This window comes from Scomber japonicus, chromosome 4 (assembly GCF_027409825.1).
Source record: "Scomber japonicus isolate fScoJap1 chromosome 4, fScoJap1.pri, whole genome shotgun sequence".
NCBI classification, from domain to species: domain Eukaryota; kingdom Metazoa; phylum Chordata; class Actinopteri; order Scombriformes; family Scombridae; genus Scomber; species Scomber japonicus.
In genome coordinates, this window is record NC_070581.1 from 8,897,920 (window position 1) to 9,019,815 (window position 121,896).

At 39.0% G+C, this 121,896-nt stretch overlaps 2 protein-coding genes across 2 annotated transcripts; both read left to right on the forward strand.

Moving 5' to 3' along the window:
* The first annotated feature begins 14,623 nt into the window (after positions 1 to 14,623).
* On the forward strand, positions 14,624 to 69,216 carry ctnnbl1 (catenin, beta like 1). Its single transcript, XM_053317393.1, has 16 exons — positions 14,624 to 14,756; positions 16,548 to 16,781; positions 17,872 to 17,978; positions 18,216 to 18,355; positions 18,609 to 18,706; positions 21,152 to 21,245; positions 27,325 to 27,416; positions 27,868 to 27,940; positions 29,804 to 29,862; positions 30,116 to 30,264; positions 34,207 to 34,388; positions 44,944 to 45,041; positions 46,889 to 46,969; positions 60,421 to 60,558; positions 61,020 to 61,092; positions 68,986 to 69,216. The coding sequence occupies exons 1-16, from the start codon at positions 14,727 to 14,729 to the stop codon at positions 69,072 to 69,074; spliced, it is 1,737 nt and encodes a 578-aa protein (XP_053173368.1). The 5' UTR covers positions 14,624 to 14,726; the 3' UTR covers positions 69,075 to 69,216.
* A 6,541-nt stretch (positions 69,217 to 75,757) lies between these two features.
* LOC128357766 (V-set and transmembrane domain-containing protein 2-like protein) lies at positions 75,758 to 121,485 on the forward strand. The gene is made up of 4 exons (XM_053318136.1): positions 75,758 to 75,875; positions 115,023 to 115,192; positions 116,408 to 116,452; positions 121,024 to 121,485. The coding sequence occupies exons 1-4, from the start codon at positions 75,758 to 75,760 to the stop codon at positions 121,483 to 121,485; spliced, it is 795 nt and encodes a 264-aa protein (XP_053174111.1).
* Positions 121,486 to 121,896: the final 411 nt, after the last annotated feature.

Sequence of the window (121,896 nt, forward strand, 5' to 3'; positions counted from 1 at the left end):
CCTTTTATGAAACATACAATAAAGCCTTTCCAAGCATGACATTCTCTCTGTGATACCATCCATGTACCACACCCCATTTATGGTCTTACAGCTATAATGCCTACTCATTGGTCTGTCGCTACTACCATCAGCATCCTTGTTATGTTTGTGAGGCATGGCCTTGCCAAATGTGAGGAACATTGATTTTTATTTCCTTGCTCCCAAGAAGCAGAGACAGGGTTTCTGGCACAACTTCACCTATTTCCACGGAGGTGCACTGAGAAGAGAGAAAAACTCTGTAGAGGACTTATTTCCTTGCTCCCAGCAAAGTTTGTAGCGTAGTACAAAAACTTAGTCTTTCTATCTGGCCTTGCCTAATCATAGGTAGAATATTGTTGAGTGAACACAGTAATTAAGCAGTGAAGGTCTTTCTGATAAACATTTGATCGGCAATTTCTTTGAAATTTCCCACTTCATAGAATAATGCCCAACTATGTTTCTGTTCAGTTGATTCCTGAAGTGCCTTTCTCATTAATGCTTGTTCAATTATAGTTTCCTTCACTTTGAATTGAAAGTGAATTACCATAACGCTGTAGTATATGAACTGCAGTCAACTGTTTGTACAAAGGAGCCATTCAGTGCATGAAAATGGGTTTTACCTCAGGGATGAAATCATAGGGTTGTTACAATAATGAGAGACTAGACAGTTTCATCCTCACATAGACTGAATGTTGAGGGAATAATGTATACGTAGACCCCAAAAAGCTTTAACAGCTAGGGATTTCTACTATCCACTATGAATGACAATGAAAGTAGAAGTAAAACCATTTATCGAACTTATTTATATGGAATAGCTATAACTTTTAAACTTAATTCTGAAACAAAATCCAATCATATATGTGAATCGTACACATTATCCCTTATAAACTTATTACTCCTTAAAGTAAAGTTCCTACATTACTAATTACTCAAAAGCAAAAATAATGACTTACATTTCTCATTACTCCACTTTCATTACTCAGCCCGGCTCCATCAAAGGTGACCTTTAAACAATTTGAAAAGCCTTCACGCCCACATGTTACATATTCTGAGTTTAACACGAGTTGGAAAAGAAAAGGAAAGGTTGGGGTTTAACAAGCAGCCAGGCTACAGTTGCAGGTATTTACTGCCCATCAACAGCAAGCTTAATGTTAGCCCTAGTGATTGCATGAAGAACTGTATTCTCTGTGAAGCTGCATTGTTCTCACACCCTCAAACTCAGAGCTAAAGCAGGTGTTTTCTGAATGTAGCTTTAATAGCAGGTGACAATAGCAAGCCAGCTAAGAAGACACAATATGTGAAAGACTCATTTTATATGTGATCATTTTGTTCATTTGTAGACTGTAGAGTGAAAATGAATGTATGAGTTTTAGCATATTTCTATAAATGTGTCTTCACAGTGAATGTTAGCTCTTGTCATCCCTGTATCGTGTGTATTACCATGTAGTGTGAAACTGAAGGTTGTTAGAATGTCTCTGCTTTAATGGCACAAAGACAAATGGCTGCACTTTCACTGTAGCTATATGTAATACAAAGCAAAGATGTGACTGTGTTTGCAATCACGACTGTGGTTTCCTATACAAACATACGTCTAATGATGCCAGCAGGAGTCTGAAACACAGAGCGGTTAAGATATTATTTACTGCTTCTCTGTTCACTTTGACACACTTTTAAAAAGAGCTATTTTGAATGTATATACCATCTCTAGGCTAATTTCGTAATTCGGCATATGGAGTTTGATATCAGAGAGTATCTTAGCGATCTGAAACAGCATTTTAAACTGACATTCAACAATCAGTTTTAGAAGAGACACACATACCAATCTGACTGTGGTCATCTTGGTCAATCTGCCACTAGCGACACTTCTTTCGTTCTTTTCTTTTCTTATTAAATCTTTTTTGGGGGATTTGTCTCAAGAATCAGTGTACTTTTACTTAAAATCTAGTGCATGTTTAAGATAAATGTTCCATGAGGACAGCAAACCTTCAAAGATAAAGTAAAATGACAAGAATCCTGGTACATCATATACAGTAGTGTATGTCATCAGGTCCCCCTCCTGTTTAGAGATTAGTAAGGAGAATGAGCTGAGCCTTTACTTCCATTTAAAATAAGTTAATTTTCCTTTTTTTTCTCCCCCCCCCCACCACTGTCTTCTTCCATCTCGACCCCTCTGTGATATCCATCAATCCTTAACTGTTGAGGGACACACTCATTTCACAGGTCAATTAATTTTAATCAGAGTGTGTCAATTTAATCTGAGTTCAAACCGCTAGACGGACACTTTGTGAAAATCTCATTAACCTTCCCATTTCCAATCTGCTCACTTCATCAGCAGGGCAGAGCAGTGACTCAGTCGTTTTCAAACCCACGCATTTTCTGTCAGTAAACAAATTCCTGAATTTGGATAACGTCAAGGGAAAAGAGGCTCCTGCCAGGGGAAACACACAACGTCCTCTCACACAGTAAATGACACTGACATTGACTTAGTGTCCTCAGGTAGGTGTTTTAATAGTAATAACACCAGCAAAAAAATCAATGTGATCTTAAGGTAAGGTTAAGTTTAATTGATTGCCATGAGGATGAGGGGAGACAGTAGAAAATAGAAAGCACAACAAGGAGGACATGTAGAGTCATCATTGGTATCGTGGTCTCGGAAGACCGTAGATTACTTGAGCGTTGAGTGTTGGTGGCTCACGTGACAGTAAAGTCTAATCTGTGAGAGGCAGACTTGGCTGCAGATGTTACATGTGAGGATGTTGAGGATAGTGTCCTGTTGCTTCCTCTTTGTTCTCTTTGCTTCTCAGTGTGGAGCCAAGGTTATTTCATACATCAGCAGCCCACAGTGGAGTGCCTGCTGCCATTGAAAACGGTCCTGAGCAGCATCTTCCCAGGTGGCAGGTTTGATGTTGAAGGACTTGAGGTCTTGCTTGCAGACATCCTTAAAGCATAGCCGTGGGCGGCCTGTTCGCCTCTTGCCAGATGACAGTTCCACGTACAGAATGTCCTTCGGGGATTTGTCCTTCGTAGACAGACTTATAGAGTAAATTGCTCCAAAAAAACCCTAAAAAACTAATCAAGAGTAAGCTCCACAATGTGTCCATGCTGGGATGTCTTTTCCCAAACCTACACGACACAGATCTGATATCGTTTTACTGCATTAAATCACCATCATCAAAATTCTGTCCATGAGGTGTGAAAGTCAGTCAGCCAGCACACAGACAGCAAGCTCACAACTTTAATCAGTATCTAGAGAGATGGCTCCTTTCAAACTAAATTACAAGAGATACTTCTGAGTGTTTGAAAAAATAACAAAAGAGAGGACCCAGTAGAGCCACAGTGGATCCTTTCATCCTTTTTTCTTCCTCTGTGTTGACCAGAAATATACAAAAAACAGAAACCTTAAAGTCACACTAATCAGTACTGTCATATTTACAGTGACTTGTCAAATGGTTATGTGTAATGTAATAGGAGTGAAATACCCACAGAGACCTGTTTCCCAACTTACAGCTCATTGTATAGTTTGCTTGTCCTAAAACTTTTTTGGTTCACTCATACTGTTCTCAGCACCATAAAGCTCTATAAATCTGTATGCTACCAGCAGACTGAAAAAAAGCAACTAGCTGTTGATCATAGTGCAGCTTTCAGGAGGTAAAGAGTGCTGCTTTAAAGCTCAGTTCAAGAAGAAGACAGAAACTTATTTTAATAGGTAATGCTTTCCATTGTTTGTTTCTGTGGGCCATTGATGGAGGTCCATTCAAACAGATACTGGATATTGCTTTCTGTCCAGTTGAGATGTCCTAAGGTTGTGTGACCTTGGAGCTAAAAATAAACCCTAACCCTGCTGTCCCATGGAGTATGTGGTCACCACCTCTTGATTTGATTCAAATCTGGTTTGAGCACACACATAAATAAGGTTCAGCATTTTTGCTTTTATAGATTTTTCGCAACAAAAATAAATAAATAAGAAATATGTGAACAAAATCTGGATTAAATGTAATCTGATGATTGCCTCTATATTACTCAGTACACCAGAGTCCTATGAGTAATTTCAACTTCTTTTTTTATATGATTTTCCCCATTTTTTTAAAATATTATACAATATACAACAAAAAATTCCTATTTCATTTTAACGAAATCATGAGCCCTAGGTATGAATGTAGCAATTACACCAGAGCAGATGTGCATGTTTGCATAATTAGGTCGTCATCATTATCACATTTACAGATGGAGCAGCATAGACATATAGACATTTGGCCCAATACTCTGCTCTTATTTCCACTATAATGTTGCAGATTTCACTTGGTGCATCATTACATTTATACCAGACAAGAAAATGGAGCTCAGTGACACAACTGAAAAATACTGATGATTTATACTGAAATTTTATGCACAGAGATTACATCTCTTCATTTGAGGTTATACACACTTCATTAAACCTGACTCTCATTGCAACGGAGGCTTAGTGCTTTTTATTCTTGAGGTTTCAATGTGCTTGACAGACCAAATCAAGCGCACCCGACCACTTCGGCTAAGTATTCATTATTTGGACTTGGGTGTCGTGGAGGGCTGATAAGATGCAAGCTCATTTGTATGAGAGGCCAAGACACCCTTCAGAAAGCACAGGGCCATGCATGCTAGCCGCTGTATTCAACACTGGCCTTTCATCTCTATCTCTATCTGCTTTGTTCTCCTATTCTCTTTCTTCACACGAGCACACACACACGAGCACACACACACACACACACACACACACACACACACACACACACACAAATACACACAAATACACACTGCTGGACACAAAAGAATAATAGGCACGCACTGCCAAAAATGACAAGGTTAGCAAGAGACTATATTCACCATCAAAGCTTATCAACTTCATTTCATGATCATTCCAGTCAACTCACCTTACCACACACTCCCTATCATGATGTGCATTGTTTCAGCACATTTGCTTCCAATATGCTGAAAGACATTTGAAGCTGAGTTTTTTTTTGTTTTAGGATTTCATGATCATTTCCTGGAAGAGGTCATCTGAAGTGAAACTACTGGAAATTCATTTTGAAGTGAAACTAGTGGAATTGAAGAAAAAATGTGCAACACTATAATTCCACACAAAAAAACACCCTGAGGTAAGGGTGATAATAAATGATACAAAAAGTATAAGGCCCTTGCCAAGCTTATAATTTTTACAGTGCAGGAATATGAGGACACGCACTCTCACAAATACACACGGGCATGCACACACACACTTGCACACTCTCTTTATCTCTCTCTCTCTCTCTCTCTCTCTCTCTCTCTCTCTCTCTCTCTCTCTCTCTCTCTCTCTCTCTCTCTCTCTCTCCCTCTCTTTATCTCTCTCTTTCTCATAAAGGCGCTCTCTGGCCTCTTTAGTATTCTGATGTGGTTTGTGATTCTCTGTCAACATTTGACTTCACAGGCGGTGGGGATCAGATTCATACAGAGAGAGGCCAACCGCCTGTGGCTCACCGCTGCAGAGGACTGTAGGTGGAGATTACATGGACAGAGAGACAGAATGACAGGCACACGGACATACACCGACATTCCCTTACACCTCCAGTTAAGGGTCATTAAGTAATCTTTGACCTTAAATGATCCCTGTGGCCAGCAACAGCCGTACGAGTTGCACAAACTAATAAATTGAAGTTTTTGACCCGATCACCTGTCCCCTAGAGCTACGGTGGCCTGTAACTGCAGACAAAACAATGAAGTAAGACTGTCACAATAAAGACAAATAAGCTCGCTAATCACAGCTGAAGCCGTTATCAACGCCCTGCAGATATATTACGGTCATTTTGTGCCATGAGGCAGTTACAGATTTACTTAGAGTCCTTTTAACATTCATCTCACATCCTGGTTTGCTTCTGGATATGATTCAGCTGGAGTACATTTACGCTTGACATTAAAATGCGATGTGGTATACACAGTGAAATTGGATTTCTCTTACCCTTTCTGAAATGCAGATTGTGTCCTTTACTGACAGTAAACATCTCATCCTGCTTGTTGTTCACACACAAGTATCCTGTCTCGAATACAAGTGGCTTTACATTTACTATTAAGACAATGTCAGTGCAGCGTGTGACCAAATGCTGAATATATGTATACATGCAACATGCTTATGAAACCTTTAGCAGGGTCTGAGCTTGGGGGCTCAATGGGGAGCGCTCTTCTTCAACCAAATCTTCTACTTAAGTGGCACTTTTGCATGCCTGGTGCAAGTCATCTCTGTTGTTATTATGGCTCTGAGGCAGATTAGAAATACCCAAACATTGCGTTTTTCTCGCTCTAGTGGGAGCCCATTTCTTTCCGTCGCCCTTACAGCTGTTAACTCGGTGCTCATGCTGACCTCTCACATCTGTTTCCATTACCCCAAACTACACTTCTATTAACACATAATACACAAAGAGAAAAGGATTTTTTTTAATTTTTTTTTTACACATGAAATGTAGCTGTCTGGTGGCAAATAATACAACATTACTGCTGCCTCAGATTGGCCCAACATGTGAATGATGGTTTGAGTGCTTAATCTGTTCACAAAGGGTCAGTTATTTTCCACAAGATGTATTTTCTTCTTTGGTTAAGTGGACATTTAGATTAAAAATAGATGGTTGGTGAGGATTTTTTTCAGGTATCAGTAAGACAATGAAATAAGACCCAGGAAATCCAGTTTGAGTAACAGATCCATGAGTGTGAATGGAAACACTGTACATCACCTTTTAATATCATAAGGCAGGTTACAAATCACACATCTGGCATGCTATAACAGCTTTTACAATTGCAAGGTTAAGAGTAGTATCATGCTATTCATGTTGACTATTCATGTTCTCGGGTACTATATCTGTTATGTGCACTTGAATACCTTTGAGTGGCCAGGACACACTTGCTAGGTGCTGCTTTTTTTTCATAATTGCAAAGGTTGAGCCAGATTCAACTCTACTTCAAGATGACCCTGCATTTTTATCCAGATTCCTTCAGATCTCCTTCACTACAATAATGAATGAGTTGATTGAAATGAATGAAGAGGCTTTTTTTCTAAATCACATTACCTCATGCACATTTAGAAAAGGCCTTGTGTAAATGGTGTGTTATGGTTTCTCATCACGTGGGCCCCTCCCAAAAGAAAATCTGCTGTCTTCTTTCTCTGTTTGGGAGAAGTTAATCTTTAAACCTCGAATCCGAAGCTCAGATTTGATGTTCCAGGGCACTGACATGTATTGCAAAGTTTTACTGAACAGCTAATCCTGCTATCAGATCTCTGTATTGTGGCAATGTGATTATGTGCGCAGAAACACGTGTGAGGGCAAGATAAAGAAAATCTGAATAGGAGTGGGGTGGTGTGTGCAACAAATGTGTATTTGTGTGAATTTTCATGCGTCTGTGTTTGAGTGTGTGTGTGTGTGCATGTGTGTGTGTGTGTGTGTGTGTGTGTGTGTGTGTGTGTGTGTGCGTGTGCGTGTGTGCAAATGTCATTCAAGACAAGCAAAGCCTCCAGGATTTGATCCTGTGTGTGTGAGAGCTAAAAAGGAGTGATGCAGGGATTAATAAAAGGGATTTCTTCAATGTCGTGAATAATTCATTAGAAAAAATGTGAGATTATGAGACATTTGATTTTCAAGCATCACTTGTGACTCGAGCTTACCTCTTAACTAGACTGGAGTTATAAGTGAATGCAGGGATTTGGGGAGGGGTGGGGGGATGTTTGTGTGTAAGATAGACAAAGTAAAAAATATGGGAGTTACATCTGACAGGCTGTCTTGTCTTAGAGGGAACCGAGACAGACGCAGAGCACAGAGTGACCCCAGCTGGCCTTTTTGCTGTGAGATGACATTGCTAACCACTGCACCAATGCACCACCTGTGAATGTTTCTTGTACTATTTATACAACAGCATTTTAGCATTTTGGCTCTATGGCAATGCAAATCTGTTGGACAGTCAGTCCACCACCCCCCACTTCTAGACTGAAATCTTTAAAAAAAAAAACTACAGGATCCATTGGCACAAAGATTCATATCCTGATGTTTGATGTGCCAAAACTTTTGGCACATCAAACCATTTTTGTTTTCCCTGCATGCTGTTTTCAGCATTTCCGTCTGAGTTGCATGCTCTCTAAAAAATTCTAACATACAATTGAAATAGAAACTCTCTGCATTTGGTGGCTCTATGAATTTAAATTGGGTTTCCACTCACTATTCTGTACATGGGGGTGAGCAGATTAACTCATGAAATTAATTTTCACGCCTTTAAGGACCTGCTAATCCACCTAAAACACTTTCGTCAGTATCAGTTTCATTGGAGAGTTTTTGTATCAAATCGTGTTCTAAGTTCTTTTTTTTCAGAGGCTTTTCCACCCCAGGAAAGTGTGTGTATGTGTGTGTGTGTGTGTGTGTGTGCTTCTCCGCTATCGCTGGAAGGCGTGGGCCACTATCGCAGAACATCCTAGCCGTCATATTCATAATCGAGATAAAATTAATTTCCTTTCCTCTCCTCTACCTCTGCCGTTCACTCTCCACTTCCTCTATCTCTTATTCTCCCTCCCTCTTTCTCTCCCCTATACCACCTACACTGTTCCTACATACATTTATCTTAAAAGTCGAGTGTATGTCCTTCCCTTCTCTCTCTCTCTCTCTCTCCTCTGTTTGTCTGCCAGTGTCAGGTTTGTGCAGCAGACAATGGAGAGGAAAATCTATTAGACACTTGCTGGCTTCCTTAAAAAGCATTTGATAGAAAAGAGGCTTGAGCTTGTCCTTGTTCTGTCTTATCAGGAAAGCACAATCCTACCATACATCCATCTATGCAAATACAACGCTAATGAGCTGTTGTTAATGTTTAAGTTGCAGGAAATACTGAGATAAGGAAATATTGTATATTATGAGTTTCCAGGCATAACATAGATTGCCAAATAATCCTTGAGGTCCTTAAATAAGCTTGACTAAACCCCAACTTCTCCAGCTTTTCCACTGCAGGAAGGAACGGGGACCTTTCTAAGCTGTAACAGCCAACGTGAACATTAGTTGGAAATATAATACTGCTTTTGACATCACAGGAATTGCCCTTAGAATGACTTGACCAATAACTAACAACTTCGTATTGCTTTTTGTGTGTGCTCTAATCTGTTGTTACACACTTTACAAACTGAGTGAGCACACCACACAAATAACAACCATCAAGTGCAAAAGTGTCATTTTAAAAAAATAGATTTAAACAGGATATATCCTTCGACAGCCTACCCAGTCTTCAGTCTTTTCCCTCCGGACTCCCGACTCACAGTCACGATTGCCTCATTACTCCTCTTACTCCACCTTGTCTCTGTGCCTTGCCCCCTCACCATAGCTAACTTTCATATGCTACAGCAGACTGCAGAGTGTAACTGACAGTCCACAGACTACACGTGGTCAAGAGCCTGTGTTACTGCAGCAAAAAAGTAGAGCAAACTACAAATGGCTGTGCTACCTAAAAAATGATGGCAGGAAGGCTGATGAATTGAAGTTGAGTTAACATCAGTTCACTCATAGCTTAAAGACAGAAAGAAAAAAAATAGATTTTTGGCATTTTGGCTGTAAAAAAGGTGATTTTAATTCACTTAATAGTTGTTTTTCAGATGTATTAATTATTTATATATTTATTGAACTTGTCTACAGTATATGACCACATTTGGCACACTCCAAACATCACACATGTACTCTGGCAAACTTCATGAACATTGTACCCTAAACTTAGCAGTGCATCTGGTGTCCAAATAAAACTGAATGCAAGTCACTAGGGTTTTGACATTTTACTTTTTGTATGAAATGCTTCCTTGAGTGACAAGTGGTGTTTCAGCCCCCTCCTCTTTTCAGAGTGGATTCATTCTCTTTCACACCTCTTTCAAACCATCTATCCAACCTGATGAGATATGTACATTTTGTTTGTTAAAACAGTGTTTTTGGCAAGTGTTCACACTGGTGAGTTATTTCCTCTGCTGTGCATTTGTGAAGAAGCTGCTTGTTTTTCCCCCCAATGTACCTATCTGTGCACTCCTCACTGCATTGGATGGCATAAAATTTATTGTCTATTGTTTTAAAATACAATTCCCTGAGTGTGCAAAGCAAGGTTTGAAAAATGCTAAGATTATGCGTTTGGTCCAAATCCTTAAATTCACATTTTTACTATGACTACTGTATTGTTTGCCCAGTTTTTTTGGCTGACTGTTTTTAGGTTTAACAAAGACTTACTTAGGATTTCTATAGAATTAAAGTGCCTCCGTTCCTCCTTGAATCTACTGTTTGAGGTGTGACTTCTGCAAGTTCAAACTACTGCTAACTTGCTGTGATGTCTTAGTGGACATTCCAGTTTCCCTGTGAGTTACACCCAGTGCTAATCTTCAGTGTGATTGCATGTAGTGAAAGTTTGAAGGTATTGGTTTGTGTTTCCTGCGCACCTCAGAGCAGAGTTTTCCTCTCTCAGTGAGGGACACTACACAGTCAGGAAAACCCAATTCACTGTAACCTATCTCCTCCAAACTGATTTTGGCATCCTATGAGTTTGTGTGTTTGTGTTGTGTGTGCTCCAATTACAGTTGGGCTTGATCTTTACCCATGTGTTTACCACATACCTTGGCTAGAGGCTTGTGGAATCCCCCTGGTAAACATGACTACTTCCTCTTTTGCTGCAACAGGCAATTGGGGTGAACCTTTACGGACATGTGCGAGGTCATTCAAGTGGTTCCATTCAAAACTGATTCCCAAATTGTGGAGTGTAGATTTCAAGATGGCAGGTATGGGAAGTATTATGTTTACATTCATCTCATCAAGATGGTGCAAGGCTGGAGCATTTCTGCACTGGGTTATACTATTATTATCACAAACAACATAGATCTGCCATTATGAGAAGAATATTTATCAGCTGGAAATTACAACATCAGATGGCTGTAAAGTAACAAAAAACAGGATTTGTTCCAAAAGGGAAACATCTATTCCATTAAAGTCAATAGCAACCATGGAGCCTTATACTAATCTTTGTAGGACTCCATCCACTCTCACTGGTTTAACAAGGAAGAGACCTTTCTCTGTCAGAAGAAATCAATCAATCAATCGATCAATGCGTGTCCAGTGACAGCAAAACGTATTCCCTGCTAAATTCTCATCAATAAATATCACTGTAAAAATGACCCCAAAATGTGTTAACTCTTCACTGTTGTGGAAATCTAAGATTAAAAAAAACCTTATCTTATATTTGATTTGTGTGCCGATTAGGCGTTGATAGGAGGTGGGACTTTAAATAACTCTGCTGATGTGATACATTACTAAAAATCATATCTAAGAGGAGAGAAAATCATTTCATTGCACCACTTGACTCAGTGAGGGAAAAATGATAGGCCTAAGGGCAATCGCTTCTCATCATCTCACACTCTCTCTCTTTTAATAATAGCGTTGCCACTCTGAATTTTTGAGAACACTTATGTTGGACTCCACTGCATGATACAATCACACTGACCTCATGTGATTTAATGCAATCAGGCCTCACAGCTTGTGTGAAATTGTATTGTTCGGTTTCAAAGGGAAATGAGGTATGATTCAATGGAAATGATCCTACAGCGTCGCCCCAGAATAATTCTGCAGGGAAATGATGAGACGATGTCATTAAGCAGACAGTTGTGTATGAAAAGCTTTCGGCTCCTTCAGGGATTGTGGAATGTGTTAATCATTGTGTAAAACACAAAGGATTTGTAATAATGGAAGCTTCAAGGCAGCTGCAGCGAAGGAGGGAATTCAGAGTTAGTTGATTTCTAGGTTTCTGGTGTATTTGACGTATATTATGATATTTTAATTTTTTTTTAAAAAGACCCCAATAAACTCTGTTGTAAATAGAATGAGGATAAAATAACATTTCATTACAGTAAACTGAGTTTTCAAATGTATTATCTGACAATGTCTTGATTATTCATTTTGTCTGTATGTATTCACATGATCATTTATTGTATGATTTCTTTTTGATTATCATATAATATACTATAAATATATGTATAAAGATTATAAGATCAGTTCTCCATATCAGAGTTACTGTCTGTAGGGTTAAAATAAAACATGGTGATAATTTTAGTTTATATGCACCAAATATCTGTAGCAAATTTCTGAAAGATCAAAATCCTTTCTGTTCCCAGCACCATTTAAATGGGGTATTTATATCTGCGCTGTATCTGCACTTCATTTTATCCCTTCTAAAAATATGTCCCATATTTTATTAATTCTATTCTAAAGCTTTGAATTGCCTCTGTCTAGAAGCCTCATAAAAGTAAAGCAGCAGCATCAGAGGAAAATTCAGAGGATCACAAAATTCAACAGGCTTCATCTTCTGGAGACCATGAAGCATTCAGTGTCAATCCATCCAAACATTGTGTTTTAGTCTGAAGTGGCCGACTGATATTGGGATCCCTGGAGCCATGCTGTTATAGTGTGGCTAAAAATACTCCATAAACATGACTTGATGTAACTTGATGTGACCTTTGACTTGCTTGAGTTTCTTCAGCTGTTCATCACTGTCATTCCTGATCATACATACATATTAACCAGTTCTGTGTATGTAACTGTGAATGAAACTGCATGCTCCTACTTTATCAGATCAAATAAAAAGTACAATTTACTGTTGGCCAGTTTTCCACATGTTTAATCCACTGATGACTCAGAGAAACTGTTGTATAGAGCATTTCATGCATGGATTATCGCTTGCTGTTTTATTACAGTCCAGATTTGACCACATCAGATGAACATGCGGTCAGCTATACTAAACAATTACAAGCCTGGTTTTCTGGTACACAAAACTTGTGATACATACTAATTATCGTACGATGTCTCACCATCATGACTAATTGTTAAGCATCAAAACAGAATTTGGGAAATACTGGATTGCAGCAGACCTAATGAATATATGTGAGATTCAAATATTTGCTTTTCGGTTTTAAACTCCACTCAGCTGTCAACCTCATAAAAAAGAGCCCTCTCTACTTTTCCCAATCAAGGCTTTGTATTTAATCTGAAACTGTCTCGCTGTCTCTAGCTGTGGGATTTCCATATAAATTTGTCTTTAGCCCTCTTGCTCCCTTTTATTCTCTTTCACCATGTTTCTCTCTCTTTCCTTTGATCAAGTGCTTTTTCCCTCGTGTTTGCCAGGATGTCAAGCTTGACTGCTTGGCACTGGCCTTCCTTTTAAATGTTGTTTCTATTGCTTTACTGTCACAGATCACTGGCTAGAGACTGGAGTGGCAATGGAGGCATCTATACCAAACACCACTCATACATTTCCCAATGATGCTCATTGAAAAGGTGATTTTCGGCCTGTCTGGAACAATAAGCCAGCTTGGCATGTAAAGCTCTCCTGGTAGGAATACAGCAAAACTGAGCACTTAAGCCTAGGATTTCATGTGCAAGGTCCGATGAGGAAACATTCCTGTCTAGTTTTACGTGTATCATTAAAGGGGCTTATTTCAGGATTGGTGAGTGAGACCAAAGGATTCTGCTGGGGGGGGGAACATATTTCAGTTATGTTGTGGCTATTAGGCCTATTTATGCATAATATGCTATGTGGCAAACGACATTCGAAACTGCAGTCACATAAAAAAAAGAATGAAAGTAGACATAAATGTGCCTGCATATAGGCTCATCATAAAGAGCCAGTGTGACTGCATTGTTCCTGTGTTGGCCATTACATTACAAGGAGTGAACATAGTAACATTACACACCTGCACTATCAGTATTGGCTATCTATCTATCTATCTATCTATCTATCTATCTATCTATCTATCTATCTATCTATCTATCTATCTATCTATCTATCTATCTATCTATCTATCTATCTATCTATCTATCTATCTATCTATCTATCTATCTATCTATCTATCTGTGTTGATGATTACAAAGGGCATTACATCTGAAGTCAGACCTTTAAGATTTTGCTCAGGAGGGCTTTTAACCCCATTTTTTAAATAATTATCATATAACTGAATACATATATTGCTTTTTTTATTCTTTGAAAACAATTTTTATTTTTCATATTTTGTAAATAAATTATGACGTGGGCTTATTTGAAGCACACATGTGCTTAAATGGTGTCACAGTCACCAATTAAGCCCATGCCAGACTTTTATTATAAAATACCTTTATTTTATATTCCAAAATCTACATCTCTAAACTAATGAATACATTTTCAAATGAGAGATACATCTTGCTTTATAAGACATGATCTCCCTTATAAATCATGTCAGTATCCATGAAAAACACTTGAACTTAGATTTTGGTGCTGAAAACATTTGTTAGAAAAGTAATCAGAAAGTGATCAAATGTAATAAGATACATTATTTTAAAGTTATTGAAATAGTGACATTGCTTATTACATTTTAAATAGGGTAACCAGTAATCTGTAACTTATTATATTTCCACAGTAACCTTCCCAACCCTGTTTTAAGGCCTATCAATTGTATACATGCAGAGGATAAAAAGTTAGGTGATTTATTATTTCCAGCTTTATGAAAATTAGAAGTAAATTGCGTTGCTATGGGTAACAGCAGTCAAGCTTTACGACAGTATCACGTAACATTTTACGGCATGCGTGTGTTGTGGGCAGCAGCTTGTTATTAGCCGGTTAGCTAACTATTGAAGTGTACGCTCTTCTTTATTTCCCAAACTTAACATTTTTACTTTTTCTAACCCGGAGAGATGGATGTTGGAGAGCTCCTGAGCTATCAGGTAACGTTGTATTCTGCTCACCAGTGTTTAAGAAACTCTAACTCTAATTTAAAGTTAGCAGTTAGCGTGCTAGCTAACTCCACTATGTGACAGCAGTGAATGGAGGGCTAACGTTACGATGTTAGTGTTTGTTATTAAGAGGTTTTACACACATGCTTTTAGACAAATACATATGCATTGGTAGGCTTGCTCATTTTTCTAAAGGTTGCATGGTTTTGTGTCCGGTATAGTTACGCAGTCACCTATACTGCGTTTCCTGTCTTGTGTGCCAGTTTCCATTCAAAAATGTACCAATTGATGCAGTATTGTTATTTTGGTAAACACACACACTGTATACTGCTCGAAGAAATACATTTTATCAGTTGTTGGTGGCCATTAACAAATTCGGCACACGAATAACCTGTAAAATAACTGTATTTAAGTAAAATATGACTTTTTAAATGAGTTAACATGTCGCTCGTTGTATAAACTTCTCGCAGAGTGGCCGCTAATTTACTTCATGTGTTTCCCTGCTGAGCTTCTGTTGTAGTGTTTGCATTATTATATATAGTCAGGTATACAGCTGCAATGATTAGTCGATTAACAGGTTAGCTTAGATCATAAGAAAATCAACCGCAAACTAATGTTATAATGGATTCATTGTTTTGAGTTGGGTTTTTTTTAAAGAAAAAAAGCTCATATTCTCTGGTTCCAGTCTCTTAAATGTCAACATTTGCTGTAATCTTTAGTGCTCTGTGACAGTCAACTGAATATCTGAGTTGTGGATTGTTGGTCGAGACAAAAAATAGAGATTTTAGCTTTGGGAACAATAATGAACATTTTCAAGGCTGTACCTTTTTTGCACATAGCACTTGTACTATAGAGTGTGATAGACTAGAAAAGAATGCCTTTATTGTCATTGCATGTTAACATTCAGTGAAATTTGCTGTCTCTTAAAAAGGAAAACTATACCCTATTCACTCCACTCATCTGTCCATTCACTCACATGCACACACATTAAAACAATAGCTGTGGGTTGAATGAGTAGTGTGATAGTTGTGTAGTGAAGGCAACAAAATTGAGTATAAAACATCTGTTACCAGCTCTATAAACAACCACAAGTAGTTCATGAAGAGGTATACAACTAGAAAAGGAGTTAATGTTGCAAGAAAATATATTATTTCAGATAAACATTTCCTTTATTTGTCCGTATATATAAAAAGCAGGGACATAAGAAAAAAATCAATATTATGCTCCAATGAGCAGCACAAATTTATATTATATAAGAGCAATAAAGAAACATGGGAAGCGGTGTAACAACTAAAAACTGGGATCCAAAAGATTTGTTTGTTATTAAAGGTGCAGTTTGTAGAATTTAGTGGCATCTAGCAGAACAGACTGGGCAGAAATGGAATATAATACATACATTTATAAGTATGTTTAATTAGTGTATAATCACAAACCAAACACTGGCTGATTTTGTGCTGAAAAGCCCTGCTCACACCACTGTCCCCAAAGAGACATTTAATTGACCAATCAACTAATTAGTTAATCAACAAATAATGAGAATGATGAATTGATAATGAAAATATTTTGTTAGTTGCTGCCATAATCAATTACAAAGAGATACTTAAGGGTGTAATGGGAAAAAAGCCCTTTATTACTTATCTCAAATCACTTATGTATGAAATATTAAGAAGAATACCTGTCTGTTTTTTGTTCCACCACTCCATTTTATGCAAGCCACATCTTAGTCATCATAATTCCTTTGTGGGTCATTGGATCTCTCTGTCTCCTCTTATTTCTCCGCAGCCTGATAGAGGAGCAAAGCGTCTAAGAGAGGAGGATGGAGGAGCAGCTGGTGGAGAGGAGGACTCCAGAGGAGGGAAGCACCAGAAGGGTATGAGTGTCAGGGAGTTGAGCAGACTCAGAGAAGCAGGAATAGGAGTGGAAGGAGGGATGGAGATGAGGGAGACCGATGACCTGGGTGGGGATAAGAAGAAGATCCTGGAGAAGCTGATGGACCAGGATGAAGAAGAACCTGAGGTAAGTAAAATTCTTAGTATACTTACTAAAAAGGTGTTACATGCACACACTCTTGATGTACTGCATGAACAGATGTGATCTCCATACAGTGTGCTTAAAGTTGCAAAAGAATAGAATAAGAGATGAGGTGCAATTCAACAGAAAATGTATCGCCAACTATTTTGATAACTGACAGTTGAAGTCAGTCTTTTGAACAAACTAAAAATGTAACGGTTTCAAAATGTACAGTATTTCTACTCTCTCTACGTTCCACTGTTCTTCCCACGCTGCAGCCTTTTCAAATATTCAACGTGTCAAGAGATTTTCAGAGCAAAGTGCTGCTCTGTTCTGTAATGTAATTTCCTAACCTGTCATTATTATTATTATACAACACTTTCCCCCGCTTTTAAGCCGTCAGAAAGTCAATTCCATTCCATTTACAGTTGAAATGCACTTAGATTTTCTCTGATTGTAAAAAACATCTGGCACTTAGCTTCACCCACATATTTAAGGTTTATTCTCAATGCAGCGTCCCCAGCATGAGGGTTTTGAAGGCACTTATGCATCAAGTGTGAAAGGCTCCACAGGTTGCCACAGCGCTTTATTGTGCACACCTGAACTTTTCTAACTAAGCACTTTGCATTTCCTCTTCAATAACACGCATCAGCCTCACAATACAGCTATATTGCCATCCAGTCGTCTCTCTGCTTGAAAAGGATGAAAAGATCATCTCCTCTTGTGTTGCACCTATAACATTAATAGACCTGAGCATATAAATTCTTCCTCAGCAACGACAAGCTCCTGGGCTGTGTGTGTATCCATTTGGATAATGAAATTCTTCCAGTAAAACTCTTCTTCTTTCTTATTGACACAATATTTAGTTTGTGGCATTTCAGGGAATACTGCAGTGAACAATGCATTGGCTCACGTGCCATCAGCAGAGCCTTGCGTGACTATTAACAAAACTTTAGGAAGAACTTAATGTCTCTTTGTTGTTATTGCAGTTGTTGCCTTGATAAAATATTATATATTTTTTTCTCTCACTCTCCTTTTCTGTCTACCTTTTCATCTTTTCCTCTGTACTCCCTCCCTTTTTGCACTAATCAAACAGGCTGAGCCAGTGGATGAGAGTTCAGTGAAGAAAATGATTCTGACCTTTGAGAAAAGATCATACAAAAATCAGGAGCTTAGGATAAAGTTTCCGGACAACCCAGAAAAGTAAGCATTAATGACATCCTGCATTATTTCCCTCTCTCTGTCATATCTTGTTGAGACTTTTTTTAAATAGCTAACACACTGCAGGCATGCATTAAGTTAAATTTAGTGTGGACTTACCAAAGCTTAAAATGCTGAAACATCTTTGTGAGTTCATACTGTGTGTTTTATACTGCCTTGAGTTGATTAGTAATGCAGGCTGCTAACATGCTAACCAAAATGTCAATTTTCTTAAACCAGGTTCATGGAGTCGGAGCTGGATCTGAATGACATCATCCAGGAGATGCATGTGATTGCCACAATGCCAGACCTCTACCACTTACTGGTGGAGCTCAATGCTGTGCACTCACTGCTGGGCCTCCTCAGTCATGAAAACACTGATATCCTTTCATTTAAACATCGATTCAGGCCGTCTGTTCATTTTCATTCATTCATCTCATATTGATTTTTTTTAAAAGTGTGGTGTTATTCTTACTCATATCCCAAGAAAAGAACAAAAATAGTAATATTAAACTGCAGTTGTTATTTTTTTAGTCAAGTGCATCACAGTAAATAGGTTGGAGTTTAATGAAATGCATCAGATAAAACAAAACAACTCATTGACATAGACTTGCTGTCCTTAACTCGAGCTACATGTTGCCATAGCAGTGGTGGATCTGCTACAGGAGCTGACAGATATCGACACGCTCCACGAGAGCGAGGAGGGCGCTGAGGTGCTCATAGATGCTCTGGTGAGTTCAGGATTTACATCAGTCTTTGTTGATAGTGATGATACAGCACTCTGCGGGGGTCAATACTTAAGAAGTTGGTTCCGGCATCCAAAAACAGGCAAATCAGATTGATTCCTTTTAGTCTCTGTTAATAAATCAGAAGCAAAGACAGCAAGGTTTAGATCATCAAACTATTTTGTTATGAGACCAGCATCTGTTTCATTTCAATATATTGATTGATATTGATGCTAACAGATTATACTTTTGAGTTATATACCAGTGTGAGTTTTTGAGGCAGTTTAATTCACTTGAACTTGAATTTCACCATGTTACAAGAACTTGGTCAAGGTGGGAAAAAAGAGAGAGAGAAAAAAATCAAAATGTCATGTCAGCCACATAATTATAGCACCGTATTTCACATTTTTTATGGTTATCTAAAGCTTTTCTTTGTTACCTTAAGGCCTTGACTGTTGGCTTCGGCTCTTCTCCCTCTTCCTCTTTTGTTGTTCAGCCTTTTGTGTTGTCTATGAGCCAGGGGAAGATTTCTGATGCCCCATTATGTGCGCTGACATTTTAGACTGACACTGACAAAGGCAAAGGTCAAACTACAATTATGTGCCAATATACCTATAAAGGAGGAAAGAACTGTGCGTCCCTGCTTCTTTCACAGCCGTCTCTATGACACTCCATCAAAGACTCTGTTGGCTTAAACGTGGCAAGTTTTTGCGCCAGGCTACATCCCACTGGCATTTGTCAGGATTATCGGGAGTTGTTTGCTCTCCAAAATAAATGACCACTTTTTGTCTAATGTGTCAACTTCTTTGAGCAGGCCGACGTGATATTTTACACTTTCAGGCATCTGGCGTCGGACGTTTTAATCCAGGAGTTCAGCGAGAGAGACGTTGCAATTAGGATCACAAGCACACTGATATATTTGAATCCTTTGTTACGGGACACATCATTTAACCAGTAAACCCTGTGAAAGAAGATACAGCAGTTGGCTTCTTTCAATGTAGTGCAGAGCATTTCCAGAGCTGAGAAAATGCCAGCCTTCACTCATTTAGCTCCAAAACTACATTACTCATTTTTTTGCTATGCTTGTAAAAAAACACCCTCAGCAGCACAAGCACATCCATACACAGATCTATTGTTGGATTGTGTGTGCTGTATACTGTATATTTGAGGAGCCAAACAAAATACTGGAACAGCTCAATATATGATATGACATTAGCATGACAATAAGATTGCACATCATTTGATTTGCCTTTTTGTGTTTGCATAATGTACTAAAAAGTGGAGTAATGTCTCGAGAACACATCTCGCTAAACCATTTTGATGAGCATCGAGAGGCTAGTTGAAGGAGGAACAATAGTCCAGACATGTTGGATGAATATCAACTTTAGACAAAAGCTGTGAATGTGTGTGTGATTTGGCCTGTGGTGTGATATTTGGCGAGACACTAGCTCAGGTGGCTTTGCAACACTTTCGGAAAAAAAAAAAAAAAAAAGTATTGTATAAATTCAGTCCATTTACCATGCAATGGAGCGCCATAAACTACACTTGTCTTTACAGTAACTTCCAAGGGAATTGGTTTAAGGGCAGCAAGGGTTGGTTGAATCCATTTGTCTCTCCTCTTTGCTGTAATGCCTCCAGCTCCTCTGTCCTTGCTGCCAGAAGGCCAGGTGGTATCCTTGATAAGATGAATAAAAATGATCCACGACGGTCTCTAGTGGCTCATAAATCTATGTCGACTGTCTGTCTCCTTTCATCTGTAATAGTACTTTTATCCAGCCAGTCTGCTCCCTGCGAGGCGAGCTCTGTTTGGTTATGAGTCTCCAATCTTGACTTGAGTGATAACACTTGGACATGTTCAGAGGAGCACAGACAGACACCAAGTTTCTTCTGCCAAGACTGAGACTTAGAAGTGAACATTCATTTTGCAATCTCTGCATTCCTCCACATCTTTTCTCTTTGTGAAATGAGTTTGTCACTTTTCTTCTGAAACATCACTTTACGTCACAAAGTATAAAAAGTTAGAAAGTATATAAAGGTTCGAGCTGACTTCTAACACAGTGGAGAAAGGTGAAAGTTGTGGTATTCTGCTAAAAAGTATACAGACAGTATTTATAGTAGGGAATATTTTCAAAATATGCCCACATACCCAACGTCAACAATTGTACTTCGCATTGCACAGTAGTCATGATAAACTGGGGGAAGCATGTTTTTGAGTTGTGCAATGTCATGTAAATGTAACAAAAAAAGCAGTTTCTTAGTGAAGACATCCTTCTTTGAGCTTTCATTTATCACTAAAGTTCATATATGTATGAAATAAAAAAGTGAATATGGTTTTATTGTGCCTATATAGAAGAATTAAGTGTTCCATCCAAGATAGAGTCTCCATGTGGGGAAAACAACATCTCAACTCTGACTTGACTGACTGTCAAACTTTTGCTTCTGTGTCTGTAGTTGGAGGTTCAGGTGGTAGCCTTGCTGGTGCAAAATATGGAGCGGCTGGATGAACAGGTTAAAGAGGAGGCTGACGGCATCTATAACACACTGGGTAAGGAGATGTACGCCAATGCCTTAATAATGAAGCTCCAGTCAGTGTTCATCCTCAGGCAAACTACCATCAACAAAAACAAAAAATGCATTTTCATGATTTTATTCCCCAAAAGACATTATTGTTATATAGTATATAATATATAAAGGACTGTAAGCAAAGTAGTTCCATCTTTCATACCTAGAACCAGTTTTATGAAGTTAGTTAGTTTCATTTCTTCTAAGCTACCAATGCCTTTCCTACAGTATGAAGCAGAGCCTTCGTTTGGATACTGTAAGGTGTAGGCGAATACAGCTCTGCCAGATGGATTTACTAAAATAGTTTAAGGACAGAAACAAAGCTACAGTCGTTTCACTGTCACCTGTCCAATTTACGCAAAAATACATCTGAATCGGACTGCTGAAAACTTGGCACACAATGCCCAAACATGCATATTGTTTTGAACTGAATCCCAGTCTATGGAAACTGGCCAAGAAAGCTTGTGCCAGCAGTGAAATATGGAACTGCTTTGCTTACAAAGACTGCTGCTCTCCTGTTGTTCAGTGGTGGTAGACAAAGTAACGTTGCAAGAAGTGTCTTAGTGTTTTCATACAGCACCACATCATATTTTAATTACAATATAGGTGAATTTCTATATTCCTCATTCAATACAGGGTTGACTATTATATGTAGAATGTTAGTTGTTGATCATTCTTCCACATTTTCTTTGGTGTTTAAGAGAAAGAATGGTTATTCTGTTTTCTTTGTCAGTGTTCTTGTTGGTCATCAAACAAGAGTAATAACAATACGATCTCAGTTTTTGACACCGTTGGGATTTAAATCAGGACTTCAGTATTATCACACCTGTATTACTGTATTGGGATGGGAATTGTTAAGATTTTGTTGATACCAATTCCATTATTGATTCTGCTTATTGGTGTAATTCTTTATTGATTCCTGATTAATTCTGTGTTTGGAGTAGGCCTTCACAGGGTTTCAGTGTCAATGCAACTGTTTTATTATCTCAACTGTTTATCAATGAAACATAAATGTCTGGTGCATAAGATAAATGGTCAGCAACCAAAAGGTGACTGCATTAATGAATGAATTTGAAAGCATTGTACAGTCACTTGTCTGTATGAGAATAACAAAATGAGCTGGAAGGGTAGTGCTCCACTGTGTTATTAATGTCATGTCTCCAGCAGTGGAGAGCAGCCTCTCTGCTGCACTGTTAGTTCTGGGGAAAACTATCGTTGTCGAGCACTGAGTTATATTTCTTCTTATTTTATTTATTTATTTTTTCACCTCACAGTTGGTTTACATAGTTTAATGCTGCAGTGTGTGTTGTGCAGCTGGTCTCGTTTGTTACTGCTGATTGCTGCTCCACTCTGCTAACATTTGTCTCTGAGTGACAGCGTAGAAAGTTCACAGTATACTTCATGCTCAACTCGCATAGATAGTTATTTTAGTCATTAGTTCAAAAAATCTTTCCAACTGCAGCTCTTTTGAATATAAATAATGAGATAGCTGCAGATAACTCTAGAGTGTGTGCACTGTAGACAGTCCAGAGACTGCACTGCCCTCACAGTTGAGTTTCATCTTTCTTGTTCTGTCGACATCACATTCCTGGGCATTGATAAGAGGAACCGATAAGCTGGTAGGGATATGAATTTGATGGACTGGACAATTCCCATCCCTATTACTGTATGAACGATCCTCCCCAGGTCGGTCTGCAGGTTTCCTATAGGACCGATGTATCAGCATACCAATTTTCCCATACAAACATCTTAGTAGCAAAACAAGCTAGGTGTGTCCCCAGGTGCAATACAACCAGTTAAAAAAAAACTGCACAACTTTGTGAATCCATTTATTTTTTAAACATGTGGTACAAATATCTGGGGCAAACTTTAATGCACACTGCAGTTGTCTTCTCCTGTAGAGATGATTCTCAATGTGTCTATACTGAACATGATTAAAAATAAACAGGTTTGGATAAAAATAGCAGCACAATAACACTAGAATATTTGGAGCAAGCATAATTAATCAACCCTTTCTTGTTTATTACTGAAACATGACAAGCTCTACCAGTAGGAGGCACATCTTCAAGGTGTGTATGAGCCAGTGCTGGAGCTTTGGGCAGCACAGTGACAGGGAGTCCTCGTCGACTTGGTTTTGACATCACACAGAGAGGATAGCCTAACTTTATTCTTATTCCATGAGCTTTAACAGTGTGTCAACCTGCTGCCAAGCGTCCGTGCCGTTTTCATTGATGGTGAAAAACAAGCAGTCACCGTCTCATTTAAATATTTTGGCAAAGAAGTAGCACTTTTAAAACACTTCTCTTTTGGAGTTTTCTTTTTTTTTTAAATTTGAGGGGTGAAATCCCTCTCAAAGTCAGCTATACAAGCAACCACCATGTAATCTCTGGCCTATGTGGGCTCTTCTCTGTTGCATAGAATAAGTCTGGCAGCTACAATAAAACCTGTTACTGTCAGTCAAAGCTCTGCTCTAGGAACGCCTGGTGGAACAAGAGATTTACTAACAGACATACTTATGGGGATTCTGGTAGAGGTTACTTGAGCCACCCTTCAAGGTTTTTCAGAACCACCTTGGAGAAGGGCAGTATCATGGGACATTCCTATAGAGCATGGAGAAATGTGTCCACGTCTTTGTTACATTTAGAACATTTACTATATTGGGTAAAACACATCTTAAACAGGAACAATGCCTATGTACAATTTTAGAATGGATAAACTTCTGCCATCCCTTGTAGTCCAACCTACATTTGAGATCACATCCACAGCCACAAGTCTCTCCTTATCTCACTACCAAGACCCCTTTGCCATATTAGTCTCAGGCTTTCAAACATTCCAGTTTGAATATTTGACATTATCCTATAAAATATTGAGGCAGAGTGTAAGTATGAGGAGAATTTTGAAACCCTTGAACCTTATTCTCTCCTTCTTCTTCCCTTTTCAGTCCAAAGACAGATTTCGGGCTGCTCCTCAGCTGTAAATATGACCTTGTTTGATCCCATGTGTTAGGTTAGAGAAGGATATTATTCCATTTGTTGTTGCCCTTGGATCTGAATAAATTACATTCATCCATTTGATAAGACCTTCCCCACACCCAAATATTTTAAGAGTATACTATAAAAATCCCCACTTCACTCTATCGAATGCCTTTTGGGGATCCAAGGAGATAGTAGCTATTGGGGTACTTTTATCCCAATTAAGCTGCATAAGGTGTAATAGGCTTTTGACAGTGTCCGTGGATGACCTTCCCTTTATGAATCCTACTTAATCTGAATGCATTAAGTGTGATAAAATATTTTCCAGCCTCATAACAAGAACCTTCATCAGAATGTTGCAGTCAACATTAATCAAACTAATAGGTCTGAAACTTCCTGGATCCGTAGGGTCTTTATCTTTTTTTTTTAACAATTAGGGAGATCAGAGCTTCATTAAATGGTTCTGGCAGTTTCCCCAGTGAGAACAATTCTTCATACGCAGTTGTGAAGATAGGAGCCAATTTGTCAACATGCTTATTATTAACTTCTCACAAAATTCTGAGGGAAAACCATCCAGACCAGGCAATTTTCCAGCATTTATTAATGAAATACCACTTTTGACCTGCTCTACTGTTATGGGGCTGTCCAGATAATCTTCTGGTCCACTGACATTTCCGACAAGTTAATCTTCGAGAATAATGTCTTGTAATTACCCACCTCTGGATTAATCTCCGATTTGTGAAGTTGGTTATTAAAATTTGCAAACACCTTGTTAATGTCCCTTGTGTATGTCACCAACTCCCCATTATTATTTTTAACAGCTGGCATGGCATAACTAGTCTCCGTTTGGTGTTGTTGTCTTGCCAATAGTTCCCCTGGTTTCTCTGCACTCTCATAGAAATTCAACTTTTTAGTCTGAAACGGAATTCTCAGCTTTTTTATATTGTAGGTAGGTCAGGGTGTTTCTCAGACATTGTTTTGTCTCTTTCTTTAAGCTGAAATTTAAGACTCTTCACTTTTTGTCTGCTTCTGCGAACCACCGGCCCCTTAAGACACGGAGTTGAATGTATTGAAAGAATGAAAAGGAGAAAACAGAAACTAAGTGCGTCAATCTTTACAATACATCATCTGTTGATTGTTTGATGCTTATTTATTTGCGCTTTAGAACTTAACAATCGTGAAACAGTCAGTGAAAGTAATTCACCGGCTTTGTTCTCGCTACTGCAGCTCCCTCTCCTCCCTCAGTTACCCCTGCCCTCTCTCGTCTTTTTTTGAAACAAGTCGAGAAGCCGGCAGCAAAGTCTAACTTGACTTTTAACTCTATTAAACAAAGAGAAATGCTTTCCCTTCTTCCTAAACTATATACCCAGGACTCCGATTGGCCTGCATAAACTTTAAATGGCTTTGGGCCATCAGTTATGTTGGACCCCGGTGAGACACAATTAGTATTTTTGGCATAGATTTGACAGCATTAAATAGAGACACAAGGTCTAATGTGACGGCATGGACCAGCAAGATGAGGAGTCACCATCTCTGTATTTAGCCTCGCAATGAATCAGACTTTTCTGCCTCTCAGCTCTTTTTGTGTCGAATGAGTCTACTGAGATGATTTTTTCCCCCTTTGTTGCCAGATTGAGGCCAAGTGTCAGGAGGGCTGTTTAGGTGTGTGTGTGTTTAGCTTTTTATGTGTGAGTGTGTGTTATATCGAGGGAGCAGTGCTTGTGCATCGTCTATTCAAGTGTGTGCGTGTGTTTCTGTTTTTGTGTGTGTGTTATCAAGGGAGCTCTCCAAGCTTGAATAAGCCTTTTGTCTGCCTTGGCTGCTCTCTGCTCTGAGCCTGCTGTCCTCCAGGATGCTGTCTGTCTGCTCTGTTTGAATCACTGATAAAGTCTCTCTCTCTCTCTCTCTCTCTCTCTCTCTCTGTCTCTCTCTCTGTCTCTCTCACATCCTTCTTCTCCATCTCTTCCTCTGTTTCTGCAGCCCCTTTCTCCAGATGTTGCTCTTTTGTATTTTTCCCCGCTGTCTTTTATTGCCTCCCAACTTTCTCTATCACACATGCTAGTTATGCCTCTTGTTATTCCCTCATTCTCCAATTCACTCACTCCTCACGTCCCTCATCCCCTCAGCTTTCCATCCCTCGTCTTTGCCTTGTCTTTCCACCCCCTTTTTCCCTCCCCTTCTGCTTTCCCTGTTATTTTCTTCACCATTTCTCCTAGTTTCCTATCTGCCTCCTCCTTTATAGCTCCCTCTCCTCCCCTCCTTTCATCAGCATCCCACAATCTCTTCTTTCTTCCTGTCCCCTTCTGCTGCAGTCTGTTCTGATAGAGATATCATGTGGCAGGGACAGCTTTCTAATGATAATATTAGAAGAAGCTGGGACAGAATCCAGACGAACCCTCTATAAAAAGATGACCGTTTGTATTTCACAATACCTCTGCCTCAAAGTGTGTTTGCATACCATCTGAATATATTAACTTTTGATTGATTGATGGCTTTGATGCTGGCCTTTCATCAAGAATCCCTGTAATTAAGTGGTGGGATGTACTGACACACCAATATAGAGAAAACATAGGCCTAAAACGTATTATTCTGCCAATTATAGATGTTCTGCACACTTTTGGTAATTTACAAATGTGATTTTTTATTCTCCCCTCTGGATCAATCAGTGGGTCAATAATGCTGAAAATTCCACACAATAAACACAAATTTCCCCAGATCCCATCTCTATATCCAACCAAATAAGTAGTGTGTGATACTTATTTGTACAGATTCGCAGATCTTTTGCACCAGTTTCTCTCTCTACACAGATAACTTAGATTAAGAACTGCGGTGGCAATAAAAGATTGTGGCCTGTAATGACAGAATGAGTGGGAACGCTGACAAAAAAGCTGTGTTTATTGGGAAAGGGTGGCATCTGGCCAATACCAGTGTCCACTTAATAAGATCAGTATCAGCGCTAATATTGATCTGGCAGCTTGGATTGGTACATTTCTATAAGTTTTTAGCGATTTGTTCAAGGACACTTTAGAAAAGCAGAGATTGATTTTGAAGGGTCAATTTTTAATGTTTCTTATTGTTTACTTTCCTCAGCTATCATAGAAAATATGGCAGAGTTCAGACCAGGCCTCTGCACAGAGGCAGCTCAGCAGGGACTAATGCAGTGGCTGCTCAAGAGAATCAAGGTAAGAACTTTAACTTTTATTGCAAAACAACAGCGTTTCTAAAACAAGCAAAAAAAACCAGTTAGTAACTTGGCCCAATTGACCATTATCTTGTTGTCTCCCCACAAACTGATTTTGATGGGTCGATATCAGATAAAGGTTGTTATGGTGGGCATTATTGTATTTGAGCAATTTAAACCATTAATAGCTGCAGTCACATCATTTTCACTCTGCTGTGTCATAAAGAATTGCATACATGACAATCAATGTGTTTTAAATGGAAACTACACAAGTTGGTACTGAAGTCAAAAGATATAGAATACATATGGATATTGATGTTTGTGAGGTTGAATTTATACCAAGCAGAATCTCTTCTCATGGTTAATAGAGGCATATTTTGTTGTGTATTTGCTAAGACCCTGCACTGTGGAAAAAGATGTGTAATAATTGGAAATCTCTCTTTCCCTCTCAGGCCAAGATGCCGTTTGATGCTAACAAGCTGTACTGCAGTGAAATCCTGGCTATCTTGCTGCAAAACAATGACAGTAAGTGTGTCCCAAGAAATGATTTGTGGGTTCCAAATGATGTTAGTTTATTTTCCACGTTTCTGTCACATCTCATTTTCCTCAAATAGGCTGCCAAATTCTAGGCTCCCTTTATTTTTTTCTTCATCTCTTCTATTCGCCTTAATTCCTTCTTCTATTGTCGTCTTTCTTTTCATCCCTTTTTTTTTCTTTTTTCTACTCATCTTGGCTTGTTCTTGCTCTTTATCAGCTTTACCCCTTTCGGTCCTCCTCCTTATACCTCTTCCTCTGTCCACCTGTCCTTGAATGTCTGGTCTTTCACTGCCCTTACTCCCTCTTGTCTTCATCTCCCCCTTTTCTGTAATTTCCCACATCATGCTGATTTCATGTTAACTTTCATGTTTGCACGTTTTCTTTCCTTCTTTCTTCCCAAACCTGTTTCAGTCTCCCCGTCTCGCTCTATCTATTTGCTGTCTTTTCCATCCTTTCTCCCCTAACCAAATCTCACAAAGCCTCAGATAGCCACAGGACTATCAGGTCCTTGGACAGGTTCTCATTAATGGAACAAGCCATATTGATATTCAGTGGGAGTAGTGTCTTGTTTTACACTCATTTCGCCTCCTCTTCATCGGCGCTGCCTCGTTTCATCCTCTATCTACTGACCTTCAAATACAAAATGAAATTTAAAAAAACCCAAAACGTTATTTTTCCAAAAACAAAGGAAATGTCCTAGCATGAATAATGTTCCCTATTATATTACTGTCAGGCTCTTGAAGTGAGAATAAGGCAAATCACACAACTACTATTAGGGAAATGATAATTTTGGAAAATCTTTGATGTGCTCATTTAAATGTAATTATCTCCTTCCTGTTGTCAAATTTGATTTAAAACAGCACTCTGAAGGGTACATGTATATGTAAAAAGACTTTTTGCTCTGAATGAGAAGAGCATCTCATCACTGCTAATTGAGACCCCTCTAGAGTCACTGTATTATTCCAAATGAAAACCTCACTGCCTAGAGAAGTTGCAGGGCAGACAGTATAAATGGTAAAGAAGTGCTCTTTGCACAGAAAGCTGGACTTGATCAAAGCAATAGGATGAAGCTGTCACTGACTAACATTGTTGGTAAGCAAGGGCACGAGTTGTGCAACCATCTGACATCAATTTACAGGGTTTCTGGGTGTTGAGGTCCTTAAATTTTACAGGGTAAAAAAGGCCCTCACTGCCATTTGTGGCCACTAAGAAGCAGAATCCCATTGAGTAACCTTAAAAAAGCATTTTAACATTTAGGTGTACAAAGAATGGTAAATGGACTGCACTTATGTAACATCTTTCTAGTCTTCTGACCACTCAAAGCGCTTTTACACTACAAGTCATTCACCCATTCACACACACATTCACACACTGCTGGTGCAGCCATCGGGAGCAATTCAGGGTTCAGTATCTTGCCCAAAGACACTTCGACATGCTGACAGGAGGGAGTCAGGAATTGAACCGCTTATCTTCCGATTAGTGGATGACCCTCTCTACCTCCGTAGCCGCAGCCGCTTCACAAGAATAACTTGTGATGAGATATATTTTTCCGTGCCCTCATTTTATGTCTGTTGAAGGTCCCTCGTGGCCAATGTGTTAGTCGGTATGTTTATGCTCATCTTATGTCTCTGTAGCACTTCTGTCACTGCCTCCTTTTCTTTGTCTTTTTCTCTTTCGCTAGCCTTCATCTACCCACTTAGTTTTTCTCTTAGACTGTTTTCACTCCCTACATGTCTTGTTTTTTTTGGGGGTTTTTTGTAACCGTCTCAATTTAATCTCCCTGTTGTCCTGTTACTTTATTTTTATCTCTTAGTCTTCTACTCACTTGGTTTCTCCTTCTCTCTTCCACAGATACCAGAGAACTACTGGGAGAGATGGATGGCATTGATGTGTTACTGCAGCAGCTCTCTGTAAGATTTTGGTTTTACTGTATTTTTTATTTATTTTTTGCACTACCCTTCTTACTTATGCATCATCCATTTTAGCCTCACGGGGTAAAACTCAAACATGAGCGTATTAACAGGAAAAGTATACTGAGAGGTGGTGCTCAGCCTAATCCCAAACCAAGCCTGTTTTCCACCCCTGTGTAGATAACTGCTGATGCAGTTCTAAGCATCCTTTGGCATTTTATGGACTACAATGCTCTCCTCTCTTCCCGTTCAGGTGTTTAAACGCCATAACCCGTCCACAGCTGAGGAGCAGGAGATGATGGAGAACCTCTTCGACGCGCTGTGTTCCTGCCTCATGCTGCCAGCCAATCGGGACCGCTTCCTCAGAGGGGAAGGACTTCAGCTGATGAATCTCATGCTTAGGTGAGGCTGCGCACTGAGGGAAAAGCCAGCTCTGGGACATACTCCAATTTTTTATTTTTAGTATACTCGTGTCTTTTTCCTTGCAGTCAGTATTCACTCACATGTTGTACATTCTGCAGGTGGTTATCGTTGACTTTTCAGCCAACCACCACTCAAGTTGTGTTTTTGTTATAAAAAAAGACCATCACTTATTGCAGTGATGAGTACCATTACATAAAAGTGCTGTTAAATAGCACAGTGATGATCAGTTGCTTCCTTAACCACACTCAAACACAGCATTTACTCATTATGAACCTGACAGAACGTACCTAATTTGCAAAGTTTCAAAAAGGACACAGGGAAAATATTTAATGCACAGCTAACATGGTTTTCACAACCACTCATTTGGACTCTTTTGTTCATAATTCTAACAGTTTTTGCTTAACCACTGTCCTTGGTGGGCAGATTATTTCAGATACTTAATGGATTACTGCTCAGCAAGCATTGATGCTATAAAATATATGACTTTGGCTAAGTAAACACTAATAGCAATGCTTGTCAGAGGTTAAAATACGGAAAGACAGGTGCAGACTGCGTGTTTGAAAAGCTATCATTTTATTTTTGTTATAAAATAAATAGGACACAGAAGAGGAATCTTCTTTAGTTAAAAATCCTGAGGGAGCTGTGGGAAGCATGAAGGAAGCTCTGACAAAAGGAACTTTAGAGTCAGCTGCCAAACAGCAACCTTTGTGTTGCAAGAAGCTTTCAAATTTAAAAAGAAATGACAACACTATGTACATATTGTAACTGATTATGTAACCGGCGGTGTGGGTGCTTCAGTTGATTTCAGTTGATGCTGGGTCGTTCAGTTAAAATGAGACTATTTATTACTGCTGCTTATTTCAATGCGGACACAGCGTGTGCTATGTAAGCATTGTTCAGGCATGAATAAACTGAAATGAATGATGTTACAGGCCATTTAATTGGCAATGTCTTTAGATTAATCTGAGTCACAGATAGAAGAAAATATTTACTAAAGTCATACTGAAGCTATTACACAGAAGCATTATGTTTAAAGTATGTTCCCTGTGTAATATTAACCTACTAAATGAACTGATAACCCACCTCCGCACATCTCTTGATGCACACTGGCCTTCAACGCTCCGTTCATTTCTCTTTCGTGCTTTCTGTACTGTGAAAATGTGACCACTCGTACAGTAGCATGACAGGGTGTAGCACAGCACAGAACAGCACGTCGGCCGGTCCGCTCCGGCAGCAGTTTCTACAGCACAGCAAGTTAGAGATTTGACTTTAAAAGAGTCGTAAAGATACATTACACACATTTATGAAACCTTCACAGCTTCTGCACCTCTGCGCTGATAATCACTTCACTGGACAAGTAGTTTTAAGACTCGATCAATATCTCATTATTGGAATGCAAAAACCCTTTTCTGTTAAATCATCCACTAGAGAAACAAAGAAAGAAAAAGACAGAAAGAAGCAGGAGGGGAAAGAGGAGACCAATATATAACTTTGGTTTTAAGTTTTAAAGAGGCATTGCAACACTTTTTTGAGTTTGAGTTTTTTATTGAGTTCAAGGTTTACATTCTTAATAGAAAGTCTACGTTACAAACTGGAAGTGTGAGGTTTGAAAAATGTGAATGTTTACCAGTCAGAATAGGCCTAAAGAGAGACTGTTGAGTTGCATTGTGGAAAAAACAGGATCCAGCATTTTTGAAGCTTGACCCATAGGACTAAAAGTTAGAATATAGACTCTGCTGCTTTGGACATTCTTGTTTTAAATCCATCTTTTGTGAGCACCTGAATTTTATGGTAGTGCAATACTAAATCCCTGGAGTAGTCAGTTTTATCATTCAGTTTCATTATAGTTTTAAAGAGAGATCAGGTCCTTTTCTTTAGATTCTAACCTAGACACGATAATAAAAAACTGCAGAGAGAAACTGAATACAGAAATCATCTCTTCTCACTCAACAACACATTTACTGGTTTTCCATCAAAAACTTAATTTCAGTTGCTGCCAGGCTTCTTCTGCCTGGTGCTACATACAGATTTTACACTTGGGGCCAGTTCTGCCTAGTCTTAAGCGAAGCCAGTCATAACCTGGCATTCTAAGTCCGACCTGATAGTTAAGCCAGTTGTAACATGTAGACTTAAGACTTCTTCTCGCTAAGACTGGGCATACATCTTACTGCTCCTTCTTCTTATTTGTTACTTATTTGTTGGACTGCTTGGCTGTCAGTGTCTTGGCTTTACAGCTCTATTCATTTTCTTATCTCAATGTCCGTGAAATTGCCTTTTCTTGTTCTTTGATTCTCCATAACAGTGCCGCAAATTAGAAATGATTAGCTTCAAATTAGCAAGGCAGCAGAAGATTGTTAACAAAGTATCCTAGCAACGCACGCAACAGCCATAGATGCATGGTCATTCTCTTGCACATGGATGCCCATTGCTTAGTTAAATTAGGTTTAAGTCTGGTTGGTGCAACTAAAGTAAAGTCCATTCTAAGAACTGGTCTTAACAAAGATCATGTTGGCAGTTAGGACCAGGCTTAGTAAAGACCAATTGGTTCCACCGACCCCAGGTGTCTTGATGAATTACTGGCACAGCTAAATGTTTGTCAGACCAGACTTAGCTCCTGTACCAAACCTATTTTACATCCAAGAACCACATATTTTAGTTAAATATGTATGAACCCCAATATTTTTTAAGAGTATCAAATATTTTGGTATTTTACATTTTGGAATATACAGTGCCCCCCCCCCCCATTTTCAGAGGATGTTGCTGATCAAGCCTAAGAATGTTTTGTTCTCATCTTTGGGATGTACAGGCTGATCACGTCAGTCAGCACGGTTAATAAACTGGGTCCATCTTTGAGTGATTCAGTTTCGTCTAGAATCTGAGTCTCATCAAAAATGTACTGCTGCTGTCATGCTGGAACCCACTAGACATTGACCCACGATCCATTTTAGGGGTTACGAACGCACAGTTCACGACACCAGAATGCTGAGTTAAGTCAGCTGTCTGCCAACTGAATTGCTTAGTTTCCCTTCGGAAAGTACACAGTGTATCGCTCCCCCCTGGCCACTCCAGCCGTCCATCATATATAATGTGTCTGTCTGGAGAACCAGACTCAACTGCCTGAAATATGTGTCCCTCCTCTGAGATAAACACTGTCATCTGTCATTGGTGGGAATGGAGGAAGTGACAGCGTGACAGACAGCTACATTTCCTGAGAGGAAGCATGGAATGGGAGGAGGGGGGGCAGGGAGGGGGGGGAGGGGCTGGAAGGTGTAAAGAGAGTGGGAAACAGTTGGTCCCTCTTATCATGCCAATGTGACGGTGATAGAAAACAAATTATCCTCATTGCAATTTATTTTTTAGACAACACATTTCCAGGTTTATGCTGGTTGTCTATTTTATGACTAATCTGTCTTCAACATTAAAAAATAATGTTCCTGATGATTTGTGATTGAATGTAGTTACACACCCTCTGGTCTTCTCATAACTCCATTGTAACAATCACAAGCTTGAAAGCAACAATAGTGAGCTGGCAGAATATTTTGGGAAATAAGGTTACTATTAGATTTTACAACCATCTTCAGCCAATATTGGCAAGTGTGCCTTTTTTAATATTAATCTAATTTGGCATTCTCATATGAAGACAAGTCAATATATTGGGCTTTAATGGGTTGATATTATCAGCTCAAGCAATTTACATTAAGAAAGTCTTGTGGAGGAGTTCATTAAATCTGTAATGGGGGGATGTGGGAGGGGGGTTCCCACGAGCAAAAAAGAACACAGATCACTCAAAACACAACATGTTTATGGCAGCTATCTTAACAGTAGCCATAGGACACTTGAGTTAAAATATGCATGTCCTTTTTGTCTGGTGAAACAATATTATATATCTCTGACTCCAGTACTGCTTCCTCTTTTCTGCAGAGAAAAGAAACTTTCTCGAACCAGTGCCATGAAGGTCCTGGACCATGGGATGATTGGACCGGAGGGAGCGGATAACTGCCATAAATTTGTGGACATTCTGGGCTTGCGAACCATCTTTCCACTTTTCATGAAAACTCCCAAGAAGATGAAAAAAACCGGAGCTTCAGAGAAAGAGCATGAAGGTCAGTCATTAATTAGAACAAGGCAGCAGCAGACACGATTTCTTTACAAACACTGCAATCAGCTAGAAATGTGTCACCCCGTTTTGAACTGTTACAGTAGGGAGAGCTGTGGTGAGACGTATCATTACACTGTTTTTCAATTAAAAACCATCAATAGCAAACGAGATGTTATGGCAAACATATGAAGGAAATTAACTAATGTAAACCAAACCACAGGGGCAGAAGAATGCCAGTTGGCTGTTTGATAATGAGCTAGTATTTAGCTAGAGTGTAAAATAGGTAAATGAATCTCACTGATACAATGAAGAAATTGCACAAATTAGATTATAATGGCATAACATGAGCGTGTTACCATTGTTAGAATCATAGTGAGTGTGTTAGAATATTGATTTTTTTCAGTTTGGATTTTTTTATTATAGCTACATTACACACTGAACAACATCATTTACTACATCTCTCTGTCCATGAGGTTATTCATTTTGTAAGTGTTAGTTGAGCTTTGAGCTGAGATGATATTGGTTACAGTGCAATCATGTAGTTGTGTTGAGGACTTGGCATCTTTGACTCGGGAGTACAAACTTCTGAGGACAGGAGGATGACGTCAAATGTTGCGATCGTCATTTCTGATAAGTGTGCAATGGCCGTGTTTGATGAGACAATGCTATACTCACAATATTCACACACTTAAGAACATAGTGTACTAAATGTGTTCATGTCATTTGTGCTGAATTCCAAATACGCTGATATTTTACTCATGTGATGAGCAAAAACCATATTGTTCATTTAAAAGTTGCATGTAACATCTTACCAAACCTTTATGTGAATATTAGAGCCTGACTGGTGTATCGTTCAGCCATTACTATTGGCCAATATTGACCTATCACAGATATATCAGTATCTGCAAATATGTTGTACGATATGTGCTGATATTTCTTAATTTTCTTTAAAGTTATATAGGCAGCATTTTATGTATATATTTTTTTGTTCTCTGTGTCTTTTTTATTCATAGCTAATTTTAATTTTTAAATTGCCAGCTGTGTTTACTGTTTCGTTGCACTCACTGATGTTTTTTTAACGATAAAGTTTATTGTTAAACCATAATCCATCAAAATCCATTACATATCTTTGTGATTAATAACCACATTTGAGAGATCACTGTAAAAAAAATGGAGTGTGTTTATGTAAATATTCTGTACATAACATAATTAGCCAATATATTTCGACATCGGCATCTGCCTTTAAAATCCAGTATTGTTCGAGCTCTAGTGAATATGATAATGACTTAATTGTTAACAGTGTTGACGAAGCTTGACAGGGTCATGGCTTCTTGTCAAGTTAAAACTATAGATAGCTGACCGGCTAATTAAAGTGATTAAACTAATCAAGATGGGAACAAGTTTCTTCTGCTGCTAGCTTTCTGTGACGTATACTCACACTCGTTTCCTTACGACACACTCAATCCTAATCCGCTCATGTATCACCGTTTGCTGCCTTTTCGGCCTGTCAGTTTATACTATCAATCCAATCTTGATTGATTTTTTCCTGCCCGCGCTCTCAAACCTCTCTTGTCTCCAAGTGAGAGATAGGAAACGCAAACAAGAGCTAGAAAGAGGGGAAAAGATAGGATGTCCATGTTATACAGGCTGAGAGAGTAAAATAAAGGAGGCTGAAAGAAAAAGATAGAAACCCTGTCCATCCCTCTGTTCTTTGTTTGATTACCCATGTCCAAAATGTGGAACCCTTCCAGTCTCTCTCTCTCTGTCCGTTTTAATTATGTTTAATATGTCTGGTGGGGCCTCCCAATCCTGCAGAGGAGAACAAATTGTCTTCCATTGTGTCCCGTCTCACCCAGGGACTGGATGAATTAACCTTTGCCCTTCACCAGTAGCAGGAGGAAGAGGAGTAGGGAAGATAACCCATCCAGTTAAATCTTTACCCCCCTGTGTGTTGAAGCCTCTGGCAAGGCAGACACACACTTAAAAAGACAGGCTTTAAAAGGAGATGTTGAAATCCACCCCAAAGGTTCTCTCTCCCTGTGAAGTTTGGCAAGTGTGGTCTGGATGTGTGTAGGCTGTATTCAGAGAAGCAGGGGATGATGATGTATGGAGTATCTTTTTGGAGAGATATGCAAATCAGAATAATTCTGGCCTCTTAACTCAGCAGCTCGATTTGTTGACTCTTGCTTGGAGTCAGTAGTCTTCAAAGCAAACCATATAAACTTTGCAGCAACTAGAGCGAGACCCTTCCGCAAAACTTCTTATCATAAAATAAATAAGCACAAATATAGACAGAGACTTCCCGTAAAACCTACATGTTATAATATTGCCATCAAAAAAACTATAGTCTTTGTGATCCAGAGCATTTTTCAACATAATTCATCCCGCTTTCTTTTGATGCCTGGATGTCTTTTCTCCAGCAAATCACCAAAACCAGGCATACAAGTGCTTTTATCAGCTACTCCAACAATAACTTCCCACTTTGTGAAAAAAGAAAGTGAAAGCAAAGTCAATTTAAATTCATCTCTTATGCTCCATCCAAGTTAATACTCTCTGAATAATGTGAGGGGGAAAGAGTTCCACTTTTTACAGTTTCATCCTAGAATTATTTTGGATTTTTATAAGTCAACATTTGTTTAAAGCGTACAAGAATGTCTCAACACACATTATGAACAGGAATAAAAACAGCAGCAGATTGTAATTAATGGATAACTATAATTAAAAGTTTGTCGAGTTTCTTATCATATGCTTGAAAAATGATGAAAAGAAGCACCAGCTAAGGTGTAACAACACTCAATGTTCACATTCATCCTTTGGTGGGAAGATAAGTGGCACGCTAGTTATTTATTTTTTCTTCTTTCCAAGTTCAGACTAGTATTTTGAGACGGAATAACAACCGCATTCACATCAGCTACCTTTATCAGTTTGAAGGGAGTGAGTTCCAGCCACGATCAATCCAACCATCTGTGCTTTCATGCTTTGTGGATTTGCATTCAGCTCTATGATGCAACCACTGCAATGTCTGTGTCACTTGAGAGCTCAACAGATAAATCAGCCAGGATATTAATTAAGGATTAGTCTATTTTCAATCACACACGTTTTTTTTTTTAATATGAAGTCATTTAAATTTCGAAATAGTTTTCAGTAATAATTCATGTTGTTATTCTGTCTGATGAGTATTGCAGCCTTTATAGGATTCCCCATCATGATTCCATTGATTTGTCTTATAGCTATAGGGGTAGGTGCCTGTCATAACAGCAGGTGTGTTGAGTGAGCTCTCTTCTATAAGGCTACTAATTGAAAATGCCACGAATCGAGTGGCTCTCCAGAATAACACAATAACACTGTAGATTAATTAACTATCAGCTGCTTCAAACAAAAGTAATTAGGAGGTAGGGACCTCTCTGTCCTTCTATCCTTAGCTCTCTCTCTCTCTGTGTCTCTCTCTCTCTCTCTCTCTCTCTCTCTCTCTCTCTCTCTCTCTCTCTCTCTCTCTCTCTCTCTCTCTCTCTCTCTCTCTCTCTCTCCACATTCATTCCACTGCTCTCTCTATCATCAACTTCGGTGCAAAGATTGATCCCCATGAAATCCTCTCTGAAATTGACACAGTCCAAATGACCAGGGATTGCCAGACCATATTAGCATACAGAATGGCATAATTAATAGAGACATTGTAAGCGAGTAGAGGAAAAAAAAAAAACCTGAAAGGAAAAAGAAAAAAAGAAAATCCAAACAACAAAATGCACCTCTCCGCTCATGAATATTCTTGTCAGGATGCTGCCATTCACCTTGTTTTTTAGGGTCTCAGTTTACTGGTGTATGTACTCTGTCATTACCAGTGAAATGAGATTGTATGATGGAAAATTGGTGGCAGCCGGTTGTTATATTTAGGCGGCTAATGATGCGAGCGAGTGTGAGAGGGAACAGAAGTAAACAACTAATTTACATGGCGAGGCACAATAGTCATAGCTCCGTCTCCAGCTCCACCTCCACAAAAAAAAAAAAAAAAATTTCTTTGTGTGCTTGTGTGCATGTGGGTGTTTGTTTGTCAGAGAGAGATAGAGAGAGGGCATGAGGGTGAAGCTTTATAGTTGGTTTATTTAGAGTGCCATGCGAACACCTTTGAGTTGGAGCCAATGCCCTCATCTTGGTTCTTATTTTCCTAATGAATACAGTAAAATAAGTAATGAGGGAGGCATGATGGCAGATATAGTCGTACATTAGGGAAAGAAAATGTCACATTTTGTGTCACTGCGGTTATGTTGGAAGTATGCAAAGAAGGGAAAAAGATGAGAAAGCCATCCCCCTCGCCCAACCCAACCCAAGCGACCCTCAAATAATGGCAGCTTCATTTCAAAGATAAAACATTTTTTAACCGCAGTCCCTTTTCATATCTTTCCATTAGTTTATCACCAGTATCTCTCCTCTGATATTAACAAATGGAGATGTAGAAAAAGCGTGACCACACAGCAGAATATATGTGTGATGAGATAAGCGCCCGCCTGTAATAAGAGGAAACTTCATTATCTGGATTTAATGATTAAACTTAAACGTCACATATCTCAGTCAAAAAGCCCAAAATCAAAACGGAGCTCCCATTTGATCATCTCCCCCTCCCAGCACCGAGCCCCCTTTTGGCACAGATTGAGATCAGTAACATTTTAACATGATACAAGTTTGATTGTTATCGGTGTTGTCAGAGTCATGCTGTGTAATCCTATTATTAGTGTATTTCAGAGGGAGAGATTTGCAGTCAGATCCCTGTGTAAAGACGCATCTCATTAACATCATCTTCATGTTTGGTCTCTCCTCTGGTGGAGATTGATCATTTCTGTAAACTCGTGCTCTAATGAAATGTGCTGCATTACATTTAAATGTATATGAAAGGTTTTATTTTAAAATAATTCATGTTTCGTTGGGGAAAAGATATGTTCGACATTAAGAAAAAAATGTATCGATCACTTTTACAGGAAAAGAACATTTTTTGCATCTGCCATTATGCTATATGTTTCCTAAGAAATATTAATAGAACCCATAATATCTTTTTTTATAATTTATGTGTAAAAGAGAGAAAAAGAAAAAAAGAATGGAAGAATGTAAAATTGTTAAATGTTATGCTTCCTTAAAAAATATACTATGCAGGATGTGGGGTCTCTGCTCTGTAGCTCCCACAGACCTGCAGCTCTTTATACATACACAACACTGAGACAGAGAGCAGAGCGGAGTAGAGGAGTGACAGAGACAGAGATGTAAGCTGTTGGCTACCCTACGAGTCCTTAACTCACAGGCTGCAGGCCACTATTGGCTGGGAGCTACACACCCACTGCCCAAAGGACACTCAGAAGCCTCCTGAACACAGCACAATAATGAGAAGATTAGAAAATACAAGCAGAGAGTAGAGTCTCTGCAGATGAATACACCACCACACACATCTAGTGAGTCATAAGTGATGTTTTTTGTTTTATTAGGAAAATCCTTCATAGTATAAGTTTACAGTAATGTTCAGGATTCTACCTACAGTCTTTCAACACTTACTGTAGGGCATGATTTACTAAAGGTCTGCATGTGTAAAAACGTGTGCAAACTTGACATCACCTGCAAAAAATGTACAAGCTGATCTACTAACGCAGCACACTGAGGTTTGCGTCTTTCAACTGTGCAAGATAATACACGCTGTCCATTTAGTACATTTAGTACATTCAGTAATAATGAATATGTAATATGAGGTGTTTCAACCCCAGTGTGCAAAATACAGGGAGGAGAAAATGCAAATATGTTATTTAGCACCCGCATTGTGATTTACCAAACGTGAACATATTTTTTCTGACGCTAACGGCATCTATAAATAATACCTTTGAAGGGCAGGTATTAACCTGCTGCTCACTGCTCACAGATGAATGCTGTCACTGTGGATAGGAGGAGACGGAGGCACAATGAAAGAATACTTACAGGACGGAGTTTTAATATTTTTAGAGTGGAATATTTTTGGTTTTACTACCAGCATTGACTTCGTCACTAATACTCTCCCATATGTTGGTTTTTCTGGTAATATTAGTTTTTTGTTATGACTCAATATATTTGTTAACCTCTTCCACTAGAACCTGATCACATTTCATTTTGTACTTGCAGCTTTCTGCTCGTCCAAACTCTTCATTCAGACACGCAAAACCCTCATTTAAATACTGCTGTCTCCACCCTGTTGCACCTGTTTTCATTTCTGCAGTTATTCTTAGTGGATCACCCGCAAAACTCTAGCAAAAGAAACACGCAATCTATTGCACTGTGCACGCAATTTAGTACCCTTTATTTGGGATCTTAGTAAATCAGGCCCTTAGTTCCTTTTTACTGGATTCACAGTACCACACAACATATGAAGCATAGCACTGAAATAACATTTGGAGCAGGGCTGCAACGATCAGTTTCATTATTGATTAATCTGTCAATTATTTTTTAAGTAAAAATGAATTGAGTTCCGACTGTCAGAAAATTGTGAAAAATGAAAATCACTGTTTCCAGAAGCCCAAGCTGCAGCTTCAAATGTCTTGTTTCGCCTCATCAGTAGTCCACAATACAAAGATAGTCACTTTACTATCAAAGAAGATTAAAGAAACCAAAAAATATTCTCACATTTAAGAAGCTGGAATGTCTATTCATTTTCTGTCTATTGATTAATCGGTGATGTACTTTTATGGTAAGCTCTGAAGTTTTAGTGTTAACAATACCTTTATTTCTGTTTTATTCTGTAATTGAGCTTGAAAGTTTCATTCTTGATCTTACCTTGGAAACAGCAGCTGACCACAATGCAATCTCACCACAAGGTCCATGAAGTACTACTAGTGGACAGTGAGATTATTTCCAATGTTAACAATGAACTTTCAATTTTATTTTTGAAGGCAACGTAGATGAGAAGTCCTTTAAAGTGCTCAGAGGAATCGAGATTTTAACATCTTGTTTTCAATGACAACTCCATCTGTCGAGGAAACTCCAGAAGGTGGTGAGAGTTTTTTCACCATTTAAATGTTATTACATAAAAAAGCTGAAAAATAACCAGGGAATCCTTAAACGGAGCATTTTTGACATGTTAAATCGACCTCTCCACTTCTTCATGTCACTTTTCCGACAATTTTTTGGATTATTTCAAAAACATTTTCAACATTTCTCTAAAATAACAGGAGTGAGTGTTTTGACTGATGATGCTGCATATGTGTTTTATGAATGTGGTCTCTATATCCCCTGACAGACTAGACTGTGGTGCTGGAAGGCTGATTGCTCTCCCCAGAGCACATTTAGCCCAAACCCAATCTGTCTCTCAGTGAAGTACCACCTATTTGTACTCGTCTGCCATTCAGAATGACACTGCACTTCCTTCAGCTGTCAATCAATAAATGAATCCAGGCTACTCAGGGTTATTTGCATGTTAACTTACTTGTATGGATCCCCTGGAGCAAAGATGAGGGCCAACGGTGAATGATTAGTAGAAGAGTGAAAGCTAGCATTTAGACATGACCTGTGTTACCTGAATACAAATATTCCTGCAGCAAAACCCTGAGCGAAGATCTGTTTACCAGCTATGATGTTGCTCTAACAGTCTCTCACTGTTGATTAGCTTCAGTTTCCTGCAAGGAGACATTTGTTGTTTAAAGCAAATGAAGTTCTCTTCTGTTCACACACACTCGTATTGTGACACCGTGGGTCTGTGTCAGAAGTCGTGCAGAGCTATGTTCTTCTTTTTAAAAGAGGAAACTCGAAAAAGAGGTCTCCGCAAAGGCCACAACCAAATCAGAGGTTACCATTGTTTAAATCATTACGACGGCGGCTCCTCTGGAAGGTTCTCTATGTGTGGTTGTCACTTGCAACAGTGTCAAGAGCACTAAGAGATTGCATTTATTATACAATACTCTCATTTTAAGTGTAAATAAGTCTCTCTGTGTGAATGTATAAAACAAAAAAAACAACACTCTTGGCTCAGATTTACATTAAAGTGATTATTATCTGACATGTGACAGCAGAGTCCATTAGTCTGAATCAGTCTGTCTAAATGAGGTGGCAATATGTCGTATGGCTAATTGCTTTTACTGAGAATGGAGGGAAACTATATTTGGTTTGACTAATTGTGGCTAACAAGATTTGTCACATATGTATATAATGATCTGGTTTATCTTCATAACCACATATGTCATGACCGATTACCCCACATTCATAACAAGTGTAGGTTGATCCAAGTCAACTACCCTGCAGACACCTAGTGGCAGCTTGTTACTCTTGACATGGCTGTTTGGCATTTGTAGCAACACTTTGCAACAAATGAGGTTTCAATGTAAAATCTTTATCATGCATTTGATTTCTACTGTTTTGTCATGTATCTTTTCAGGTTTTGTTGTTTGCTCCTTGTTTTCAACGTTTAAAGTATAAAACAAAGCATGTAAATGAAGTATTGATTGGACACCCTTTCTAAAGACAGATGAGGAAGCTGTTTAACTCAGCCTTGCCCTCCATCTTGTACCCCCGAGTGTATTCCCCGCCTCCAAACCTCCACAAACCCACCATCTGAGCGGTCGCCGTTTAGTTTTTAAACTCTTTGGAAAGAACATTCCACAGCCAGCGATCAATAGCTTCCCCGGCAGGGCGTGGAGGTGGCGACATCAATTACCGCTCGGATCAAGTTGATAAAGTAGCGTCCTTTTCGGAAATGGCAGTTATCCTCCTTGTCAGCGTGTACAGGAAATAAGGTTGTCTACGTAAAAAGAAGAGAACCCTAATCGCCAATAAACATACTAGATGTACAACCAGAGAACACAGTTTTAACTACACATATTATTTGTCAAATCAGTCAACTATCTGCTCTTCAAACATGCAGGGTGAATTTCCCTTATTTAATCCCGATTTTACCCTTGAAAACACACCAGTGACCTGCATCTGAATGGAGTTTATGTTGCTTAAAGATCCCTTATGTCGTCCATTCATTTGAAAAGGTGATAGCTGAACCCCTTCAGTTCGCCTTAATTACAAAAGCCCTTAATTAACACATTTAATTATTTGGTCTAAACAGTTCCTGAGAGGGTAAAAAACGCACGATAGCTTGAAAGTAATCTCTGACTTTTCACCTCAACAAAAAAATGAATGCCCCTTTTTAAAGTATAAATTAAGGGAGCAAACTATACAATCATTTGGTCAGTTAAACCAAGCAGATAATTGTTGTTGAAATACATACAAAAATGATCCCCTTAAAATGCCATTAGAAAATACATTCATTACATCATGAATAATGGGTATATTAATAATTATTCATTTAGTTTAATAGTAATAAGGGTAACAGCCAAGAACAGAAGAGTTTCAGATCAGTTCATTCTTTAAGTTGAAGGATTGTTCCTCTCAGATTCAGCAGAAATGAAATAAAATGTTCATTTATGTCAGTTATGAGAGGATATATTTTCTATTGGATTTTCTTTCTATAGGATTACAACAGCACTTTGTTTTTCTAGTGTGTTTCAGTGCGTTTCCCTGCTTCATAAATCCAGTCAAATTGTTGATATGAATGGATATGTACAGTATATTATGAAACTTGACGTTAGCAGCTGTTGTAGCCTTTAGTCTCCTCAGCTTTTAAGTCGTGTGGGTAAGGACGGTGCGGGTCGCAGGGGACTGCACAAAGGGAGCTGACGGCAAACACGACCCCTTTTAAAAAGCAGAAATGGGATTGATTCCTGTACTCTTGTTGCTTAGCAACTGCAAAGCCCCGTTGAGAGAGAATATTGACCTCTTGTTGATAAAGTCCAATTACATTTTTTTCCCACTCTGTATATCCAGAGATTTTACAATGTCATATTCTGTTCCTGCCGTGTGTACTGTGCATTCTTCATTTAATATGATAGAGAAATATTATACTAGCACTGTCACTGACTGGTGCAGCCTTTGAGTGAGAAAGTCTATGAATGGAAGGATAACACATCTTGCATATCATGAATTGGGTTAACAAGGGCATTCAGTGGGACTAACTAGCTTGTGTTGCTAATTCAGTTAATTAACGTGTATTTTAAGGCCTCCCACTTGCTAAATGGCCCCCCAGAGCTACCACACATTTCTATCAGCACAAGAACTATAATTTAACCAAAGCCAAAACCGTTACGCATGTTCCACCATGCCCTAAAATGAAAATTGATTTCTAAATTTCATTACCACGTTCTCCACCTCTTCTTCTGCATACTTTCTGTCTGAGTATCCGTGATTAGCCAGCCTCGTGCTATAATTGCAAATTTTCAAATGTTAATCGATTTGTTCTTTCAGGGGGCAGCTCATGTGGGTGTGAATGAGCTTTGCAGGTTTTGCAAGCTTATTGTTTGTAATAACTGGGGAGTTTATCAGAAGCTTAAATGTTAGTTCACCAGCAGGCACCTGTTGGTTTGTGATGACAGTTTCAATGTCAGGTCCAAGATGTGTATTTATTTCTGTAAAAGAGTTAGTAATAAATAATAAAGGTAGGTAAACATAGATAAGAGATGGATGATTGTTGGACATGTTTTTGACATTTTGTGTTGGTGATACTTCTTACCTTTCCATAGAGCACGTCTGCTCCATCATCGCCTCCATGCTGAGAAATCTCAAGTCCCAACAGAGAAGCAGACTCCTCAATAAGTTCACAGAGAACGACTGTGAGAAGGTCAGTTCTCTTTTTTCTTTAATTTTCCCTCAGGCTTTTTCTTTGTCTGTGTGGGTGGGTTTTTTTGTGTCCATGTGGTTTAGTTACATTTGAAAGAGTTACAATTGGAAAATAAATGTATGAATAACTTGCACATTCTTTTTTTGTGGACCCAGCATGGCATTTCTGCTTTTAATCCATCTTGAGAAAATATATTTGAGGATTATGCAAAAATGTCAGTGGTGTAACCATAGAAAATTTGTACCGAATAATTCAGCTTGCTTAAAAAACACTAAATTCTCAATAAAACCTTTTATATTAAATAAAGGTAATGAAATACAATTGTTCTAAATATTACATTTAATCTGGGGAATCATGTCAATCAGGAACTATTTACATTAAAAAAATGTAATTATTTTTTGTAAATACACTTAAATACACTGTAGGCAGATAAAATATTTAATATTTATCATTCTTTTGTGGTTACACCATTTGACATTTTCAGGAGCATTCAGTCTTACTTTTTTGAAAAAAATATGTAAAAGTCATTTCAAAGGACAAAATGTATATTTTAACAACCCTGATGCTGCTTTTTAAACTATTTTTAAGACATTTTTGAATTGCACGTCTTGCCAACCCTTGGTTTATCACTGACCCATGTACTGTTTTTAATTGCAAGCACATTCCATCAGGAGTTGAATTAAATAATAGCAGATTCACTTCATGTTTTTCAATCACATCCATTGCAAAATATTTGTTTATATATCACATTTGCTTTAATGGACACTGTGCTGTCAGAGCATTTATTTACCTCATTTTCTTTTTCATATATTACTAAGTTATTCTGTTAGTCTCCACTACCTGTACACAGTTTTATATATTTTTAGTCAAATTCTTTGTACTTGAAGTTGGTAAATTGCTTTAAATACTAATTATACTTGTTCAGGGCTTAATCATTAGCATAACATTGTCTTGTTAAGCCGATGTTTTGACACTAATTGTCAAATTGACCGTGAAGAAGATGAGAACGTTTGCAAGAAAGTGTGAATTGTTAAACTGTACTGTTACCTTTTTAAAATGAATTATCAGTTCTGTGCTTACTTAACAAGGCCAGACAGTGTAATCTTATTTTTTACCAGAAGCTAGAGGCAAGAGTTTCCAATGCAGGTTAAATACGTTGAGGTTTCCATTCAGGTCAGTCAGGCGTCAGTGACAGCACCACGTACCTGTGGATACCAAGTTCTGTCACATTGTAGAATTTGAGAAAGTGATTAATATATGAAACCTGACACCTTAACTGCATTGTTCCCCTTGCTACTCCCACATTTCCCATCACATATGCAAAAATGTCTAATATTCAGTGAGCTGCTCAAGGCCATTTTAATAGGATGTAGGACTTTTAATGTGCAAACTGCCTGTCAGACCAAATCAAAAATCGACGTCTCCTTCATTGCTAAATCATCCTAGTATCTCATCTCCATCAAACACTCTCTGTACTACCATTTTATGAGAATTTCCAATGCCTCACTATGTTAATACAATAAATTTGAATCTTACAATTACATTTCCTTTTCATAAACCCTCAAGCAATCATAAACATCGGCAGCAAAATGATAAAAAGAATCAATGTAGAGAAAGTGTAGATATAATTTAAACAAAATTCAAATATTTTACCACAAGCATATAGATAGGTCAACAATTGATGTATTGTTAAGCTATAAAATCTAATTGATCAAATATGCCTTCAAGGTCTCATTTTCTGTATCTTCTTTGTGCTCTCTCCATTTCTATCACATTTCTCTCGATTTTCACGGTGCTTTCTTCTCTCACTTTCTCTCCGCATGCCTCTTGTTTCATTGTGTCTCCAGGTTGATCGACTGATGGAGTTGCATTTTAAGTACCTGGAGGCTGTTCAACAGGCTGACAAGAGGATCGAAGGAGAGAAACATGTGAGCATCTCGCCTTTTTTTTTTTTCCTTCCATCCCCTACCGCCCTCTCAATCTGTACCCTTCTTCCTCCTCGCCTCGCTGTCTCTTTGTACACTGACTTCTTATCATGCAGCTCGTTGGATCGATGTACTCGTGTCAAACATTTGAAGCCACAGAGATTTTATGATTTGAAATTTTCAGCTTTTTCTTACGTCACATAATTAATCACATTCTTGATTTAAAGGAAACCGAACATTGTGTTGTCGACAATGCAAAGCCAATGAGTTGTATCTGAACAAGGCATCATTAGAAGTATGTTTCTTTGAATATTTTATTTTTGAGCATTTTATTAGATAGTGACAGCACAGAGATGACAGGAAACAAGGGGGGAGAGAGAGAGAGAGAGAGAGAGACATGGGCAATCGAACCAGAATCGAACCGCAGTCTTTTCTACTATGTTCATTTCAAAGTTGGGTTACCAGGACAGTGAGGGAGTAGTGCATGGGCAATAGATTGAGTTTAATCAATACATTGTCAAGCAGAATTGATGGAACATAATGGATATGTTGTTGGCGACAATGACACCTTGATTAATCTAAATCTAAATTCCTGGAGGGTCTTCACAGGATTGCTCATTCCTAGTGAGCTCTACAGTCTATTGAAATATCTCCTTTGTAAAAATCGACTTAGCATTTTATATGAACTCAACAATTGATCCTGAACTAACTGTAGCCCAAGGAACACCTGACCAACCCCAATCTAAATCTGACCACCACAAGCCATAACCCAGACCGGATCAGACCTGTCGAATCAGCGCCTTTTCATTTATTAATCATCAGCCCTGTTAACCTAACGACTGCCGTCTGACACCAAGTTAAAATTCTACCCCAGCGAATTCACCCATTAATCAGTAATGGTGATATTCCACTGCACCCGCATCAGAGAGATCGAGATCGGCAGACAGCGGTCGTCAGTGTTGTCGCCATCATCTTTCGTCATCTAAATGAGTTCTCTTGGTCCTCGCTGTATCACTGAGGGTGGGGGGTGGGGGGAGTCCATGGCCCACCTTATTTTAAGATATGGTCACTTGTGCCATGAAAACAATTTGAAACTTATCTGAAAATAGTTTTAGGAACAAAATAAAATGTGTTCTGATTTAACAAGAAAAAGTTTAGAAGCATTTAAAACTTAGCTTATGTGTCATTTTTCTAGAAGCTTTTTTTTTTTCCCCCACAGCTTCAAATCAACCTGCCGTGGAACGAATAAAGCAGGAAAGATAACCTTTCATTATAATTGTCTACAGAGGAAAAACATGGACTCCAGTGCATTCCTATCACACATTCATGGTTTTTGTTATCGCCAACTAGATAAAAAAAATTCAAATTGCATTATAGATGTTCAGATATCACCCTCAATCCCTGTTGTAAAGGGTTGGCATGTGTGATCCGAATGCCCCCCCCACCCTTTTTTCTAAGCAGATAAGATGTGCAGTTCCACACTGTGTCACATTCAAAGTCATGAGGGAGGAACCCCACCCCCCACCCCCCCCAAAAAAAGCATCACAATCCTGCTGATAACAATATGACACGTAACAGAGGAAGGGAAGGCTTGATCACTGTGTGTGAGGGCCCTATTGAGCTGTGTGTGTATGTGTGTGTCCATGTGTTGAGCTGTGGACTAGACAGACCGATGGAGGGATACAGATAGAAGATAAGTGGTCAGGCAGGGGATAATGGCTTCAACAGAGAGCAAGAGAAAGAGCATCCTGCCCTCCGAAAGGAATGAAAGAAAGGCAGATGGATACACTGTAAATATCAAACCAGAAAGTAGAGTTAAAGGAAAAGGTGTGGATGTGTAATAATGGAGTAAAAAAGGAGAAATAGTGGGGGGGGGGGGAAGGTGGAGAAAAGAAGAAGTTAAGTGAATGTAGGGATGACAGGGCGGTGGGAGGTGTGGATGGACACAGATAAGTGTGAGATTTCTATCTAAAGATGACAGAAGATTCATTTCTCAGAAAGACATTGTGGTGGGATTGCCGAGAAAAGGCCAGACAGTTTGACATTTCCTACCCCCTCCTTCTCCCTTACCTCTTTTCTCTCTCCCCCGTCTTCTTGTGTCACTCTCTCCCTCTCTTCCTCTGGGATGGCGAAAGTATGACTTTGTGATAACCTGGTGATAAGAAACCCTTTCTGCGTGTGCCACTATCTTTGAAGCCACACGGTTACCCCCCCCCCCCCCCCCCTCCTCAGTTCAGAGCCACGCTGAATCAGGCGCATATGAGGCAGAAAGTGATAAAATACCTATTTTGTGGAAGAGCAACAATATTCTTTTCATTACACACTGCAAATGGGGCAATTACAGAAAGTCTTAATATTGTGTATTAGAATGATTACATTTTTTTTTTGTCAACCAAGATAAATAATCTTGTCACACAGTGTTTTGCAATAAGTTATTAACCCTTTACCACTCACTACTAAATGCACAGGACTCTAGCACATAGTAGTAATTCCATGGACAGTGAATTCTGTGAAAAGTTACACAAATATATCATTAATAATACGTGTAGCGCCCACTCTTCAGTTCAACCCCATCCCTTGCCCCCTTACATTATTTTGTTTTTATATTATCATTATATCAGTTGTATAAAATGATCTTCAAATGACAGTAATAATAATAATAATAATAATAATATCGTTAATCGCGATTCTTTCTGAGACAATATATCGTCCATTAAAAGTAGTTATTGTGACAGGTCTAGTTATTATTCCTCCTGTTCATACTGGCTATTAAACCATCCATCAAATGTGGTTTCACTGTAAGTGATAGGGGACAAAATCCATTTAGTGCAAAAATGCATTTAAAAGTGTGTCTGATGCTTATATGAGACTTCAGCAGTCTGAGTTATGCTATGTTCACACCAACCATGAAGTGAATTTTTGCCTCGTTTTACTTGTGTGAGTTTGACTGCTGGATCATTCGGGTTTATTCGCCCCAGCCAGCCGGAATACATTACTGTACATTAGCAGTAAGTTAGCGAGCAATGGCAGGCGCCAACCATGTCTGAGAGTATGTGTGTGTTTGTGTTCAGTTCAGCCTCAGACTAAAACTCACCAGGAAGTCATGTTTCTTTCTATTATTTCCCTCCGGTCTCGCTTCTCTTTCCACTCCTCTCTTCTCTCTATGTCCATGAAGTACATTCAAGTACATTTCCCCTCCAGTCAGCAGTCAACATGGACCAAGACAGACTAATTGCATTATAACACCAACAGAAGAGGCTGGCACCTCAGCGGCTCAGTGTTCCAGACAGGTTAAGAAGCAAGAGTGAAGATAGATTCTCTTTTTAATCCCAAAAGTAAAAAAAAACCAAACTGTAATCTTTGGATCAGAGCAGAATATAGTGTGACTGTGGATGTTATTCCTCCAGAAGCTACACTGCTCCCAGCCCTCTTCTCCAGAGCTCCCCGGCAATTAGCAGCTGTCCGAGCAGCTTTCTCCCTCTATCCCTCTGCATACAAAAGTCTGCAAAGCCTTGTGCCAAATTTTCGCTAAAATTGAATGTATTTAATATTCAATTGAATATTTTCAACTTGGGTGAATATGCAAATTTCACATATTTGCGTCATGCATCACCCAGCACAAATTTGCATCTGTTCACATCTCTGCATTGTTTTTGCATGTAATTGCGCCACACAAAAAATTCGCTTCACGTTTGGTGTGAACACACCATCATTCATATCAAGTTGGTATCTGCCACATTTACAGTCTTTTTAGCATCAAATGCCTTCTTTGTGTTTCCCTGTTGAGCTGTGGTGGAAGTATAGTAAGAAAAAGAATGACTAATGTTGAAAGATATGTACTTAATATGACTCATTTGGTCGGCTGCAGCCTCATATTAACTTCAGATAAACTTACAATGTAAGTGCATTATAAATGGATCTTCTAATAGTGAGAGGCCATTAGAACATATGGAATAAACAGCGAGGAATGATTACGGCAAGAAAAATCTATTTAAATGTACATCAGGGCTCCTGACTGTTGTCTTGAGACACACTTAAAAAACTGTGAACCTGCCCTTTAATTTAGGTGTCCTACTTTCAAAAGATGCGTGTATCTTTAAGATTGTTAGGTTCTTTCAAGATAACTGTTTCTGATTTTTAGTCACATCGGCGGCACAGCTGTAAGGATGACAAAGTCAACAACTATTAGACGTGATATTGATTGTCCACAGAGGATAAAAACTCATGCGTTAGGCCACCCCTGAATTTTAATCTTCCAATATGAATTTTAATCTGAATTTAAATTTCAATAAACCTTCTCAAGTCATTTGTGTTTGCAGAAGGGATTTTTTTTTGTAGTGTTGTAAGTTGTTTGGAGGTTCTTTGATCATCTTGAGCATTAGGCCGCGGTTTCACTCCTGCTGGTTACAACTGTAATACTGAAAACACCCAGATGATGCTGTAAGTCTGTGTGTGAATCAAAGCTTTCACCAAACGTCATGTTATGTTAAATAAGATGATAAAGACGCCAACCCAGTTCTGTCCGGCGCCTCAGCTGAATCGACTGCAGTCAGCAGCAGCAGCAGCAGCAGCAGCAGTAGTGTGTTTTTTTTTTCTCTCTCTCCCTGCCGCGCCTTTTCGGTTTCCCCTAGTTAAGCCTGTTTTTAAGGGGCGGTAAGCAAAATGTTTCTCCTCTGCAACATATTATCCACAGATTTCTCAGGAGGATAGCAAAGAAAAAGCTGCTGCTGCTTTTTTTCACTGCGTCTCCAGCCCAGTCCCTTTAATAAGCTGCTTATTTTCCTCCCACCTTGGTATCTCTCTTCGCTTCTCTTTTCTCTATCCCTCTAATTCTCTCCCTCTTTCCCTTAAAGGCTGCTTCCCCTCCTGCTTTATTTTGTCATTTTCGACTCCCTCTCTACTTCTGTTTCTCTCATCCCTTTTCCTGTCTTTTACTCACCCCAACATCCATTACTTTTCTCCTCCCTACACTCTTTAAGTGTCCTGTTTTTCTTCACTCTTTTCCTTGTCACTGCTGTGCCTTTACTATTCTCTCATCCACTAACACCATTTCTTCTTTTATGACTTATTTTCTGTGTCTTTTCATTCCTGTTTCTTCACCTTCTTTCACATTACTTTCTCCTCCCCTCTGTCACTCTTTCATACCTTCCTCCTCTCCTTCCTTCCTTCCCTCCTTCCTCCCTTCCCTCCTTCCTCAACTGTAATGTCTCCACCCTATCCTTTTTGAATGGGGGGTAGGAGGCTCCTTCCTCTCCTTTCCATCCTCCTCCTCCTTCCATCTCTCATTCAGTCTTTTTCTCTCATTTTCCCCCTCTTTTCCTCCTTCTCTCCCCTCCTTTCCTCTCATCTTTCTGCTTCCCTCCCTTCACCTTCCCTCCCTCTTTTCCTTTCCAAGCCTTCCTTCTGCGCTCAGCTTGTTGGTAACAGCTCTTGGAGATTGATGAAGCTCAGCAAAACATGGCTGAGGCCGACCTCAATACTGTAAAATGCCTGAGTGCACTTTCCTAGCACCTAAGAACCCAGTTGTTCGTTGTGTTAAGTGTGTGTGTGTGTGTGTGTGTGTGTGAGTGTGTGTTTCCTTAACTGAGCCGTAGCAAGCATGTATAGCAGAAATCAGCCGATTTAGCATTGCTGACAGCACACATTTGAAAAGAAAGTCTATGTTAAGTTGGAATTGGTTTTGTACCTGGATGTGATATATTTTGTTTTCTTAAATGCCTTCTAAGAAGAAAATGCTCTCGCTCTCTCTGTGTCACAACTTTTTTTTATGGTCTCTCAGATTTCCTTATCTTCATCCATCCTTCATCCCTTCAAAAGTTAACATTGATTCATTCATACAGCAGAACAATAAAGTTTCTATGATTAAACCCCGCAGATAAAAACACATTTACTGATGAGCTTTTACTTCTTCAAATAGATTTTATTTAGCCCCAGAGTGTAATGCTGAACCCGTAATCACTTACATATCAACATGGCAATTTGAAAAAGTGCAGTCTTAACTATAACTTGTGAAATTAACAGTGTCTTAGCAAGTTGTAGCAAGCGTCAGAGACTGTGATTTCACTACTTATGACAACCGCTGCTTGCGTCTTTACTTAGCCTAGCTGTTAATTGACCTTAATTCTATGTGATAAACGCAGCCTTGACTTTCCTCTGACTATTTTGAACCCTGGAAGGAACCTCAATGGAAAGTAACTGTGGTATTTGACATGATTCTAACGCTTTAGAAACAAGATAGGTTTATGATAAAATGGTTTTGTATGTTTTTCTCAAATCTTTCAGCCTTACCTCCTTCACCTCATTGTCAGGGTCCTCAGTACTTTAATCAAGACTACCTTTGTTCCGTAACCATAACCGAGTGCTTTGATTTAATCTTTGACATTGAGTGATTTGACAGGAGCACACATTTCAGGAGAGCTAATGAAAACACTGGCAGTGCAAGTTTTGCAAGATTAATGTAATGTGAATATTTTCGTTCAGGGTTTTTGGCTATATTTCTAGGAATGATGACTGACATATCCAAACTGAAATATCTCAACAACCATTGGATGGATTGTTGTGAAGGTCCTCAGAGTTTAGGGAGGAGAGTATTGAGCCAAACTTGGGAGAGACTTAGCAGCCAAACTTTTTCTCATTCCCTGTTTACAGTAGGAGCAACTGACATTGAGACTAAAATGAGAATAGCTGGTCCACCTTAAGTGAGCCTGCTCAGGTTAGGCTAACTTTTGCTCATTTACATTCGCTGTCACTTTTTCTGATGCTTGCTGTACTGCACACTTGCTATGCAGACACATTACACACTGGCCTATTCCCTATTAGAGCTACTCTAGTCTTGATGTCCTTTGAATAGTTTGGAGAGGGAGGATGACTCAGAACAGTTCCATGATAACTAGGGTGTTATTGTGCTTGCACCTTGTGTGAGTTAAGATCATTAGTAGTGATCAGTAATATTAATGATTGTGTAACATTTTGGTAGTGGCTATTCATGGTCTCAAGAGAATGAATTATAAAAACTTTTATCCTCTGACTATTAAGGCATTTTTTCACATTTAGGGTCAAGCATAAGTCTTGAGATCACGGTAGGAACAGCACTTAATCTTAGCAGAGAAAGGCACTCCCTATCTTCTGTCCTTGAGACACTGAGCAGCTGCCTGTGGCATTTTGGGGAAAGCGGGAGTCACTCTGATAACAATGATGCAGCATTGCTGTGGCAACCAAGGTCAGGGAATATGACAGTCTGACTCCTTAAACCCACAGATAGGTAACTGTGCTTTCCTTGTTCTCCTCGACCAAGCTTCAATATACAATTTCAGTATAAGACATCCTGCCTGGGCTCCTGAGCACTTTCTCCACTGATGAGGTTAACCATTTACAAACACATTATCCATACCACTGACCTTTCATTTAGCACTATCAAAATGTATCCTTGCCCAGCACTAGTGTTCATTTCTTTAACAAAAACTACGACTTAATATGTTTGTCAGTGACCTCTTTTTCCATGACTAAGACACGGCAAAGACGAGGTGGACCCGATGTCAATAAATATTGGATTTTTTGGGCAGATGCTGATACCGATATTAAGGAGTTAAAATTCCGAAATCGATGTATGAACCGATCATTTTATACATAAAGAACATTTACATAAACATGCATTTTTTGCAGTGATCCCTTAAAAACACTTGTGACAAATACATAATGAAGGCATGATATTTTACCATTTGACAATAGATTTTATTGTATAAAAGAAAAAACAGTAAACTTAACTGGGGATTTAATAATTATAAATAACTATAACTAACTAAAAAAACATGGACGTGTGTATATGTATATATATATATATATAACTTCTATTAAGAATAAGGATCCAATGTAAATGTAAAATATCGACACATATCCGACAACATATACGCCAACACCAGTATATCCAGTATATCTGTGATAGGTCAATATCGCGCTGTAAATATCGGCTGACCGATATATAATTTGGGCTTTATTAACTGTGACTAACAAACAAAAAGACGAGACTATCTGTTACAGAATTGCATCTAAAACTTGACAATAACAACCTATGAAGTTGACTAAATATGATGAATACTGACAAGGACATTTGACACAACTAAGACCAAGTCTAAATTTAAAAATACAAAAAAGCTGACAGAATTAACATTAGCCATTATTTCAGTTGAGAGCCAATTGCCTGTAAAACGAATGACATACCCATCAGCTGTACTTTGTGTTAAGTGCTAATTGGCAAGTGTGATTGACGAAGGGAAGCCGCCTGGAGCACAGCACAGACAAACTGTGGTTGTGAAGTTCGTCAAGTTCAGCAACTCAGACACCAGCACAGACCGAATGACGTGGTGTTCTTGGTAGCCCCCCCCCCCCCCCTCCTCCTTTACTGATAACAACACTGTTTCTCTTTGCCCCACTTTGTGAACACACTAACTGATGTGCGCCAAAAGCAAAAAGGGCTGTTCACTCTCTGGGAGATTATCATAACTTGAAATCAGCATGTTGTTTCACACTCTCGCACAAAGTTCCAGTTTCTTCCCTCAAAGTTTATACCTCTGTATCTCTGTTTTTTTAATGAGGATATCTAACCTCCCTCTTTCTGGTGTTTGCTTACAGTAAGCCTCATAAAGAGCATTACATCCCACACACACACACACACACAAACACAAAAACCACGTGCACAGTCACAGTGGGTTTTTGCAAAGTGCTGACAAAGAAATCACTTTAATTCTGCATCTAAGCATCCCAGCGGAAAAGACAGCCCTGGAATAACAACCAGCCACACACACACACACACACACACACACACACACACACACACACACATACACGGTTTTATACACACACTCATACAAAAGCAGATACACATTCATTAAGAAACACACCCAGATAAAGTTTCTTCTTCAAGCCACACACACACACACACACAGTTCTCATACACATGTCATACACAGGCACAAACACACATACACACACTATTCCAATAAATCATACACACCCCATCACACCAGACACACAAGTACAAAGCAGCTGAGTTACAGTAAAGGGACCGAGACTGAAAATCACTGCTTATTACTTTGTCTGTACTGTAGCCAGGCTGCCAGGCTCCCCTGAGGTTGCAGTAATTGACTTGTCCAATCCCTCCTTTCAACACGTTATTCTTTCTCGCTTCTTATGTCCGTGTTTGCCAGAGGGACCGAGCCGCCACACAAGTTATTGGCCGCAGTGTCAAAAACTCACGAGTGGACAAAACACTCCTGCTGTAATGAATACTGCCAACACAGTCGGTGTCGGCTCTGGGTTTTAATATCCCAAAAGTCCACTTCCTCTCCTCACAATAATGAATATTTAATGCACTTGTCATAGCTCAAAACCCTCCATCCGCCGCATGGATTCAGAGGTCTGGCCTCCCCATTCTTCATGTGTGTTGGAACATCTTGTCTCCGTTATGTTACAGCCAGGCTCCCTGGAGGGTGCTGCAATTGACTTGTCTAAGACCTTATTTAAAAATGTTTTTTTTTCTTTTTTTTTCTTGATCAGAGCTAAGTGGGAGAAGTTACAGGGGGTGCCAAGAGCTACAGAAGGAATTGTCCTACATAGATGATGTTAGTGACTTAAAGATGGAGCATTTTTGAGGCTTGGTCGAGCATGAAGCTCCTCTAGTTGAATCAGCTTCTTTTTTTCTTCTTTTTCCCACCAATCAGCCTGGCTAGATTTAGAAAATGTGCACGTTGCTAGAAAGTGTGCACGTTGCCTCCTCTGTAAGCTACGGTTACCTAGAGCACTCCTCTCTGTATAGGTTTGCAGAGATTTCAGGCTCATGGGCAGTGTAGTATGACAGAGAACATATATGTTCAGTATTTGTATGGGTTTATGTTACATAGTTATGTATAGTTCAATTTATGTTTTTTTAACTGTAGTAAAATGTGTTTTTATTTTGTCAAGTATCAAAGTTTATTCTTAAAGTTGGAAAAAATAGTTGCAAAAAGATGCTGGGTCCATTTACTACAATTGTTCTGGAGCTTTCAGCTATATCTCTTTTTCATCAGATAAGGTTTTCCCAGTTGTCATGGAGACAGCTTAGTTGTTATCATGTGACCATAATCACCAGACCAAAACTGGTCAGAGTATAAAATGTGAAAGGGTCAAAGTCATTGCTCTGTTAGTCAGAGGGGGACAAGAGACTGTTTAACAAGGCTTAAATTTCCATTAGACTGCATCATGACAGCTGAGCTACATGACCATGAGGAGGACCATGAGATGTGGTTCAAAGCTCCAGAAAAAGAAAGTCACCAACCAATCTTTTTTATGTAGTATTTTGTTGTCTAAACAATTAAGGATACAATTAAAGAAAAAACTTCTGGAACCAAAATCTCCACAATGAGCCAATACACAGAGCACAATGCCAAAGATTGAGATCAGGGTACTTTGTTTCAGAGCACGCCCAGCTTCTACTGGCCCTGCAGCTGTCAGTCAATTTGATGAAACTGTCTGATGATTTTGCACAATCTAACACCACTTGATTCCTGGCTAGTCAACACACCAGAACGGACAGCATCTGTCAGGACCAATGTCAATTTGAATGAGGTTTTCTTACATCTGTATACAGAGCCAGGACGTTCTAGTATCACTTTGGCTCCGTATTTGGCTTGGATCTGTCTGTTTTAGAAGCACTTAAAACTATATTAGTCCCTGGCAAGTAAATACTAAACAGGAGTGTCTTCCTTCTGCACTCCCTCCTCTTCCTCCTCTGTCATTTTGACAACCACATCTCCTTCCCAGGCAGATTGTTTGTGTAGTAAATAAACTAAATGGAGCCTCTGACTGCAGGCTAACATGAAAAAAAAAGATGCCAATTTGATACTTGTATCCAAATCTTGACACAAAAAAAATTCAACATTGACTGCTGTATTAAAGTCAGTAGGCCTAGTGTATTATTTTACCATGAGTATACTAAACATCAGGAACATAGTGTTTTATACTGCATTAGTGAAGGTTGGCCAGGTGAATCCAGGTGTAAGCTGTTATTTTCTTATAATTTGACTAATGAAATCCTCAGTCATGCAGCACGCTTGTAGATGAAGTGTAGTAGACTGATTAAACAAGGATATTATTTTTTTAAGCCTCTAGATGATGGAGACATGGATTGTGCTGAAGGAGTAAATCACTACAGAAGTCCAATTAATTTTTTTTCCTTCACTAGTCCCTTTTTTTTTTTTGCTCTATTGCCTTAGGAATTCTACCTTTAGAGAATTACTAAGAATACATTTTTGATCGCGGACACGCATTACAGTCCAGTATATTGTATTTCCGCTAATCTCGCCAAAGCCGCATTCACATTGTTTCATTTTTTTTTTGTTTTGTTTAAAGCTTCATCCCTCCGCCAGCTGATAGGCAACACGGATATAATTGAGTTGTCCGAGAACGCCTCCAGCTCCGCTTTTGCAATGTTGTTGGCCACGAGCGGTAATGAGGGTGACAGGAAATAAGACTTGCTTCCCGTGTGGAACAGTGAGGAAAAAATGCAAACACAGGGAGAGGGTATCTGTGCACGTGGATGCTGTTCTTTCCCCCACTCCCCCAGGGGTCAGATTACTGTACGTGTACGCACTCCGTCCTATCTATTAGCCATTCAGGCATACGCTCTGTTTTGTGAACCCCCCGTTGGAGTTTGATTGTGAGACTTGTGTAACTTGGCCGCGAGCTAATGTATCCTTTCCCCCAATAACAAGCCGACTTGTCCTGGAAACTGAGATAATCCTTTTTTCTTTCTTTTTTCCTACAAGAAAGGAGAGGAAACACGTTTTACATTCAAATAGCTTTGTTTCAAGTTTATTTTTGCATCTTTAATGCATACTCGTTGACAGCAACAAGACCAAGCTTTGGGACTTTTTTTTTTTTTTTTTTTTTGTTACAGTGTGATAACTCCCCACTTTGTAATAAAGCAGAATTCTGGGCCAGCGTTTTACCCCGAGGACCCAAAGGAGACAAATGCCCTACATTCAATGGCTTTATTAAAGGTTCTCGTTTTAATTATCTGCATTGTTTTGCATCTTTAACAAGCCGCGGTCGAGTGTGTACAGTAGGCCCTTTGTGATGAAGTTGTATCTGGATGTCTTTTCTTCTCTCTACGGAATGAAAGCAGGATGAGAAAAATCAACTTCACAGCAATACATATGTTCCACATCCCAGCTCTGCAACCTGCGGCTCAAATGTTTTTTCCCCCACAATAGTCATGTGCCGTCATCCTCAGGAGCTGCCCTTTGATTGAAGGCATGTTAATGAGCTGAACTTCACAATTATAATTGGGTTTTACAGTGTAATTGATCTTTTAGGACAAGGCCTTTTGAAAGTTTTAATTTTCTTAGAGATTAAATCATCGGGACGTAAATGTCATGTGTGGTACCCTTTAGCTCTTCGCTGGAACCTATTTGTTTTCATTAGGAACGCTTTGAAAAGTTGCCCTTTTTCTTGATTTACTGTATCACATACCGGTTCCATGTTCCACTTTTTTTCTTCTTTTTTTTAAGAAAAATTCATCCTCTGTTAAATTAAAACAGGTACACATTGAGCTTACGTTGTAGATGTGGAAATATTATAAACTAGTCTTGGATTATGTAGATTAAATGCCAGTGTATTAAATTTCTGCTGTTTATCTATGATATCATCTATAAAAATCCATTACATGTATGAAAATATTGTTTAAGAGAGAAAGAAGGGATGCCAATAGTCTGGTGGCTTCAGCACTATCCCTACCAGATGCCTTTTAGCCCTTTAATACAGCAAATACAGGAAGCAGTGAGTGTGTAAATAGTCAAATTTGGTTAGGCTTTAGAAATACAAGGTAAGATTTGAATGTAGAGTAGTTTCTCTCCTTTGTTTTCCTCATTGTGATAATTTAACATGATGTCCCTACTTTCCATGCATAGTGGAAAAACTGGTGAAACGCATTGTCTGTGTCTGTACCACTCCAATGGCTTACACTCCTCTCTCTCCGTCAGGTCTGCTTCTTAATCTCTAATGATGATAAATGTGGGCTGTGTGCATATTGGCAGCACCGTGTTATTGGCATACTGACAGGGTTGTTAAGATGGATAACTATGCAAGTGTGTGTGTGTGTGTGTGTGTGTGTGTGTGTGTGTGTATGTGGGAGTATGTGTAAGCAGCAGCAATAGAGGACCCCCACCCCCCAACTTTTTTTGCTGCTTAGCAGTGAAATCAATTGATTTGTGTGTCTGGTCAATGGAGAAAATGGATTTGTGGAAAAGCTGAAAAACAACACCTAAATTAAATCTAGTCTCTGGTTTTTCTGTGTGGGTTGGATCTCAGGGTGTGCAGAAAACAACAGAAATCAGAGAATTCAGATTTCTTCACCTTGTCATGCATAACAACTTGTTCTGTTTTTTAATGAATGTCTTCTATCTTTTTATGTGGGTGTGCAGGAGATGGTTCGCCGTGGGGAGATCCTGGATGACAGCATGGAGGACGAGTTCTACCTTCGCCGCCTAGACGCCGGACTGTTCGTCCTTCAGCTGATCTGCTACATAATGGTGGAGATCAGCAACTCAGGGATACCACAGGTACACACACACACACACACACACACACACAATGACTCAGTCTTGCCAAATAAGGCCTCGCTCAGATTAATTATTGTAAGTCTGATCAGATGGGCTATAAAAGCAGACAGGAGTCAGATGGTCTTTATAAGCACTGTGGACAAGTGGCTCAATCACTTAGCTACAACTCTGGGTTTAGCTGGACTCCACCAGTGCTACTTTTGGTGTTTTAGATTGAACTCTTTGTACCTGCTGTTTAAACAGCTACAGTATCCCTGCTCACTTAGGCTCTTGATGGAAATAATCATAAAATAGTGGCCCCAAGACTCAACATGTGAGAGTTTGTATTCCATGAGAACTGCTAACATTAGCACTGATTCCCAATAGGCTGTACTTTTTGTCTTCATTTTCCAATGAACTGAAGAAGAAATTAATTTTAAATTCTGTTTTACTTACAAAATGTTAATTTTCTCTTCATTTAGCTGCAGCAGAGGGTCCACCAGATTCTCAACCTAAGAGGGGGCTCTGTCAAAGTAGTGCGCCACATCATGAGAGGTAAGTAACAGATTTTCTGTCACTGACTGAATTTTTTTTGACTATGATGGAAAAAAATCTTAAGGGCACCTGTCATTTGGACAGAATACACTGAGGATGATCAACTGTAACTTCATGTTATTCATTTGGTGCCGAGCGCACACATTCATTTGCTATTCTTGTACACTTTGGTCTCACGTGTATGACTTGTCTAGACATTGTCTAGATGGCTTTAGCTATGGTTACATACTATGTCCGAAGTTTCTTTTAAAAAGTCCAATAATTGTGACGGCGAAGACAAACGAGGTGAAAAAATAAGGACTGATGGAGGATAAAAAAGCAGCTGATAACGTGTGTCCAGAGAGGACTTGATGAACGGGCCAACTGAGGCGGAGACGAAATTTAATTAAGTTTTACATGACGGCAAGTTCTGTGGCATCACACTCATGCAGACAAGACTTGCAAATCTGGTCAATGTTACACATAGAGTACATCTCAGAGGTAGGTCTATCAACAAAAAAAGAAAATTCCATTCATGTGGGCGTTACCGCTGAACTCCACACTGGACTTAATGAATCTCACTGTCCGGGTATTGACAGCATGTTTAAGAGACTATGCTTTGGAGTGCGTCTGTGACCAAGATGGTTAATAGATGCACCAGTTATTAAAATATGAAAATAAATGAATGAAAACAAAAGCTATGCTAGATTATGAAGGAATGTTTAGCAAACTGTCTATTAAAATGACGGACAATGACAAAATCTAATGCAACCACTGGTAAGTAACTTCATGTTCTTTATTGCTGTCATTAAACCTGTCACAGTAATAACGTTATTGTGACAGGTCTATTGTAGATGTCATTTTCCACTCAAATAACACCAGGCTTTAGTAAAAAAACATATAAAGCTACGTGAAAATGGTGGGAAAGACATTACCAGCACCAATTACTTTCCTACTCTTCACCAAGTCGCTCAGTTTCTCTTTTTATTGGAAACTCTATTTGACTTCCTATCAGTTCTATTTTGCTCTGCTCTCTCTGTGGCAATCTGCTGTTATTGAAACTCAACACTTCTTGCAGATGTTTCACAACAAGGGATTAACACCCCCATCCCCAACACACTGCTGGGGGCTTGTAATGTGAAACATATGGAGGAACTCTGAGCTAATTAAAATGACTTCTTACTAAAATCTCTCTACAAAAGGAGGGAATCTCTGTATGTATGTCTGTATCTCGAGAACCGTTCATCCTATCGACTCAACACTTGGAAGGTAAATGGCTGGGAACTCAAGGGGAGTGCAGTGGTGTAATGTGGGCGCACACTAGGTTTAATATTAGTAAACTTTAATTAAACCAGTAATCAGTGATCTGCTCTGCTCTGTACAGGGGCATGGTGGAGCTTCAGGGCTCTGCCAGCTGACTCCTGCATGTGAGAGAGAGAACAGAGACGAGGTGTGACATGAGTCAGAGAAAGTGCTTTAAAGAGAGAGATAGAGCTTTTAATCAAGTATGGACAGTCTGACCCCATGTCTAGACAGAAAGCGTGGCTTTTAGCGGATCAGCAGCAGCAGTGAATGACTGCACAGGAGGCGTTCGAGTACATTGTTGAGCGTAGGTCACCTGTGTGTTTTGGAAGCACTCAGAGCCCAACACGCGTAAAACGAAGGAAATACTTCAAGGTGGTTTTCAAGACCAGTTTGTGTCATATGCTCTGTTACTATGGCCATTGTGAAGCCCCACTACAGACAAAGCACTTTGCAGCAAACAGGGTCCAATATGATCAATCCAATTTATTTTGTGATGCACTTTATTATTATTATTTTATAAACATATCTTCATTGGTTTTTGTATTCATACAACATCCAACAATTTAAACATATGACAGTAATGAAAATAGGGTTAATAGGTAATGAAAATATTAATAATACAGAAAAGGTAAATAAATTAAATGTCCTAATAAAATAAATAATTAAAAAAGATAAACCAACAAATTAGTCAACAAATTACTGAGCAATAAATAATAAATTAAATAAATACATACATAAAAACAATCATCTAAAATAATAATGATGCACATTTTTATATTTTTAAATGTAGCCGTTATTTTAGGCTACTTTAAATAAGAAAATAATGTTTATTTACTATCACAGAACTTATCATTTATATCATATATGTATATAGCACGTCAGTTTCTTTCATGCTGTTGGTGTATATACTCTTTCACACCTCACATCAACTGTATTCATGTTTCTATGTGTTGAAGTAGCAGCCTGAGGTCAAGCTATCAACCTGTTCTGAACAGACGTGTTTTGAACAGCCGCTGCACTGGTAATTAGAATGGAGTGAATTAGAAATATGGGCATGTTCTTCTTCAGTTAAAGCACATCATTTTAATTGAATGTAATATCATGGTTATGGCAGGATAAAAAATAGACCTTTTATACATGCATTGACTCAGTGGAGCTCATTATACCACCAATGAAATCTTTTACTGCATTCTTTTTTCTATTAAAGTTTTTGAAAGATTTGTGGTTTGACCTTTTTAACAAACCTAAGTGTTCATCTTATGCTGGTATCTGAGTAAAACTATGAATCCCTTTGAGCTCTACAGGTTGACATGGACCTGTCCCAAAAACATAAATCCTTACCTCAGAGTGAAATATGATAAAATTAGAAAAATTACGTGTACTTTGGCAGGGCAGGCAGACTGCCAATGGTCACTGCATCTCCACATAAATCTTATTGACAAGTTTAAAATAAAAAGAAGAAAATCCTGATTCCCAGCGCTCCCTGCCAAGAAAGCAACATTTCAGGGTAAAATGTGTAGTCACTTCTCTTTGGCTGTTGCTTGATAGCAAGCCCCTGCTGTTCGCCTGCCAAAGTGTTTGTGTTAGAATATAATAAAATACTATGAATAATGACATTCTCCCCTGTTCTTTTGAACAAAGGAAAATGACTTTTTAACTCAGGTGTCACACAGTGCATGTTTCTGTTCTGTACATCCCTCTTTTGTATTTATCACAGAGTCCCCTGTTTGTGGTTATTAGGAGACTTACAGATGAGGTTTTAATATGACAGATAAGATGAGTCAAGATGGTGATAAAATGTAAACTAAAGAGGGGGAAAGTAATTGGATAATTAAAGAGATGCTGCAATAAATAGAGTGAAATCCAGCATCTGCAAACATTACCTCTCAACAAATGGTTCAACAATATTCATAAATACATCCTGCCGTGCAGAAATGTAATTTAATCACGTTGTCACCGTGAGAAGAGCAAAAACTATCAACCTGTCATTCTTTATTTTATTTATTTATTTTTTCCAGTCCAATACCTTTCCTGTCTTGCTATATTTGTTTCCCGTTTGCTTTTCAAACACTGTTCAGGTGTTTTATTTCCTTCCCGGTGTGACATCCATCCTTCCTGTATCAGTGTCGGATAAAGCTGGAGGACGAGGCTCCGTTCACACACCCTCTGGCTCTCGGTGGCATGTAGCACTGTAGATAGAGCCATCCGTCACGCATGGCGATGCCAACAGCATGGCAATTCTCCAGTCCTCACTCTGTATGTATGTGTGTGTGTGTGTGTGTGTGTGTTTGTTTGCGTGTGTGGCAATGTGTCCCTAAATGTGCCGACATGTCTCTTTTGTTTCTGTTTGCATATTTGCATACACATGTGCCTCACTTGTCCCGGTAGTTTCTATAATGTTTTTGCTTACTAACATGATTTTTTGTGTGTGTGTGTGCATATAATGTTTGCCTTTAGCATGACTACATATTTATGTGTGCATATTAACATACCTTTGAGAGAGAGAGAGAGAGAGAGAGAGAGAGAGTGAGTCTGTGCAGGTGTGTACATGTTTGTTTCCTTTGTGATTGCATATTGTATTCATGTCTGCCCTTGCATGTGTATGCGTAAATGCAACACAGCATACATATTAATGTGCATGTTGCGTGTTCTCGTCCTTGCATGATCTTGACGTGACTCATTTATTTATTTATTTGTCATAAATTGTGTTTGCGTATGTGTTTTAAGGGCTGTGTTTTTGTGCGTATGTAATGGCATGACACCGCTGCATCCTTCTGTCTTAATGTGTGCGTGTGTGTGGGGCTGGTTGTGTGTGTGTGGGGCTGGTTGTGTGTGCCCTCATCCTTTCCAATAGGCTGCACCATTAGAGCTCTCTCCCAATTCTAGTGCCCCGCCCGGTCAATGTGAAACTGCAGAAAAAGGTTAAGCACATGCAGAGTGTGTCGCCAGCTCTGCTGTCTTGACCTCAATGGCTTTAGCTGGCTGAATGAGAAGCAGCTCAGCAGGAAGAAAAGCTGAGCACACTGGACAGAACAACATTGATTTCTCTAACGTTATTAAAGCACGCTGCAAGGTTTCCTATTTCAGGAACTTTAGGTAGGTTATGTCACAGGTTGTAGGACTTGTGAATGTCTCTTTTGGTATTGCATTTAAAAGAGTTTAATAGATTTTCTTAACAAATCTAGACTTTTAGACGATGCTAACAGAAATAACCATATAACTAATATAACAATAGTATAACAAATAAGGTGATAACAAAATTATAACAGCATGAAGAGAACCGCCCCAATCACAGTACTGCTGGACACAACCCTGATGTGATTCATCATTTTTATGAGAGTGGGAATGGACTTACATGGAAGTTGTGCCATGTATCCATCAGTGCTCACATTTCAGCCACCACTCAAGTATCTCTAGTACTCAAATTATTGGTATACAGTACTATGCTCATCATCTTCAATAGCAGCATTTTCTGGAAAAGTTATTTAAGAAAACAGCTGACCAGATTGATGACTAAACTGTACAAACTAGCTGGAGATCTTTTTTCAAGGTGTCCTCTTTATGTTTTGATGGTCATATTTGATAGATTTCTCATTTTGTAATGTATTTTTACTGTTTGATCAATCATTCATGGATTGGCACTAGTGAACTTATTTTTGATAATTGTGTCAGCGACCACTGCACACTGCAGCGAGATTAGAATCCAATAGAAAAAAAAAATCCACAACTTTAACACACTACAAGATAGTTTGTGTCAGTTGTCCTTTGTGCAGCCAGATTAAACCAGTTTCAGACTGGTATAACAGTGTATTTAATGAGTTGTGGTGTCCCAGCTGCAGCTGTAATCACACTCTGTGCTGCTGCAGAAACTGCTCCTGGAAATGATTCTCCTTGTAGTCGTGGCAGATCAGTCCCAGTCACTGACCTGAGTAATGGTGATGCTCAGTACTGTATTGTCCTCTGCCGCGTTGCCGTGGTGACAGGAGGGGAGAGTACCAGCACGCTACAGAAAAGGTTCTGCTGAGAGTTGAAGTGTCACTGTATCTCTGACCTTTCTGTCTGTGTGGCTGACTGCGCTGCCATTTATAGACACTGAGACACACACAGGCACAGTGACAGGCCGGCAATGAAAGAGGCTGTCGGTTTTCATGTTTTTGTTGCGATTTACTCTCCGGCTCTACTTACCTGCTTTTCCCAGTCAACCTTAAAATGCTGCCCTATTTTTGGTTCAGTAGAATCTCACATCTCTGGGGATCAAATGCAATTCCCTGGTGCTGCCATTCAAGCCTGCCGTGGAAGCTACACATCACTGTGCTATGGCCCAAACCTATACACCCATGCCTCTGGAGACCTTTACCAACCTTTACTCCAACACTATGGTACTTAGTGATGGAGTGACTGGATTACTGTCACACTGTGTGTCTTCTGATCTGAATTAATTTAAAAACTCATATAAGCTATTCACATACTGGTATGCCTACTTCTGACTCAACTCCCACCTGATCTGTCTGACTTCTTTACTCTGTCATGCAACATTATGCTAGCATTCTATTGAATTCCCAATATAGAACTCTACAGAATTTAGCTTGTTTTCATTTTGATCCCTGGTAGAAATGCTGGTTTAGGTTTCATTTGATTTTTTTCATAATTAGGCTAACTTTAGTTACCAATAACTGCTTAGTTGGAGGGAGGCAGTTACAGTTCTAAGTGTGGTTATTGGACAGGTCTTAAAAGCCTTCTGGGTTAGCCAAACTGACTCTATAGAGAAAAACTAAAGCAAACTGAACTCAATTTAAAAAACCCCAACTAAGCACAGTCTACAGATCAACTTTGTCTCCATATTTCCATAATCTATCTAAACTGTCAGCTTGTTTACAACCAGTTTGTTTGATCATCTGAGCAGACGTTTCTTGCCTTGTCACATTCTCAGCGATTGCATCGTGTTCCCTTTGATAAGTATGATAATATAATCATATCAAAGACGTGATGGCCAAAACCACAAAAATAAGACCCTAGTCGTGTTTAACCAGAATTGCCTAAGCAAATGTATAAGTGTGTTCTTTCAGCACACATATAGACAAGTTCTTTCATCCACAATATCTGGAAGGTCCCTCCTCAGACCCATTATGTCTGTCACTGTCCTGTATGTAGTACTGTATTTCATAACCTAAAAACATCCCTCCAAAAAAACTCAAATCAGAATCTCCTTGGTGTCTCTGACAGCAATGTTTGGTCCTCCCAAAGCTTGTGGGCTCTTGTCAGGAAAGCCCCCTTCATTCTCTTCTCTCTGCAATGTCTCCTAGAGAAAAGTAGTCTTTTTCATCTTTCTGTCTCGACATCCCTGGGTTTAATGTGTAATCCCTGCCTCAGAGGCTGGCTGAGAGACAGAGCGAATGCCTGGACCCCACTGGGGCTGCGGCAGCTGCAACTTTCTCTTTCTGCACATTAGACTCACAAATCAACTGTCGGACGGTCTCAAAGGCCTTGTGTGGGAGGCAGACGCACAAAATGAAGAAAACTGTCAAACGCTGAGGAGCACACAATGAAGTACAAGCACTCCACAATACACCTGGACTGGTTACTGTTCACAACTAGAGGACACAGGGTGGATTTCAGAACAGTTTATGTCTCGGGACCTCAAGATATGAAAGCATTTTTCAGAGAAAAGATCTTGAAATGGGAGTTTTTGTTAAGCAGTGATGGGCAGACTTGAGCCTGTCTCTGTATTATAGTGATAAGCTATTCAATACGCTAGTTTTAATGTGCTGCGACTCTCAGCTCAGTCCTTACAAACACAAAGAATAGCTTAATTTCAATGTTATTCATAAGTAGGTACAATGAGATGTACTGGTGAAGGCCCACTCTCTGCTGAAGTTACCTCATCTCTTCACTTCTTGTTTCTAGTTTGTCTGTATTGTAAATGGGGGGGAGAAGGGTTATTGCCCAAATTTCCAACTGAGGAACAATGCTTCATCACCAACTGGGCTAAGAGGACAATTTCGTAGTCTTAGCTGGTGGTAATTTGAGTGTACAGTTGTATGTAAATACACAGTGGAACCTGTGTCAAATATTCTTTTAATTACCTCATTATTTCAGTTAATATTATACATGCATTTATACTCCAAAATACATATAAAAGTATTAATCAAATGTTTTGTACCAGGCTGTAAACATGTTTATTTCTGCTGTGAAGTTGGGTGTTTTAACATGGGGTCAATGGGGATTGACTCACTTTTGGAGCCAGCCTCAAGTGGCCATTCAGAGAACTGTAGGGAGAGTTACATATTTTATTTGCACAATTCTTAATTGTTCATTAAGATAATATATGTTTAAATGTACCTCTGTGTTAAGCTGCTGCTAAAGTATGTTTACATAATGTTTATATGGTCTCAGGAGTAGTCTGCAAACACCAATGTCCTTAATTTCCTTTTTTGCCGATTAAGTAAATAAAGCTCCTGGTGTCAAACTCATCAGGTTTCACAGTCATCTTCCATCCAGTGCTGGGGATTGATCTTGTTAATTTCTGATTCAGAAGATCTTCTCTGTAACTTCATGAGTCACGTCTGTGCTGTCAAGTCAACTAATCTGACTTTTCTCTTTGTTCTGCAGAGTACGCGGAGAGCATCGGGGATGGGAAGAGTGATGAGTTCAAAGAGGCTGAGCGGAAGAGGATCATGGACCTTGTAGACAGTTTCTAATATCTTTTCACATACACACACACACACACACACACGCACACACGCAAACAATATGTTCTTACACATGAGAACATTCAAACCCCATAGTTCTGATTCGGAACGGTTAGGGACCATGATCTTAACTCAGTCTAAGAACTCAGTGGGCTATCTTGACTTGTGACTGCATGTAAACATACTGAAATATGTTTACATGCACAGACCAATCCACTAAAGCAGTCTATTCATTTCATGTAATTTTTTCCAATAACCTGGTTTATATTGCCACTTTTACCTTTACCTTACCTGCATATTTGACATCCATAGAACAAGTGGGAAAAATAAATTGTCATCCAATTCATAATTAGTATTTTTAATGTATTAAATCTAATGAAAGGAAACCATTTTGCATCAGAGCATTGGTTAATATCCAGTGATGACTGTGCATTTCAACATGCTCACAGTAACACCAGCAGGAGTCAGGAAGATTGCAGCTCGGCTGAAAGACACAGCAAAGACGGGATGCACTCAGTGTTGTTTATATTCTGTACTGTGGTGTTGAACACTGCGGGGTAATTATGGACAGACGTTGCAGGGATCCGCAAACCTAATATCTCTCCCTTGGCCCTCCCACTTTACCTGGTTTGTTTGTTTTGGATTTACATGTAAAATATTTTCTAATAAAACATTTGGTAATAAAATCCTTATTGCATGTTTGGTTTGTTTGATTAATGTCACGCTTTCGTGAGTGAGAGTGGCACAGCTTGTTGATAACAGTCTGTGCATATGAATGTCATTATGCCTACACTCAGTTACTGTTACACAGAGACACAGACGGAGACAATAAACTTATATCTGCAGCTTCCTTTGCAGAGAAAGAGAATCCTCAGAAAATGGCAGACCTGCTTCTTCTTTATTTGTCTGAACCCACCCGCTGCTGAGTCTCAGCAGCCTCCTGGAGCTCTCAGCCCACTGCTGTTTTTCTTTGTGACGATTTTCACACACATCAGTGTGGAGGTGTATTATAGTTGAGCTGTATACACAAACAAACCCACTGCATTATTCTCTCTGTCTTGTGCACCATTCTTCACTGTGTCTGTATTTATGCTTAGGAGTAAGGAACATTCCCTGTTACTTGTGCATTTTAAGTGTGTGAGAGTGAAGATAGATCAATGTAGAAAGGAAATAGAAGAGGATGTTTTGCAGATACTTTATCATAGTCAGGAGATGACCCACTTAAACTGAGTTTACCCACTATTTTTAGTCTGATATGAATCTTTGTCATTTTCATAGTACGCTGTATTGTCAGACAAATTGTGTATTAAGAAACAGGAAACTGTTTCCTATATATACACATATATGTATTCAGTTGTTTGTTTTAATCATAGCACAGTCAGCTTCAACATGCTGGCAGGAATCATCTCCTGCTGACACTAATAAGCAGCCAGTGTTGCAGCACTTGATTCAATACTGTACTTCAACCCAGAAGAGAAGGAGAAGCGTTGTTAATTATCTGATATGTCAACATACATATTTATAGTATTTTTAAAATGCATTAGTGCTTAACATTTCTGGATTTCTGGACTGAACTTGAGGCTGATTAGTTGGTTGAACTTTTGTCAAGATGTCATTGGTTGTTACAGCTAACATCCATTTAATCATGTGGGATTAAGAGTGTTTATTTCAAGAACTCAGACAGTTTGTTGTAGTAATGTAGTTCTAGTTAAATCAGCTACTTCCAGTTGGCAAATGAACTGTCAAGAACAGCTTTTGAGCCAATGTAGATGAGAAGTCCTAAAAGGGTTTAGGACAATGGAAAGTTTATAATGACTCAAAGACAACTGTGCAAACTTCATCTTCTGGATATGGAGGAAATCTTGGCAATAAGCAGGTAACTGGAGCAGAGGTGATTTTGGTAAACCGTATTTTCTTGACAGTCTTTCCCATGTGGACCTAGTGCAATATTAATTCATAGAGTGTATGTGTCTAAGATATGTTTCTATGTTCTTGAATAACTCATTTAGTGTTCCACATCCTCTCTGGCTCCCTGACTGTGATCCTGACAGGAAACAGTGGTATTTTGGAGGGGAACGTAGGCTGCTCACTGACGGCTGTCACATCTGCTATCTTTCCTAAGTGTCTTTACAAACTCTAATATCGCTTAGTAACAAGATGGGTAGAACGGCAGGGCGTCGTTTGCATATTGTATTGGCAGAGGAGGACCAGCCCCATGCATCTCTTATCAGTGATTATGACTGTGGCGTGTTTAACAGCGGTTGTACAGCAATTTCACAGCCGAGGGGAGGGAGAATAATTGTATTTTCCAAATGACTGAGTGCAAACACTGTGCACTGCTGGGCTTTTGGGCTCGTCTCTTTTAGTAGGTGACTGAGAGGAGAAGGTATTCTGTTATTGAGAGTAAGCACAAAGATTGATACTGTGTAAAATTGGGGCACTGAAAGATTTAAAGCCTTATGTGCTTAAGGCCTTGAGACCTGAAATTCAAGCTCTGCAATAATATATTTTTCCAGGTGTTAGTAACTGGAGCTGAGAGAATGTTTAAAGTATATTCTCATTAGAAGCATATTCTATCGAAACATACATTACAGAGAACAAACCTGCAACAATCAGTTGCAATAGGATGGAATGAAATCAGACTTAAAGGACAAAACACAAAAAGTATATCTTAGAGTCATAAGAGGGTTTCCTCATTTATTGCAGTTCAGAGACACAACTTACCTTGGTGCACAGCGACATCAGTAAGTAGACCAGTGGAAATAAAGATATTTGATGAAAAACGTAAGGTCAATGTCTAGATTTATTTACAAAATATAAAGAAATGATTGATTTCAAAGAATTAAGAAAAGCAATATTCATAACATATTCAGTAATGTGTTAAATATTTAAAAAATCAAAATCTTAAAGGTCTGACTTCAGATGTAACTCCCTTTGTAATCATCATCATTTTCACAAGTAACAGTTCATAACATTTTCCATCTTGAGAAGTAGATTTTGGTATAAATGTATGAGCATGAAAATTTCAGGTTGATTTCTCCTTTTCTTTTTTTTCCTCTGAGTGACTAAATTCCATTGTAATTAAATACTTTGGGTCTGAAAAAAAAACACAAACAAACAAAAGGGAAAACCATTTTGAGTGCGGTATCCATCATCAGAACATCTAAAAACAGCACGAAAAGGTGAGAACATAACATCCACCTATATTCACTGACAGGTGAAATCACAGTATGTCACAGGTGTCTTTGCTAAGCCAGAACAGCAGCCTATATAATTGAGCTATGAACATGCCATACAGGCAGAAGGAGGCAGGCCAAGGCAGGCCTGGACTAGGTTCCTAACACTCACTTTTTTTAATGGCTGACTAAAGTATTGGAGGCGGGACAATGGGAGATAGCAACAGTTGATTAGGTTTGAATTTGAATAGTAAGATTTCTGTAATTGCAAGAGGAAGTTCATCACCAGAGAGGGAGGGAGATGTTTGAGAGTAGTCGGCCGGTCAGTAGCTATGATGTGCATGCAGATAGCCGCCGTGTTAACAGTTGAAATCCATTACATATTGTCCTTTACACCGTGACATCATCAACCTTGCCTTGCTGCTGCGCAATTATGACTTCACACATGTAAAGCTGTCATCACTCAAACCTATGGGCTCAAAATAAAGCTGTTAATTGCTGTCATAGTTCAACTGTCATGCTGCAGCAGGGACAGAGCTCTGCTGTAGTATTAAGTTATCACCACTAAACTGATCACTATAAGCCCAAATATGTTAATGGATGCTGAAAAAAAACACATTCATTACCCATGCTTGTTTTATTTGTGTATGGAAAAACACACTAAAGTATTGTCCTTTTTTTCCATCCCTTACACCACAGATATGAGTTACAGGTCCCAGAGTTCTGATGAGGTGAAACAAGTCTCCATCAATCAGGCAGATGGTTCAAAAATGGCAAAAATCAGCATCATATGTATCAGAGGGAGATGCTAAAGAACTCAAGATGGATGATGATGGACTTGCAGGTGTGTTATACACTTGCTAATGTCTGTGTTCAATTGGCCATGCATAATTATAATGAAAAAAAAGAAGAATGGTGTTAATGTATAGGAAAAATGAAAATGTCTGCCTGTCTTAAGTTGACTAAATAACAGGTTTCACAAGACAACTGGAACAAAATACTGTTGACAGATCAGACAGGACAGGATGTTTTTGACAGTGGTGCAACACTGCATACCCAGCTAAATCTGGAGGGGGAGTCACGTGGTAAGCTGTCTTGGGGTCTGGAAAAAACAATGTACAAATATATGAATCAATATGTGAGTCAACCTCTGCTTAACCTACGTTAAACAGAGGTTGACTCACATTGTGATGATGACACAGAAAATAAGAGCATCTGCAGGGTATCTTCAACTGATTTCAAATTTGAAGTCATTCACATGAAACATTTATACAAAGAACATGCACACACAATTCTGACCTTGATTAAAATGTGATGGCATTAAGCCTACCGACGAACAAATAGATCATTTAAAAAGGTATTCTTTCACTTGACACACAACTTGACATATAAAGCTAATGCATGTTTTAAATTCAAATGAATACGCTGCCGTTTCACAGCCTCATTTATTTATACCGAAATGATCAAAACAAGCCTCAACAAATCTCAGATATTATGGCATATACTGTATGTAGAAAATTGGATAACTCTTAGTATAGTCATAGACACAAGATCATAAATTAGGAGCATGTAATACAGAATGCCTGTTAGTAAAGGTAATAAAAAGGTTTTCTCTGGGGATTTCCTTGGAAGTAAATGGGACACACACAGTATATCATTTTATCTAACAGGATGGACAAAATACCTGCGGCGATGCTGTTCTGTTATACAAGCAGTAACATATTGTTCCATAAAGTCCAATAGTCCATATTATAGTGTAGCTTGTCATTAGAATTTTTTATCTTCCGCTGTTGAATTTGTGATCAATACCCAGGCTACATTCAGCACCTCGGACAGAGACACAGAGGCTGCATTACAGCAACACAGAGGCTGCATTTCAGCACCACGGACAGCGACACAGTCATTCTTTGTCTCCCTTTCAGTCTTATAGCCACACATTCAGGATTTGGTTCAAACACTCATGAGTGGCAGGTTGTGGGCTTCTTCATCAACCTCACTGATGAAACCTTTTGGATTAGATATGCGAACACCTTCATGAATCCAATACAAAGCCAGTTGCCCTTGACTTATCTCTTCTGAATATACCATCACCTGAATGACTGAGAATCTTCACACATCTATGAGCCCTCATTCAAAATCAAGCTTCCCACTAGCAGTAGATATTGTTATCAGAACTGTTGGGGCAGTCTTTTGAGGAGAGCAAGGCTTAGTTGTGCTGCATCGCATTAAACACTGGGACAAAGTTGTGCGCACTGCTGGCTCTAGACCAGGTCTAGTAAAAAAAAAACAGGCACACACAAAAAGAAGTGTGTACTATGGTTGTGGACTGCTGCTGCTTTGTTAAGCTGGATCTATATTTAGTAACTGACAAATAAATGAACTTCACTGCAAAAGCTATGACTGGTAAAGCAAATAGATGACAAAAAAAGTATAGATTAAAAAAATGGAGGGCTCATATTGTATATTCATTTTCCTTTTGGATTGTTAAGTTATATCTTTATTTTTTTCAGTTTTTACTTCAAGACATTTTTATTAGAGACAGTGTTGGGGAATTACATGTAATGGCATTATGTAATTTAATTACAAAATAAATGTAACTGTAATCTGTTACAGTTACTGACTAAAATGTGTCATTAAAGTACAGTTACTTATGAAAACGTTAATGATTACAAAGGAGGTTACATCTGAAGTCAGACATTTAAGATTTTGCTTTACTTTGAAGAAGTAATTGAAATAGTTACATTACATTTTAAATAGAGTAACTAGTAATCTGTAACCTATTACATTTCCAAAGTAACCTTTTCAACCCTGATTAGAGAGGACGTTCTATTGCATCTTATACAAAGTCACATTTGGATTTCTATGAACGAGTCTTAATAATAATAATAAAAAAAAATAAATAATAATTAATATTTCAAATATATGTGTTGACTGAGATGCATAATGACACTGTGAAGAAGATGCTGGGAGTTGCTTTGTTTAGCTGTTTCCCTTTTATGCCTGGCAGTAGAAAAACACTGCGTGTATTAACATGAATTAAACATAACCATAATATTTGAACCTTTCAGTAGTCTCCTGCTGTTTTATAAAAGCACATTTCCTCTTTATGTTGACTAAATAATGTAGGTTTTTTATTCTACCCCTGTTATAATTGATATTCCCCACTGTAAAGCCGTGGCGCTTCCCCATTTGGGAGAGGTCTCCTTCCGCCGCATGTAGAGCCGACTGAACGGCAGCAGAGGCAGTCAGTCAGTCAGTCTGCTGGCACAGAGGGAGGCAGCGGGCACTTTCCTCTTCTTCCTTTCCTTTTATTCCTCACAGGCATCTCACTCTCTTTTTTCTCCAGTCACAAGTCATCTGGATTTTAAAAACAACAAGAACAACAACTAAGCAAAGAGAAAACTAAAATACACACACACCAAAAAAAAAACCCAATCTTTTTTCGACGTGCACTCCATCCGATGTGAAGAAGACAGAAGAGGGAAAAAGGAGAGCAGAGATACAAACAGAAGAGCAATGGGAGCGTTCAGGCTGCTGCTGGGGACTTTACATTACATGGGACTCTACATGCAACTTAGTGTCTCCACCAGGCAAGCTGGACACGGCGAGGTACAGAATCACATCACTGGCAACGGTAGGTGTGAGATCCGCTTTCAAGACGTCTCTTAATGCCTTTTTTTTATTTTAGGAGAAGAGGACATCAAAGAGGAGAGATAGGGGGGGCGGGGGGGGGGGGCTGTGGAGAGAGGACGGCATAGGTGATGCCATCTGCTCACATGCAGAGGAGGAATTAAACAAAGAGCAAGCACGCAGGCTGATGAGAGAGGCTGATGCTCATATTGTGCTAACTAATGCAAAAACGTGTGCTTTCATTTTGACTCTTTGCTTGTCAGGTTTTAAAATGAAAAAGAGTTGAGGTGAGATGAGATGTGTGCGTTCAATACATCAACCTGTCATTCAGTAAGTGCCTTTCCATCTATCTTATTTAACCAATCAATATATATGTGTTCAAATCATTTCTAGCTCTAGTTACTCAGTCTGGTAGCCCTTTCTAATGAGTTTAACTACACACTTCTGATGGAGTATATTGATGCCTTTAAGGGTTTCTGTGATCTTTGGTACTGGTACTGGTGGTGGTGGTGGTGGTGGTGGAGGAGCAGTCTGTGATGGATTGTGATCCAGCGCTCCTGACTGACAGGATTTTGTTTTTTTCACTGAGATAGCCGCAGCTCTTTCACCACTGCTTCTCACCCTCCTCTTGTCCTGGTCAAGCGGGTGATTCATCCAGGCTGAACACAGGTGATGTCAGCTGATAAGATGGAAGTTAATATTCTCTTCCATTATCCCTCATGAAACGCTTTCCAAAAATCTGAACAACCTCCTACTGATTCAGGTCTACCTCCTTCTCTCTCTCTCTCTCTCTCTCTCTCTCTCTCTCTCTCTCTCTTTCTCTCTCTCTCTGTATCTCTCTCTCTCACACACACACACACACATCAGGAGCTTCCCTAAACGGCCTCCGGTGTTTACTCCTCCTTACGTCATACAGACCAGGCGTTACCATGTTACATCTCTCTTTGGTTTTTATCCTGGTAACTTTGGCTCAGCTCTGACAATCTCCACAGGTGTCACGCTGTCAGCTTTAGCGGATGTGGCGGTGGCACTGAGCGTAGGTTTGGAAAATAAAGTGAAGGAGGAGGAGGAGGAGGACAATGAGGAGGAGGTGGAGGAGGAGGAGGTGATAGTCTGAATGCCTCAGTGTCCTTGAGCAGGCACTCTTCCCATTTCTCTTACTTCTGGAAAGGTTCCTAAATAGCTTCATACAACATCCATGACTCAGTTAGAGTCTCAGGCACTAACCTGGATCAGTAATAGCAAAGATTATATAAAAACTCTTATGATCAGTGGGACATTTTACAGTTGAAAAATAAACTTGTGTCATTTTGTATATATTTCTGCACTGACATTTGTCGTTATTACTTGAGTGACTAATACACTGATACAGACATTTGTGCAATAAGCTATCCTCATGATCATCCTGTCCCCTATGAATTCAGATACTGATGAAATTCATTCACCAGAAAGTAAGTAGTTGCAACTTGAGAAGAACTTGTGGTCCCCTTTTTTTGTAGGGCTTTTAACTCCGTCTCACCACCTTCATCGGTGAATAGAGTTTGCTCAGTTGTCATGGAGATGGCTCGGTCGTCATGTGATACTTAACAATGCTGGCTCCTGGTCGATGCTGTGTGACCGGTGTCCATCATCTTGATGTCATACTTACTTCCACTCTAGCGGGGGGTGGGACGGGGGGGGCGTCCTTTTCTTGAGGGTGTAGCAGCAGAGATGAATGGTTTTTTGGTAAGTAAGTAGGCGATGATTGCTTGTGACTTGTTTTTGGTCGTCTAATACTACAACTGTACACCACCCATGGGATCATCCATTATGTGTCTTTGTTATAAAGCATCACAGACTGGTCCGACTTAAGCGTGAGCACATTGTGTTAAAAATGCTGCTGCGTGTAATATTTTGTGTTTGGAGTTAAGTGAGTAATATCTCATTGTAAGTTGGTGCATTCATAACATAAAGAAATCTGTTGATCAAACTGAATAATGCGCTTGTGGAAAGAGATATCTCGGAACACTGTGTGCGTGTGTGTGTGTGTGTGTGTGTGTGTGTGTGTGTGTGTGTGTGTGTGTGTGTATGTGTGTGTATGTGTGATTTTTATGGAAATGAGAGTGTGCAGATACACTTGTTTTTGTTTTGTCCTGAGGGCGGAAAGAGAAGAAGAAGTGCAACAAGAGATTTAAAAACTCCTGCGGATGTGAGCGCATTACCAGATCCATTTACTGTTATTTCTAATTGAAATACTAAGTGGCCACGTCATGTAATAATTAGTAAATCATTCGGCACACGCTGCATAATTCTGTGGTGTAGAGTTAAGTCTAATAGGATTGTGAGATGAATTGCAAGTATAATAATTTAGAAGGTGGAGGTGATTAGAGATTGAGGAGGTTAAACCCACCTGGACTAATTTAACACCTTTTTTTATTTGCAGAGTAAATTTGACCACCTTTGTTTTGTTTTGTTTTGTTTTTTGACTGACATCAGTAGTTACGAAGTACATTCCTAGCGTGGCTTACTTCACAGTGAGTCATGCGGGAAAAGGAATGGCATGAGAACTGGGTCGACTGAGGAAATTCACAAAGCCTTTGTTTGTTTTTTTTCCCTGAGAATACATTGTAATTTCAGGTTGTGTTGGTGGTTTCAGAGCCCCCGGGGGTCATGATTTATCCTCCTTTTCCCTTCATTGGCGCATCACCAGCTGGAATAGAGAGCAGTGAGAGAGAGAGAGAGAGAGAGAGAGAGAGAGAGGGGGGGAAAAAAGAGAATCAGCAGTGAGTGAATGTAAAGAAGTGAATGAAGAAACTGTTAGAAAGTCTCTTGCTTGATTTTCATAACATCTCATTCCACATCTCCCTGTTGCTCCTTTAGTCATTGATACTTTTCAATTAACTTCTCATTAAGGCGTGTATCCAACGAGGTGATTATTCCAGCCAGTCAATTGCCTTAATTAATCAGTGAAAGGCAAATGAGCTGTTGGGTCAGTGAGATACTGGAACTTTCCAAAGGAGAAACAGATTCCAATGAGATTCTTTCATAACATTTGGATAATTGTTTTTTTTTGTCTCCTTTTTGAGCCATTTATCAGCTGCTATTACAACCACAGTGACATATAACTCCTACTTCAGCACCACTCCAAAGGAAAAGCCATTTCTCCGCTTTAATGTAAGGTGCCAAACGTATTTTTGGCTCTACTGACTTGACTAAAGAAGATATTTGCGTGTGTGTGAGCCATCACACCGGGCCAGTCTTACATCGTCACCCTCTTTTGACCTCTATTACCAGCAAAACCAGCCCCCAATTCTGACTCCCATTGTTAGATTATTGGATTTGAAGCATTTTTTCCAATTCAACAGGTGACACATTTACCATTCAGACAGGACAGAATCCTCTATGGCTGCTGCAGCACCTTAAAAGGCTTCAGGCATGGCTGCTCCTCCGCACTATGACAGTATTTTGAGAGGAATATACTGGATGAATGTGTGAGTATAAACCCAGGTCTGGCACAGATGCAATCACAGCCTGCGACGGTTAAGCCTCCTTTTACAACCCAGTCTTTGCCACTTTATATACAAAGCAAAGTGGAGCACCGAGGCAATGACATCACACTACTGTCAGGCTATTAAAAATTTAAAAACGTAACAGTGGCCAATGCAGTATCACTGGCAAACATTCAGCAACAGCTTGTGGGGGGTTTACTTGTGTCTTCTGCAGAATCAGACGCACCAAATGTGTCCCTCTGCTCCTCCTCGCCTCCCCCTCACTCACTGTTCAGTACTGATGGAGGCGTATCGGGGTTCCATACAGTGTCACAGCAAGGAGCGCGGAAGAACAATGCATTTAAAAGCCTGAATGTATATTGCAGGTCTATGCCAAAGATTAGCTTTCAGTTTTTCATCACTGTTACAAATATAGAATACACTGTTAAGTAGATCAGCTAGCATGGGCTCAGACCCAAGTAGCACTCAATAAACATACTTTTTTTCCTCTAATATAATTACATGAACAGCTGTTTTATCTCATCTGGATACTCGCTGAGATTTTGTAACAAAATTCTGCTAAATTAAAGAAAATTAGAATAATGAAGAACATAAGATGCTTTTTCATGTGTAAACTATGCTATTATACATATGTTTTGTTGCAGATCTATTCATTTATATTAGCCAACAAATTCTGATTTTTTTTTTAACAACCTCTGATGCATGATTTCAGGTATTATTCTGTCGCTGGTTAGTTTAGACGCTCAGCTGCTTCAACTGTCCTTCACCATCAGCATGGCCAAATACCTTTTTAATTGCCAAATTTTTTGTGAGTTATTCTTTATTTAATTTTCCAAATGGTGGCTACAACACAAAGCAGCCAGACAATACACTTACAACAGGCAACAATATAGTCAATAAAGTATAAATGTACATGTGACTGTATATATATGTTGATATTTGCAATCACAAGATAAAGGCTGCCACAAACCACCAACAACCTTCCCCACAACCCATAGGTCCTCACCAATATACATCAACACTCCAAAATAAGAAAAAAATTACACAAAAAAGACATGTTATGAATTTTGTCATATCTATTGAATCAATATTGAATCAGAAATCAGCTAAATCTATTAATAAGCACAAGGGTAATTAATGAACGTTAGTTGAAATGAGTATTACAATTTGTATGTTTTCTATCTTTGCCACACTTACAGTATATATATTAAATATAAAAATTACTTCTTTGAAAGATTCCTATTAAAGGACCAGTGTGTGGACCAGATTTATTGACATCTAGGTTGCAGTGGCAAGAAACACAAAAGTTCCTCTCTAGATTCAATTTTTGGTTTGTCCATTCTGGGCTACTGTACAAACATGGTGGTGCAACATGGCAGACTCAATGAAACAATGATTCTTATTCTCAGATGATTATACACTAATCAAAGCATACTTATTATTATTATTATACTCAATTTCTACCATGTCTGTTCTACTAGATGCCACTAAATTCTACACACTGCACCTTTAACATTCATGACATTCCTCATATTGCTACTCTGTCTACTAAAAGTCATGATTCATATCTACTATTAGCGAATGGTTTTGTACAACATGTAACGCCACCCCTGTTATGAGCTGATTTTTAAGTCAATGAGGAAACATTTATATCGAATGTATCTAAAAATTAGACCCTTACCACTTCCATTCTTTCAGCCATGTAAATAAAGAAGGTGTGGTGTTTCTGCCTGTTGAAGAAAAAGTTGACCAATTACTTGCTTGTATGCTGATGTCATCGTATTAAATAAATTGCTAGTCACTGATGTTAACACTACACAACCCCTCACCCACTATCGTTGGGGTGTTGGACAGTTGGTCACACAAAAGAAATTATTTAAAGATGATACATTGGGCTCTGGAGAATTGTAATGAGCATTTTTTTTCAGTTGGAGTTAGAGCCCTTGATATCAGCCCGTTATTATCCCCTCTATATAATTGTATTCTCTGAAAAGTCAAAAGGTGCTCAATTTGATCTCATATTCTTTCCCATACGTGATGTGACCTCAATTTCTTTTGGTTTTAAGATACTTTGGGACTCTTTTACACTCTGTTGGTCTCCAACTGTCAGTAAACACTATGTTGCTCCCAAGGAAGACATAAAAAAACCCAGAAGAAAAGAGAAAGTGTCAGAACAAACAGGAAGAAGGAGGGGAGGAGTGAAGGAGGGGAAGAGAGAGGGACAGGGCTGACAGTTTTAAAGCTTGTTGGTGCTCAGTGGTAGGTAGAGCCATGTATTTAGGTCCTGACCTCAGTATATACTCCTCACTGAGCAGACAAGTGCTGGAGGGCAGGGATACTACAGAGAGGAGAGAAATGATTACACACACAATGCACAGCTGGGTTGGTCTCAGGACATAAACACCTGTCTTTTACATAACATATTCCTACATAAGCAAAGTATACAAACCATGATATTTTCAAATGAATCTGATTTTGCTGCTCTCAAGTACTAAACAACAGTGATTCACAAGCTAAATCCACTTCAGGATAGTTGTAGCATTTCAAGGATTGCCACACAATAGCAGGAATCCAATTGAATTTCAACTTTCTACAGAAAAGAAAAAATCCATTTCATAGGGACATCCTGGGAGCTGAAAATAATAAAGCACACACAATGGTCAAAATCCTCTCATTCGTTAATCAAACTTCCTTCTTATCACTTTCCACAGCTTATGAAAATGTCTGCAGAGCCTCACAGATGTTTTTACATAGATTAGTCCTCTCCTCAGGTGGAATTTGGACAAAGATATGCTGGTAAATGTGAGGTACAAAGAATTGATAAAGGTGTAAGTTACCCCGCCTTAACATCTGCAACAGCAGCATGAGGGAGATGTCTATTCAATTGTTATTGTTTGTTCAAGCCCCCACAGGAGGGGAGGAGCGGTTTAATCATACAATAGGGCAGGCACTGTAGAGTGAGTGTAGGGTCTCTAAAATATTTACCTACACCTATGTTAACATATGTGTTATCCTAATCGAAATATTGCTCCTTTTTACACCCTCAATTTTTTGCCACATCTTCCCTCCAGGATACAGCATCTTAAAATGCCTTGGCCACACATTCACCATCAGTATCTGCTTTTATTCCAAGTATATTATTGTTGTTTCTTTCTCATAGATTTGTACAACTGTTCTTGTACACCAGACATCTCAAATTGAGCGCCTTATCTACATTTCATTCACCCACAGGCACAACTTGAATCAAATTCAGTTGACAACTGTTGAAATAAATCAGTGATAAATAATCAATTAATTGTTTTTGTACTCTTTAATGAAAACTGATTTCCAGCCATTAAAGACGTAGATTTGTAATGTGCTTCTATCACCTGTCCAATTCTATTTTTATTTGCACATCTTGCATAAAGTGCGGTTTTGAACTCATTCATATTTGTCTTCCGATCCAATCCAAAAAAAGAGAGACTGTGTCTTTTTTTATACTTCCAATGGGGGGCGCCAGAGATGAAAATTCAACACATGATGCCTTTAATTCATGGGTTTCTTTCTCTCTCTCTTTTTAAAGTAGTAACAACAATACAAAAGCATAGTCTTGTGCCATTAGGGCACTAGTATGTCCCTGTGAGCAAACATTTTTTATTGCTCTATCTTACAAGTTTTCATATATGCTGCTTGTGAATTTGTGAATGAAGGTGAATGGCTTTCATTCATGTTCCAGGTTCTTTTGCAAAAATCAATAATTAACCATCAATAGCTTTGAATTTTTTGTTATAGACATCAAGCTCATCCAGTAGACCGCTGTGTCCTTGTGAAAAAATACAAGGATTAAGTGACTCACCAGAATTGAGTTTTCACCAAGGTGGAAGAGATAAAGGAAACTCTTGTGGGGTTTGCAGCTTTGATGAAGCATCCCATTGAATGTTACAGCTCTGTACTACAATGAGCCTGTGAATGAATAATGAATACACAGAAATAATAGAACAATGTTAAGAATTAATAGAATATGCCCAGAGTGTATCATTTCATTCCAGCTGGTACTGACAGATGTTCTGCAGCTGCGGTCAGGGAAGGAAGTGGTATGAGTGGACGACACTGACTGGCTATATCTACTACAGGCAGCCAACTCATCAGTCTAACCCTTGAAGAAACATAGCAGCAGTTCAGGTGTTGTACACGCTGCTCGACAATGTGGACTCAGACCTTCAATGTCCTCCATCATTCTTGCCTCCTCGTTCCCTCGCCTGTCACCGCTCGCTGTGCTTGTGCTTAATAAACTCAGAATCCTTTCCTCTGCTTCCCACTTCCATCAGAACGCTCGCTTTAAAATCGCCACAAACAAGCTGCGGGGTCAGCCGGCAGTCAAGGACTCTCTCTCTCTCTCTCTGTCTTTCTCTATAAGTGCCTTCTGCCCTGCTCGTCCTTCAGCCTCTCGCAAAGCACTTCACTGGTATGCGAGTGTGTGTGTGTGTGTGTGAGTGTGTGTGTGTGTGTGGGGACGTATTTTGGAGGAGAAATGATTGCAGGCAGCTTTTGAGCGTGGCGATCCAAAGCTGCACTTTCTCTAAGGTGTCCCTCTATGACTGAAACTCATCTCCGGGACTCATCATCCAGCCTGTGTGTGTGTGTGTGTGTGTGTGTGTGTGTGTGTGCGCGTGTGTGTGTGCGAGGCTCTGTGGACTTTGTGCGAGAGATGATAAAGGCAGCTTTGAGACAGATGATCCACTCTCTCACTCTCTGTATTCCGTGTGTGTGTGTATGTATGTTTGTGTCTTTGCATGAGTGTACACTGCAGGTTGTGTGTGTGTGTGTGTGTGTGTGTGTGTGTGTGTGTGTTTGCACCGAGCTCCAAAAGATGGACGGGGATAGAGTATTCCCTCTATTGCACTCAGCATGATGATGTTGGAGGAAGTGCTTGGCTGTGAAGACTTGTCTGAGAGAGTGTTGCTTATCTTCCATTAGACACATTACTGCCAACATTGCCATCAAAGAGGAGACACACACACACACACACACACACACACACACAGATTTAGACACACACACACACTTCTCCTGGGGAGGCACTTGGCAGGATTCATCTGTTGGCAGTCTTACTGAGGGAGGAAAGAGGAGGAGGAGGAAGACAGGCGAAGAGGGGAATGTGATGTATCCATGGTCCAGGATCAGTCATTTGCAGCCTGAAAGAGCTCCTCAGCCTGCAGCAGACCACCACATAATTTACTGAAGTATCATTGTTCCCTGGAGAGTCACTAATTTGTGTTCAACTTATTTTTTTGATTTTAGAAGCCGTTAGAGATTATCTGTGTTTATTTGCCTTGTATGAAGGGAATCTGTATACAGTAGATCTCAAACATAGGAGCCATGTTTCAGCACTGGCCTACTGTACTGTATGTGTGACATCATGCAATGCCGCAGCTACCCAGAGCGACTTAGGAAATGTGAATTAATCATGAGACCAAAATGAAAGGCCAGTATTGCGTATTTGTGGCGTTCTAATACAATCAAGCCCACAATGCAAAAAGCTGTCTTTGTGCTTTTTAATCAGTTTTAATGCAGGAATGCAATTATGACACTGCCTCGTCAGTCCATTGCAGTGAATTTATAGTTCAAATACTGCTGAGACGTATGAAAATAATCATCCATTGTGCACACTGTAAAATGCACACATAGGCTACCATATACTCATACTACGAGCTACACTGGAGGGCAGAGGATGCAGCTTATAACATTCTCCCTGTTACTGCAACACACATCCTCACACCGCACACACACACACACACACACACACACACACACACACACACACACACACACACACACACACACACACACTAGCAGAATTGGCTGAGCTTTGTTACTATAAAAAGCCACAATTATTGAAACATTCATAATCCTACAATGGGTTGCTGTCTTTCATTTGCACTGTGTGATCCCCCACCTCATAATATTGTGAGTTGGTAGCTACATATGCAAACTTATGTCTACTGTAGCATACATCCTTATATTAAACATGTTAATCCCATTGGATACATATGACAGCACATATTAATGTATAGAAACATATTTGAGTATGTTGTATCACCATATTCACCGTCCCATAATCCTCAACAGGGCAGGATAAATAGGATTTTCTAGCTCACCTACACTGTAATAGTTGGGCATAAAGATTCATCCTTCATCTGGGAAACAGTAGAGTATCAAAATAAAATCCACTCACTAGCTTTCAATCACATTTCAGTAATTTTTGTAGCTTCAGTCTTGTCTTTGAAAAAAAAACCTAAAGTAAAGTCATCAGGTGCATATTTCAAATTCTTTCTGCAGAGTTCTCATTTTAAATGTTAAAAACCATTAAAGTGGACATATCATGCATATTTCCAGGTCAGTATATTTTTAATCTGGGGCTCTACTGGAATAACTCCTTATTTAATTCATGTTGAGCCTTTAAACATCCCATCGGTTCAGTTTTTGTCTGAAACAGGTCATTTTAGCTCCTGTCTCTTTAAGGCCCCCCTCCTGATGATCACAAATCACAAAAAGTGTGAATGTCCCTTTTAAAAAGCCTGCTTTTGTTTGCGTTTCTTTGAAGTTAAGGACTTTTGTTTCATAAAATGGTAAATCTGCCCATGTTATATGAGCTACATGTGCCATGCAAGAATTAAAAATTTGACAGTAAATTACACACCTGGCAAAGATATCATCACACTGTTGCAAAATTGATGAAAAAAAGGTTAAATGTGTTGCCATAATCATATAAATGATTCAATAAAATCTCTGATAGCAGAGAAATGTATACATTAGCCAAACCTAATCTGAGTCCTAGGACCCCCGCACCAGGTTATATGGTGTTTGTGTTGGTCCTGAAACACAAGTTGCATTGTCATCCTACCAATCATTTCTGAATAGATACATTTTGAACATTCCAGACATCTTGTCCATGTTAGATAATTGTCATGTGTTCAGTTACAACAGTGACTAGTTGGAATCTTTGGATGTTGTCAGTTTTCTTTGGTTGCTTTGATAAGTGATATATTAAAGTTAATTACACTGAATCTAGCTGCCTTTATATATGTGATCAATTCCCTTCTATTTTTAAAATATTGCTAATATATAACCTATCCTCTTACCTAACCTACCTATTTCTCACCATGGCAACATGTCTGAAAGTATATGCTGCTATTCTATATACCGTGAAGTTATAGCCCCGTGTCAGTCCTTTGAAATCAGCCCATCACATAATCAGCAGGCGGCATCCCATGACTTCAAGCATATGGGAAATCTGCCTTTGAAGTATGCTTTAATATGTTTGCTTCTTACTCTGCCTTTCATGTCGCTAATATCGAAGCATTTACATTTACATTTTGATGAATTTTCTGAAGCACTGTTTCAAGGAGTGCATGGAAAGGTTACATTATTCATAAAACCCACATTCAGCTGTGCCCTCAATGTATAAGGTACTACCTTTTCTGAACCTCTATAATTCCGTGAGACCAACCAATGACCCCAGGCCAATAAAATGTTTTTCAAATTCTTGAAGCTATCTCAAAATTTTGATGTTGGGAAAAGTTTCGGAAAGTGTGTATAAAATAATTCAGAAGTCTACTAGAATATTTCTATTTGATTGAATAATGTAGCTATAAAAAACATGGCAGGGTCTGAATATTTCTCATGATAAAAGCATTTTATAACTTACATAAAGTGATGGAACAGACAGAATATAAAAATGTGGCCTTGTCTTTCAGTCGTCAAGCTTTTCTTCTATGTTTAAGGTGATGAAATTTAAATGGGAACTCTACACCACCACTTTTAAAACAAGTCTTGTGGAGTACTATATTGTATGTAGTCTTTTTTGGCTTCAGAGGGAGCTTGCATGAAAAGTATACATCTGAAAATGAACAAAGTTTGAATGTGTGTTATAAGAAAGACGTCAGACCTCTGCCACCACTAGCAGAACATACATGCATCTCTCACCAAACTGCCAGTGCTGGAGTTGCATTTTGGGTAATGTAGATGATAGGTTTTGACCAGACAGTTTAATGTAATAAAAAAGACAATATATCTGCTTCAGCTGCATTGATTGTTTTCACCCTTTAAAAAAAAATACCATCATGAGTTCGACAGTGTTATATATAAAAGTACTCTTTTAAGGGGAAAATATCAGGTTTGATACCAAAACCCCTGCATTTCAACAATATTACAAAATGTTGATGGGAGTAAGTGATTCTACCAGTAGCGGCTGGTTAATACCATAGGTTAACACGCCGCCCCCTGCACATATATCTACTTAAACACTTATACAGTCTATGCTTAAAGTTACATGAAGGCAGTACAAGTTTGGAGATTTGATAGCATTTAATCTAATCTGAATTAGGAATCTAATCATGTTATTGTATGTATTTACAACAATTTTAGGTAACAAGAGGCAGTGGCATGGCGTGACTTTTCCACCAGGTGGGGCTGTGGACTCAGGTAGCTCTGTGTAGCGTAGCTAATGTAGCGGAGAGCCAGATGCTGGTGGCTAGCGTTTTTAAGAGTTTAAGACAACCTTGAAGTGCCTCCACAATTATCACCACAGTAACCACAACAATCCTTGTACATTTTACCTGCTTTCAGTGGATAAATGTTATCTAATAAGGAAGCAGCAATTGGACAGAAAATCTCCCAATCTGTAAAATTGTGTAAAACTTTCCACCCCAGATCAAGTTATTTTTGGTGTGCACTGTCAAAAAATCAGGGGCCACCAGGAAAAGCCGAATATATATTACACACATGAAGAAAGGTACGCCTTTCATCACACAAACAAAGATAGCAGGCACACTTCTGCAATTATATATGATTTATGTGAGATTAATGTGAAAATCAAATATGTATTTCATAACTGGAATTATAGAAGGTGACACACCCCAGCATCCTCAATGGACCACACGCCCCCAAAAAATGTCAAAGAGATTTACCAAGTACATTATTATGTAAATGTGCTGACAATTCAACATGTCAGTTTCAGGGCTCAGTAAGCGCTGTGTCACATTGTTTTATGTAAGAGTCATGACAGCAGTCTGAGTAGGTCGACCTCGAAAGATTTCCGCAACACTTGCAACGTGACAGGTCCCGGTAGTACCGCCGCTCTCTCTCTACAAAATATCACGCAAGTATTGTGGCTCTCTCCATGACGTTGCTGTCATATTTGATTCAAATCATTTGGAACATTAATGTAATTGGTCACCTACAGTGTATCTGACTCATAAAAAGCCATTACTTTAACAGATTTATGAGGCCAGAAATGTTCTATTCAGTTAAGTTTCGAGCTCGACAAATTTGTGAATTTTTGACTTAACTGGGAATCTGAACTCAACCTTACCTGTAAAAAGTCTACACATGCAATCTAACAACAAAAGAAACGACATGAATGTTCCTTTCAAGTCTCTACCTGAAGTTTTAGTTCCATTTGTGAATCCATTTCCTTTAAACATAGCTCTAAAAAGCTGCTAGACGCACTTGTAAGATATAATCAGGGAGCTTTTTTAGTCTAAATATTTGAAGGCAAAATAACTTAAAGTGTTTTTTTCACTGCTAAATGATGGCACAGATGATATCTCAGACCACCAAGTATTCACATACAATATGAAGGCATGCAGCTTCAAACTCCACACTCATTAGTTGCTGCTGGACACATAATCCAGCGAGCAGAGACAGAACAAAGCAAGCAGCAAGAAATGCCATTTTTCTGGCACTCCCTTGTGAAGTACACGCACACATACTGACACACACATATACATACACACACTCACGGACATAAACACAACATGCTCAATTACGTGTGCTGCCCCTGGCCATTTTCAGACAGGGTTATCCATTATGTCTCTGCAGTGACCAGGCCTAATTACACCGCTGTGGAGAGCCTTTTCCCATCACAGTAGGTGTGTATGTATATGGACGGAAACATGGTGTGTGTGTTGTGTGTGATTCTATCCTATGAATGAGTCTACATCCACTGGTTCATTTCGCAATTACCCAAACTCAAGCCAAATTAACTGGTGCACACATGTGTAGTTGTTAAAGTATTGTTTGGGATTTACACACACACACACACACACACACACACACACACACACACACACACACACTGATTGGCACAGTTTGCTTGAAACCAATCATGCTCTTTCCTTCCTTTTGCCAGCTGCCAGTAATTCACATGTTCCGTCTTTCATGTCCAACTAATAGGCTCTTGGCCATATTTGAGGCCATGCATGATATTTACAAAAGGCTACTTCTGGACAGCTTGATACCTGTGGGCAGTGTAGATTGAACCATGTAAACACACACATGCACACACACTAACACCCGTACACTCAGCTTTGGTGTGGTAGTGCGGCTCAAGAGTAAATTGTATTTTTTTTCAGTGTGATGTGATTTGTAATGGTTGGCTGCACTGATAGACTCTGAATCCTGCTGGTTAGACGTAGATAAACTGTGTCCTCCAGAACTTATTTGTCATTACTGTTGGGACTGCAACTATATATTATATTTCATTTCCTCCTGTAATCTTTCAAATATCTTTTTCAGTTAATCAGTTAATCAGTTAATTGTTAAGACCACAAAATGTATAAATAAGCTGGAGTCGGTATGTTGTAAGCCTAGCTTCAGTTCAGTTGCATAAAGCATAAAGACTAAGTGCAAGTAAAAACCTCTTTAAAGGCTGTCTCAAAAATTTCAGAGAATGTTGTACTCATCTTTTTTAGGTACACGTAGCTTTCTAGAGGTGTTCCATTCTGGTTTCAAAGCTCTTTACACCACTGAAACTGTACGTTTAAAGGAGTTTTTTTGTTAGCTACTGACTCTTAGGATTCCTCCATTCTTATGCTTTAAGATTTCACAGCTACATTTGATACAGTAGACCATAGTCTTCTCATCTCTCACCTGGATAATTGTCTTGGCATTAAAGGTGCTGCTTTGAAATGGTTCAGGTCTTACTTGTGTGATAGAAGGTTTTTCAGTCAGCCTTGGTGACTATATCCTGTTAGCACCTCTCCCTTGTGGAGTCCCTCGAGATCCTATGTTCGGGCCAATCCCATTTTCCCTTTATATGCTACAGAGTCCATTCTGAGAAAATATCACATCTCATTCCACTGTTATGCAGATGACTCTCAAATTTACCTGCCTTTGAAACAGAAAGATGCAAACTGTCTCAAGGATGTCAAAGATTGGATGGCTTTCATTTTTTTGAGTGTAAAACTACAGTCCTGATATTTGGACCCAGTGGTGCCTGTGATGCCCCAGAACCTTATGTTTAAAAGGTCTGGGTGCATGGACAGTGATTTTAAGATGGACAAATTAGATAAACTCGGTGATCATTGAATCTAACTTATCTAAGGTCAAATCCATTTTATCGATTAATGATTTTGAAAGGGTTACACATGCCTTTATCTTGTCCTGACTTGACTGTACTGTTATGCCCTTTACGTTGGTGTTAGCCAGACCTCTCTCTCACAGTTGGTCCAGGATGCTGCAGCTCACCTTTTAACAGGAACACTCAAACAAGAGCACATTTTCCTTGTACTAGCCTCCCTTCACTGGCTCCCTGTAGGTTTAAGAATTGATTTGAAGATTTTATTGTTTGTCTTCACATCTTTAAATGGTCTAGTTCCAACCTATCTCTCTGACCTTTTACCACCACGTTCCATTAAGGTCACCCAGGTTAACTGAACAGTTGCGTCTGGTCGTCCCAAGATCAATGTTGAAGCCTTTATTCCATGGCTTTAACTTATTATGATCATACTGCTTTTATAATTTCATTGTCTTCTTGTCTTTTAAACTTGTCTGTGTTGGGTTTTTGTGTTGTGATATGGCTTTTGCTATTTTTATTGTACTTTGGTCAGCACTTTGCTTTAAATAAATTCGACTTGACTTGAGCTTAAAATTTCAGATAAAAGGTATTCATTGGTGAACTTTAGAGGTGCTGGTTGACTTATTTTCTAACTTTGCTTGGCTAGCTGATTCCCACTACTGTACTTTCAGTCTTTATGTTAAGTTAATAATCTAATTTTGAGAGTGACTTGGATCATTTTAACCCTAACCCAAAATGTTCCCAATACTACTAAACCTTTCAGGAATCACTTTCTGTATGTTAAAATAATATCAAGGTAAAAACAAATATAAAATAAAGCTGTTGGATGTCATGTAGGTGAGTGCTTGACACTCTCCCAATAGGACTCGCTCTACATGCATTTCTTGTCTGCTTCATATTGCCACTATCTCTATCAAATAAAGGCACCATTCCCAGGATATCTTTATATCAAAATAAAGCAGATATTTTCGGTACCAGGTTTCTTCAGGGCAGTGACGGTTGGCACCAATACAGAGCAAGCAGCCAAAGTACCTTAATGCTGAAGGGAGTCCCAGACATTTCACAGCTGAGACATGCTGAGGACATTCTGCAACGACAGAAAGGCTGTGGATATGAGCTGTGAGCTGTGCTCAACTGTCCCCTGGGTGGATTTCTGTCTGCATCTGGCTGTGCAGCTCGGAAAGGAGCAGCTTGGCCAGAGAGGGAGCAGCTCAATACTGAGGCTACACAGCCCTAAACCTGACATGGTATCAGTGATGAGAGCATGCTGCATATCCAGCCTAATTACTTCTAGAGAGATGCTTTAACCATGAAACCGCTCAGTGCTGAAGCTATAACTCCGGACAAGGGGTTAGTGACAAGAACATGTTGCATATCAAATCACCTTTTGACAGCAGGGATGCTCAGCAGTACATTTAGACTGGGATGTTTCCTAGTTTCCTCTCGCAGGATTCAAAGCTTCAGTTGTTTCCACTGCAGTTCAGTTGCAGGCTCCATGTACTGTAGAGCCATCGCACATTTTATATACAGATTGACTCCTCGTGAGTATAACATTTACTATAAAATATTTTCATCATCCTTCATTCCATGTCAATGTACAACTTAGCAATTTTTACACCTATTTATTTGTGCTAGAATATCCAGTAAACCAGCCCACACATCTACAAATTCTTCTATTGCAGTATGTCAAACAGGTGGTTGCTTAGAATTGGCTGTCACAGTGAGTCTCAAATAGAATCTCATTTAAGCCTCTGTGACTTTCTGTGTCACACTGATATGTCGGCTGAGCGTGACTCATAGGGGTGTGCATGGTGTCATATGAGTGGAGGTTTGTTCATGTAGGAGTGCTATATGGAGCTTTTAGGAATCATAGAGACATTTCGAATCACATGGTAATCATCAAAAACTGAAATCTTTGTAAAAATAAAAAAAAAATCTTCAACTTTCTGTATCATCATGCTCACCTAGCAACGTCGTCAATACTGTATGCATAGCGCTCAAACTATGTGGATTAATCATGAAAATGCATTAACTCTATCTTCAGTTTCAGCTTCAACATTGTAAAAAAAAGCCCTCACTTTAATATCCAATGTCTTTGAAAGTAATATGATTTAAAAGAGGTCAGATAAGGAAACAAACATGATCAATCAAAGAGGAAAAAGGCATAAATACTACAAATCCATTTATTACCACTTGGGTCTTATTTTGGTAGTTTTGGCCATCATGTCTGATACAAAACTACCAAAATAATACCCAAATCCTTTAAATCTCCGTTTAAAAAAGAAGTCATTTTTTAATAATAAGCTGTGCATCACTATATAAAAGCATCATATTATATCTGGTGTTGACAAAAGAAGATCCACTTGTCCTTGACCATATTACACAGTTTTCATCAGCAGTTTTACTCATTTTGTGGTATAATGGTAGATGTTCAAACTTTCCAGAACAAATAAGTAAGTGGACTGTCAACTCAGATTGTTTTGTCAGCTGCTGCTTCCAAGGTCAGGAATGAACTGTCAAACTCAAACTGAATTGAAAGCATTTCCTAACCTTAACAACAACCTCTGATGGATTAGACAAGGCTATTTCAGGTGAGATTTTGTTTCAAATGAGAGATGAGATTTTTGTTTTAATAGGACATTTAACAGCTAATGGACACATTATTGCATATTTTTCTCTCTACTTTCTGAGCTTGGAATACTTATTAATCTTTGTACAGGTGTTAGTGCAAATGAACTGAATCAAACAGGTTTTTTTTATTAATAACGCTAACCTCAAAAGCAGACGAGGCCTACGTTACCCCTGCCAAAATTCAGATTTCATGCATTAGGATTGTCTCATTAGATATTTAACTCTGTTGTAAACAGTTTAAAAATGTCATTCTCTCTTGATTAACTGTTATTGTGCTTGTAACAGTGAGCCCTTGATAAGCTCTGATGTCTCGCTGTTGTCCTGAGCTGCACAATACGTCTTGCTCATTAGCTCAACTAAATTGTAGTTTCAGAAAGACAAACACAGCCGCGCTGCAAATGAATTCTCCTACAAATGAAGCTTAGCGTCGCCGCTGCAAATAGATTACAACCGAGGAGTTGTATTCCCAACGTCGCCTCTGATTAGCACCGCAAAGACACTGCTCATTCTGTTTTTAGAGAGAGTTGTTCCTGTGTGACAGCTCAGCGTCTCCGAGGAGCCTTGATGTGTTGTGTCCCTATTAGATGTGACACTTTTCGCGTCTGTTATTCTTTTTTAATCTGGCATGTCATAGTCATGCTCTCTCTTTGTTTTCCCTCTTTACCTCAATCTTTTTTGGCTGTGTCGCAAGCTTCTTTCACCCTCCTCTTTTTTTTCTCCCTCCTTTTTTTTTTTTTTGGCTCTTTCTACACATATTAATGTGGCGGAGGTGTCATGTGGTAGCAGCAGAGGAGATGAAAAGATCCAACACTCATGCAGGCAGGGCAGACGCTCATCTATCACAGGAAAAAAGAAGGGGCTTTTTTTTCACCTCTGATTAATCGAATGTGGCTTATTTGAAAATTCTGGTGAAGTTTTAGAAAGTAGGCCAGGTGCCCCCCCATCCCCCTCACCACCACCACCACCACCAGCACCACCACCTCAACTCCTCATGTTGCTGTCTGGAGTCCTGAGGTGCTTTTTAGTTTGATTTTTTCCCCCCCTTAATGTAATGAGCTGTACTGAACTGAGACTGCACAGTTACTTGAAACTGATGCTCCCCTCCTTCCAGTTCGTATAGCTACTTTATCACACAAATGTGTTTTTAAAAAAATAAATAAAGTGTTTAGAAAACATATTATTTGCTATTTATATTGAATCAGAAATGGAAACAGTTCAGGTTATCACACCCAACTATGAATCTGTGTCCATCTTTAATATCAGGATGCTGTGCTAACCCAGTTGTGCTTCTGTGGCCTGTACTCACAGAGAAACATTGAATTACAGCCCTCCCAGACTCCTAACAAGCCACAGTGTTCACAGTATTCACAGTCACAGTCCACCCACAATAGTATATCACCCTGAGCTTCTTATTAGGCAACTAGACATAAAGTGCTAGTAGCTTTCGTTCTTTCCTTCTATGCCTCCATGCTGGGGAAAGCCATGGCTGCTGGCATTATGTTTTCAGGTTGTCTGTCCATCCATACATCAGTCTGTTCCATTTTTTTGGGAACACAATATCTTGGTAATGCCTCAAGGGAATTTCTTCAAATTTAGCACAAATGCCCACTTGGACTCAAAGATGAACTGATTAGAATTTGTTGGTCAAAGATCCAATGTTACTCTAGAACTCATTCGCTAATTAGTACAACATTTCACATAAATGTCTAACAGGTAATAAAAATTATGACATTTTATATCCAAAAAGGTGAAAGGTCAACTTCACTGTGACTTCATAATGTTCTGCAAAAACAATTTTCTGGTCATTATTATAACATCATAAACTCAGTAACAGAAGGTGAGATTGTGGCGATATTTCACCTTAGGTCAGTTACTGAGTTGGTGACACTTTTATGTTCACCTTGAAACTGTGGTGATTGTTTAGGTGCTTCCTGGTTAAGGTGTGTGAAGCATTCATGTTTTAGACTTAGTAGCTTCTTTGCAGCAATCATCCACATCTAAAGGACAACGTTATGCTCAGAATCAGCTTGATTGGCTAAATGTGAACACATAGAAGGAAAATACATATTAATATTTCCATCTCCACTACAAATATAGCATGAATCTGAACAGACATGGATGCAAACTACTACTTGATTGGATAATGGAGGAATTCCAAAGCAAGGCAGTATTTCTAGTTATTTTTTACTAAAACTGCTTTCTGATGAACAAAAGCACCAATAATTCAGTCACAAATGATGTCTAAATGGGAATCTTATCACAACTATTTCTTCAAGTTTTGTGAGGCAATGTTCAGATAGACAAAAGCACTTAGTAAAAACAACACAGCCCCCTCATCCATTTGAATGGGACTGCTGTGTTAGCTCAGCATGTGTCCAGATGTTTAGGACTACAGAGAAAAAAAGTCGCCTGGACAAGGAGTTGCTTTTCTCTGACATCAAGCAGCAAGGTACTGCCAGATCATTTTATTTGACCAGTCAAACATGTGCAAGCTCAGATTTCAGCTAGATTACTTTGTAATGTGAACAGTATCCACATGTAGATCAATGTCAAAGAGACCTAATGGAGCTCAATTGAAGACCTGGGAAAAAATATAGTGCTATTATATATTATTACAGTGATATTTGTGGTCAGACATTACCTACATTTGCTTTAAGAGAGTGAGACCTTTTAAAGATTGTTCTGGTATAAGGTGACACGGACTGGGAACAATTTATAACAACTATATGAATTTTAAAACCAAAAGGCATATGAGGATAATATGAGGAAATATTGTTTCATATGTAAATCTTTTACAATGAATTTGAACTATGACTAAAACTTTTAAACCAGACTTTTTCCTCCTTTATGACTAAACTGCAAGACTGCAAGAGTGTGCTCGTCTTGTGGCTGCTTGCAGCTATAATTTGTTTTGCCATTTCAAATGCCAAGAGTCATTGCCTCGCACCAAAATACAATATGTATGGCATTTCTTGATTATTCAATGCTATAATGTGGCAGACGGGACAGAACGAATGATGGCATTTAGCAAAAGGCTGAGGCCAGCTTATGTGCACTTTACAGGACTGTATGAGTTCAAATTAGCCTTAAGTCTAAGTTAAAGATCCACTAACTTTTCACAGTCTTCACAGCTCCAACATCATTATGCTAATCACAAAAGCTGTTGTCATCACATCACCCACTACATCTAATTATATTTGAGTGGTTAGGTCTAGACTGGGACATATATCTGCAAACCAGATGAAATGAGCTGTTTCATATGTAAAGCAGCTTATTTGAAGGATTCTTTTTTTCGTGAAAAATAACTACACATGACATTAAAATACCTGAAATAAATAAAGCTGCACTGCAAGTAAACCCATCTCACTGCTATCAAAATATGTTGTAGCAAACCTGAGATAAGTCTGAAGTGCAGTATCTCCAAGCTTTTATCTTGTAGTTGACAGCTTCAGACCACGGCTTTGTTTTATGTTACAGCACCATTTCAGAATGGGAAAAGCTTACTTATTGTTCATTTGTCTGATTATACAGTGTTTGAATCTTTGTTTGTGTTGTGTTTGAGATGTCTTTTCAACTCTATGAGATGCTGTGTTTATTACATCCTGACATCCTTGCTTACCTTATTATACAGTTTATATGATTTCTAACATTTTGTGATTTACTCTCTGAGTTCAAATGTTGTTTCAGAGATTTTTTTTTAAGTAACAGAATCCTCAAGTTTAAATGTGCTCTATGTGAGACACCATTATTTTCATTTTGGAAAAACACACTTACTTCCAATAAGCGTCTTCATTATTGCTTTTCTACATGTACTGGAGAGACTGACTAGAGATACACTGTAGTTGTAACCGTAGTCATTCCACTGGCAGTTTTGTGCCAGTTTAAAAGATTTATGTGCCTCATTAGAAATGTTTGTTCATTCATCCAAATCAAATTTGCCGGTAAGTGTTCGTTGATGTCAGTTAGAGTCATTGGGAAATGACTCAGTTCAATTGGTTATTCATTTAGAAATAGCTGCTAACCACAGTCTTTGATTGTGGTTCAAGTTATTTATATATTGGGCATTTGCAGCTGAAATATATCACCAAATGATAATACAATGACAAGTTTACACTCTTCAAATATTTCACTAAACCAACAGGTCATTTCAGTAATTTGACTGAGAAGAATGGAGCAATAGTAAAGCAATGTTAACCAAGGAATATAAAACATTACTGTAGAACTTGAGAGTTATTCACAAACTTCCTACACTTGTGTCAAAAGTTGGTATTTCTATAAAGTCATCCAACCTTTGAATGTACAATATCATCTCATTATTTGAGACTTTGGATTAATTACTGACCACCTTGAATGATCAGTGTTGTAAAGCTGCATTTGTTGGAACAACATTTGGGCAGATGTATCCCAGAGATACAGAGAACTTCAACAGCAACTGCTGGCATTTTTCACACTATATCCATAATTCAGATAGCTAGAGATAAGGGAGGAATTTGGGTGAATTATTCCTTTAAGTTTCTGCAGAGATACACCGAACGTGTTTTCTATGTTGAAACAGTGATGTCCACACCTCTGAGCTCTCCTAAATATCATGAGATAGTTTTATAGATTATGAATGTTGATAAAAGGTTTTTACTTCTAAGCCTAACGGTATGATGAGAAGTGCATCACTCTGAGGAGTTTTGGCCAGTCAGGACTGACTTTCCAGTCCGAGATGCTTTAAAACCACAGGCCTAAAATGCAGGAAATAAAGTCGTTGGGCATGTATGAGAGAGAGAAAGAGAGAAAGAGAGGGAGAGAGAGAGAGAGAGAGAGAGCGCAGTGCATCCAATGAGCCAGTTCACTCGTTTATCCGTGCTGTCAGCTCGCCCCGTGAGAGCCTCGCTCGCACAACAGTAACCCGCAGGGAGGAGAAGGACGAGGAGGAGTGAGAGAAAAGCTAGAAGAGCAGGAGGAGGAGAAGAAGGAGGTGTGATTTGGGTGGACGGGAATGTAACCACTCCCTGCCAGACAGGAAGGCTCGGTTCCAACTGTCCTGTCTACCAACAAGCCCCCTGCGCCTCCCTCCCCTTTGTCTTGTTGCTGCCCGCACGCCTCCAGCATTGGACACAAAGGCTTTCTCAGCTCTGCCTCTTAACAGTGTGGAGATAATGGGAGACTCTTTTGGCTCTGTGCAAACATGCTGCTCGCTGTGCTTTCAGTCAGACCAAACAGCATCAATCATTCTCGATGTCAAAGAAAGATGTAAGGACATCCCATTTCCCTATCCATAAATGTCCCCTTTGCAGCCGCTGCTGAATATGGAGATTCAAGCTGTAAGGTTGTTTATGAAATTCTTTTTCATTTGCAGCTCTATCGCGCCATGAAATGAAGCAGGCTTAGGCCACAAAACTCACAACTGCTGATGTTTCTGTAGCCTTTGTTATTGGAATCAGACTCAACTTTTTTGGCCTTAAAAAATGTGATTGACTCTAGTGCCAAGAGCAAAGGTACAGGAAGATACACGTAGACATGCAGCTGAAAATAAAGCCTTTGTGTACATGTAGGTAGGAAATAGATAGATTTATGTAAGCACAAGAAATGGACAAGAAGTGTCTATATGAATCAAGATGTTCTTCAACTGTATACAAGGTTATAAATAGTTCAAGTGTGTGTGGGAGTGCAAGAATTTTGGAAGAAATTTGTGGAAACTGTACGATACCAAGAGGAAAGTATATTACTGTACAACCTAAGAACACAGTGTGTACATATTAAACTGTAATATATATCATTTTAAAATACAGCAGTTTGCTACAACAGGGTGTATGTACAGTATGGCTGATTTAAAAAGATGTTCTTGTCTCAGGTTGTGTTAAAGAAGTTGATATGTGAGGTGTATAATGGGGGTCTGTGGTGGTTTTGATGTGTGAGGTGTATAATGGGGGTCTGTGTGGTGGTTTTCCCTGCCTCCCTCCCTGTCTGTTTCATGACTCTGCATGCAGTGTACGAGTCCTGGATCATGACCAGGTTGGCACCGGTGATCTACTCTGCAGACTTGACTGTTCATCGCAGCCTGTTCTTGTCCCTTTTTGTTTTGGTGGCTGATTCAAAGCAGACTGTGATTGATGTGCAGAGAACAGACTGGATGATTGCTGTGTAGGACTGTTGCTTTCACTGGAGATGAGTTTTCTTGGGATGAACTATACAGTTTGATACAAAACCTTCTTTATTTTAGTTGTGTTGAGTTTAAAAGCAGGAATTTCCTTGAAAGAAGTGCTTCAACAAAACTCAAATAATTAATCATCATTCATCTATTATTGGAACTACATAACATTTGTTTAATTGCATGCTTGACCTGCCATGTGCTGATTAAAAGACTCATTTTTAACAATTAATTAGCAAGTTATTAGGGAATTACAGACTTGTAAAATACAGATTTGCCACATAATGTATTTTTTTTTAAATAAAGAAAATATCTAACTTTACTTATCAGTCATTTAATATTGTTTTCTGTGATAGTGGTATAATGAGAAAATCTGTCTTTGTTCATTAGTAAGGTTTTTTATAGTTACTTCCATTGTCTAATCATAAAAAGGCTATCATTAGTTTTTCATGTCTGTCTTCCACATTTGGTACACAGTATGGTCAGTGGATCATGTTCTGGACTTTCTATGATTACTAGAAATTACCAACATACTGGATAAGAATATTTGGCAGGGCCCATATATATGCTGTCCACTCTCAGTCGGCGAGTATCATCACAGTTGTATCCATCCTGCATGATGTCTGATGATCCGAGCCTAGGCAAGGAAAGGCAAGGCAGTTTTATTTATATAGCGCATTTCATACACAATGGCAACTCAATGTGCTTTACATAAAACAGAAACATTAAAACATACAATTAACCCCCCCCCCCCCCCACTAGAATGCTATAATTGAGCATTAAATATAAGATTGCAGCATAAAATTATAAATTAGCTTTAAAATCATTAAAAGGGCATAGAGTGCAAATGAAAGATTAGTGCTTTAAAAGAGCTCAATCATAAGCACAGGAGAAGAGAAGTGTTTTTAACCTGGATTTAAAAGTGTTCACAGTTAGGGCTGTTGGGGCCTACGTTAAATCATCTTACATTACATCTTTGTATCTTCAAGATCATCACAGAAACATCTACTCTCATCTATTCCTCCAGTGCACCTTTTACTCACTTTTCAGTGTAGGTGTTCAAACTGTTTTCTGGAAGGACAGGACAGGGCAATAAAGGCCTGTGGTTAGCGGTTGTGTTTTTCAAGGTGAATTCAATTCATTTATTTTCTGGACCCATCGTCTTGCCCTTTGCTACAAATGTAGGATGTAGGAATCCAGCAAAGATGGGCCAAATCTTGTTTTTACCAAGTCCAAACAAATCCACCGATAGGATTTGCATGTTTCAACAATTCCCTGGAAGCACTATTTGTTTACTTGCACAGGTATGTGTTTGCCTTATTCAAAGATGCTGACTGCACAGGAAGATAATGGCCCTTTCTCACACCTTTGGCAGAATGTTTCACTTGTTTCGAAGTGTTACTATTTGTATACTGTTCTTGTTAAGGTAGACCCTGAGAAAGAAGTGATTGATATAGAACATGTTAAACAAGCTGAGCTGATTTACCCTTTTTAACCATCTTTCCTCCACCCTCAAACATGCCCCCCTTCCATTCTGAATCAGGCCCAGCAGGGAAAGCTTACTTTTAGCTGCAAAGCTCGGGTGCTGGGTTTTAGCCTGTGCAGCTGTCGGCTCCTATCTATCGGCCTGTGCCGGTGCTGGAGAGGATACTCCAGGGTGCATTAGAGAGGGTTGTGAGATTAGATACTGAATGCTGATATCTCCTGTCTCTCTCCCACTACAGTATGTCTCCCCTCTGCTGCCACTGCCTGGCCCAGGAGAATAGGTTTGGTGGAGGCAGCTTTTAAAGAGGCAGAGGGAAAAAAAAGACTCCCCTTTGTGATTTCTGCATTCCTCTTCCTTTCATTCTGCCTCTCTTTCCCTCTAACTCCACCGTCTTCTCCTCTGCTTTCTTCTCTGAAACTAGTCCTCTGAAGGCTGCGCTGCTGCAGAAAATAAAAGGGCTGCAAACAGAAGCAAAACTACACTTTATTATTTTCTGAATAAAAAGCAAACAAAAATTTGTCAGAAGTTTGCTGGGTATTTTGTTGTATCGCTGAATACATGACTGAATGAATCTCCACACTTTGTGCAACTGCTCTGTGTCTATTGGGAGCTGCTATAGATTCACCTTGGAGATGGCTTTATTGATTGCTCCTTCTCTCGGGTTGGGCAACACGGCTTCAAATTCATTGACTGAGTGTTTGGCGAGGTGTTTTAATTGCTGTGTGCTAGTATACTGCAATGGTGGAAACAGGGAAATTGAGTCATTGGAGAGACATTGAAGCAGTGTGTAGGAGAAATACTGCAGGTCCCATAGCAACCGAGACATCATCAAACGACTCTGCACGCAGGCATGAACACACGCAGCTATGTACATTAGTATCTAAGTACAGTATGTACACGTGTTCAATACGAGCGATGCACTGTATGTCCTTATCATCAATCTGCTTCATCATTAAGCTGCAAGTGTCAGATGGATTCGCATGAAATTTGGGACACGCATTCATGCTCCCTAGCGATGAATTGTAACTACTTTGATGATTCCTTAACTTTTCATTTAGCACCATCATCAGACAAAAATTTTAATTTGTCCAGTGCTTTGGTTTATGATCAAATGCCTGCAAAACTAGTTTCATTCCCACAGCCTCTGAGGTATTTCTTATTTGGAGTGCAAATTTTGGTTTGATAACAAGCTAAACTTAGATGGGGAAACATAGAAAATGTCTGCTAAACATGAGGATGTTAACATGCTGATGTTTAGTGTGGCAAAATGATCTAAACTCTAAATTGTTTTAATAGCCTTTTCCTGATCTTTCATCCATTAGCAATAGTGTTAAAAAATCTAGTAAGTAGACCTTTACTTGAGCTTATATTTAAATGTATTTGAAGTTGCAGTATGATCCGAATGGGCTTCGTGGAGAGTCCAGAAAACTGCATCTCACTTATAGTTTAATCTCACAAAAACTGTCAGTTTGAATACACAAATGACCAAATTTAGCTAATTCTGGATGACTTCAGTATCTGTTAAGTATGCAAGTAGCGTGCCTTTTACAAGCCCTCGTGAACACCATGAAACGGCTCATAAACACGATGGCATTTTCACATAGCTGTTTAAACCTTCATACCATCCATCACTGTTTTATGGCTAGTTAGCTCAGCTCCTGCTGTACTGACCACACACACCCCACAGGCCATTTTCATTGAGGCTTGTAAAAATCATTACACACCTCAGTGTGATGTGTGCATGTCCTTTTCAATAACCCCAACAAGAAAAAATGCTGTTGTTTCTCTGTGTGAATTCTGGCACCTTATATAGTATTTTTGAATCAAGCAAAAACAGCAAGAAATTGGTGAAGCGTGAAACATGTGGAGTGTTTGTTACAGTGTAAGATACATCACTGTTGCAGTTTTAACACACATAGGCACACAGACACAGGTTAAATCTTTGCTAAAGAGGGTAGATTTTCTATATTTACAGAGAAATCTCTTGATCTTCTCATATTTGTCACTAAAATTGGTCAGATTACTCTAGCTCCATCATTTAGAAAACCATGTTAATCCATGGCAAATAACAGGATGGGTGGGATTAAGTGCCTTTCCACAAGTTAGGGAGGCTACGAAGTTAACTTTGGAGAGAAAAGCTTCAGATGTGTCTGTTTTTCAGAATGTTTTGAAACTGCATCTCTCAATTCCCCTACCCCCAAACTATTTTACATGTATTATGCTGTGGAAGCACATTATTTCGTTCTGTTGTTTGGACTGCTGATGAAAGTTGTGAAGCATTGTAGACTTATGAATAGGCAATAGGCATAGCAAATTCCAACTGTGCCGCTCTACAGTGAATTCATTTGTGGTTTCTCATTAGTGGATCTTCAAAAAAAAAAAAAAAAAAAAAAACGTAGTCCAAGGAGACAAAACAATCTCATGGATTGTACTTGCTCAGGCTGGTTTGGGATTGCTTGGGATTAAGGCTTCCATCACTGTTAATGTCCAAATAATGGCAGCAGGAACTGTGTAGAGGCTCATTATTAATAATAAATAATAATAATACATTTAATTTGTAATGCACCTTTCATTCACGGTGGAACTCAAAGTGAAGTGAGTTAGACCGTGAAGCTTGTTATGAGGCCACGTGAGACACTCGTTAGCCGCTCATTATTTGTGAGGAGCTGCATGTAAAGTCTGGATTGACAAAAGTGGAGAGAGAAGAAGAGAGACATGCAGTATAGTAGGTAGATTATGTGTGATCATTCTCAGCTGTTTGATCACTTTCACATTACACATGGCCATTTGATCCATTTTTAATATATAGTAGTGTAAAACATTGATTAGTGTAGCTTTAAATTTCTTTTGATGTTGCCCATGTCCGTGTTGCTCATGCATTAAAATCCATAAAACTGACTAAAAGAGAGAAATATCATTCTTTACTGTATAAATCTGTGAGATCTATTCAAGTTATTGATGATATTTATTACACTGAATATATCATGTAACTCAGCGCTGCAGGTAAAGGAAGTCGGGAGCTGTGTTTTATTGTCACGAGTGTCTCTCCATTTTGAATGTCATCAACATGTTTGCTCTTTAAATGTCAGCCTCTCCGCTATCTCACTGTCCATCTTCTCTTTCTCCTCTCTTCTTTTAGTGTGAGTGGATGTACTGTACATGTAGGCAGTGTATAAATGACAGTTTACAGCACCTCACAGGCGCATTGCACAGAGGACAGAAATAGCCCCGGTTCTAGTCCTGAATTCCTTATTGTTCCAACCAGGAGCACCAGGCCAGACAACTGATGTGATCCTCCAGAGCTAAATGAGACCCTGTACTGGATGAGACGTCAGATTTATGTGTCTGTCTTATTCCCGATCGTGATAGAGAGGAAAGATTGGTGTTTGATGTACAGTATTTCTATAAATACTGCACAAGGCTGATCTACTGTATATGCTAAATTTAGACATGTTGGATTTAAACGGTTCTGGTAATATTAAAATGATTGTCCTAAATCAAACTGTTGTGTAAATGTAAATCATGCATGATTACCTCCATCACTGTTACCAATGACCATATTAGAGTCCTCAGTACATTGTTATTCAGACAAAGTTCACTGTCTGATGTTACTCTTGGACACATTTATCTCAAACTGCTTTGTACTACAAAGGCGTCATTGTTATTCTGAACTCTGCACCGTTGTGTTATGTGGTAATCGTTGAGTGATGATGTGGTAATAATTTGTTGTGCAGAGGTGGCACCTCTGTTGTGTTGAATTACAGAAAAAAATGACTCGTCCTTGCTGTTCTGGCTGAACCCTCTGGCTCAGGAAGCCGTGTTCTCCTTTTAACCTTTTTCATTTGATTAAGAGGGAAAACAGTGTTTGACCTGCGCTGTGGGGAGTCAGGCCGGCAGCTGGGATTTGGGCCAAAACAGCAGGAAACTGAGCTCAAGTGGAGGAGCTGGCAAAGCCAAGGGTGGTGAAGGTCCATTCACACACATTCATACACACACACACACTGATATGTGCATGTATGCATGTCCTTCTGTCTGTGTGTGTGTGTGTGTATGTGTGTGGATACATACTGTAGACGAATACACATGCATAAATCAATATGTGAATGCAAAACACACAATCACATGCATGGATATATAGAACATAGGATCTTGTGTGGCACTGTTATCTCACACAGAACACAAAAATGCACATCTACATTATAGCATTATGGACCCACACACAACGTGACGTGTGTGTGTGGGCAAATACATCTATGGTGTTTACAGGATGACACACACGATCTGCCAGAATACACAGACTGGGATTGCCTTGAAGCTCCATCCATTGTTTTTTCCTCATTGAATCACATGACTGTAATGCAGAGCTGCAACAATTAGCTGAATAAATTGTCAAGCCAATTAATAGGAAATTAATCAGAAACTGTTTTCATAATCAATTATTAGTCGACTCTTTTTTTGAGAAAAAAGTCTCTGATTCCAACTTCTCAAATGTGAATTTGTGCTTTATTTAGACTTCTGTGATAGCAAAGTAAATATAATTGGGTTATGGACTGTTAGTCAGGACCAAAGATGACATCTGAGGACATCACCGTAGGATTTGGGATTATTTATAGACCAAATGATACATTGAGAAAAGATGAATTGAAAATCAGGAATAATCATTAGTTGCAGCTGTAGTGTCATTTAAAATGGGTAGCTTGAAGTGACCAAACAATGGTGACTTATCACTCAATTCTTCAGATCTACAGAGCTTTCAAGCCTCTTTTCACTCACTATTTTGGTTCTATGGCTTTAAATGTACTGTACAGCAGCAGCAGACAGCTGTTTCAGCACATAAACTGTGATAAACTGTGTTCTACCTGCCCAGCACCAAAAAGGTAGACAGGCAAAGTTAGAGACCAGTAAAGTGAAGAAAGTTAAAGGGAGTGTAATCATTTGACTTACAGTCATCAGGTGGCAAAAACTTAACTCCAGTGTCGTTGTATGTGTGAATAAGCTTTTGTTTGAACATTAGAAATAACAACTTGTAGATAGCTAGTAATAGTATGTGTCTATCAGCTTGTTTTGGAATGTATCTGTCTCCTATACAATTCATTGATGAAGCATTTTGTATATATAGTATGACACAAATATACACAACAAAAACCCACTGTTCTTTGCTGGTCCAGTTTTCCTGTGAGACCCCCCGCCCCCACTCTGAAATCAGGTGTGTTTGCCAATATGTTTGATGCACCAGCACTTTATGCACCCTCCCTCTTTAACTTGCTTAACATGTCCTTGAACCTTGTTTAGAAATGTTGATGGTCAGACCTCCGTTAAAGCTCACACATACTGATGAGTATTCAACTCAATATGACTGAGTGCTTTAACTGCATTTGCTGCATAAATTGATGCTGAATCACCTTCAAATGCAGGAAAGCTCTGTTTTGTATCAAAGAGTCTCAAAAATGAAGGCAACATATACCTAATGCAAGGCTTTTATAAATGAAAACACACTGCAGTATATACCACCATATACCTTCTTCTTCACTTCAAACAAGAATTTCTTCTTCTTCCACCCTTTAAAGGGTACTGTATGGCTACACATTTGATTTTATACTTAGAAGTCTTTGAAAACAATTAAACTCCTCACAGCTCCTGGGCTGCTATTCTTGCCGAGCCTGACCTTTGACCTCCCAGCACAGAAAGGGCATGAGGAAAGTGAATTCTCTCATATAATATATATGTTTTTTATCTTTTTTTTTATCACACAGCATTGATCCCACCTGGGCCATTTCTTGTGCCCTCTGTTTACTGTATTGACTCAAGCATTTAAATGGCTCCAAGTGTTATCGAGACATAAAGATCAAGCTCCTGCCTCCATTGGTCTTGGATCCCTTTCAAAGATGCACCCACACATGAAGTAATGTACCTACAGCGCATTAAGAGATTCAGTGTATCTTTTTATCCATTACCATAATTACATATAGATACACAATAGATTTGTACCTGTTGCCATTAGAGTGAAGCAGCAGCAACTACAAAGATATTTACATTTATATAAGCTATCCATTAGGGAATATTAAGTAAATTAGTGTTGCAGTGAAAACAGAATTCCATTTAGCAGGAGTGTAATTGAACAACACAGCCATACATAGCGTTTTCTTTCTCAGGGTGTAACAGAGGATGCACATACATCAGCCTAATTACCATTATAATAGCTTAGTGAGTCACACTACACCGTCCCCACTTCCACTTGCTGTTATGAAGCCATTTCAAGAAGCTGAAAAGCTCTTGAGAGTACCGAATGCGGCCCGATGCACCACCAGCCATCTCACACACACTGAGCGGCATTGACATTCAGAGGCTGATGCCGCCGGCTGCCCAATCATGATGGATTCAGATCGAGAGCAGAAAAGGCATGGAGAGGCTCAGTGTTGCCAGAGCCTTTATGTATAAAAAAAAAAAAAAATCCCTGAGTGTTGCAGCAGTGCGTCGTGGTTGCTGAGAGAAGAATGTTGAGTGAGTCTGGGTGATACGGAGCCCGGAGGCAAAATGCATAGAGGCAAATGCATGACAGGTCTCTCAATATCCTTGTTAGGCAACTGTGAAATAACTTATGAGCACCGGCAAAGTGATGTATGCGAGTTTTGTCGAGGCAGGGAGGAGCAGGAGGGAGAGAAGTGACCCGCTGAAAACTTTTTATGTGTATATTCTGCATGTTTTTTAAGAATATGCACGCTTGAATTCACATGCAGTCACTATACGGGAAGCGGCGGCCCCTTCCAAAATCCTCTATTTTGTGACAGGTAGAAGAATCTCACAAGCATATGTTGATTCCAAAGTTGACTCAGGCGATGCGGTTGCTAGGATGAATGAGATAGAGGTTTTAATGATGCTTCCCTTACATACATTACATCCATTTAATATTTCTTGCTATGCTGCCAACTGTGGATTTGTGCCATAAATATTTCATTTATGTCAGCATATACATGGTTCAGATGTGTTTGCCCTTCCTGTCAACCTTTAACCTTTAATATAATTACAGAGGTGAACGATTGATCAGCATCACAATACAATATCACCACACAATAATGAAGGTTCCTCGTTACCATAGAAACTGTGGAAACTGTACATTATTATTTTCATTCAGCCCTATAATACTCTAATGTACAGTATAGTTTTCATCTCTAGTGATGATGTATATGCTGTTGAGTGTTTACATAAAGACAAGAATAGTCTATTGTTTGGTAGGAATTACATGTTTTTCCTACTTTGACATGAGGGAGGAAACTATAGTGTTACACTGCACTCCATAGTTCAATTTCCTGGCCGCCATCAGCAGGTGTTGTAGTGCACGTAAGTCCTGTGGGAGGTTCACTGTTCGTCAGTGGTGTCTAGTCATGGCTGGAAAACCACAAGTGTTACTCATAACATTAATAGTGGCTCTGCTCTATTTATGCGTGCCAATAAATCATCAATGCAAATAACGGGTGTCCTGGAGCTGGGGCACAGACAGTAAATGGAATTCAACCGATATTAAAACTGCATTATTTGATTTCCTCAGCCACCAGCAGGCAGAGTAACTCCATAACAAGCAGACAGACACAAAGCTCAGACATATTATTCCCTCATACAGTTGTTACAACTAACAGTTAGCAAAGGTTTACTTAAACATCTAGCAGGCCCAGAAGCAATATAAGCTTTCATTTAGAGACATGTTTGTGTCCACCTGATGAACGTGGTTCAATTTAGGTCCATTTGGCTCTGTTTAGGTTTCTGCTAGACCCTCAGATAAATATCTGGCTCGTTAGCCGCTTAACGTTCGATTTTCCTCAACAGCTGCATGGCTGCTGGTAGCGTGCATTAAGATTATCGGAGCCATTTTGCTCGAAACAGCTGCCTTCTGCTGCTGGAAGCAAGTTTAATAAGAGAGGTGAGACTAAATCAAAGAGAAAATTCACACCCATAAAACTAAACAATGAGCTAAAAGAGGCTGAAGAGGTCCACACAGCTGTAGAGTCAGTGTGTAATGCTGTGTCAGTTCATCTTTCATTAGGCAGTCCTCTTTCTTATTACACACACTAATTTGATTCAGTACTAATATAAAACTATTGATTAATGGAGCTATAAAGTTATTAGATATGACTGTTTCATGAGCTGGAATGTAGACTGAGCATTGATTTGTCAGTCTATTGTTTTCCTCTCACTCATCCAACTAAACTGTGTGCACTAGTCTTCATACAGTACATCACTGTTGACACGTTCTAACCCTGTAACTGCTGTGAAATTGTGGATCTTTAATATAAAACTGTCTCCTGTCCTTTCGTTTTGAAACACAAGTAGATCACACTTTACTGCATGAGTACAAGCTATCAAGACAGAAGTTTAAGACAGCTGGAGTTAGACTGCGCCACAAAGAATCATCTCGTACTCCCTTTTTTTTTTATCACAGATGTTTACCACATTCCATTTCTCAAAGAAATAAACAATAACAGGGATCGCTGCAGCTTCCCCGCCCACCGCTATCTGCTACCTCACACATTGTCCTCTGCCTTCCTCCTCATCTCCCACCTCTCTCTCTCTGTCACACACACACACACACACACACACACACACAGTCTCATATTAATTCCTCCCTTTATTCTTGCGATATATTAGTCTCTCACAAACACACAGAGCCTCGCTCTCATAAACACCGAACCACTCATTAATTCAATCTGCGGTGATGATTTATTTTCTAGCTCATCGCACAAACACACATACAGAGTCTCTTTTTCTCAGTCTCGTGAACACTCTTTCTCTTATATTAATTCCTCCATCCTTCTCCCCTCCTTCCCTCCCTCCTTCCCTCCCTCCCTCCCTCCCTTTGGTAAATGGGTTGACACAGACTATGACTTGGCCGCCGCGCTGTATAGCTTCCGAGCGCTGATTTGCAGCAATCGCCTGAGAGCCTTCCACTGTTTATCTGGGAGATAATGGTAATGCTTCAGGGTGAGCAGACCCAACTGATTGCAGCCTTTTATGGCCTCAACAATGGCAGTTTGGAGATTAGAGATGACTATTACTAAGAGATACATTAGATAGCCCTATGTTTGAATCAGTGTCACACCAGAATGTAGAGAATATAGAGATTTTTTGCAGGCCAGGAGGAGATCATCATTAAATAAAGGGGTAATATGTGACATTTTCTCTAATTTGTTTCCATTTTTACTGAAAAGGCAATTTGAGGGATGATACAGGTGTTGGAATAGTTCAAATTAATAAGATGTTTTACTGTAATAGAGACTGAAAAATAAGAAGTATGAACAGATTAGTGTCTGCTGTGTGGATTTTGTAAACTGCTCAGTAAGAACGATCACCCCTAAATTATAATGGACTGTTGATGACTCTCATATATTCCTGTGGTCTGCAAATGTGTGAAGCATTAGGCTAAAAATGTGCATGGATTTTACACTGTGGGATTCACATCTAATTAGGGACAAAGACAGGTTATCATTGCTGAGTGTAACATCAGAGGCTCTGTCTCCTACAAGGCAGTTGTTACGTACCAGCTTTGAATATTATCTACAGCAGAGGGGCTGTGGGCATTGTTGCTGGCTCCGGGCTGCGTAATGTCAAATCGATACTCAGTGCGTTTCGGGTTTCACAAATGAAAAATACAAGCAGATTTGATCAATGTACAAGAGGGATGTATGACTTGAGGCTTGTACTGCTCTGGTACTACAAGACAGATCCATAGCCCAAGCCTCGGAAGTTGAGCGGCCGATGTTAATCCATGAACACAGATGAAAATCAGCACTTAGTTAGTTCAGGTTTTACTCATTGTTATTGATTGAATAAGAATGACAGATGTGTGAAGTGTAAGTGGCGCGTGGGTTTGAATGGCTCACGAAATAAAAACAAACTCTGAAGTGTCACTCATCTGTCAGGGGAGAGCTCAGCATAGCGGGTGAACTTCAGTAACATTAAATCCATTTCTACCTAAAGAACTATGCAATGGAATCAAATCATTCATGTGTGACTCAAAGGGAAAACACAAGGGAAATTAGAATGACAAGCAACAGGTGTAATTACTTATATTTTTCACAAGGTGTTATATGAAGCTTGCCTTTCATTCAAAAAACAACACAAAAACAGGTATTTGTCAATTTTAATATGAGGAAGGTTTGACTATGCATTATGACACCTGAGATGAGATTTGATTTTTTATCTCTTAATCCCTTTCAGTTGTTCAGTAATGTGTTTCTAAAGCTGCGCTGGTGGATGATGTCTGATTGTTTACAGTCATTTTTTTTTTAAAGTTTTTATTGACATTTGAAACTAAGCCAGCATCACTTATTAATATTAATGTCAGACTACCGTATGTAACCTTTCAGAAAAGATATATAGCACAACCTTTCTCTTACAAATGGGAAGTTAAATTCAAAAGCACACACGTAACACACCTTTGCTTAATCTAATACACTCATGGGTTTTGCTGCTACAGCCTTTTTTTAGTCTGGTAATGCTCAGTAGCTTTTGAAAGCTAATATTAGCTAAAGTCAGTAAAGCATAGATAAATATTGCTCTGTATATTTGTTAATTTTATGAGTAATCTCTATTTGTGCTCCTGTGAAGCAGTGCTTTTTCCAGTTGACTAGCTTTGAAGAGAGCTGTCAACTGAAAAAAAGAAATTGAACAAACTCCATCCACAGAGGAGAGCATGTCCTTCTTCCAAAATGACACAATAGATTGTATATTCAGCCACAAAAAATCACCTATAGTTGCATTTGAGTGACAGATGCATGACCTGGAGAAGTGACACAGTTCAGATGATGTCTATATAAGGTGAAAAGTTTCCACATTGGCAGGTGGTGGGATGGGCGGCTGATTAGATCCTAACTTGCAAAAGGTGGACTTAGTGTTTTTTGCAGCAGGAGACCGCTTTTCACTTCCTGTTTCCAACTGCGTGTCACCTTTCCACCCACGCGTTTTAAAAAACCTTATCTACTATAGTCGTTGTGTTTACTGTTGCAATGACAATGAAGGTTTCCTAACTTTAAGGAAGTAGTAGCTTTAATCTCCACCACATTAAACAGTGATCATTTCAACCCAAACTATAATCTTTCCCTAACTCTAACCAAGTGGTTTTTGAGCCTAAACCTAACCAGAACAGTGCTGCCACATCATTATGATTCACTATTTTTTAACAATGCTTTGTAATGGTTTTGGAAAGCACAGACAAATTATGTTGTTCTGCCAATTACAGCTGATAGAGGTACCTGATTAGAAAGTGCTCCTAAGGGTTGTTCTGGAATCCACGGCACAAGCGATCTACAGCGTGTGGTGGTTTAATTTAGACGATTTGTTGGCATTTGTTCTCCATTACTGTCCCCAAACCCTGGATCTCTCTTCCTCCCCACATTCATTTCTCTCCCACCATTGAAAGTTTTAAGAAAAAACCTTAAAAATGACTCATACTCCCTAGCTTTTAACTGTGTCTAACTGTCACTGTGTATTTTATGACCATATTTTTTTATTTCTGATTTATTATGTTTTATTGTGTTTCTTTTATAAGTTACATACTTAAATAAATGTTTTCTGCAGTATGAAATGATGACCTGCTGAGCTCCACTCAATAGAAAAAGACGTGCTTTTAATGTGAAAATTCTCGTTGAACACTCTGCCTGCTGTGTTGTAGAAAGTTTGAAAAAAGGGCATGTCATTTATGAGTTTGCCAAGGTTAGGGATAAAAAAAGAAATATTCTCATAGTGCTGTAATATAATTTATCCACAAAGTGATAACTTATATTGAGCCTTTCCAAGTCTGATAACTATTCAGCTGTCAGTCCAGCTGTTAGCATAAAACACAACTGTCAGTCCACATGTGTCCAAGTTAAACAGCTGTATCTTCTTTAAAGAGACAGACCAAAACTACTTCATGGAGAATTTAAGAGACTTGTCATCTTTAAAAGCTAAAACTAAAAACATTTATTAACCTCATACAACTGTGTAAAAGTATAAATACCACTCTTTTAAACTTCTTCAACAAATGAATAGTACTATTTCTACCTGGATTTCACTATGTGTGGCTTTATCATTGGTTTATTACAAATGATGTTACAGTGTAGCTTTACCTACAGTGGTTGATAAATGTAACTTTCCAACTTCATGAATGCCTCTGAATATTCATGAGTAATAGAGATTTATGGCTCCCTTTAAACTAAATCTTCAGACAAAGGTTATTTCTTGCTAATGTTCAGGCTTCCCTCGAGCATGATAAGGACTGCAGCTGGTCTGTTGGAGTTTGTTTAACGATATCATGCAGCTTGGTGAAAATGTTAGAATGTGGGTTTTAATTTATCCCTGACTGCACCTGAACGTCACGCTGCACAGTGTTCAGGTAGGATATGTGCAGCACGTTTCAGATTGTGCAAACAAGCTTTGTAAGAGGATTTTGTTAGCACCAATGTTCTAAGCTGTAAGAGGTTTCTAAGCCACACAGTTAAAGTGATGTCAGCCTTCTTTTGAAATGGTTCAGTGAATGTATGTACTGGTTTTACTGGTGGGATTTTGTGGCAATTAAAATAATAATAAATACAAAATAGTAGTAATCTTCATTGCGGAGAGATTTTGCTTTACATATTGTAAGAAATCAGTTTCATTGCAGCAGGATCATTGCACTGGATTACAGATTACAATGTAATTTCCATTTATCCAGAAGAAACATTTTGTTTAACATTTCTGTAGTTTATACCCAATAAAGCTGCCAGTGTTTATTTCTTTCCAATATTCTACAGTTTGGTTCTTGTACATTCCACCCAATAAAACTGAAACTAAATGTATTAGTAATACAGATGATATGAGTATTTTTTGTTCCTGTAATTCAAGTCTTCTTTCATATACTCTATTTACTTTACAACATTATAGCCTCGGCCTCGTAAAAGCTACAGATGCCTTTTCTCTTGACATAGTCTTCATAGCTAAACTGTTGCACTGAAAAAGACTTTGATGAATGCTGATGGAGATGAGCGCTCAGTAGTTAATGCTGCTGACCTCAATATAGTATTAACTGTCTCCTTAGCAATAGATTGAGACGCTGGCTTGGCATTTCAGTCACCAACCTAAATTAGTTTCTGTCATATTTGCAGGAAAAATGGAGTGAAAATAATGAACATATGAGATTTTCAAGTTATTTGAAGTCTCAGAGCCAGTCTTTAACCCTAAGTTAAACCTAACATTTCAGCAGAAGTGCAAAAATAAGATCTTTCCGGAATTTCTTTTTTGTAACAGTTGATTATGTAGACTTTTCTCACACTCTGTCCATTGGTTTGTTAACCCGTCTTGATGAAGAAGTACCCTAAATCAGTTCTGTGAATTTTGTGATGTGTAAAAGTTTTAGTTCACCTAATGATTTCTGACTCCTGGTTCATGGGTTCTGTAGATTGATTGTCAAAAATGCTGTTACAGCAAACAGCTGATGTAGGAACATTGATTAAGGGGGTTCAAGTGAATGAGTCTGAGAAAGTTACCTTGAAGAAATAGTTTTGGGAAAGGTGCTTATTCACTTCTTTTTTTTCAGAGTTAGATATGAAGATTGATTCTGCTGCACACATACACACTTCATCTTCTTATGTTTATCTGTCTCACCATCACGGACACTTATAATGCTACTTAGCATCTTTAAAATGTGAAAAGAAGAAGAGCTCACCTTTTTTCCATGATTAATGTGTTCAGTGTTTGGGCTCCTGTTATGTTGCATTAGTGAATATTAAGAGTCATTACACCCAGTCAGTCTGGGTTAGATTATTCAGAGGCTGCAGAAGCACATTAAGGCTTTTTGATTGAATTGCTTTTCAGTACATTACCTGTTATTCATTACTAAATGTTTCCTTCTACTATTTAAGCTAAACAATACTTTTAGTTCATGAGTAAATGGCCTAAACACTAACAGTATCTATTCTATGCTGTGTCATTTTGTGTTAGTCATTATGGGTTGAAGTGGGAAATATAAGTTGCTTTTATTTGCTTTATATCAGCATTCAATTCTTATATTTTTTCTAGCATCAAAGGCCCTCATCCTTACATTTTGTCTTCTGTCTGTCCAGCTGTATTCACAGAGGTGCCTCATGATATGACTGCTCAGAGAGGTCAGGATGTGGAGATGGCCTGCTCCTTCAGGGGGGCGGGGATGCCCTCGTATTCACTGGAGATCCAGTGGTGGTACATCAGGAACCATCTCGACTGGACGGACAGACAGCCCTGGACAACCAACGAGGTAGGTTCATGACGGAAACTCTGACTGCCTTATGATGTGGAATTATTACCTCTTATACAATGTCTGTGCTGTAAATTAACTTCTACCCAGTGTTATGAGAGCTGTGATTTCACACGTTGGCTTTATGGGACACTCTGACACAGAAGAGCACTGTCAATAAAAGTTTCTTTAAAGGATAATTGAGGATCATAGAGAAATAATTATTTTAATGTGTCTCATCCCCAAGCCATAGCTGTGATCAGACAACAGTAATATGAATACTTTTCCTCACAGTGATTTGTCATTTTACAACTGCCAGTGTGCAGTGTGTTGCAGACAGTGGTGTCATAAGGAAAACACTGATATGGATTGTTTTCCTAGGCAATGATACAATGTATGTTGTCATTTATATAGACATGTTGAGCTTTACATTTCAATTCAGTTTCTTAATTTCTCATGGTGTTACATACTGTTTATTTATTATATTATTAACATTTGATAGCCTACATCAATTATTAACCTACACACATATTATTTTCTTTATATTCCTAATGTGACCCGCAGGGCACAAAAATGGAAATAAAATGAATCTTTTTTTAAAATATTTGTGCTGCTGATACACATTTTTATGAATGTTAATGTACAAATTTAACCTGTTTATTAAAAAAAATCCAGAAATCAGCATTCAAACATGTTGTAGTCATTATACTGAATATCTTTTTTTCCATTAGATTAATCAAACATTGATTAATGACTGATGGAGAATTTGTGAATGTGAATTAGTGTAGAGACTAATGATGAATCAGAATATGAACAGTATGTAAGGGTTAAGCTGTTAGGTGTTCACTATGTTCACCAAGCCACTGTGTGTCTGACTGCTGCTGCTATACTATAGGTTTATTAGAGCTTTTTGGGGGGTCCGAAAATGGCTACATACATGGTTTAATGAGAGAATTGAGCAGCACCAGCTCACATATAAAATCTCATATAAAAATATTCTGAGAAATGTTAACAGGGCATTAAAAGCTTGTGAGCCTGTGAGAATCCCAACATATTATCTAATATTACCTGCATAGATTATGTGAACATGAAATACATAATAGTTGGTAGAACCCAGTATGTCCACCTGTGTGTTCATGTATATACATTCCTATGTTAGGTTTATAACTTGTATCAAACCATAGAAGTTATTAAAAGTATTCAGATTCAATCATGTTTCATTGTTTGTGTTTCTAGGTGGCTCCTGATGAGGAGATGCCAAAGGATGCTACAAAGATAAGTGTGAGTTAATCACCCTCTACTGTCGTTCTCTGAGAAAATCCTTATGTTTGTCTTGGTGTTATATGATTAAATGAGCCACAAAAAACCCTTCTGATTATATTTAAATGTCTTGTTCCGGATGATCAGCAGATGTTGTGCTTATGCCATATTACACACAAGGATCAGGAAAAGCTCTCACTGCAGCTCTCACTCCAGACAACACATCAACGCTTTCACTTCATCCTTGATGGGTTTGTAGAATCACAGCCAAAAATCAGGCATCGCTGCTGCCTGCGGGTGGTTAAGCGTGCTCATCAAGGGGACACAGCCAACAGTGCGTCATCTTCAGATTCTCATAAACACTCCTGCATCTTTAACACCAAAGCACAAATAATAAACAGTAAAGGGGAGAGTTTGGGAGGTCTGCAGAACTTTTTATGTGTCCTCTGGTATCTATAGAGACTTAGTTATTCACCCAAGCGAACAGTTTTCCTCCAACAAGCAGGCAGAGCCTTCTCCTGAGGGAGACAGCACGGCCGTACAGTGACTCAAAATTTGGACTGTTTCCTTCTAATTAACCGCAGATGTGAAGAAAATACAAGAACTACAGATCATTACTGCTACACCAACCTGACCCTCTTGTTAAATAATTCTCTGCTGACTTCATAATTACAAAATTGAGCAACAAATTCTACCAGTGCATCACATAAGCTTTGAATTTACAAAGCATTGCATTGAAAAGAAGGGTTATAAATATAAATAAAGTTGTGCTTTTTCTCTGTCCTTATCTAAATTACATAATCCTGATATATGATTCATAAAAACATGCTTATTATATGTATATGATAATCTATTAGAGCTTCCAAATACATGCATGCGTGTGCAGAAACACACACACACACACACACACACACAACATGAAGCCTCGCTCTCTTTCTGCCATTAGGCTAACTGCTGCTGATTCGCTGTAATGAAAGCACCAGCTGTGGTTTGGATGACTGAGTGTGTGTATGTGTGTGTGTGTGTGTTTGAGTGGGTGGAGCCGAACACTGCAGGCTGTACAGCTGGAAAATCATTATGAGATTTCTGCATATAATAGATGTTGGCCCAAATCCATATAAACATGGTAGATGCCCACTCAGACGCATACACTGATGGATGAGTACAGACACCAGCTGTAGGTGTTAAGCTTTTACATGCAGTCACTCACATACACACACACACAGGTGCAAGGATTGTCTGTGGCACACATACACGCATGATCCATCTACTGGCGTCACAGGGAGTAAGGTGGGTGATAAACGAAGCAGTATTTATATCTCGGTGCATCACGTGTTCTGCATTTCCCCAGACTCTCATCACCCAAACTGTGCTGCTGCTGCGAACTTGCAAAGCTTTTTACCCCTAAGATGTAGTCTCTTCATACTTTTAAAGGCCACAAATAGAATTTGTTAAGCAGCACCTTTGTCTGAGTGTGTGAGCAAGTGGGAGTGATTGGTTTCAAGGAGGCACGGCTGGCTGTATGAAGTGATTTCAGCATCACATCTTTTGCTGCAGCTTTAATATTCTTTCTTTAACCCTTAAATACTGTTGAGGTCAAATTTGACACGTTTTGACATTTGTCAGCTGTAAAAACACCTCAAATGTTGTTCCTTTACATTGAAATATTATGAATTTTCCTAAATTGGCCCAAAATGCACAAAAATGAAAATATTTTAAATGTATGTAAAAAAAAAAGTTTTGTAAAGGTGCTACAAATGTTTGTCCATTGAAGCTTTTTCAGGTCAAATTTGACTCATATCTATTGATATGGTTTTTTGTCAAATGAATAGTTAATAGTTTTAATAAGATAGTAGTTATGAGGATTTCTTTTTATGATGTAACAATGAAGACTGATGGCTCTAATGGTTATACACTAAACCCCACACTTCCATAAAGTTTCATTTTCAATAAAATACATTTAAATCATTATTGCTATCATTGGTAAAATAGAACATGATATTGTGTGATAGTTGTGTTTCTTCTCCAAAAACGAGTGGTAAATAAAAAATACACTCTCTCTGCTCTCTGAAAATATAATCAAGGTTAATCACCCATTTATTGATCAGTCAGATCGACTATTGATGCTTTCTAAACAGATCTGTGGTTCAAAATTTGATATAGACACTTTTTATGAGGGGATTCTTAGACTGGGTTAACATACTGTGAGGGTGTAGAATATGGCTATTATATGTAAGGGTTAAACACAGCAAAGTCTGATTTTGACAGAAGTCTTTTATTTGTATTTAAGCAGATAATCACTGTAAAAATGTTCAGTGGGTGCTAACTGGCATTTGCAGGATGTCTCGATTGACAGAATTTACATGCAAGGAGGATAACACAAAAGGAAAAGTTTGACATTTTAGAACATACCCTTATTTGCTTTTTTTGCCGCAGGTTAGATGAGAAGATCCGTACCTCTCTCCTGTCTGTAAATGTGTAGCTGGAGAGAGGTAAAACTTGATGTTAATTAGTCAGCTTTAGAGGTGCTACTATGCAGATTTTTATAACCTTTGGACAGAGCCAGACTGTATGACTCATTGTTTGGCTGCTATTCCTCTCTTAGGAAGTCTGAAGACAAGCCTTGTGCTCGAAACGTCACAGCAGAAAATAAAAAGCCCTTTAAACAGGAGCTATTTGGTTTGTGGATCTCTGCTCGACTCACTATTTGGCTCCATGAAATAGTGATTTTTTTCCCCACATGGTTTCATTTCAGTAAATGTTCCAGTGATCCAATTTTTCACCAAAAATCAAAGAGAACAAAACTCAAATACTAAGAACAGATTTTTGTATCAGAACTTTCCTCTCCCATTTATCATTTCATGACTCTTTGGAGGGGCCTGTATCCTAGACGGGGAACCACTGGACTAAACTAGCAAACTGTATGTTCAAACTAACTTCACCTCCAGCAGCTACAACAGTAACATGCTGCTCTAACACTGATGCTTCACTATTAATAATCTAATGATGTCATATATAATAATATATCACTACTTTTACTGTAATACTTTAACTACATCACTCATAATACTGCAGTACTTTTACTGTAATACTTTAACTACATCAAGCTCATAATACTGCAGTACTTTTCCTCAGTAGGATTTTTACAAGCAGGACTTTCACTTGTAATTGAGTATTTCTATATATTGCTAGATTGGTACATTTACTTTGAATACCCTCAGTAAAATGAAATCAATGTATCAATAGCAGTTTGTGATGTAACAGATAATTGAGAGATCATTTCCTGCTTGACTATTTTATCCCCCCCCCCCCCTTTAGGAGTCAAGATGATTGTCAGAGCTTAACATATCACAGACACATAATTTAGGCACTATGAAATAAACATCAGAGACTATGAGCTAGCTAAATGATGGCATGAAGTTTCCTGTGATGAATAATTTCTATGTAGAAGTTTTTCATCCTGTACAAGAATAACAGGTGGGAAAATGAGTAAAAGTATCACTTTGATTGTGAATAATGTTCGAGGACAAGGGAACCTGGTTGTTGGTCAATCAGTATAGGTAGACATGTGGTAGCTGGTAGATGCATGAATGCACTTATTGTAGCACTTTACCACTTATTGCCAGACGGCTACACTGATTGAGCATCTGTGCGATATCAGTAGTAAATGTTTGTGTGTTACAGGGAGAAAAAAGGCTGCTCTTTTCTCAGTCATGTGCATCTGCTGTGATGCTCCAGGTATTTCATTTTGAAGGTTCATCGTCGGCTACATATGCAATAAAAGGGTAAAGACAATGAGGGACAGCGTGGCAACGATAAACTGATAGGCAAATGGGTTGAAACAAAGGACGAGGACACAGTGAAGCAGAGCAAAGAAGAAAAAGACATTAACAAAGGAGCAAAAGACAAAGCCAACAAAAAACAAGCAGATCCACTTGGGATACCAATAGTGATGATCTCATTATACTTGATACAATATGAGCATAAGCCCGACAATGCTTAGATGTTAAACCAATACTGATATGATATCTGGCACTTCGGGTGTGAATTGTTGGCTTAACAGCAATTCAATTGACACTTTAATAGTTAGTATGAGTATTAGTAATGTTCCTGCAGTACCTCAATGCACATTTGTACTGTGCAATGTGTCTGCCATGTCGGTTTGTGAAGAGCAGTGCTAGCATTGTTAGATTCTGCTCAGTTAACCATGGAAAAAGTAGACTTGTGACAAACGGTGGCATGTGTTTCAGGAAAATATGATCTGTTTTCTATGAATGATTTCATGCTACTCCTATATCCTTTATACCAACACTGAAAACAACCACCTGCATTCTGCTGGGACATTGTATTAGATCTGTTGCAGAGTTTAGTAATGTTTTAGCTTTAAGGGTACGTACCTTTTTAAAAGACAAATTCAACTTAATAAACTCAAGGGTTTTGGTCAGGTATGGCCAGTATCTTATGGTGGCCAGTGTGTCTTGTGTGATTTTTAGACCATTATTCTGTAATTGCTACTTGTGGCTGCTGTTCAACGTTGTACGATTTACCCATAACTTCTCACTTTTCTCCTTCTTTTTGTTTATCTTCACCAGGTTGTGAAGGTTGTAGGAAGCAACATTTCCCATAAACTTCGCCTCTCCAGGGTCAAGCCATCCGACGAGGGCACCTACGAGTGCCGTGTCATCGACTTCAGCGACGATGCGGGTATTCGCCACCATCGCGTGCGCGCCTACCTGCAGGTGGTGCCAGAGAGCGGCATCATCGACGACAACCACAACGGCAACTTCGAGGCCCTGGACGACACCAAGAGAGGAGCGGGATACGCGGATGATGTTGAGTCTCACGGTGGCACCAAAGAGCACGCTCATAGCCACCACCAGAATCACGGGCACCACCAGGAGCACGGCAAGAGGCCTACATCGCCGGCTCATCACGGCCACAGCCACGGTGGCAACAGTCAGCAACAAAAGGCTGGCAGAGAGCTGAGGAAGCGAGATGTGGACAGTAACCACAGCCACAATGACTGCTCCAATGAGCCCAGCTGTACGCTGTAGATGTCATCTTATTACACCTGAGTGATAGATTACACAAGGATTGCATAACAGTGTGTGACACAGCATAAAAAGCTATTCTTCCCTCACAGTGAAAGGCCTGTGCACAAATCCACAATCCATAGAAATGTACAGTATGGCTTATTCAGAGCACTGTGCTGTGCTGGGAATGTAGCTTTTTCTTGCTGTGCATTGGTCTGGGCTGGACTACTCACTGTCTATAAAGCCTGGCTTCACGACATTCAGCAAGGGGGGCTGACATGTAGATCTAGGAAGCTCCACTGTTTCTGGTGTCAGCACCAACAAAAAAGACTCCTGTCTTACTATTAACCCATGCTCTGTTCTGTTGTACTTTAGATACTGTAAATGACACAGCCCCGCTTTCACTCTCATTCTGCTTCCACTGCCTTACTC

Bases quoted from the DNA above. Each gene is read 5' to 3' on its own strand.
- ctnnbl1 (XM_053317393.1), top strand. From the start codon at position 14,727: ATGGATGTTGGAGAGCTCCTGAGCTATCAG. The intron at 16,782-17,871 runs GTAAGTAAAATT...CTAATCAAACAG, and splicing joins AGGATGAAGAAGAACCTGAG to GCTGAGCCAGTGGATGAGAG. The intron at 27,417-27,867 runs GTAAGAACTTTA...TTTCCCTCTCAG, and splicing joins GGCTGCTCAAGAGAATCAAG to GCCAAGATGCCGTTTGATGC.
- LOC128357766 (XM_053318136.1), top strand. From the start codon at position 75,758: ATGGGAGCGTTCAGGCTGCTGCTGGGGACTTTACATTACATGGGACTC. The intron at 115,193-116,407 runs GTAGGTTCATGA...TTGTGTTTCTAG, and splicing joins AGCCCTGGACAACCAACGAG to GTGGCTCCTGATGAGGAGAT. The intron at 116,453-121,023 runs GTGAGTTAATCA...TATCTTCACCAG, and splicing joins AGGATGCTACAAAGATAAGT to GTTGTGAAGGTTGTAGGAAG.